This window comes from Rattus norvegicus, chromosome 1, assembly GCF_036323735.1.
Source record: "Rattus norvegicus strain BN/NHsdMcwi chromosome 1, GRCr8, whole genome shotgun sequence".
Lineage (NCBI taxonomy): Eukaryota > Metazoa > Chordata > Mammalia > Rodentia > Muridae > Rattus > Rattus norvegicus.
This window is the reverse complement of record NC_086019.1, coordinates 94,394,147-94,498,942: the sequence shown is the minus strand read 5'-3', so window position 1 is coordinate 94,498,942 and position 104,796 is coordinate 94,394,147. Positions and strand designations below refer to the sequence as shown.

The 104,796-nt window shown below is 46.2% G+C and overlaps 5 protein-coding genes, 1 long non-coding RNA gene and 1 other non-coding gene across 24 annotated transcripts; 5 read left to right on the top strand and 2 right to left on the bottom strand.

Annotated features, from left to right (window-relative positions):
* Positions 1-21,565: 21,565 nt before the first annotated feature.
* On the bottom strand, positions 21,566-29,082 carry Zfp260 (zinc finger protein 260). Its single transcript, NM_017364.4, has 2 exons — positions 29,020-29,082; positions 21,566-25,162 (listed from the first exon to the last, which is right to left on the bottom strand). Exon 2 carries the CDS (start codon positions 24,713-24,715, stop codon positions 23,492-23,494), a length of 1,224 nt encoding a protein of 407 aa, NP_059060.1. The 5' UTR covers positions 24,716-25,162; positions 29,020-29,082; the 3' UTR covers positions 21,566-23,491.
* An 8,645-nt stretch (positions 29,083-37,727) lies between these two features.
* Zfp566 (zinc finger protein 566) lies at positions 37,728-53,093 on the top strand. Of its 5 annotated transcripts, none has more exons than XM_039088277.2 (4): positions 37,728-38,479; positions 41,447-41,506; positions 46,980-47,106; positions 50,939-53,093. In XM_039088277.2, exons 2-4 carry the CDS (start codon positions 41,498-41,500, stop codon positions 51,961-51,963), a joined length of 1,161 nt encoding a protein of 386 aa, XP_038944205.1. In that variant the 5' UTR covers positions 37,728-38,479; positions 41,447-41,497; the 3' UTR covers positions 51,964-53,093. The 5 variants fall into 5 exon arrangements, with proteins under 5 accessions (XP_038944205.1, XP_038944220.1, XP_038944223.1 ...); NM_001134726.1 differs by having other exon boundaries at positions 38,278-38,450; positions 50,939-52,281; XM_039088292.2 differs by lacking the exon at positions 46,980-47,106 and having other exon boundaries at positions 37,728-38,450.
* LOC120100358 (small nucleolar RNA SNORA5) lies at positions 48,399-48,520 on the top strand. The gene has a single exon (XR_005500125.1). It is a non-coding gene; the product is annotated as a small nucleolar RNA SNORA5 (small nucleolar RNA).
* A 3,554-nt stretch (positions 53,094-56,647) lies between the features above and the next one.
* On the top strand, positions 56,648-59,371 carry Ddx18l1 (DEAD-box helicase 18 like 1). Its single transcript, XM_039093828.2, has 3 exons — positions 56,648-57,113; positions 57,222-58,600; positions 58,809-59,371. Exons 1-3 carry the CDS (start codon positions 56,787-56,789, stop codon positions 59,044-59,046), a joined length of 1,944 nt encoding a protein of 647 aa, XP_038949756.2. The 5' UTR covers positions 56,648-56,786; the 3' UTR covers positions 59,047-59,371.
* An 898-nt stretch (positions 59,372-60,269) lies between these two features.
* Zfp82 (zinc finger protein 82) lies at positions 60,270-80,078 on the top strand. 3 transcript variants are annotated; one of them, XM_039093789.2, is made up of 8 exons: positions 60,275-60,412; positions 61,054-61,164; positions 63,252-63,445; positions 65,094-65,179; positions 66,004-66,207; positions 66,538-66,664; positions 71,346-71,423; positions 75,805-80,078. In XM_039093789.2, the coding sequence occupies exons 5-8, from the start codon at positions 66,202-66,204 to the stop codon at positions 77,169-77,171; spliced, it is 1,578 nt and encodes a 525-aa protein (XP_038949717.1). In that variant the 5' UTR covers positions 60,275-60,412; positions 61,054-61,164; positions 63,252-63,445; positions 65,094-65,179; positions 66,004-66,201; the 3' UTR covers positions 77,172-80,078. The 3 variants fall into 3 exon arrangements, with proteins under 3 accessions (XP_017456906.1, XP_038949717.1, XP_006255213.1); XM_006255151.5 differs by having other exon boundaries at positions 71,343-71,423; XM_017601417.3 differs by lacking the exon at positions 66,004-66,207 and having other exon boundaries at positions 60,270-60,412.
* Positions 80,079-81,338: 1,260 nt separating this feature from the next.
* LOC134483093 (uncharacterized) lies at positions 81,339-83,879 on the bottom strand. Its single transcript, XR_010059966.1, has 2 exons — positions 83,741-83,879; positions 81,339-81,745 (listed from the first exon to the last, which is right to left on the bottom strand). It is a non-coding gene; the product is annotated as an uncharacterized LOC134483093 (long non-coding RNA).
* Positions 83,880-85,604: 1,725 nt separating this feature from the next.
* Positions 85,605-102,888, top strand: Zfp14 (ZFP14 zinc finger protein). 12 transcript variants are annotated; one of them, XM_063270896.1, is made up of 6 exons: positions 85,790-86,095; positions 86,596-86,736; positions 88,149-89,896; positions 91,538-91,628; positions 96,275-96,401; positions 100,122-102,888. In XM_063270896.1, exons 4-6 carry the CDS (start codon positions 91,614-91,616, stop codon positions 101,483-101,485), a joined length of 1,506 nt encoding a protein of 501 aa, XP_063126966.1. In that variant the 5' UTR covers positions 85,790-86,095; positions 86,596-86,736; positions 88,149-89,896; positions 91,538-91,613; the 3' UTR covers positions 101,486-102,888.
* The last annotated feature ends 1,908 nt before the right edge of the window (positions 102,889-104,796 follow it).

Below are 104,796 nucleotides of genomic sequence, written 5' to 3'. Positions count from 1 at the left end.
AGAGGGAATTGGTCAGCTTAGGTAAAATGGGGTCTGAAATCAAAATGGCAGTACTTAAAACAAGTTCCTTTCACCTGCTCCCAACACCATGATATAGGATGTGCTTTTCTGCTTGGAATTCACCAGAGTGTTGAAATGTATGGCTTCCCCTCTGAGAAATATTTTTCATAGCAGAATAAAAAAAATGCAAGAATGTGTGTGTGTGTGTGTGTGTGTGTGTGTGTGTGTGTGCACGTGCTCACTTGTCTGCAAGCACATCTATGTGCACTTGAATGCAGGTGCCCTCAGAGTCCACGGTATCAGATCTCCCTGGAGTTTGGAGTTATATGGGTGCTTGGAATTAAACTCAAGTGACACATGCTCTCACTGGTGGTTAGCCTTCTAGTGCAGGCCCCCTTGGTCTCCACTCCTGAGACCACATTCTCTTGCTCTAGAATGATCTAGTACTGCTCGTCATGTATCCTCTTGGACTCACTGATCCCTTCATCCTTAGCCTGATCCAGGTCTTCCCAGCCGAGGGCTTCCCTGTCTCTGGTACCAGCCTGGAGGGATGTCCTAGTCTTTCTCTAAGTCAGTCAAGGACCCAAACCAGAGCAGAGGGTTGAGCAAGAACTCAACTACATCCATTCTAATAGAAAAAAAAAAAAAAACCAAACACATGCTCTTAAGTACTGAGCCATCTCTGCAGTCACACCCCTCTTCTCCTTCTTGAATTAGGCCTCGTGTTGGGATAACCTTTTTAAACAACTTTGTAAGAAGATGCATCTCTGTATATTCAACTCTGAATGCTGTTCCAGAAGAGAACTAAATGCTGGCAGGATTTTTGTCATTTCTATGGACAGTCACCAAAGTTTCTGTTTTGACCAAGTTACTTCGGTCATTCAACAGGGTCTCAAGAGAGGGAGTGAGAATTGAAAAGAAAAAGACACTTAAACAATATTATAACATAACTCCAGCCAGTGCTGAGGTTGAAGCAGGTTTATTTTTTTTTCCAGTCTGCTTTTATATCATTCTAGGTACATGCAAAGAAAATGGCCGTTCCTAAGTCATAAACAGTGTAGTTAAAGAACAAACAAAGCATAAACAAAGGCCCCATGATTACTGTATTCAGGGTCTTAACAAGACCCATCAAGATACAAAGAACACATTCCTCTGCTGTATTCATCTTGAGCCTACTTCCTTCTCCTAGCCCAAAGTCAAATTCCTGCCAAATTCCTAAAATTGGCCCTAAGAATTGGGGAAATTCCTAGATTCGGCCCTCTCCACATCCCCTTTTTTATTTCATAAACAAGACTGTGCCTGTCTTAGGTTGTTCTGACAAAAACACCTTCCTTACCCGTCATGAAATATGCATTGTTAAAAGCAATGCATTTCTGTCTTAGGTTGGTAAGGCTCTGTGCAGGATCCTACCTATCATTGACTACCAGCCTATTAAATTAACGACTCTGTCTGGGGGTCCATTTTTAGTTTCAAGCCATGTATTTTGGCTGCCAACATATTGCTGTTGTTAAAGGCAAGCCTTATCACAATGGGCAGGAATAAAACTATTCTCAGGACAAGAAGGGCTAGCATGACCAAGTTACATATGCCATACTTGAAGCTTGACCAAGATGGAAATACTGACCTCAGGCTATGGATAATTTTATCAGCAATATCTGCAGCATCAAAGCTCAGTGGAGCAGCACTCTTCAAATTCATAATCTCGGTATACAAAGTTAAACATCTAGAGAAGTGTTAGAATTATGCCGAATACCCTGCAAACATCTTTGAATTTTCTCCCAATTATAGTGACTGTCATTATAAATTTTAGAAGTAACTCAAATCCATTTAGGATGACATTTGAAATGGCTTCTTACTCTGAAGCTCCTCTGCAATAACTTGAATTGTATCATAAAGAGTATCAAATCCGGGGTTGGGGATTTAGCTCAGTGGTAGAGCGCTTGCCTAGCAAGCTCAAGGCCCTGGGTTCAGTCCCCAGCTCCGAAAAAAAAGAAAAAAGAAAAAAAAAGTATCAAATCCATTGTTCCAAACACCTGTCTAAATCCCTTGAATGCTCAGAACATTAGTAACATTTTTTGCTAAAGGATTAACAAATGTAGCCATCTTAACTTCTTGTGTCAAAGCATTTGCAGAGGCAATGGTGCTAGCTATTAATGTAATCAAAGCCGCTGTACCAGCAATGATCAAGCCCACTGCCCTCTTGCTTCTGCTTAAAGCCTGACTTCTTCCAGCATTTGCAAGTCTTTCTCAGAATAGCAAGGTCTTGTAATACTCACAGGCAATAAAACAAAAGCTGGTTGATAAACCACCATAACAGACACGCCAGATTTCAAAACATTAACACCATTAGAAAATGTACAATCCATACAACTTACATTAAATACCATAGAAGAAACAAGAGTGATTTTAACATGACCAGTTAATAAAAGATTAGGAGCTTTAAACATGTGCACCGACAATCATTTGAAATCCAGATCCTGTCCTTGTTCTAAATCCAGATCCTATTCCAATTCTATCCACTGCAAATGTTAACATCATACAGGGCAGTTGTGAATTTTCAAATATGTCTCTGAAAATGTCCAGAACCATCCTTCCAAATGAAGACTGATATTTCCAATATTGGATCGAATTCTAGACCAGTCCATGATTGAGCCATAAAAACTGGTCACATTAAAAGAAAGAGAAGGTCATTATAACTTGATTAATTTTTCTAAGGCAGTTTCCAGAGTCTCCATGTTCTCTGTCCCACAAGGTTTGAATGCTTGAAGCAAGGCAATTTGTCCAATCTGAGATATAGGCAAGCAAAGGTGGGTCAGGAACATCCCTCCAATACAGCTTCCCTGTCACCATGGTCAGGGCCCTCAGCGAGCTTACAGGTCAGCATCTTTTTTGTCCCAGCACCAGCATGTCTCACAATCACTCTGGCAGCCACCACACTCCTTCAGTATCCTGCAGAAAAAACACAAACATAGCCTCTTCCCCATATTAATATCTGCTCAGTGCCTTGCCATATGCTGTATGTGGATCCTTCCATTTCACCTAGGCATAAGTATGCTGAGTTGTAGGGTGTCATAGACATTCGGTAGAGAGTTTCTTGGCACCCAAATTTTTAATTTTTTTAAAATTTTAAAATAAAAGAGCATGACTTAAATAAATTTAAAATGTATGGGGATGGGGTTGGGGATTTAGCTCAGCGGTAGAGCGCTTGCCTAGAGAGCGCAAGGCCCTGGGTTCGGTCCCCAGCTCCGAAAAAAAGAAAAAAGAAAAAAAATGTATGGGGATATACTTCCTTTTTTTTATTTTATGAAAATATTGTTTTAAAGTTCCATGGGCCGGGTCCACAATAGCTTGTCCTGGAGGATTATAAGGAATCCCAGTCATATAGGTAATATTAAACTGTCCACAGAAAGTCTCAATGCTCGACTGTAATAGCCAGTTCCATTATCTGTCTTAATCTGATTCGGAGCACCCAGCAAGGAGAAACTACTTAGGCAATGACTAATTACATTTTTAGTTGACTCTCCTGTTAAAGCAGTGCAACTAGAAAGCCTGAGAAGCTGTCAGTAGTCACACGTATATATTTTAGTTTTCCAAAATCAGAAGTATGAGTAACACCCATTTGCCATAATTGATTAAGTACAAGTCCTCAAGGATTATCACCATTATGTAATACAGGAAGAAGTTGAAGACATCCAGGACAAGGCTTCACAATCTTATGTGCACATTCTCTAGAAATACTGAATTGTTGTCTCAAGCTATTACTATTTTGATGATGTAAAGACTGAGATTGTTTGGCCAATCGTTCCAGAGTAAGGCCTGCAATCTGCCTGGTATACAGATCCGCTGTGGCATTGCCCTCACTAAGGGGTCTGGGTAATCCAGTATGAGCTCTTAAATGTCCTATAAAGGAAGGAACAGTATGTTCTCTCTCTTTTTTTTTCTTTTTTTCTTTTTTTCGGAGCTGGGGACCGAACCCAGGGCCTTGCGCTTGCTAGGCAAGCGCTCTACCACTGAGCTAAATCCCCAACCCCAGTATGTTCTCTTAAATTGAGTTGTATTGGGGTTGGTGATTTAGCTCAGTGGTAGAGCGCTTGCCTAGAAAGCACAAGGCCCTGGGTTCGGTCCCCGGCTCCGGAAAAAAAAAAAAAAGAAAGAAAAAGAAAAAAAATTGAGTTGTATTTGCATAAATAATTGCAAAATTTGAGAATTAGCAATATCAAAAAAAGGAACAGTTTAAACAATTGTAAACCATGAGCTATATTGGCCATCAGTAAAGAAATTGAAAGCTCGATTTTTTCAATATTTCAAAAACAGTGGCTACCGTACATAATCCAATTATTTGTGCTGAAGCAGGGGGAAACTCAAGAGAACGAACATGTGATCCAACTACATAAGCTGCCCTCCCATTAGATGAGCCATCTGTAAATACAGTAAGCACATTTTCTATCAGCTGCATGTGAAAATGTACAGGAAATACAAAAGCATGCCTAGAGGCCAATTGTAACAACTTGTATTTTGGGTAACAATTTGCCCTGCCCTGTGGGGGTTCAGTGGAGACCTGGGAGGGGGCAAAAGAATGGGGGACAGGAGGTGCAAAGAAGGAGAGCAAGTCTGTGTTCTGATCAGGCTCTCAAACTTTAATTAAAAATAGCGGCTTATAAAGACAAGCAGGCGGGAAGGTCACCCAGGACTCAGGACAGATCCATCCGCCACCACCCTCCCTATAGCCCTAAACCATAAATTGCAGGTGTAGACTGATAAGAACAGGTTGGAGATGGAAACTGGTGTCCCAGAGGGTGTAAGTGGGCTTGGCCGAAGGCGATGATTATCAATTTTGCCTGAAAAGTTTGCAATGCAATAGGTCAAATATCAGCATTCTGCAATAACCAATTTAATTGCTATTTGGAATAAGGAATAAATATATCATCAGGTCCTTGTGACTGAATTATAAACTACCAGTGATGGGTTAGCTTTATATATTTTTTAACTATAATTTTAGAGTTTCTTTTGCAATATTAGAACATAACCATAATTTTGGGAAGCAACACCAATTTTTAGCAGTAAGAACAATCAATTCACTCTAAAATCAATACCAAGTACGTTACAAAGTCTGTCTGCCTGTTCTTATATAAGAATGCAAGACAGTGCAGCTTTTAATACCTCATTAAAGAAACATTATTTTAGGGATTGGGGATTTAGCTGAGTCCTACAAGGCTTGCCTAGCAAGTGCAAGGCCCTGGGTTTAGTTCTAAGCTCCAAAAATAGAAAGGAAAAGAAACATTGTTTTAAATCCTATCTTTTATAGGTCTAGCTTCTAGGAAAGAATTACATAAAATATTATCCCAATTTAGAAGTATCTTTTGAGACCTATTTCCCTGGGGTGGCTCATAATACATGTTGTCTAGAATGAATCCAGTCCTGAGTTACCAGTTTTAAATCAACTTTCCGTTACCAGTGTTACAATTTTTTAATCATGCCCAATAACTTATAAGCCAATAATCTACAACCAAAACATGTAGAACATATTTACACATTTAAAACCAGTCAGAAACAAAAATGAAGTGGCTACACACACATATTTAGACCGGATAAAATCTTGTTTCTAGCTGTAATAGCAGGAGAGGAGCACCTCGTCACCTGCTGAACCCAATAAACACAATCACAGAGATTTTTCTAGGAAAACAGCCATCAGCTTCCTGTCCAGAGAAGTCGAAGAAGCTGCTGGCCCCTTTTAGAGCAGCTTGTGTAGACAATCAGGCCCCGCCAGGGCTTCTCCAAATGTGATAGACACCTGGCTACAGGTGTAGGGTAACTTACCAGGTCTTGCTGTGTAAATTGAGACTTTTTTCTGAAATGAGTTGAAACTAAATCAAGAAGTTAATGACCAGCAGATTAAATTTTAACCATTTTTTTTTTTTTTTGGACTTTTCAGGATTTTCAATAGTCATATGCAGAGGTCTGGTTCATTTCAGCTCCTTCACTGCCAAACCTGGGAGCAGGGACTGCTTTAGCTTCTCCGCCTTCTCTTTGTCTGTGATAACCAGGGTGTAAAGGTACCTTCTGAAATATTGTTAAAACAAAACAAAACAAAACAAAACAAAACAAAACAAAACAAAACTTGGCCCTGTCGCCTACCTACTCAAGGCCTGAACCTAGCTTTCAGCCTGTACAAATTAATTCTGACATAACTCATGCACGGGGAGGTTTGTTCAGGAACTCTGAAGCCGTGAGATTAGATAGCTGTCCTCCAGGGGTGAGTTCCGAGAAAATGAGCTCCTCTGCCCTGCATCCAGAGCTCCAAGAAAAGCCACAAAGAACATCTGTGGGACCCCAGATATCTCTTCTGCCCGCTCAAGACCTACTTAAGTTTGAATAAGTGCAGGGACCAATCATGTATTGCCTCGCCATCCCTTTCCCGCTCCTTCTCAAAAACCCTATATAAACTCTGTACTTTTGTGGTTCGGGGCCAATCCCTCTGCGTCCTGCGTGAGGTACGTATTGGTCCAGAGCTCTGCTCCATACAGCTTGTTGCTTTTGCATCGGACCCGGTCTCCTGTCGTTCCTGGGCGCCATTCCTCCCTGAGTTGAGCAGGCACCGCCCCCTCCTGAATTAAGCAGGGCTGGCGAATTCGGACTTAACATACTGGGGGCTCATCCAGGATCAGAGCGACCGCCCCGCGCGACAGAGACTTTTTGGAAGTTCGAAAGCTGTTTCAGTTTTACGTATTCATGTTCAATGTGTTACTGTTGTGTGTCCTCGGTATTGTGGTGTTAGTCTTGAGTGTGTTAGGGTCGGGCCGCGGTGAGTGATAGCGCCGGTGGCCTTGGCTTTCTTCTGCGGTATTTGTGGGATGGTTGTAGAAGGGAGGTGAGGCTCTGCGAGGAGCCGAGGAGCAGCTGCCCAGGAATCCCTGATCAGGGCTCCTGTGCTGCGGGGAGGGGAGCGGGCGCGCTCTGGAACCCGAAGGCAGTGGCCCTGGAGGGACGCCTCTGGGAGGATTGGGGAGACGTAATATCTCCCCCGAGGGGTGGCTTAGAGTTTTTTTACAAGCTCCCAGAAATGTCCTCATCTTTGAAAGTCTGGTAGAATTCTGCTCTTTTTTTTTTTTTTTTAATTTTTTTTTCCGGAGCTGGGGACCGAACCCAGGACCTTGCGCTTCCTAGGCAAGCGCTCTACCACTGAGCTAAATCCCCAACCCCCCTTTTTTTTTTTTTTTTTTTTTTTTTTATTAACTTGAGTATTTCTTATTTACATTTCGAGTGTTATTCCCTTTCCCGGTTTCCGGGCAATCATCCCCCTAATCCCTCCCTCTCCCCTTCTTTATGGGTGTTCCCCTCCCCATCCTCCCCCCATTGCCGCCCTCCCCCCAACAATCACGTTCACTGGGGGTTCAGTCTTAGCAGGACCAAGGGCTTCCCCTTCCACTGGTGATCTTACTAGAATATTCATTGCTACCTATGAGGTCAGAGTCCAGAGTCCAGGGTCAGTCCATGTATAGTCTTTAGGTAGTGGCTTAGTCCCTGGAAGCTCTGGTTGCTTGGCATTGTTGTTCATAAGAGGTCTCGAGCCCCTTCAAGCTCTTCCAGTTCTTTCTCTGATTCCTTCAACCGGGGTCCCGTTCTCAGTTCAGTGGTTTGCTGCTGGCATTCGCCTCTGTATTTGCTGTATTCTGGCTGTGTCTCTCAGGAGCGATCTACATCCGGCTCCTGCTGGCCTGCACTTCTTCGCTTCATCCATCTTTTCTAATTGGATGGCTGTATATGCTTTCTGTTTCTTGTTTGAGAGCCTTAACATACTGGGCGGTGGTCTTGGCGCCTTAGTGTTTTTGTCTCTCTTGGTTGTTTTGTCTTGTTTTCTGTATTTTGAGGTGTATTTCCCTCACCCTGGATCATTGGGCTGAAATAAAAACTAGAGCCCACAATTTGTCGGTGGAGGTCAGAAAGGGACCATGGCAGACTTTCTGTACCTCTGAATGGCCGACTTGTGAGGTAGGATGACCCCCTATAGGAACTTTTGATATAGCCATCATTAGCAACGTCAAGGCCGTAGTGTTTCAAGAGGGGCCCGGAGAACACCCTGACCAACAACCTTACATTCTGGTCTGGGAGGATTTGGCCTTGAATCCTCCTCCATGGTCAGACCCTGGGTAAAGAAACCAGAACCCAGGGTGCTGGCCGTCCGAAAGGCAGGCAACAACAAGAAAAGTAGGGACCTTGAGACCCTGAGTCCCACGGAGGGACCCTCAGCCCCTCCACCCAAGATTTATCCCCAGGGCCCCGATGATGCTGGCGCCGACGCCCTGGCACAGGGACCGGTGGCTGGAACCCGCAGTAGGAGGGCTCAGAGCCCTGAAGAGCCTGACTTGACCACTACCCTCCCGTTGAGGTCTTTGGGCCACCTGTGGACCCCCCTGGGATCCAACCCCTACAGTATTGGCCTTTTTCATCAGCTGATCTTTACAACTGGAAGCCTAGTGACTTTGGAGGCTGGGTCTCTTGAGAGGCAAAGCCACCAACCTGACACTAAAGAGAGGTACTCCTTGAGGAAAAATCTAAGTCCAGAGAGACAGTCGGTAACAGATCAGCTGCTCCTCTGCTCGCCTTTCTGTTTCACAGGCACAAAGCTTGTGCTTATTTTTACAACGGTCTTTTTGTCCCAAAAAGGCCTCCTGGTTTAGCTGTGTGACTAAATGCTACTTGTCCTCTTCAGTGGACCTCTATTCTCTAAATTCTCTTCTTGTTTTCTCACCATCCCACTTGAGATGCTTGTTAGTAACTGTTACAGGTCTTCTTTACCAACGAGGAAAGACAGAATCCTACTAGAGGCCAGAAAGAACGTTCCAGACATGGATGGAAGGCCCTCACTTCTGCCTGTTGACTTGAATACCCCTGAAGGTAGGGAGTGCCAGGTCTACCACCAGACTCCAATGGTGGGTCTCTGAGGGGCTAAAAAACGCCCCACCAGGGGTTGGGGATTTAGCTCAGCGGTAGAGTGCTTGCCTAGCGAGCGCAAGGCCCTGGGTTCGGTCCCCAGCTCCAGAAAAAAGAAAAGAAGAAGAAAAAAAAAAAACTGCCCCACCAATTTGGCTAAGATAAGAAAAAGATATGAAAAAATTAAAGGGTTACGCTAAGCTGCTAAGAGTTAGTGTAAGTTGCAGGAATAGTAAGATAGAAGTGTGGTTCAGGGTCTGTGCACATAAGTGGACAGCATCTAGTAGCTGTAGAGAAAGATGCAGAAGATGTAACACAGCGACTGAGAAAGAAAGAGAGGAAAGAAGGTAAAAAGAGCAGGAAGCTAAAAAGAAAAGAGAGCTAAAGAGAGATAAAAGACAGGAGAAGAACATATACTTGCCACAGTAGTTAGAGAACCTAGGAAGACAGTACCTGGCAACAGAAGAGAATTCCTGGCTAAAGATCAGTGTGCCTAATGCAAAGAAAAAGGACACTGGGTCAGGGACTGCCACAGGAAGAACAAGAGGGGCCTCTCTAGTGGCCCGAAGGCAAGCCTCTTGGTCCTAGGGTGCTGGCTATGCGCAAAGATAGAAAGGAAGCCCGCCCAGTTGTTCTGTGAATACGGGGGGCCTAACACTCTGTGCTCCTATGCCCAAATGGGCTAGTGTCCAGCAAAAGACCTTGAGTACAGGGGGCTACTGGCAACAAACAATACTTATGGACTGCCCGAAGAACAATGGACCTTGGCGTGGGCCGGGTAACCCACTAGTTCATGGTTATCCCTGACTGCCCCTATCCCTTGCTCATGAGAAATTTGCTCTCCAAAATGACTTACATGGGCTGAGATGGCTGGGTGAGGTCATGTGTATACATATCTGCAGACTGTGTACGTGGGGCTTAAGACCTGTCTCAGTGCACCAGTACCTGATGCTGGGAGATGTGTGGCTTAGTGCCGTTCTGCCTGGAACACATCACTCCTGCCATCTGGGCACTAACAATTATCACTCAATCCAGGACTTAAACTGTGGTAGAGTGGCTGGTGTCTTGTCTTTGAATAGAATGTCCCAAAAGATGGGACCACTGGTCAGCTGCCATGGACTAGATTCTCCACCAGTTGGGGGCAATCTAGTTACCTTGCTGCCCAATCCTGACCTGGAACCACCACAGCACGAGTGTCAAGCACTGGCAGAAGCCCATGGGTGGAAAAAGGACCTCTGTGACTGACCGATCAACCCCTGCTGAAAGCCGAGGCTACCTTGTCCACAGACAGGAACAGTTCTCTTCATGAAGGCCAGAGATGAGTGGGTGCTGCCATGGTGGACAACACAATGTCATCTGGGATGGCTGAACCTCTACCCCCCAGTACATCAGCACCACAGATGCCTTTACCATCTCTTGGATGCCCTGGTGAAGTCAACAACTGTGAGTATTTTTTTTTTTTTGAGCTGGGGACCGAACCCAGGGCCTTGCGCTTCCTAGGTAAGCGCTCTACCACTGAGCTAAATCCCCAGCCCCTAACAACTGTGAGTATTATTCATTGCCCAGGTCGTCAGGAGGGAAGAGATTCAGTGACATGGGACAATAACAAAGTAGATTAAGTGACTTGAGAAATGGCTATGCAGGAGCCTATCCTGGTTGGAGGCCTACAAGAGACAGCCACTGGGAACTGGGATCGGACTAAGGGATAGCCTCACTTAAAATGTACAAAACAGAAGAGAAAGTCCAAATTCCCTGTGACAGAACTGTCCACTCAAACCTTTTATCAGGCTCTTCATGATTTTGAGAAGGAACAGTGAAGGCAAACCTAACCATATCATTCTGATGCAAAGGAATTGAGAAAAAACAATCTTTAATATCTAAAACTATTATAGGCCAATTTTTGGGAAAAGCAGACGGCAATGGCAGCCCTCTCTGTACCGAGCCCATCAAAACCATTTGTCTATTTATTTCTCTCAAGTCATGTAAAAGTCTCCATATCACCGATTTTTTCTTTATAACAAATATTCCAGGGGGAAGTAGAAGGGCGTTTATGGCCCAATTCTAGCTGTTCTTGTACCAATTCCTGGGCAGCATTCAACTTTCCTGAGGGAAGTGGCCACTGAGGAACCCACACCGGATCCTCAGTTTTCCATGTAATGGGTAAAGCTCCCTCAGTGGCCCCTATGAAAAACCCAGCCCGCCACGATCAGTCTTTTTGCGGACCATCACAGGGGAGGCTTTGCCCTCTAAAGAGCGGCCTAGCCCCCTTCCAGGGACATAGCCCATTCCCATCATCATATCCCAGGCCTGCGTGCTGTAGCGCCCTTCATTAGTTAAAATAAAGCCCATTTCTTTCATCAGGTCACGACCCCATAAGGACACTAGAACGGCCAATACATATGGTTGACACTCACCAGAATGTCCCTCGTCATCCTTCCAATGTAGGATACGAGAGCTCATTTCCGGCATTTGAGCATATCCTAGTCCTCTCAGTGTTTGCTCTGACTGTTGTCTTGGCCACCCAATGGGCCAATCCTTGATGCTGATGATACTACGAGCAGCACCAGTATCTAGGAGGCCGGATATGGATTTCCCTTCCATAGACAGTTTTAACAGTGGCCAGGTGTCAAGGTCCAAGGAACAAAAGATGTTAGAGAGCCCAGTTGAGCCAAAGCCCTTACTTCCTCGTTCCAAATCTTTAGCAGGAAATTTAGAGTGATAGCTAGGTAAAAGGAGCAATTGAGCTATCCTATCCCCAGGAGATGTTGCAACGATGCCTCTAGGGGAAGACACCATTATTTTAACCTGCCTGGTAAAATCTGGATCAATCACCCTGGGATGAACTATTAACCCTTGCATGGTAACAGAGCTTCTTCCTAAAATCAATCCCACTGTATCAGCAGGTAAAGGGCCCTTAAAATCTGTATCCACTAATTGAGTTCCCATTTGGGGGGTTAATATGAGTCTGGTGGTGGAAATGAGGTCAAATCCTGCACTTCCTTTTGTTGCTCTCTGGGGCGGCCCCAGTGCATCGGAGGATTCAGGTTGGGCCATCCTTCCGATACCACCCCATATATTTGCAGGCCCTGGGGTTGGGGGCCCCTCAAGTTTTTTGGCCGGGCACTTGTATTAAGTGGCTACCCGTGAATGTCCTTAACCGATCGGCACTCATTGGCCCAATGATTACCTTTTTTGCATTTGGGGCATAGTCCAGGCATCTTAGGCCGTTGATCCCCTGTTCCTTTTAGCTGTGGGCATTGGCGCCTCATATGGCCAGACTGCCCTCATTTAAAGCAGTTATTATTCTTTTGGCCATTCCATCCTTGGGACATCTGCATGACGGCAGCAGCCAACCCTGAATTAGACAAAGGCCCCCCCCCCAAGTCCCTGTAGAGCTTCATCCACACCTCTAAGCCTTTTCCCTTATACGGAGTAATAGCTTGTCTGCACTCTGTAGTACACTGCTCAAAGATAAGCTGTTTCAACAGTGGCATGGCGGTATCAGGATCCCCAAAAACCCAGCCTTCCACCTCCACCATATGAGCCACGTAATCTGCAAAGGGCTCGGTGGGTCCCTGGATGATCTTAGTCAAGTTTCCGCTCACCTTTCCTCTATTAGGAAGGGATTTCCATGCCCTGGTCCCTATGGTGTTGATTTGTTCATATACTTGAAGAGGATAATTGATCTGAGCTGCCGCAAATCTCCCTTGTCCTAGCAACATGTCCTGATTCCAAACTTGCTGCCCGTTAGGAGCGTTGACTACAGCCTGCTCGGCAGCAAACTCAATAAAGTATGCCTTCCAGTCCAAATACTAGCCTGATGTCAGACAGGCACGAGCCAGATTCTGCCAATTGCTAGGAGTCATACAAAAGAGATGTAAGGATTCTAACTGCGCCACTACATAAGCAGCGGTAACACCGTATGCGCGAACTCCTTCTGCCAGTCTTTGGACGATCTTCCAGTCCAGCAGCTCATGTGTGCGATTGCCCTGCGCATCCTGAAATACAGGGAAGCATTGGGCTCGCAGTTCCCTCCAGGTTTCCAGGTGTAGAATACGTCCCTCTGTCCCGCCCGGATCGTACGGCAGTGGATGAGGCAGCCCTGGAGCTGATGGCTCTACCTTCAGTTTTACTTTCTCTAAGCTGTCTGCAATGCTCTCCACATCGTCTTCCAACATATCTCCCTCGCTAGAAGTTCCCTCGGTCTCCGATCTTTGGGAGCGTTCCTCTGTAACCTGACTTATCGCCTCATTGCCCTTTTTTAGCTCTGCACCACATCTTTCCTCGTCTCCTATGCTCACAAAATAGCCGCACAGTTATGTACTCGTTAGCAGGTCCTGTAGATCGAAAGGGTGGATACCAGGACCGCACCTTGGATCCCCATATGCCTCTAATCCTAGCCCTCAGGTCCCGCAGGAGGATCAGGGACAGCCTTGGCTACTGAGGGGTAGTTACATTTAAAGAACTACGATAGAGGGGTTGGGGATTTAGCTCAGCGGTAGAGCGCTTGCCTAGGAAGCTCAAGGCCCTGGGTTCGGTCCCCAGCTCCAAAAAAAAAAAAAAAAAAAAAAAAAAAAAAAAAAAGAACTACGATAGAGCACTTGGAGAAGCATCTTTATTTGAAGTGATTTTCATAAATAATGAATATACCTGGTCCAGGAGATAACAGTTCAGTTGGTCTGGAATGGACAGTTTAAAAAAAAAAAGATTTATTTACTATATATAAGTACACTGTAGCTGTCTTCAGACACACCAGAAGAGGGCATCAGTTCTCATTACAGATGGTGGTGAACCACCATGTGGTTGCTGGGATTTGAACTCAGGACCTCTGGAAGAGCAGTCAGTGCTTTTAACTACTGAGCCATCTCTCTAGTCCCATGGAATGGACAGATTTAAAGATATTAAGTTAAATCCCTACGCCTCTGTATAATCAAAGTTTTCTCTTCAGAAAACAGCGACAATGTGGCTTACCTCACTTCACTATTAGTTGCAAAGCCACTGCAGTCCTAGCCATAGAGAGCAGAGCTGAAGCAATAAAATTGATGTTATAAGCTAAGTATAAATTTGCTAGGAGACAGGAAGTCACACAAAATAGAATTGAGCTAAGGGGACGCTGCCTGGAGTCTACCCCAATGATACGTATTATAACTAACCAGGCCTGTTAGACAGAAGTGAAGTTTGGGATCGCTAGGTGTGGTGGTGTGAATGAGCTGTCCCCCACAGGCTCATATGTTTGCATGCTTGGTCCCCAGTGGGTGGAACTGCCTGGGATGGGTTAGGGCTGTGGCTGTTGTGCCAGGAAGCGTTAGTGAACCCTAAAAGACCACCAATGAGCTGTTTCCTATGCAGTCCCATTAGGGTCTTTTAACTACAACCCCGGGCTTGGGCTCTCCTACAACCCAACCCTGACACAGTAGGACAGGAAGGGAAGGAGGAGCAGCCTCGAACCCTCAGCAGGACAGGGTTTTATAGGGAATAGGAGTAAGTGGTGGGGCGGTGGGGGTGTCCAATCTGGCAAGTACCTCACAGAATGACTGTTGTAAACAGACAGGTGGGTGTTCTGAAACAAGATTGTATGTAATCTGAAAGTACGTCTGAAATAGTCAGACTAACCTTTGATTAACTGTTGCTAGGAAGTAGTTAGGGAGTTACTCTGGGGTGTGGGCCATGCGCAAGCCGTGGGGTCCTTCCTTGTATGTGGGTGCAGCTTGGGTTCAACTGTAGGTCAGGCTCTCAGACTCTTTTTTTTTTTCTTTAAAATGGAGTCCAGTCCCAAGATGGAGTAGGTTTGGCCTTCCACAGCCATGTTGGAGGAGGTGTGTTACTGGAGGGTGTGCTTTGAGTTTTCACAAGCCCATACCAGGACTAGTGAGTCTCTGTGTCTCTAAGTCTCCTGTCTCTGTCTTTCCGTCTCTGTTTCTCCCTCTCTCATTTACCAAGTGACCTTCTACCTCCCCCTGTATTGTAAGTTTTACAGCTCTATAGGGAAAAGTATCCTGACAGTTGAGAGCCAAAAAAAAAAAAAAAAAAAAAAAAGAAAAGAAAAGAAAAACATACACACACACAAAACAAACAATCAAAAAACAAAAACCCCCAAACAAACAACAAACAGAAGAGAAAAAAACAACCAACCAAACAAACGAACAAACAAAAAACCCATACAAAGTCACACTGTACACTCTGGTGTGTAATTTTAAAACTCCACACTATCTCCTTCCAGGAGTGGCGCTCTTGGCTCCTGGTTTCACTCTGACAGAGCTCCGCTAACAGCCAGCTGATTCTCTGACTCCTGGAGGAGCTGTGATTGCTCTCCAACCCCTCACGGCTAGCTCTGCCAAACCTCTAATGACCACCTCGGAGGCTGTACCCTTTCTCCTGCCCGCCCAGGTCACCATGAATGGAAAATACCAGAGAGCTTTAATATTTTAAAAACAGTTAGATAACGCAACTGCTGGGTGTGGAATCTATTATCCTAAACTCATCAGCTGTCCTACATCAAAATTCCAGTGACAGAGGCCGCCACCGTTGGCCTCAGACCTTACATGATTCATACTCCTCTCTCCAAAACCTGGCCAAGACGCCCTCCTCTTCTTCCTGGGACCCAGAAATCCCACCTCTTTACCTTCACCCAGAGATTAGCTTCTGTTGTCTTTATTGACACAATCAAAAAACAATTAGAAAAACCAGATTATAATTATCATCTCCCCCCCTACATACAACCAACCACACACAAGAGATTTATGGGGGGTGGGGGGAGGGAACCCAGGAGGGCTGCTGCCTCCGCTCAGTCAGGAAGCAGCGTTTCTTGGGGTAAGGGGAGGCTTTTCAGGGTGGGGATTGGTGAGATTTCAAGTCCAGGCTTTGGGCTTTTTACTCTGTAGAGTAGGGGCCGTGTCCAGCTCTTAGGGCAGATAGAGTATTCAAGTGGTGGAATATGACCCTGTTTGGAGGTCCACAGGGGCCAGGCTGGCCACTCTGCACATTGAGGGGCTTTTGATAGTCCCATTGAGGGTGCTCTGAGCTCCATCTTGACAGAGCACAGTCAATTGCTTCTGCCCCTGGGTCATCAGTCACTGAAGCTCTTCTGTGGAGGGCTTCGGTTGCTTTTGTGAGTATCTGTTCCCTCTCTTCAGTAATCAAGAGGGTGCAGAGAATCTGCTCACAGTTGTTTTGTGTTGTGTGTGTGTGTGTGTGTGTGAGAGAGAGAGAGAGAGAGAGAGAGAGAGAGAGAGAGGAGAGAGGAGAGAGAGAAGGAGAGAGAGAAGAGAGAGGAGAGAGAGAAAGGGAGAGGGAGGAGAGAGGAGAGAGAGAAAGAGAGAGAAGGAGAGAGAGAGAAGAGAGAGGAGAGAGAGAAAGGGAGAGGGAGGAGAGAGAAAGAGAGAGAGGAGAGAAAGAAAGAGAGAGAGGAGGGAGAGGAGAGAGAAAGAGAGAGGAGAGAGAAAGAGAGAGAGGAGAGAGGAGAAGAGGAGAGAGAGAGAAGAGAGAGAGGAGAGAGAGAGGAGAGAGAGAGAAAGAGAGAGAGGAGAGAGAGAAAGGGAGAGAAAGAGGGAGAGGAGAGAGAGAAAGGGAGAGAGAGGAGAGAGAGAGAGAGAGAGAGAGAGAGAGAGAGAGAGAGAGAGAGAGAGAGAGACTGAAAAAGATTGAATCAATTAAAGAAATTAAAGAATCAGGATTTGTGCCGAAGGGGTTGTTTCTGGTTCTTCCAGTTGCAGAGCTCTGTAGGGACACACAGGTATTGATTTTCAGGAACCCATCACAGGGGAGCAAGGATGGAGGGAGGGGCTGTCTCGGAATCAGGATGAGAGGAGGAGTTGGAAGGGTCATATGGGATGCCCTGCTGAGCGTGGGAAGGGGGACAGACTGTGGGAGGTTGGGGGAAGCTAGGTGGCAGGGTAGAGATGAAGCGAATGGAGAGGCAGAGTGGGAAGGGGTTGAACCAGGCAGAGGGGCCGAGTGAGGCTGGGGTAGTAAAGGTGGAAACTGAGGCGAGGAGGGGGTTGGCAAAGATGGTGACATGGAGGGAAGAGGGATTCCTCCTCCTGTGAGTCCTGCAAAACAGGTTTCAGAGGAGGCTCCTGACTGCTCCAGGTCCTCAGAAGGGTCACCTGCCGACAATCAGGGCTTGGCCACCTTGCCCTCTTCGGACCATACAAACCTTCATCCAGACGGGGCAAGTTGGAATTGGCTTCAGTCGAAGGCAACATGAATCCAGTCTGATATGGGTGGCTGGGCTTATTGAGGGTGACATTTATCATCACCCAAGTCCAAGATGAACCAATTAATACAGGAGATGGAGACAGTAAAAATGAAACTAAAGGCAAACTGTACAAAACCAAGACAAGCAAGACACAAACTAGACCAAGAACCTTAAGTGGGCAGTGTGACATCTCACTTTTTGCCCTGGATGGGAGAGTATTGGATCTCATCCTACATCTCCTCATCCTCAGGATCCAAACAGAACCAGGTTTCACAGTATTATGATGTAGGGGAGTCCTCCATAGACACTTGCGCCTTTTCTCAGCATGCCAGTTCAAGTTCACTCTGAGAGTCTGTGAAGCTGAGAGCAAGCTTCGGAGCCTTGGAATAGCTCAATGTGTGCACCTCCTGGGGCGACCCTTCTTCCCCAGAGTCCTGGAGTGGAGGTCCGGCTTTAGAATGTGGGTGGGAGGTCTGATCTCCATGGAGCCTCTGTGTTACAGCTCTGAAGGGATTAGTGGGTATCTAAAACCCAGATGTGAGCTGGGACTTTTTAACCCTACAGGCTCCAGAAACTGTTAATCCCACTGCAATTTTTGAGCCAGATTTAAAGCAAGCTTTATTTTATTCAGTGCACCAGCCAGCCAGCCAGTGACTGCCTCCTAAGTCAGAATGGAGAGAACAGCACTGAGGCCATTTATCGGGCTCACTTTCTTTCTTTCTTTCTTTCTTTCTTTCTTTCTTTCTTTCTTTCTTCCTTCCTTCCTTCCTTCCTCTCTCTCTCTCTCTCTCTCTCTCTCTCTCTCTCTCTCTCTCTCTTCTTTCTTTTTAATTTTTATTTATTTATTTATCTACATCCCTCCGGGTCCTCCCTCCTAAAGTCCTTCACCCCCTCTCCCTCCCCATCTCCTCTGGAAAACAATTCAAAGTTATGAGTTGGGGCAGGGCAGGCTTCAGAAGATAGAAATTTAAAACAATAACCCAGGGCTGGAGAGATGGCTCAGTGGTTAAGAGCACCCGACTGCTCTTCCAGAGGTCATGAGTTCAATTCCCAGCAACCACATGGTGGCTCACAACCATCTGTAAAGAGATCCGATGCCCTCTTCTGGTGTGTCTGAAGACAGCTACAGTGTACTTACATATAATAAATAAATAAATCTTTAAAAAAAAAACAATAACCCAGCTTCTACAGTAAATGGAAAACTTTTTTAAACAATGTAACCATTTAACAATGTAACTGCCTTCAAAAATGGAGTCAAGCAGTTTCTCAACAAGAGGATTGCTTCGAGTTTGAGACCAGCTTGGGTATAGAGTAAAACCTTGTCTTAACAAATTAACTAGGCCTCCTTGCTCACAAAAGTCCCTCCTTGGAAAAGGATCAGTATTTTCCCCACTTTTTCTCTTTCCCTTTCTTTCGGACATTCGCCAACAGCTGGGCTCTGCTCTCCTCCAGGCTCTGAGTCTCTTTGCTCTTTTCCTCAATTGTGTCCACCCCACTCCTCCTGTTGTGTGACAGCTTAAAAACAGCATGGCTTTGCTCTTGGTGAGGTCTGGAGCCCAACCACTCCACTAAATGGCCATGCTAGTGACATTGTCCTAAACAGGATGTTGCTGGGATCAGCGGAATGCTTGGCACTAAATGTCCCTAATGCTGGGACTCTAATACAGTTCCTCATGTTGTGATGACCGCCAACCATAACATTGTTTCGTTACTACTTCATAACTCTAATTTTGCTACTGCTATGCTATGCGTTGTAATGTAACTCTATGATATACAGGATATCGGACAAGATCCCCAGAGGGGTCGACACCCGCTGACTAAGAACCACTGCTTTAGCTCCTGGCAACTGTTGTTCAACTTCCTGCTTAAAGAATTTGGTTACTGTGGATGTTGCCAAAATGGATTACAGGTTTGCTTTTTTTTCTGAATGACGTGATCGATTTAGCATATTGTCAGGGTTCTGTTTGTCTTAGCACAGCCTAGACTCCTAGGCATGTCTCTGCCTGACTCTCCCTAATGATGGCATTACAGGTGTGCGCCACTGTGCTTGGTGCTGGGGTTCAGGGATTCCCTCACAGAGCACCCGAACACTGATCTGAGTTAGATAGGGATAGTTTATCGAACGCCCCCACACCCAAGACTGATTCATCGGGGATGCAGCTCAGACTCAGGAGCTGGAAGCTTCAATGCTGGTTTGCGCTCAGGGTTTTTTTTTTTTTTTGTTGTTGTTGTTTTTGTTTTTGTTTTTCTTTTGTTTTGTTTTTATAGGAAAACCAAGTGCAGTAGGCAGGGGGTCGGGGGGCTGTATTACATTTTGGTAAGTATTATCAGCTGAACTTTAAGCTGATTGGTCCTGGGTGAGCTAAGAGGGGTGGTTGTTAGGGGTTTCCCAGAGCATTGAGAGAACAGAGAGACTGAGTTTTACAAGCATAGCCTTAGACCTTTTAGAATTTTTCAGTGTTAGCTATGAATGATTATGTTGGGGAATCGGAGTCTGAGAAGCTGAACTTAATTTCACTTTTTGAACAAAATGGAGACTGGATACAAAATGGCTACAGTTACGTTAAAGGGAGCAGGCCTCAAGGGTTGAATTGGTTCTACTTGAAAACATATTTAATTCTCTCTCTCTCTCTCTCTCTCTCTCTCTCTCTCTCTCTCTCTCTCTGTGTGTGTGTGTGTGTGTGTGTGTGTGTATGTGCGCGCCTGAGTGTGTATGTACAAGTACCAACCATTTATGCGCCTTTCTGAGTTCACCAGAAGAGGTATTTGATCCTTTGGAACAGGTTGCAGGGGTTTTGGGGGGTCCCAGTTGGGCTTTAATAATAAAGACACTGAGATGTCTGTACAGTAAAAGTCTGTTAGCCTTTTTGGTGGGGGCAGTGTCCTCAGCTAACCATCCAGACTTGACCTGATGCCCTTGCAACATAGTGACTCATTGCTCTGCCTCCCTGCCACCCCCACAGGAACAGGTGTCATCATCAGCTGTGAGCTGGGGACCAAACCTGGATCCTCTAGGAGAGCAGTAAGTGCTCTTAACTCTCTGGAAGAGTTCTTGGTTTTACTATTTCTCATGAGGGCCTTTCCTGAACTGAGGCTCTTTCCTCTGTGGTGACTCAAACGTGTGTCAAATTAACACAATGACAGGAAGTACAAAGGATTTCTTCAGTCCACCTACGGGGCCTAAATGAATGTGAATGTGGGTTTGACAGGTGGGATGTAGTTCAGCTGGGAGAATACATACTTAGCATGCACAAAGCTCTGGGTTCAATTCCCAGTACATCAACTAGGCATACTGGTGCATGCCTGAAATCCCAGAACTTGGGAGGTAGAGGCAAGAAGATCAAAGATTAGAAATTCAGGAGCTGGAGAGATGGCTCAGTGGTTAAGAGCACTGACTGCTCTTCCAGAGATCCTGAGTTCAATTCCCAGCAACCACATGGTGGCTCGAAACCATCTGTAATAAGATCTGATGCCCTCTTCTTTAACTTTTTTTTTTTATTCATTTATTATATATAAGTACACTGTCGCTGTCTTCAGATACACCAGAAGAGGTCATCAGATCTCTTTACAGATGGTTGTGAGCCACCATGTGGTTGCTGGGAATTGAACTCATGACCTCTGGAAGAGCAGTCGGTGCTCTTAACCGCTGAGCCATCTCTCCAGCCCCTGATGCCCTCTTCTGGTATGTACTTACACCAGACTGTGTACTTACATAAAACAAATCTTTAAAAAAAAAAAAAATCCTGTCCCCTGTACCTTTTCCTGAATGTGAGCCAACATTTGGGAGACAGAGGCAGACAGATCTGTCAGACAGAGCTGTGAGTTCAAGGCCACCCTGGTCTACACGAGGAGTTTCAAGTCAGCTAGGACTACACGGTGAGATCCTGTCTCAAACAACCATCACAGTCCATCCACAATTAAAAACATAAAATTGTGCAGAAGAGCCCAGTCATTACTCACTTCCCAAAGCAGTTCCAGCTTCCAGCCTCCCCTCGAATGGCCATCAGTCTTTCTCCTAAGATTTGAGTCCTCACAAGTCAGATACTCAATCTTACTATTTATAAAGCGGGAAGGGGGCTTTCTCAGTCATTCTAGATCAGTTTCTTTGGATTTTTTTCTTCAATCCTAAGGAAAAATACTCCTGGAAGTTACTATCTGCAGAACGGATGAAGCATGAAGTTGGTTTCAGATCACGCCATGCTACGTGAAAAGCTAGGGGTCTGACACAGTTGAATGTCTTAGCCCTTTTCATGAGTTACCCTACACCTGAGGCCTATGACCAGGTGTTAAGTCTGGCATAAAGGCTGACACTTGTAATCCAAACACCAAGGCAGGAGGATGGTTGTGAATTCAAAGCTAGCCTTGTCTATTTAATTCCAGGGTGTCAAGGTTACAAAGTAAGATTTTGAGGGAAGAGAGATAAGGGAGACAGGCATGTAACGGTCAAATTCTAGCTTTATTCCAGAGTCAAACTGGACAATGAAAGTTGATGTGACATTCCATGAGTTTTCAGTTTTCACGATCCAGTTAGTCATGGTAAGACAACACTACCTCCACACCTAAGGACAGAATCCCCAATCTTTGGGCACGGTCTAGCGCACTGAGGAATCCAGGCCCCATGCAAAAGGACCAAACCGACGACAGCACAAGAAAAACAAAAAGATCAGGACAGGACTTTTCCAAACTTTATTAGTCTGAGTCCAATCAATGGGCAGAAACTACCCAGCGACATTTATTTTACTTAACAATGATTCCAAAGCCCAAGAATATTGATGTGAAAGAGAAGCTGTAATTCTGTTACTTGAAGACCCTTGTGATGCTATACACATCTTCCTAGGTGTGTATGCTCATAGGAAACCCGATACAGAGAGTTAATAATATACAAGGCTTCAGATATCCACGAGGGGCCTTGGGATGCACACACGCATGACGGGAATGTTGTAGTAATGTGGATCTCAGTACATCTCATCCACACCTAAGCCAGACAAGCAAGAGAACAAGGAATACATGTTGCTACAATGTAGAACCAACTATCGATTTGTTCCATTTATTTGGAACCTCTCTACTTGGAAAGTAGGTGTTTAACTAGAAAGCTGAAGTAGCATTTAAATTACCCTGCTTTGTGACAACTTCCTTTCCACGGAACTCCACTGTCACTGTAACAGCAGCCACCACACATGCCCTCCGGATTCTAGTTTTAGAGAAGTTTCCCATAACCGATGCTTAGTACCAGAGTAGATAAGAAGTGAGTTTTATTCAAATTTAATGCAGGAATCACAACATAGTTACCGCTTCAATTTCTTCACACTGATGAATTCTTTTGCTGTTAACACACAGATTCACCTGTTGGGCTTGGCTGCTAGAGCATTCTACCGAATGACGGTTACATTTTCTTCATCTACTTTGCAAACAACGAACACCTGCGCCCGCACCCATTTTCCGCTGTAATTTATGCTGTGATGAACTGATGCGTGACTCCCCACATAAGCATGTCGGCTCCTTGAGAATACATAGAAATGCTCGAGAGGAACAGTTGAGGATTCCAGAATCTGTATTTGGCTTCCTACTTCAAGGTCTTGGAAAAATCAGGAAATTCTTATACAAAGCTTTACGTTCTGCAGGGACGCCATAGTTCCTAAGAAATACTTAATCAGTGATGACATCAGAGGCCTAGTCTTTTCCCACGAAAAGAGTTAATTATCCTGAGATTATTTTTTTCAGTCATCCACGATTTTCCCATTGACCTGGAACACTGCCACAATCTTACCGATCCTCTGTGAACTCATTCATGATTCTAGATTCAGTATCCTGTTCTGACCTCAAGTTTGGACAACTTTACCAACAAAGACCTTGAGTTGGCATGGCAATGTCTGAACTGCAGCACTGGGAGGCGGAGTATGTGGATCAGAAGAAACATGAGGCCAACTTGGGCTACATAGTGAGTTTAAGGTCACCCTGGGCTATGTACATAGGGGGATCTGCCCCAAAACGCCTTCTCTGAAAAAACGCATTTTACAAATTATCTATATACCAAAGTGTATATCAAAAATATTTTTTGCCTCTTCATTTCAAACCTTTATATTGCTCATTTTATCTTGATACAGTTGATAAGCTCTACAAGACAACCCTACCTGGAATCACTGGACTCCTAAAATTAGAATTTAATAATGTTTCTTGTAAGAGCCTGGGAAGTATATATAATGCTATGATCTATCCTATTAAATACCTTTGTATTTTAAGGTGTGAGTCACTACAGAAGCATTTCCTACATTTGTGTAACATTAGTGTAAGACAAACCCTTTGATACATTGCTAACCACACACTCTGCTCAAGTGCTAGTACACCTAAGGCATTCAAAGAGTTTTAGTGAATATGGATTCTCTGGTGTCTGATGTGATGGGACTTCTGGCTGAAGGCCTTCCCACACTCACTGCACTGATAAGGCTTCTCGCCAGTGTGGATTCTCATGTGTAAAGCAAGAGTGGAGAACTGAGAAAAAGCCTTCCCACACTCATTGCAGCCATACGGTTTCTCACCCGTGTGGCTCCTCATATGCACGGTTAGAGACGAACTCTGACAGAAGGCTTTCCCACAGACTTTACACTCATAGGGCTTATCGCCTGTGTGAATTCTCACATGCACAATAAGCGACGTGATTCGAGAAAAGGCCTTTCCGCACTTATTGCACTCATATGGCTTCTCGCCCGTGTGAATGTTGTGATGTTTGATGAGGTACTGCTTCTGCCTGAAAATTGTTCCACACTCGTTACATTTATAGGGTTTCTCTCCAATATGAATTTTCTCATGCTCAGTCAGGTTTGATTTGCCGCTGAAGGCTTTCCCACATTCCTTACATGTGTACGGTTTCTCTCCAGTATGGCTCCTCTGGTGTCTGATGAGGCTTGATTTCTGAATGAAGGCCTTCCCACACCCTTTACATTCATAAGGCTTCTCTCCGGTATGGATTCTCTGGTGTATAATGAGGTTTTCTTTCTGGCTAAAAGCCTTACCACACTCATTACACTTAAAAGGCTTCTTCCCACTGTGGACGTTCTGGTGTTTAATGAGGTACTGCTTCTGGCTGAAGGCTCTACCACACTGATTACATTCAAATGGTTTCTCTCCGGTATGAATTTTCTCATGTTCTTTGAGATATGATTTGCCATTAAAGGCTTTCCCACACTCCTTACACGCATATGGTTTATTCCCGGCGTTTCTCTGATTTCTGACGATGGTTGTCATGGGGACGGGAGTTTTCTTAGACTCACTGGGTCTCTCTTCAGCATGTTGTTTCTGGTGAGAAAGGAAGTTTCCTCTCTGGCTGAAGGTTCTCCCACAGTTACCACACTTATATGATTCCCTCCGTGAGCGACTTCTCAGATGTCGAGTAAGTGAAGAGGCTTTCGAGAACTCTTCACCACATCCGGTACACTCGGGTGACTTCTCCCCACCGTGCGTTTTCTTATGTTCCACAAAGTGTTGTTCTAGGCTAAAGGTTTTCCTACATTCATCACATTCATAAACTTTCTCTCCAGGATCAGGTTCATCATGCAGAAGCTCTGACTCGGGCTGAAGGCTTTCCAACATTCTGTTTCGCACAAGGATTCTCGCCTAGCATCTACTGAAGTTGGATGAACGCTTTGCCACATTCACTGAATACGTACAATTTCTTTTCAATATTAATTCGTAAGTGTCCAGTCAAGCCAGATATATGAGAGATTTTTATGTGAGTGACCGGAGATGTGGTTACAAGGGACTGAAATACAGAACTGTCTTTGTGTTAATGGTTCTTCCTTACAGTTCTCTCATGTTCAGAAATGAGGAATGTGGGGAAATCACAGTTCACTTTCTTTTCATCTGGATCCTATATATAGGAGGGACTCTTGCAGAACCAATGTCTGTGCCCACAGGAAATACTTTGTTTCTAGGTTTTCTGAATTTGTCGTTAGTCTATCTCTATACAGAAAGATGAGACTTAACTCATGAGTCTTTCATCCTGTGTCCTTATCTGTGTATAAACTCCAGAGGCTGCGTCTAAAAGAGAACAAGAAGTCATTAAAGAGAATTCGCAAGGGTGGAAATGTTGGTGTCTGGACTGTAGAAGGCATCCAATAAGCTAGTGTGGATCATTAGCATCCTTAATGACCTGTGCATTCTCCCAGAAAATGCTAATAAAATGCAGTGATGTGCTATTAGAGAAAGAGTGTTTAAGCCACAGAGGGTAGGTCACACTTATAATCCCAGAACTTGAGACACTGAGGCAGGGGACTTACATGAATGAGCTAGACAGTGAATCACAGGCTACCCTGGCTACAGAGGAGACTCTGCCTTACAAACAAGATAAAATAAAACAGAAGACAAAAACAACTAACGACGGAAGCCTAGTCTTTTGCTAAGAAAGGAAGCTCAAACACTGCAACATTCCCAGGTGTGTGCAGCTTTGCTTTTAACCGTAGCTTGCACGCACCGTCAGTAAGTACAATACGAGACAACAGAACACTAGGCAACCACCAGGACAGACCCTCGAGATTGGGAGCACCTAGGATGAAAGGGAGAAAGAAAAACACAATATTTTTCTTCAAATACATTTATCTGTTTTCTCGAAATCCCATTAGAATGGTAATAAAAGGACTAAGGAGTGGGTAGGAAAAATACTTATGAAAGCTAAACACCGGTGGATAAAACAAATTTAAGAAACTGAAGGCACAGACGACTTGACCAAGACACTACAAATAAGGGTGCCAGGTAGAGGTAAAGTTAATTTGTGATAGATCTTAACAAAAAGTATGCAGTCAGATATAGTGGCTCATGTCTGTGGTGTTAACACTTGGAAGACAAAGGCAGAAGGATTGCCAACAAGTTCGAAAGCCAGCCTGAGTCCAATGTTAGCCTGAGATAACTTCCAGATAGCCTAGGCTATAGACTCAGACCTCCTGCCAAAAAAAATCATTACCTAGAGTTCTATGATTTGGGAAGAGTAGATGTTTATAAATTGAATGTAAATTAACAGCTGATACCCCCAAACTCTTTCTTGTTTATGCAAGTTTTTAAAAGACATAATGTTGATTTGTGTGTGTGTGTGTGTGTGTGTGTGTGTGTGTGTGTGTGTGTACATGAGTGCAGGTACCTTCAGAGATCAGAGGCATCAGATCATCAGACCCCTGGAGGTTTACAGGCTTTGTGAGCCTCCCAAAAAGGATGTTGAGCCCTGAACTCAAATTCCACGAAAGAGCAGTACACGCTCTTACCAGCTGAGATATGTTTTTGTGAGGGTTTCAGGTAAGCCAGGATGGCCTTGAGATTATCATGTAACTGTGGATGACTCATGATGAATGACACTACTTCTGTCTCCACAGGCACGGTGCTGCGGATCAAAGGCGGGACTCGGGAGTGCATGGGAAGCCAACAATCCACAAAGGGAGCTACATCCCCACTCCCATGATGCAGCTCTTGCCATTGGAAAGTAATTATGAAGATAAAGCACTCTTTGGAGAATGAGGGAGGGAGACTAAGGCGTCCTGTAACTGTCTGGGTAAGAACGGCCCTCAGAAGCTCACAGATTGGAATGCTTAGTCGTGAGGGAGCGGCACTATTTGAGAAGGACTAGGAGGTGTGGCCTTGTCCCTGGAAGCATCTCACTGAAGCCGACACCAGGCCAGTTGCTCTCTGCCTGCGGACCAGGATGAGGCTGTCAGCCGCTGCTCCAGCATCATGAGTATCCTCATGCTTCTACCATGCCCCTGCCACGAGAAGAATGAACCAACTTCCTGAGACTATAAGCAGGCCCACAATTAAATTCCTTCATCTATAAGAGTTGCCTTGGTCACGATGCCACATCATGGCGATAGAACAAGAACTAAGACAAACCCCTTCCACTGAATAACAAATAGTACAGCTAATAGTCTTTAAAAAACAAACAAACAGTGGGTTGGGGATTTAGCTCAGTGGTAGAGCGCTTGCCTAGGAAGCGCAAGGCCCTGGGTTCGGTCCCCAGCTCCGAAAAAAAAAAAAGAACCAAAAAAAAATAATAATAATAATAATAAATAAATAAAGCACATTACTGCAACATTTTAGCAAAACTAAAAAGGAAGGAAAACATGAAGGCAAATAGGCAAATACTCATCTTGGGATATGGGCCAAGCTTGTGCTCAGGCACAGTTTGTGTGTGGAGGTCAGAGGACAACTTGTGGGAGTCTCTTCTCTCCTGCCACCTAGGTTTCAGAGATCAAACCCAAGCCATTGAGCTCCGTGACAAATGCCTTTACCCACTGAGCCACCTCACTGGCCTGAGAGGTGCATATGTCAGGCGCATACATACAAATAAAAGAAGAAAATCTTTTTTTTTTTTTTTAAATGCAGTGATATGAGTTGTTCCAGAAGCACAGGCAGTATGGTTGCTGGGGATAACATTTCTCCTTCTTTCACATTACTAAGTTGATAATATCTAAAGTAGAGCAATCAAAAATAGGCAAATAGGGTGGTGCCGGTGCACACCTTTGATCGAAGGGCTCAAGAGGCAGAGGTGGGCAGATCTCAATGAGTTCGAGGCCACCCTGGTCTATAAAGAGAGTTCCAGGGAAGCCAAGGCTACATAGAGAAACCTTGTCTCAGAAAAAACAAAACAAAACAAAACAAAAAACGGCAAAATGGTTTTAATAAACACTGGTGGTTTGAAGTGGCCAAGTGTGGTGGGGTACATCTTTGATCTCAGTATTCAAGAGGCAGAAAGGTAGGTGCCTCTCTGTGACTTAGAAGCCAGCCTGGTCTACACAGTGAGTTCCGGGACAGCCAAGTCTCAAAGCGAAACTCTGTCTCAACAATAAAAAAGTAATACATGGTTGCCAATGTAGAGTAAGTCAGGGTAAGAAAAGACTAAGCAGCTAGGTGAGGTAGAGAACGGGGTTAATCTGAGCAAAGATACTAAAGGGTGAGTTCCAGGACAGTCAGGAAACTGTTTTGAAAAACAAAATACACACACACAGAAAGAAAGAAAGAAAGAAAGAAAGAAAGAAAGAAAGAAAGAAAGAGAGAGAGAGAGAGAGAGAGAGAGAGAGAGAGAGAGAGAGAGAGAGAGAAAGAAAGAAGCAAGAATAGAAGAATAGTTGGGTATAGAATCTATAGAATCTACAGTCACCCTTGGGTATCGCTGATCCTCTCCTAGAGACTTCTATACACATCGCATTTACAGGCAATCTGTGCACATCTCCTTATCTAGCTCAACGGTTCAATCATCTTTAGGTTACACAGAATACCCAGAGGCAATCCTGGGCAAACAGCTGCCGTATGGTATTGGTCAGAGAGTTATAACAAGGGAAGAAAACTCTACGTTCAGTAGAGATGGAATGAGTTTTTGTTTATTTTACGCGTTTGTGTATTTGCACACAAGTGTGGAGGCCTATGGGGACTAGGGTCCTGGATCCCCTGGGAACTAGATACAGTATCAAGCATTAAGATTAAGTCAGCACAGGGGTTGGGGATTTAGCTCAGTGGTAGAGCCCTGGGTTCGGTCCCCAGCTCCGAAAAAAAAAGAAAAGAAAAAAAAAAAAAAGATTAAGTCAGCAAATGAAGCACAGGGGCTAGCACCCAGGAAAGAAGTTAGAAGGGCAACCAATCCTGCAGAAGGTGAGGAAAAGAAAGCAGAAAGTCAGGAGAACTGTCTGGAAATTTCTTTGAACTATCTAAAGGATTTTCAGCAATTATCTCTCCAAATGGGGACAAGCTGATCCAAAATCATCATCGTCATCATCATCATCATCATCATCATCATCATCATCATCATCATCATCATCACCACCACCACCACCACCACCACCACCTCCACCTCCACCTCCAAACCCCTCAGAGGTTATAAGCTCTCAATGTAGCTATAAGGACATAAAGGTTTCACTCACCCGCAGATCGATGTTCTTCTCAGACACCCAGGTTTTTTGTTTGAACCGCAGACTTTTAACTTGTAACCAGTAAAGCGACTCAGGACTCAGATGCTATCTCGGCAAATCAAAGCAGCAGCTGCAAGTCAGACTGAAGTCTCAGCACTCAAGAGAGGTTTGGAGGGTAGAGAAACTTCCGGTCCTGGAGGTACACAGGAAGCTGCTCTGTGAAGACAACAGACGGGAGCCTCAGTTCGCGCATGCGCACAAAGCAGAGGGACCAAGTATTTGTACTTGGCATTCAGGCTAAACCCGTCGTTCTACTTAAAATCAAAATGTTCTTCAGATGTGGGTAACAGATGGTGTTATATTTTCATAATTGAAGTTATACAGAGAAACTATGACGCCGACATTTTCAGAGTTTGCCCAAATTGGCCATCTGAACATGATTTCTGATCAGGGTGGCCTTGCTCCCCAACTGAAGTCAAACGGCTGGCCGTCACTTCACTGCCTAGCATAGGTTTGGTTTTTGGTTTTTGGTTCTGTTTTCTGAGGCAGTCTCTCTGGGTGGCCTGGCTGTCCTGGAACTCATTCTGTAGACCAGGCTGGCCCGAACTCAGAAACCTACCTTCCTCTACCTCCGGAGTCTTGTGATTGAAGACGCGTGCCACCATCACCCAGCCTCAAGAACATTTTAAGTCAGGTGCGGTAGTCAGGTAGTTTCTATTCCTAGCAACTTGGGACGCTGAGGTAGGAGGACTCAGGACCTCTGGAAGATCAGTCAGTGCTCTTAACCGCTGAGCCATCTCTCCAACCCAGTAATTCTTTTTAAAAGGGGGGGGGGGCTAGAATTATGGATTGCCAGCTAAGAGCGATCTTTCAGAGGACCCAGGCTCAGTCCCCAGCACCCACAGGGAAGCTAGCAATAATCTGTAACTCCAGTTCCAGAGGATCCAAAGTCCTCTTCTGATCTCTGTGGGCGTTGTGTGTGTGTGGTGCATAGACATACATGCAGGCAAAACATCCATACATATAAAATGAAGATTAATAAAATCTCAAGAAAAAAAGGGAGAGGATGCTGCAGAGACCTTCTTCTGCAGAGATGGCTCGGTAGTGAAGGCCACTCACTGCTCTCACTGCCCCTTGCCAGGGACCCAGGCATGGTCCCCAGTACAAATATCCTGGCTCACAACCATCTGTAACTCCAAACACAGGGGATTCGACATCTGATTCTGACATCCGCAAGACACCAAACATGCATGTAGGTATATGCATGGCAAGCATATATGTATATGTATGTACTAGCAGGCAAAATACTCAGACACACACAGACACACACACACACAGACACAGACACAGACACACACACACACACACACACACACACACACACACACACACAAAGAAAACACATCCAAGGGCTTTGTAATCAAAAGGTTAGGGATTCAATCCCAACAAGGCCAAAAGCAAAAAAACAAAACAAAACAAAACAAAACGAACTATCTATTTTCTTTTAAAAGACATCAACTATGAATAATAGAAACAAAATATAAAGGAAATTATTTGGCTAATACTAACAGCTCAGCTCTTAAAACCTTTAGAGGGCTGGAGAGATGGCTCAGTGGTTAAGAGCACCCGACTGCTCTTCCAGAGGTCATGAGTTCAATTCCCAGCAACCACATGGTGGCTCACAACCATCTGTAAAGAGATCTGATGCCCTCTTCTGGTGTATCTGAAGACAGCTACAGTGTACTTATATATAATAAATAAATAAATCTTTAAAAAAAAAAATAATAAAATAAATCTTAAAAAAAAAAAAAAACCTTTAGAGGCCTAATATTTTACCTAGGTTTGGTTACTGTTGGGAGAAATTAAATGGAATTTAGGGTCCTGTCAGTATATGCACATCCTGAGTTTAGTGAACATATATCTATTCTCCATATGGCAAACTCTACTTGTAGTGGGGTGTGTAGACATACTGTTTTTGTGCACTGTGTAAAGTTTACCCTTGTGTTATCCAAATGCTGATTTCTCTGCCCTCACATCTTGCTTCAATCCGGAGATGGCCTTGTAATGCTTCTACCAAGGATCTCCTGTCTCAAGTTTGTATAAACAGTTCTTACCATTTATTCTCTGCCTTGTCAATAAATGCTGACTACCCAATGCTGGGCAGCATAGAGATGAGGGTGGGATATCCACTAGTGAGAGGGAGGAGAAGAGAGAGGTGTGCCGGGAGGGTGGAGAAATTGGAGCCATGAAGGGGTCTGAAGGGTCAGATCAATAATCATATGCAAGTACCAAGGGACAGGGCTGGGAGGTGGCCGGATTAGCACATAAAGAGAGGTCATTTAACTGCTCAGCTATTGAGGTACGGTTTTAAATACATCTTGATTTCTCTGCATAGTTACTGGGGGACTAGTGTTAGGTAAAGAACTACAGCTGCCAGATTAATCCACAGTTTACATTTATATTAAGAATAATTCATTTTCAGGGTATGGCGACGAAAGGGGAAGGCTTACTCTCTTACTTGGAGATGTACAAGGTATAGCCGTGCTGTGCTGGTCTGTGCTGTGCTGGTCTGTGCTGTGAATCACTGAGCAGGTAATACACAAGGGAAAGGGATGGAGGCCACCTTCAAGAAGGAGCTAGCAGTAATCATTATGACACCTATGGACGTAATAAGTTCGTTGTTCTTAGCTGGGTATGGTGGCTCACACTCTGAGTTCAAGGCCAGCCTGGTCTACGTATTGAGTTTCAAGACAGCCAGGGTAACCTAGAGAAGCAGCAGGAGATGGACGTACACAGAGGTGAACTCCCACAGTCCTAGGCACATTGGTATCAGGGACTGAAAACAGATGCCTGCTAGTAATGACACCTGCTAGTCTTGCCTCTGGGTCCCAGGATCTGTATAATACGTCACACACATTGGCATACAGCTTCTTAGAGGAGAGGGCAGTGGGTCCCTGAAGCTCATGAACCAGCCAGCCAGGCCAAGTCAGTGGGTTCCACATTCAGTGAGAGAGCCTGTCCCAAACAGTAGAGAGGCATGGAGGAAGACACATGACATCACCCTCTGCCCTGTATGACTCCCACGTACATACACATGCACACATGTACATCATATACATACACATGCACACATGTACATGTGCACTCACGAGCGCTTATGCACAAACCCCACATGAATATTTACACGTGCACACACACTAAAATGAGTTGTGCCTCCCTTGTTAATTTGAAAGTTTTTTTCTTAGTTTAGCAACATTGTTGACTCTTTACCATCTCATCTTATTGAAAAAAACTTCATTAAGGGGCTGGAGAAATGGCTCAGCACTTGAGAGCATGTTCTGCTTGCTCTTCCAGGAGACTGGATCTTGGTTCCCAGCAGACACACTGAACGGCTCACCAGGAGATCAAAGGCCCTCTTCTGGCTCCCACGGGCATTAATAAACATGCCCACAACCTTACATACACGTAAATAAATAACTCTTTAAAAATAAAATCTTTGGGGCTGGGGATTTAGCTCAGTGGTAGAGCGCTTACCTAGGAAGCGCAAGGCCCTGGGTTCGGTCCCCAGCTCCGAAAAAAAAGAACCAAAAAAATAAATAAATAAAAAAATAAAATAAAATCTTTGAGCTGCAGAGATGGCTCAGAGGTTGAGATCATTGACTGCTCTTCCAGAGGTCCTGAGTTCAAGTCCCAGCAACCACATGGTGGCTCACAACCATCTATAATCAGATCTAGCGCCCTCTTCTGGCCTGCAGGCAGAAAGCTGTATGATGTATACATAATAAACAAATAAATATTAAAAAAATAAAATCTTTAATGGCAAAAAATAAGAAAAGAAAAATACGTTTTAAAAAGAAGTGTGGGGGTTGGGGATTTAGCTCAGTGGTAGAGCAGTTCGGTCCTCAGCTGGGTGGGGGGAGTGTGATGGGGGCTGGAGAGACAGCTCAGTGGTTAAGAGCACTGACTGCTCTTCCAGAGGTCCTGAGTTCAATTCCCAGCAACCACATGGTGGCTCACAACTATCTGTAATGAGATCTGATGCCCTCTTCTAGTGTGTCTGAAGACAGCTACAGTGTACTCACATAAATAACATAAATCTTTAAAAAAAAAAAAAAAAAAAAGGAGAGTGACAAGCTAGGCATGGCGGTTGGTGCACAACTCTAATCCCAGAGCTCAGGAAGCAGAGGCAAGTGGAACATCCTAGTCTGGGGGCAGCCTAATCTACAGAGCTAATTCCAAAACAGGGCCGCACGGAGAAACCCTGACTCAAAATAAATAACTATATAAAGATGGTGGTGCGCCAGCCATGATAGTGCATACCTTTAATCCCAGCACCTGGGAAGCAGAGGCCAGCCTAGTCAGCAGCATGAGTTCCAGGACAAGCAGACCATTTTGTTGTAACGTTTTAAAGAATGACAAAAAATACTGAGAAGAAAATCTGTATGATAACAAAAGCTATTTGGTATGGGATCAATCTGGACAAATCAGGAATCTTAATTTGGAGCTAAAGGGGTGGCTTAGTGGTTAAGAGCATTGCCTGTTCTTCCAAAGGACTCAAGTTCAACTCCCAGCTCCCACATGCCAGACCACATCATCTATAATTCCAGTTCCAGGGGATCTGACGTCCTCTTTTGGCCTCTGCAGATTCCATGTACACATACATTTGGGCAAACACACACACACACACACACACACACACACACACACACACACACAGTCCTGCCCTTTGACAAATCTGAGTGCTAAATTAAATAGCTTTCTTGACCTCTCTGTGTTAACGGTGGGACAATTGATTACTTTCTTGATTTAATCCCATCTGCAGCAGTGGAAAGTGCCTTCTAAATGCTATTCCGTAAATCTGGGACTACTCAAAAATAGCTCATCTGAAGTTTTTCCAAGTAGTAAATTAATGCCTATTGATGTGTAGGCGTTCAATAACGAATTATTGGAAATCTTTGATATAAAAAATATTTTCCAAAGGAACGTTAGTTTCATTTTCTACTGTAGTGTAGACTTGTTTTAATTTTAAAAATCACTTTTAAAATTACTCACTCAATTTATCCTTTTCCCTTTCCAGTTTCCAGAAGGGGAAAAAAAAACCACCACGTTTTTATTTTTAAAAATAAATGCAACAAGTATTAGAAAACCACCCCTGTATTTTCACAAACTTGAAACCAGTTTCTCGCTCACAAACCAAAACACACCCTTACACGTATGCTCACCCCACCCGCAAACCCATCCCGGTTTCTGATCTCCCCAGCCCCCATCCAGCCAACTTCTCAGCTCCAATATCACAGTAGACGTTTTTCGTCCCTTCAGGCATCCTCGCCCTGGCAGGTGGGCAAAACCTCCCCTATAGCTCTTTGCCTTTACTCGGTCTGGGAAAATCCTGGTCCTACAGACCCCCAAATCAAACTCACCCAGACAAAGGCGACGACGGCAAGCCACGAAGCCTGCGCCTGCGCACTCCTTCAGTGAGCTAACACTCCCAGAGGTCTCTGCCCACCAGGGCTCTTAACTAGAGGTTCTTTTTCCATTCTATTAAAAAAAAAAAAAAAAGAACTATGAACTACATTTCCCAGAAATCTCAGGTGTTATGGTAATTCTTTACTCCGCATCCCGGCCCAGGGAACTTTTCCCAGTGGATAAGTAGTAAGAGGCCGGGACTCAGATACTACCGCTTTTACTGTGTGTTACCGGAAAGGACAGTGGTGTGCCAAGGTATATAAAGAGTTCAGCTTAAACTCACTGAATAGTCTTTTACTCGCCTCCAGGGCGAGATACTCTGTAAGGAGCAATCCTCCGGAGTTTTACCGGAGACGACGCCATCTTGGCCACCGTGGCGCACTGCTGAACTACATTTCCCAGAAGGCATCTCACTTTCTCAGTGCCTGGGACTGATAGCAGGCAGCTCTGTAAAGAGTTGTATCAGACATTAAACTGGAAAGCATTTGCTACAGTATCGCAAACTGATGCCAGGCGGAAATTGAGACTAACAATTGGGTTCAAACAAAACAGGCAGGCAAATGAGCTGTTGTGAAACTGTAATTTTTGCAACCATATGCCGTAGGGTTGTGACAATGTGTAGCAATCTGGAAAGCAGTATTCAGGTGAGCTGTGGGGTCCTGTGGGATGTTTGTTACTGTGTAACCTTGGTGTTAGGTCCCAAAGCTGGGGCAAACGATTGAGATGATTAGTAACACATCAAAGCAGCTGATGTCCACCAGTCTTTTAGCACCATTAGTACTTGGTGAAAGTGTTACAGCTCTAAAGCCAAAGCTATCCAGGCATTTGGGAGACAAGGAACACAACAAAGTCACACCCTACAAACCTCAGGGAAGATTTATTAGGAAAGACCCAAGAACATAGGCGTCTGTACTTGGGAGAGAAGCAGCAAGAATAGAGCAGGAGGCAGGCATTATATAAGGTTTGGGGGAAAAGGGGGCAGAGCTTACAGGGCAGCCTGGGACTGGTGGAATTCTGTAGCCTGATCTTGCCCAACTCCACCACCTCTTATCCCCTATAGAGTAAATCTTGTCATCCTGTATAACAAGGGGCTGGAAATAGACTTTACAATGGTAGAGCTGTCTAGAAGGCAGGCGCTGGGCCTGGTCATTAGGTTAATCTGGGGGTGGGACTTGTGTGTGTCCAGGGGCTTACACATGGCATACCCTGCTTCCTACCCTGGATTCTCCCACTGGGGTTGGGCTGTCCTTTCCCAATTCTCGTCCCTCTATAATGTAGCCATTTTGGCCTCTTGTCTACCACTCTTGGTTTTCTGCGTTCCTGGCCTCTAGGCTTCTGCCTCTTCTCCTCGTCCCACACGGCCCAGTGTGAAAGCAAAACAAGACCCACCATTAACTGTGAGCCCTTTACCTTGCTAAACTGCTGAACCTGGGATATACGACTGCCCTTGTAGCTTACCAATATGTGTCTTACCAGATACCTTCCCAGATACCCTTCCACAGGATATATTCCCATACTTACCCACCCCACACACAGCCTCAATCCCAACCCCCCCCCCCCAATTTTCTGTCCAGATTCTAATAGCCAATTATATCTACAGCTATTTTCTATCAACTCTAATCCTTCCCCTTAAAAGGGACTTCAAGAATGAGAAGCTTCGCGCTTGCCTAGCAAGCTCAAGGCCCTGGGTTCGGTCCACAGCTCCGAAAAAAAGAAAAAAAAAAAAAAAGAATGAGAAGCTTCCCTCTCAAATTCTGACTTTGGGAGGGGCAGCCTGCTTCAAGGCGTAGATTTTTCTTTCAAAACCTACTTTATTTAGGCTTCTTAAACACTTCAACTTCCCTTCTAGCCCACCAACTAGAGGTAGGGGAAAAAGAAGGTTAACAGGAAAAGGGAGTTGTGGACCCATTTGGAAGTAGTATCTCAGGGCAATCCCACTCTTCCTTGTCAGGATTCCAGTAGTCCAGATCAAGAGCAAACCCCAAAAATGAATCAGTAGTGGCAGCAAGATGCAGTAGAAACCCTAAGGCTCCATCAAATCGGCACAAGTCAGGGGAAGCAGCCAGAATCAGCCAGAATACCATGAGAAGTTCTTTTGGTGCTTTGCACAGTATAGGAATGCAAGAGGTTCTCTCACTGCTTGTGGGGTTCCTCTTGCCACTGAGCCAAATCCCCAACCCTGTGGGGTTCCATTTTTATTCTTTCTAAACATCACACCCCTCTGAGGAGTCTGTTTTCAACAAAACATCACATGCTCTCTCACAAGAGAGCTTCCAGAAAAACATCATGTGACACAAACCAAGTTGTTAAAGAAACCGGAAATTCCCGCTTCACCGCAAACACTTTACCATCTTAGCTACCTCTCCATCTCTCTTTTACAGTTTTGTTTTGTTTTTGTTTCTTTGAGACAAGAACTCATGTAGCTGAGCCTAGCCTCAAAGGCCTGCATAGTCTTGAACTCTGCCTGTACCTTATAAGTTTGGGAATTACAATTGTGTTTTACTTTTACATTTTAATTATCAATGAAAGAATAAAAAATGCAGCTAAGAAGTCAGAAGTTTAAAAAAGCCCTAAATACCTCAAATTCCAGACCCTGCCCTCTACCTGAACTAGCTGACCATAAAGTTAGATTAAAATCTTAGAGAATAATCTTGAGAAGCAGGAAGCTTCTCCCAGGAACTGATGGACCATAAAGTAAACAATCTTGAGAAACAGGGAGCTCCTCCTTGTGATTCACTGGTATTCTCGACATTTTCCAATGATGCCCTCCCTACCCGCTGGGGTTGAGGTTTCTTCCTTTAAATTCCCCTTGTCTTAGTTACTGGGGGTCGAACTCCACTGCCCCTAAGTGGGATATGAGTCTCGACCCCAGTGCACTGGTTCCTATCAGTAAACCTCATGTTTATTACAGCAAGGACGGTCTCACGTGAGTTCTTGGGGGGTCGCATCATCCCGAGACTTGAGTGAGGGTCTCCCTGCTCCGGGGGTCTTTCATCATGAATCTTGGTGTGGATCTCTTCGAGTTCCTCTCATTAAACCTTGAACTTATTGGGGAGACACACACACACACACACACACACACACACACACACACACACACGGTTGTAATGACTGTAGAAAGGCCTTTTCTCAGTTCTCAACTCTTGCTTTACACCTTTACACAGGAGAATCCATACTTGTGAAAAGCCTTATCAGTGCAGTGAATGTGGAAAGGCTTTTTACCAGAAGTCCCATCACATTAGACACTAGAGAATCCATATTCATTAAAACTCTGAAGCAAGAATAGGCTTGCTATGCAAATCACACTCCGCCCCCTACCAGTTTCCCCGCCCCTTTCCTGATGCTCTTTTCTACAGATAGTACCGAACGATCGGGAAGTCAACCAATTTCTAACTTTTTGGAGTGATTTTTTTTTTCTTTTTTTTTTTTTTTTGGTTCTTTTTTTCGGAGCTGGGGACCGAACCCAGGGCCTTGCGCTTCCTAGGTAAGCGCTCTACCACTGAGCTAAATCCCCAGCCCCTGGAGTGATTTTTAAGTGCAGTAATGGAGGCGGATACAGGGTTCCGTGTATCCTCATTTCGATTTGGGGTGTCATCAGCTCGTCCGCGACACGGCGGAACCGTTAGAAACCCCACCCACCGGGAGCCACCTTGTCCGCCGCGGTGCCTCGGACTACATTTCCCAGAATGCTCCTATGGCTTCTCGCGGTAAAATCATGAGCACGGTGTGACCTCATAGCTTTGCTGGCAAGAGGGGAGGTGCAGTGAAGGATTGCACGGCTTGGGAAGCTTGGAAGGAAGGCCTGTGGCGTGGAACCCGCGAGGAGGCGGGGCGAACACCCAGGCCGGGCTTTGTGTGGCGGAGGAGTTGAAGTCGGAATTGTGCAGCTATTTTGTGAGCACTGATCGCGGCGCTGAGGAGCTAGACTGGTGATGAGCATCTGTTTCTGCTAACAGCTTGGCGGGCATCACCCGTTGGTGAGTGGGAGCGAGCGAGCTGGGGACAGGTGCGGTACTGTGTGTGGATATGGAGAGCTGCTGACTGGTTGAGTGTTCTGTCCCTGTATGGGCGTGCGACTGTGTGATATTGTGACCACGTGTAGCACAGTGCAGGCGCAGATACCAGTGGATTCTGTGTGGTAAACGGGCAGTTAGTTGTGTTCCCTTTTGAGTCCCTAGTGAGTGGCTCCTCATAGGTAGGTTTCCGGTAGCTGATTGTCCCTGTTGTGGGTCTGCGGATTGTGAGTGGAAGTTTTGGATGTGTGCCTCCTGCATGCGTTCTTCTTTAGCCTTTGCTCATGTTAGAAGTTCATGTGAGTGCTACATGCCTTCTTTCCTCTGTCTTTTATTGTGTTTGTTTGGACACCTGTGTGGGACTTCCCCAAGTTAAGTGGGATAGCGGCTTGCCGTTCGATATTCCAGCAGTATGAAATATATATACTGCACTTATCCATCTCTACTGCTTATAGTACCCATATGAGTGATTCAAACTTCTTAATTTTTACTGTTTTAAATTTACTTTACATCCCAATCTCAGCCACCTCCTTCCTCTCTTCCCAATCCCACCCTTACAAATCCCCTTCCTCCATCTCCCCCTCCTTCTCAGAAACATCTAGTCCCAGCAGGTCTAGGTACATCTCCCACTAAGGCCCAGTCAGGCACTCCAAGCAGGGGGATCCAATGGAAGGGAACAGAGACAGAGAGCCCCAACTCCACTTGTTAGGGGACCCACATGAAAACCAAGCCGCACAGTTGCTACAAGTGTGTAGGGGGTCTAGGTCCAACTCTCGCATGCTCTCTGGTTGGTGACCCAGGCTCTCTGGAGTCCCATGGCCCCAGGTTAGTTAACTCTGGGTCTTGTGGTGTCCTTGACACCTCTAACTTGCTCACTTCTATCCTCCAGTCTTCCACAAGACTCCCTAGGCTCTGCCTGATGTTTGACAGTTGGTCCCTGCATCTGCCTCCATCTGCTGCTGCGTGAAGCCTCTCAGGAGACGGTTATGCTAGGTTCCTGTCTGCAAGCATAAGAGTATCATTAATAGTGTCGGGTTGGCTCTCTCACATGGGATGGGTCTCAAGTTGGGGCAGTCATTGGTTGGCTGTTCCCTCAGTCTCTGCTCCATCTCTATCCCTGCACATTTTGTAGATTAGAGAAGTTTTGGGTTGAAGATTTTTGAGGTGTATCCAAGTCCCCCTGCCTCTGGAAGTCCTGCCTGGGTAAGGAGGTGGCCAGTCTTCATATCCCCTCAGCTAGAGTTGAGTCACTCCTCCCCACCCCCGCCCCCAGAGGCTCCCTGTATTTTCCCTCTTCCCAAGCCTCCAGCTAGTCCCAGAGATAGAGTCCCCTCATTGGTTTCCATTTTCACTCCTAGCCCTCTCAGTTCCCTTTCCCACCTTCTCCCCAGTTCCCTCTCTCCATACTGATGACTAGTTTCTCCTGAGAGGGATCCTCGGATTCTCTTTAGTTAGGGTTTTAGTGCTGTGTACAGACACCATGACCAATGCAAGTCTTATAAAAGAACATTTAATTGGGGCTGGCTTACAGGTTCAGAGGTTCAGTCCTGTATCATCAATGTAGGGACATGACAGCATCCACGCAGGCATGGTGCAGGAGGAGCTGAGAGTTATACATGTTCATCTGAAGGCTGCTAGAAGACTGGCTTCCAGGCAGCTAGGATAAGGGTCTTCAATAAAGCCCATGCCCACAGTGACACTTATCCTCCGACAGCGTCACACCTACTCCAACAAGGGTACACCTCCAAATAGTCTGACTCCCTGGGCCAAGCGTATAGAAACCCTCACACCTCCCTTGGATCGCTTTATTACCCAGTGTCCTTGGGTTGATGGATCGTAGCATGGTTGTCTGCACTTGATGGCTAATGTCCATTTATTAGTGAATGAGTACACACCACACGTGTATTTCTGGCTCTGGGATACCTCACCCAGGACGATGTTCTCAAGTTCCATCCATTTGCCTGCAGAATTCGTCTGAAGTATACTGCACTTACTCATCTCATCAAATAGTCTACCTTTTTATTTTATATTTATGAGTACACTGTCGCTGTCCTCAGACACACCAGAAGAGGGCATCAGATCTCATTACAGATGGTTGTGAGCCACCATGTGGTTGCTGGGATTTGAACTCAGAACCTCTGGAAGAGCAGTCAGTGCTCTTAACCGCTGAGCCATCTCTCTAGCCCTCTGGCAATGCTCTTGTCTCAAATCTCAGAAGTGCTGAGATTTCCGACACTTGCATCATGATGTAGCCTATGCAAGAATTGTATTGTTGTGCCAGGAAGTCTTTGTGAACCCCAAAGTCCACCAAGGAGCCGTCTCCTATGTGATAGCATTAGGGTCTCTTTATTACAAGCTCGGGCTTGGACTCTCCTCCAACCCAACCCTGACGCAGGAGGACGGGAAGGGAAGGTGGAGCAGCCTCGAAGCTTCAGCAGGACAGGGTTTTACAGGAGAATAGGAGCAGGTAAGGGGGTGGGGTAGAGGGTGTCCTGTTTGGCAAGCATCTAATGGAATGACTGTAAGCCTACAGGTGGTGCTCTGAGGTAATCACAGTCTGAAAATACACCCGAAGTAACTGGACTTATCTTTGGTTAACTGTTGCTAGGAAGTAGTTAAGGGGTAACTCTGGGGTGTGAGCCAAGGACCAGCCTGATACATGGATGCAGCTTGGGTTCTGCTGCAGGTCAGGTTCTCAAGGCTTTTTTTTTTTTTTTCCTTCTCTTTAAGATGGAGGCTGGTCCAAGATGGAGTAGGTTTGGCCTCTTCGTGTGTACGCTTGTGTGCACGTGAGCCATGTTGCCCAAACCCTTCCTGTTCTGTTCCAGAGCCTGGCTCTCTGAAGTTCGGGACGCTGAGATATTTGTCCCTTCTTCCCACTTTAGACCCCTCACAGTGTGGGGAATGGCTGCCATGGGCACCGGGTCAAGTGGGGTCTCACCGTTGTTTGTCTCCCCCAGTTCCACCCTGTTCCAGAGGAGCAGCACAGAGGACCTGCCACTATCAAGGTCATGGCTCAGGTGAGGTTTATTTTTATTTGGATACAGTCGTTTCATGTCTAGTACAGACAAATGTCTGCTTTCTTCAACGTGATGCTTTTTTTTTTTTTTTTTTTTTTTTTTTTGGTGTTGAACAAGGCACCTTCAGTTTAAGTCTAAACATAGTCTTGCCCTTGCTCTAAGGCCATGGTAGCCCAGTCATGGTAGGGTCCTTGCGATGGGCAGAGGGCTACCTGCTAAGGCAGTGGTTCTCCATCATCCTAGTGCTGTGACCCTTTAATACAGTTCCTTGTAGCGATGATCTCTTGTGTGCTGTGTAGAGGCATTGTCTGTCAATAAGAAGCTGGTGGCCCATCAGCAAGAGGAGGGAGTAAGAGGCGGGAGTTTCTCGGGAGATTGGAACTCTGGGAGATAAGATGGTCAGAGGCTGGAGGTGTGCCCTGGGATCTGAGAAAGTTGGACGCAAACCTAGAATAGAATGAATGGGTTAAATACGTGACGAGCTAGTCGGGGAGCGAGCCCAAGCTCATGGCCTAGCATTCGTTCATAGATAACTAAGTCCAGAGTCATTATTGGGGAACCGGGAAGTGATGGGTATAAAAGCCTGTGGTTACAGTTCCGCATGCTGGGTGACCCCCAGCTGTAACAGTATTTTTGTTGCTGCTTCATAACTGTAGTTTTACTGCTGTTATAAATCGTAATGTAAACATCTGTGTTTTCCAATCTAAGGTGGCCCCCGTGAAAGGGTGGCTATAACCTCAAGTGGGTCGTGATCCACAGGTTGAGAACTGCTGCTCTGAAGAGTCTCTAGGAGACAAATGGAAAAGCTTTGGGGGCAGGGGTCCAGCTAGGATCACAACCGAAAAGTGGTGGTGCATGCCTTTAATCCCAGCACTCAGGAGACAGAAGCAGGAAGAGCGCAGTGAGTTCCAGGCTAGCCAGGACTACCTAATGTGATCCTGTCTCAATCTAACAACAACAAAAAGAAGAGAGAAAATAAGTGTGACTGTTCTACTCAGTTTCAGTCTTAGAACATCCATGTCTCCTGATCTATGAGCCTCTTAGCTTTGGAGCCATGACTGCTGGTTGGTCAAAGCTCTGTGAAACCTTAACTCTAATGTCATTGAGCCTTTCTTTCTTTTTTTTTTCTTTTTCTTTCTTTCTTTTTTTAATCTGTTTATCTCTTGGGGTGTTTTTCCTGCCAAGTATGTCCGTGCATCCCATGTGTGCCATACCTGCGGAGGCCCGAAGAGGGTGTCAGATCCCCTGGGACTGGATTGTTGGTAAGGGGATTTGAACCCCAGGTCCTCTGGAAGAGTAACCAATGCTCTCAACTGCTGAGCCATCTCTCTGGCCCGATACCATTGTATGAAGCAGCATCTTTCTCAGTCGTTTTCCTGAAGCTCAGTAACAGGGGCAGTTGACAGGTCGGCAGTGGTGTTTTTCATACCACTGTTTCCCACATTAAGGTTATCTTTTTGTAGGGCATGTGGGCCTGTGCCACCAGACAGGCATAAGAACTGGTAACACTGAGTGAGCTCAGACCCCAGGGATCTCAGAGACTTGAGAACAGCAGGAGTTGAGCGACTTCCTCTCTACCTGCTCTGCAACCATGGCACCCCAAGGAGAGGACCATGGGCATTCAGTCATGTAACGTAGCACATGGAGTCCTTCCCCATGGAAAGAGAGCACCACTAACCTCTCAAATTCAGCCAGTAGAAAACACCCACCCCTTAAGTCCCAGCCCACTCCCCAAGGTTCACATAGTCCCTGTCCATGTGGAATAAAGCACACAGGCTGTTTCACAGTGGCTTGTCCTTACTGAGTGTAACACTTACGGAAGAGTTCGCTCTCCTGGAGCATTCACTGCTGGATCTTGGACCCGCCTGGCTAACCAGGCTCTTGCCTCCTCTGCAGAGGCTCCTGTCAGAGTGGCAGCTCCAGCTGCTGCCACTGCCACTGTTGCTGTAGCTGGTGAGAGACCCCGGCTATGGCCACCCAAATCTCTTCGCTTTTCTTCTGAGAGTTGTAACACTCCTGGCACTCCTGGCTGTCCAGGAGCCCCATGGGACCTATCTGTTCCCATCTCTAAACACCCTTCTCAGTCTGGCCTGGTGTACAGAGGCATCTCACGCCCCAGAGGGAAGCAGATGGACAGCACACATCTTTTGTGTGTGTGTGTTTGTTTTCAGACTGAGTCTTCTAGGCTGGCTTCCAACTCATTCTTTAGCTGAGGATAACCGTGGGCCATCCTGCCCTCCTCTCTCAGGCGTTGGACTTACAGGCATGTGCCACCAGGCCCAGTTGATATAGAGCTCTAGGGATGGAACCCAGGGTTTCATGGCTGCTGAACAGGTATTTTACCAAGTGAGCTACGTCTCAGGTCAGAGAAGTCTTTAAAGATTAATATTAACCTAAATGTCTAATGGTAGATAAAAATTGCCATTTATTCTGGGTGGCTCATGCCTGAACCCCAGTGTTTAGGATGATGGTAGATTTGAGGCAGCTTGCACTATGGTGAGTTCAAGGCTACCCTGTAGTACATAGTGAGCCCCATCTTGAAAAGCCAAGGACTGGGAAGTAGCTTATTGGTAAAATACTTTGTCTAGCATGAGAAGGCCCTGAATTCATGGATTTTATCCCAGACAATAAGCAGGTGAACAAGACATTGGCATTTATTATCCTTAAGATGGAATAGTATTTAATCTGAAATAAATATGCCTCTATGCTTATTATAACAAGTTGTCCGTCCTGTCCCCTCCACCTCCTATCCCCCACACCCACCTCCTACCCCCTCCACCTCCTATCCCCCCACACCCACCTCATCCCCCCACACCCACCTCATCCCCCCACACCCCACCTCCTACCCCCTCCACCTCCTACCCCCCCACACCCACCTCATCCCCCCACACCCCACCTCCTACCCCTCACACACCCCACCTCCTACCCCTCACACACCCCACCTCCTACCCCTCACACACCCCACCTCCTACCCCCTCCACCTCCTACCCCCCACACCCACCTCCTACCCCTCACACACCCCACCTCCTACCCCTCACACACCCCACCTCCTACCCCCTCCACCTCCTACCCCCCACACCCACCTCCTACCCCTCACACACCCCACCTCCTACCCCTCACACACCCCACCTCCTACCCCCTCCACCTCCTATCCCCCCACACCCCACCTCATCCCCCCACACCCCACCTCCTATCCCCCCACACCCCACCTCCTACCCCACACACCCCACCTCCTATCCCCCCACACCCCACCTCCTACCCCCTACTACCCCACACCCCACCTCCTACTCCCCACCCCACCTCCTACCCCCACACCCCACCTTCTAACCCCCACACCCCATCTCCTACCCCCCACACCCCACCTCCTACTCCCCACACACCCCTTTATTTTAAACAGGTCTCAGTTTGTAGACTAGGCTGGCATTGAACACCCGAGACTGGCTGGGATTAAAAGTCTGTACTACCTAGCCTGGCTTATTTATTTATATGTCTATCAATATTAAGATTTTTTTCTTCTTTTTCTCTTCTTTTTCTTTTTTCTTTTTTTGGAGCTGGGGACCGAACCCAGGGCCTTGCACTTGCTAGGGAAGCGCTCTACCACTGAGCTAAATCCCCAACCCCAAGATTTATTTTTTTTAATATGGGGGAGGGCACCTGATTGTACCGTATTTCAGTCCTAGTTCTGAACACTGTGTTGCTCCGTCCTCAGAATGAAGGAATTTGTGTTTTCTTCCTTGTTGTAGAGACAGGTTCTCCTCAGCCTAACTTAGGATTCAGTTGTGTCCTGTGACGGGCCTGTCAGACTTGTGATTACAGTCACGCAGCATCACGCCCCATACATTGATTCCTTTGTTTGGTTTTTGTTTTTCAAGGCAGGATTTCTCTGTATAAACATGGTTGTTCCGGAATTCCCTCTGTAAACCAGGCTGGCCCCACACCCAGAGTTCTGCCTGCCCCCGCCCCTGCACTCAGCTACATTAATTACTCTTTGTTCCATTTTCCTAGTTATTGGTCTATTTATATCTACACTCTGATATTCACTGTTGCTGGCTTGGCAGAAATGAAGATGTTCCAGATCCTTCTGTCTCTGGATCAATAGTCTTGACTATCAGACTATTGGAGTGTGGGCTCCAAGAAATGGCATGTTGTTTTTTTTTTTCCCCCAGCTATCTCATCTTGGGAGAAAGGAAAGGTCCCAGCCTTTGTCTCCTGGAAAGAGATTTACATCTCACAGCTTCCAGAGTACCGGAGGGGCTGAGCCTGAAGCCCAGAGAGTGATGATGGGTTAGTGGAGGTTGAAACCACACCCTGACCAAGACCGCTTAGATGTTCATGCCCTCGGCCCTCCTTCTAACTTTCAGTGTCAAGGACAGCCCTCTGCTGTATACTCTTAATTAGGTTCCTTTAAATGAGAACAGGTGGCCCAACCTATATTGGGCACAGGGCGGGGCCCCAAGCTTGATGATGTCATTGCCACGCATTAGTCAGTGAGTTTCATGGTTTTTTATTTCTAGTGTGTGAATGTTTGCCCCCTTGTCTTTGTCAGTACCGTGTGCATTCAGCCAGAAGAGGGCGTCAGATCCCCTCAGACTGCAGTATGGGTGGTTGTGGGTTCTCAGAACCAAACTCAAGTTCCCTCAAAGAGCAGTAAGAACCTCTCTAGCCCATCAGTGCGTTTCCATCTGGTCAAACACATCATCTTCTTTTGGACTCAGACACGTCCTCCCCATCCCTCAGTGTCCTTGTTCCCATCTGATCTGTTTACTCTCTAGATGCCACCACTTCCTGAAACTATCCTTTCCCTGGGTTTTCCTCTGAGACTCTCCTGTTGACTTCTGCCTCTTTCCTGCATCCCATGGCCTTTTGGGGTTTACTCCCTCGTTCTGGAGGACCACATCCTTCAGTAGTCTCCCAGGAACCTGTACTTGAGTCCTTGCGCATATCTAGGAATGTACGAGCAGAACGGAAGATGGTTTAGCTATGGTCGTCTTGGTCAGAGTTTATCTTTCTCCACTGGCTACTGAATTGTTTCTTGTGTCCAGAAGTCTTAAGGATCCATGACTCCTCTGCCTCCTGATGCCTTTCACAAAGCCCGCTGTCTTTCTGGATGCTTCTAATGTCCCTTCTTTTTCTTCTACCCCGAGATTTTTCTCTTGGCTGTTTGAGAAAAGAGGACCGTAGGTGGGAATGCAATGAGGCTTTGTGTAAGTCATTTAGTGCAGAGGTCCTCCCGGCTGCGTCCGTGCCTTCCCAGCTTCCTGTGGATAATGGAGGAATTCATTCCAGCACAGTGGTTTGTTCACAGGCCTTCTCTATGACTCCAGACATTTATCCTCACTGCCTTTAGCTTGTTCTCCCTTATTCCTTTTCGACTGTTTTTCCTACATAGAAACAACCCTCTTCCCTCTTCTTCCTCCTTTTCCCGCTACCCTCCCCCTTCTATTAACCAAGCAATGTGTGGGTGTTGTTCCAGGTGTCAGTACTGTTCCATGATGTGTACATAGACTTCTCTCAGGAGGAGTGGGAGTGCCTGACTGAGGAGCAGAGAGATTTATACAGAGATGTGATGTTGGAGAATTACAGCAACCTGCTTTCAATGGGTAAGGACGTCCATCCACACTCCCTCGCATTTGCCCTTTGCTGGGTTGTTTCCTCAAGGGTTCTCAGGATGCTTGCCTGCTTTTGAAAAAGCCGTCAGGCCTCTGCAGCCTAGTCCCACAGAGTGTGTCAAGTATTGCAGAGTGGCGACGGGAACCTATGTGTGGGGGCTCGTGCCTGTAACTGCAGCACTTGGGCCGCTGAGACCGGACTGCGGCTCATTCCAGGCCAGCCTAGGCTACATGGGACCCACCTCAAAAAGTAAAAATAGAAAAGAAAAGAAGAGCCAAAAATAGGTGAGCGTGTTGGCACACACTGGTAGTGCCAGCGCTTGGGAGGAGGAGGCAGAAGTCTGTAAGTTCTAGGCCAGCCAGGGCTACAGTAGATCCTGTCTTAAAACCTGAAAGGGAAAGAGAGGGAAAGCTGCGTGGAGTTACAGAGGCATGGAGTTACAGTTCCCTGTCTCCTGAAGTGTCCTTTACTCCTCTGTCACCCTTCTGCAATGCATACTTTGGATCCAGTTCCTTCCAAGCTTCTTGAAAGGCCTGCAGGTCTGGGGGACACTTGGGTGGTTGTGGGTGTAAGAAGTTTATTAGCAGAGTTATTAACACACGCACAGACGCACACCAGCATGGCTGAGACCGAGGACACCTCAGACCCCAGCATCACGGCACAGTGTGAGCTCTAAGAGCAACAGAGTCTGCTTCCAGCTCTGAAGCCGGGGCCTGTGATTGCCCATCAGGCAGTCGGGGAAGAGAAGTGTGGACTCTCTAGGTCCTTTGGTGTGCTCAAGCCTCCAACCTCACATCTGATGAGAAACCCAAGGACCTGGGATGCTGTTGGGATGCTCTCCACAGGGTGCCTGTGAGTGCCTGTGAGGCCAGGGAGAGGGGCCTGCAGGGGCTGCGGCCTGAGCAGCAGCGCGGTCTGGACTCCAGTACTTCTTAGCAACCTCTTATCTGTCCGCTGTCCGCTGTCCGCTGTCCGCTGGAATGTGTATTTTCATACATTGTCAAAGATACACCCCGCTCTCCATCTCCCCCTTTTCCTTCTCTATTTATGCTGCTCCTTCACTCTGTCTGGGGATCAGCCAGGGCCTGTGCCTGCTAAGCGAGCCTTGTACCACCGACCTGCCATTCTGTCGACTTGCTTTCTTACCTAGGTTTTCATCTGTCTGTTTTATTTGGGAGGTCCATACCGTCCTTGATTCATCCATACTTCTTTCTAACTACTGTTCGCTGTTTCTCTAATGAGTGCAGTTCTCGGCACAGAACCACAGAAGTGAAGATAGCATTGTAGCCGTGTCCGATTCACTGCCTGTTCTACCACAGAAGCACTGGCCCAGAGGCTGCCATAGAAACTGTCATCCGTGGGCCCCGTTTCCTGTGCTTGGTCAGGCTCTACTCACAGACATCAGCCTCTAGACCTCAGGTCTGCGATGGGTGAGGGACTGACGTTCACAGCTCATCCCTGAGGTCTGCCCTACCTCCCACAATAGTAATGTTCAGCTCTAGGCCTTATGTGTATGTGTGTACTTAAACATACATGTGGGGCTGGGGATTTGGCTCAGTGGTAGAGCGCTTGCCTAGGAAGCGCAAGGCCCTGGGTTCGGTCCCCAGCTCCGAAAAAAGGAAATTAAAAAAACAAAAAACAAAAAACATACATGTAATTTAAGGTAAATATAAAATAATGTGATCCTATAGCTTTTAAAAGTGAACTTATGGTGATTATCACTCCTTTCTCTCCTGTATTAACCATCTTCCTCAGTGTAAAATTACAGATAGCCCAGTACCCAGCCGTCCCTCTCTCCAGGGCTCCTACTGGAATGGCGTCTTTTCTCTCTCCTGGTTCCTGTGCTTGCTCCAGATTGTATGGTCACACCTGAGGATTTGGCGCCAGGAATGACACGAGACAGAACTTTTGTCTTTCTGGGTCTGGGTTACTTCACTTACACACATGGATGCACACATGCATGTATTCCTACTTTTTGAGGTAGGATCTCTCTGTGGAGCTCTGCCTGTCTGTAACTCTTCTCTGTAGACCAGTAGCCTAAAGTTCATGGAGTATGTGTGTGGCCTGCATGTGTGTGTCGTGTGGATGCAGTGCCCATGGAGGCCAGAAGAGGGCATCAGACCCCTAGGTGGAGTTACTGCCTAGCATTAAGACTTATTCCACAGTGGCATTGAGTATCTCCTACATACCGTGTAGTTCACAGAGGCACTCCTATGGCCTCACCCTGTTGTCTCTTAGTTCCTCATTATCTTGTTTTGTTTTATTGAGATGGTGTTTCTTGTAACCCAGACCTGCCTAGAACTCACAGTGTAGCGCAGGCTGACTTGAACTCAGAGCAGCTTTCTCCTTAGCCTCAGGAGTTCTGAGAGTACAGATGTGAGCCACCTCACCAGGGATTTCTCATCCACACTATTTTTTTTTTAATTTATTTATTCTTTTATGTTATGGGTACACTTGCTGTCTTCAGACACACCAGAAGAGGGCATTGGATCCCATTAAAGATGGTTGTGAGCCACCATGTGGTTGCTGGGAATTGAACTCAGGACCTCTGGAAGAGCAGTCAGTGCTCTTAACCGCTGAACCATCGCTCCGGCCCCTCATCTGCACGATTTATTGACTTAAACACACACACACACACACACACACACACACACACACACACACACACACACACACTTTTTCCCCAAGCTGGGCAGTAGTGGCACATGCCTTTAATTCCAGCACTAGAGAGGCAGGGGAAGGTGGATCTCTGTGAGTTCAAGGCCAGCCTGATCTAGAGTGCATTCCAGGACAGCCAGGGCCACATAAAGAAACCCTGTCTCAAAACAAAACAAACAAAAAAAAGTAGTATTTATTTGTATGACTATTTCGCGCCACGTATGTGTGTATATGTGCACCCTGTGCATGCCTGGTACCTGCAGAGGTCAGAAGAGGGCATTGGATCTCCTGGGACTGCAGTTATAGTCAGCTGTGAGCTACCATGTATGTACGGAATGGAACCTGGGTCTTCTGCAAGACCTAGTGCTCTTAACTGCTGAGCCTACTCTGACCCCTTATTGACTGATATTCTCTCTCTCTCTCCCTCTCTCTCTCCCTCCCTCCTTCCCTCCCTCCCCCCCACCTCCTTCCTTCCTTCCTTCCTTAAAAATTTTTTCTGGGGGCTGGGGATTTAGCTCAGTGGTAGAGCGCTTACCTAGGAAGCGCAAGGCCCTGGGTTCGGTCCCCAGCTCCGAAAAAAAAAAAACAAAAAAAAAAAATTTTTTTTTTTCTGAACAGTTTTCTCTATGAAACCGTTTTGGAGACCAGGCTGGCCTTGAACTCACAGAGATCTGCCTCTGCCTCTCCTGAATGCTGGGATTAAAAGTGTGTGCTACCAAACTTGGCTGTATTTCTTTTTCCTTTAGTGATTTATTTTTATGTGTACTGGTGTTTGGCCTGCATGTATGTCTGTGGGAGGTGCCAGATCCTCTAGAATTGGGGTTAGATACAGTTGTGAGCTGCCATGTGGGAGTTGGGAGTTGAACCTGGGACTTCTGGAAGAGCAGCCAGTGCTCTTAACTGCTGAGTCATCTTTCCAACCTTGAATTTTTTTTTTTTTTCTTCTTAATACAGAGGCTCATAAAACCCAGACTGGCTTCAAACTTAGGGTGACTTTAGACTCTCAGTCCTCCTGCCTTTGTGTCCTGAGTGCTGAGGGTACAGATATTTGCCACTGTGCCTTGCTGACCTTCACCTAGCTTTCAAAAGTCACTTTAGATTGCCCATGTTTATAACACGTCTCGCAAACTATATCAATGGGATTGATCTCTTTTCTTTATTTAGTCCTGGAGTCAAGATGTGAGGCCCAGAAACTCTTCCTGAAGAAGGAGCTGTGTGAGATAGAAATGGCGCAGTGGGAGATAATGAGGAAGCTCACCAGACAGAACCTTCAGTGCTCCAGTCTCAGCGGTGCCCGGGAATGGAACGGCCACTGCGAGAGACTGCGCGGATCTCAGGAGAGACAGTTCAGCGAACTGATCATCAACCGTGAAGACGTGCCCACTCTCAGTCATTATCCATCCCTCAGGCTGCAGCAGACTGTTAGGAGTAAAGAGAAATACTGTGCAAGTAAAGAAAATAGGCAACACTGTAAGCACGCCTCCCTGTTTTCTCCCCATCAGATCATTCGCACCACTGAGAAGCCGTACGAGTGTAAGGACTGTGGCAAGACCTTTAGGCACCCCTCGGGGCTCACCCACCATCACAAAATCCACACCGGAAAGAAACCGTTTGAGTGTAAGGAGTGTGGGAAGACGTTCATTTGCGGCTCAGACTTGACACGACATCACAGGATTCACACAGGTGAGAAGCCCTACGAGTGTAAGGACTGCGGAAAAGCCTTTAGTAGCGGCTCAAATTTCACTCGTCATCAGAGAATTCACACTGGTGAGAAGCCTTATGAGTGTAAAGAGTGTGGGAAGGCTTTTAGCAGTGGTTCCAATTTCACTCAACACCAGAGGATTCACACTGGAGAGAAACCCTATGAATGTAAGGAATGCGGCAATGCCTTCAGTCAGAGTTCACAGCTTATTAAACATCAAAGAATCCACACCGGCGAGAAGCCCTATGAGTGCAAGGAGTGTGAGAAGGCTTTCCGGTCTGGTTCTGACCTCACTAGACACCAGAGGATCCATACTGGAGAGAAACCGTATGAGTGTAAGATTTGTGGGAAAGCCTATTCTCAGAGCTCACAGCTCATCAGTCATCACAGAATTCACGCTGGTAAGAAAGCCTACGAGGATGAGGACTGTGGGAAGAGCTTTAAGTACGACTCACAGCCTGTTCAGCACCAGAACTTGTATTGGTGATAAACCAAAACATATACAATGTACGGAAGGCTATCCAAGAATCTGTAGACCTCTAGACCGAAGAATGTAGAGACAGTTTACTTGTTGACTGTAGCTTGTTCATCTGAAGAAAACTTTGGAGAAGCAGCCTATGAATGTAGTGTATTTTGGAAGCTATTTAATAACAGTTTATATTTCTTTTGACTCAGATTATTCAGTCTGGCAAATAATTCATAAGAAAAGAGTGCTTTGGGGTTGGGGATTTAGCTCAGCGGTAGAGCGCTTGCCTAGGAAGCGCAAGGCCCTGGGTTTGGTCCCCAGCTCCGAAAAAAAGAAAAAGAAAAAAAAAAAACAAAACATATCACACGTCAGAAGAAAAGAGTGCTTTGGTCTTAAACATAACAATTCATGTGGCAATGTAATTTCATGGCTCTCATTTTTTAAAAATAATTGCTTCGTTAACATGTTTTTCCTTTTTGGAGAGAGGCATCTTTGAGACAGGGTTTCTCTGTGTAGCCCTGGCTGTCCAGAAGTTCTCTCTGTAGACCAGGCTGGCCTCAAGCTCAGAGATCTGCCCGCCTCTGCCTCCCGCGTGCTGGGTTAGAGGCGTGGGCCACTGCTACCTGCCGTGTTCTTGATGTGTTGAGGTGGTTTGTTCTTTGAGTCTGATGAGGTGTGCTCTTCTGAGCACGTTCACGAACAGCTTTCTGCATCCATCGCGAATAGGCTATTTCTGACATCCAGCAAAGTGCCATTTGTAACAAGATCAAGAGTTAAAGAGTTTATCTGGGTGGTGGTGCATGCCATTAATGCCAACACTCAGGAGGCAGAGGCAGAGGCAGGTCGATGTCTGAGTTTGAGGCCAGCCTGGTCTACAGAATTCCAGGACAGTCAGGGCTACACAGAGAGAGAGACCTTGTCTTGAAAAACTGAAAGAAAAGAGTTAAAAGATCTTTTTTTCTTGGTAAGTCAGGTCGTGTGGTGATTTATGAGGAAGACAACGTACATACAGAAGAGTGCTAGGAACATGAGGTTAGATGGCATTTAAAGCCCAACTGAGCACAGCCCCATTGCTGTTCCTCACACCCTTTGTGGAGCTGGCGTCTGGGAAAGTGTCAACTAGAGCAATAAATAAAGTTTTATTTATTTTATTTTGTGTGCCTGAGTGATTTGTCTGCACATACACATGTATGTGCACCACCCATGTGCCTGGTGTCCCAGAGGCCTGAGGAAAGGATTGGAGTCCCTGGAACAGTTTCCAAATAGTTCTAAGCCACCCTATGAGAGACCCCTGGTCCTTTATAAGAGTATCCAGTGCTCTTACCTGCTGAGCCATCTCTCGAGTCCTGAGATCAGTTCATTTGCTGACTCTGACACGATGACCTGATGACCTTTGGGAAACACTTGGAAGGTGGCAGGAAGGGTGGGTTGTTTTTTTTGTTTTGTTTTGTTTTTCAAGTCAGGGTTTCTCTGTAACCATAGCTGTCCTGGAACTCACTCTGCAGACCACATTGGCCTTGAACTCCCAGAGATCCTTCTGCCTCTGCCTCCCAAGTGCTGGGATTAAAGATGGAAAATACATATGCTTATGTGCTGGCAGCTCCTTATAGCTGAGTTTGAGGTCTGCCCTTTGTGGGCGGTAACAGCAGAACAGGTCTCTGGAGTAGAGCCCCTTTCCTCCCCAAGCCTTTTCCTGTGGCCCTGAGATTCCCTTTCTGTCTTTCTCACTGTGATGTTCAGTGTGGTTCACAGTTTGAGGGTACAGTGTGGCAGAGCGGGGATGGCAGAAGGTACATGGTCACATTGAATCTGCAGCCAGGAAGCAGAAAGATGGAATGCCAGGAGTCAGCTCGATTAAAAAAATCATTTTAAGGGGTTGGGGATTTAGCTCAGTGGTAGAGCACTTGCCTAGCAAGCGCAAGGCCCTGGGTTCGGTCCCCAGCTCCGGGGAGAAAAAAAATCTTTTTAGATTTATGTGCATGAGTGTTTCGTGTGTCTCTCTGTGTGTGTGTGTGTGTGTACTATTGTGCTTATATGCCTACTGATGATTGTGAGCCACCACGTGGGGCTTAGGAATGACTCTGGATGTACAGCGAATGTTTTTAACTATTCAGTCATTTCTTCAGTCCCAAGCCCTGCACCCCCTTTTTTTTTTTCTTTTTTTTTAAATTTATTTATTTATATCTAAGTACACTGTAGCTGTCTTCAGACACACCAGAAGAGGGCATCGGATCCCATTGCAGATGGTTGTGAGCCACCATGTGGTTGCTGGGAATTGAACTCAGGACCTCTGGAAGAGCAGTCAGTGCTTTTAACCACTGAGCCATCTCTCCAGCCCCCCCCCCTCTTTTTTTTTCTTTTTTTTTGGGGGGGGTTCTTTTTTTCGGAGCTGGGGACCGAACCCAGGGCCTTGCGCTTCCTAGGTAAGCGCTCTACCACTGAGCTAAATCCCCAGCCCCCTTTTTTTTTCTTAAATTCAGGATGTTTCTTCCAATTTCAGTTAAACTGTCTGAAAATGTCCCATTCTCCCATTCCCACCTCCAGATTCCCAGAGACGTGCCTTGTGATTCTAAATCTGAAGTCGACAAGATCAGTTGCTCTTTGTGGTGGCACATGAGAGACGAGAGTCCAGCCTGGTCTACTTAGAAAGTTCCAGGACTGCTACACAGAAACCTTGTCTGGAAAAAGCAAAACCACAACAGCAAAAATTAGCAGGACTCTGACCTTGACAGCTTTTCATTGTCTTACTGATAAATCACTTTAAGTGCCTCCTGGTGGACCTTGTTTCTTTCAGATATTTTTTATGATCCATGCCCCCAATGGACATTTTTCCTAGGCATATCTTTTGGATTTTTTTTATGTGTATGAGTGTGCGTGTGTGTGCGTGCATGTGTGTGTGGGTGTGTGGGGGTGTACCTCCAACTTGTGCTGGCATTGAATCACCAAGAATTATACAAGGTTTGGGCCGCCATATGGGTTCTGAGAACTGAACTTGCGTTTCCAGTAAGATCAACCAGTATTCTTAACCAGTGAGCCATCTCCTAAGCCCCATCTGTGTATCTATTCATTTGGTTTTTGTGGGAGATAGGGTCATTCTACATTACCCCAGTTATTCTGGAACTCATTATGTAGACCAGGCTGGCCTCATACATGAGAGATCCCCCTGCCTCTCCCTCCCAGTGTGAGAGCTGAGATTAAAGGTGAGTGCTGCCACGCCCAGGGGAAACGGGTTCTCTCCTTCCACCGTGTGCTTACCAGGGAACGTAGAGCAAGCTCCACGGAGCATGTCTCTGGCTTAAATGCTCTTAATTTTAAAACTAGAAATGAAACAGATATGTTTTCTTACAACAGTAACACAGCAACACCTTTTGCCCTTATTTTCCCTAAGAGTACTCATAATCAATTGCTTACTCGGTTAGTTGGCAGTTAGACGGCTTCTGCTTGAGATCTGGAAGGTTTTTTAAAAATTATTTCAGGTATATGTGCTACACACATTACATGTGTGGAGGCCAAAGGATAACTTGTCCTTGACAGTGAATACTTAGAATCTCATATGCCCCAAGATGTCATCTGGCTGGTTTCAAACTCTTGAGCTCAATTGATCTTCCCACTTCTGCCCCAGAGTAACCAGAACTCCAGACACGAATCCTCATGGTCATCTTGCGCTATCTGGCCGGTGGCTTGGTTTGTTGAGACAGGGTCTCCCTGTGTACTCCACTCTGGCCTCAAACAGACCAGACTCAGCTGCTGAGATTGCAAGCCGATGCTCAGCTAGGACCCCTTGTTTTCCTATCGAGTGTGAGTAATTATACCACCTATTTCAGTGTTTCATTAGGGTTAATTCACGGTGCCTAAGGCTGTACCTGGGTGTGTTAGTCACTGCTTCCTGTTCATTGCTGTCCCTATTTATTGAAAGGCTTAACTTTCTGCAGACCAGCCTTAGAGAATATAATTAAAGACGATCCATTAATCAAAACTCTAACCATCACATTTACTTTATGTGGTTGAGACCAGGTCTTATTGCACAGCCCTGGCTGCCTTGGAACTCACTATGTAGCTCAGGCTGGTCTCAAACTTTGAGTGATCCTTCTGCCTTCAAAGTGTTGAGATTACAGACACAAACCAACTCAAGCATTTTATTATTTTTTGACAATTTAATATAGAAACTTAAGGTATTTTAGCAGTTCTTAGCTATTTTGGATCAGAGGTTGACAACATAAAGAATGAAGGCCAGATATCTAGTCTGCTACATGCTGGTGAATGAAAGAGCGTACCCCTAAACGGGGAGCCGCGTCTCTCGCTCCGATCGAGGGGTGGGGTGCCCCCAGGAATCACGAGTAGCCATTCTTGATGTAAAAGCACGAGGTAGCTTTATTAACAAGATCCCGGGTCTTAGCAGGATCCCGGGTCGATAGGTATCCCACACAGGAGACAGAGGAATCGACCCCGAGCTTCCAAACTCGGGGGGGGGGGTGGTTATATAGGGGAGGTTAGGGGCATTCTCGAGGTTACACATGATTGGTCAATTCAAATGGTGCAGTTACTTTCGGTGCGAAATTACATCAGCAAGGAGTACATGCTCTCTAGCAGCTTGGCAGGCAGGTAGGGTGGCTCATCTCACTCAGGGGGGTGAAGGAAGGGGAGGGGGTGGCTACAGATGGTCAGTGTCCTTGGGGCTGATAGCTGGTTTGGCAGGTCCTATCTCTGGCTCTCCCTCAGGCACGTCCGGCCCTGCACATCCGGGCTCTGACAATGAGTAACCTTTATGAAACTCTAGTTCTACAGTGAACAGCCAGTACCTAAGAACAGTTAATATCTAAGTAGCTTTCTACATTTTTTTTGAGATGGTGATCGTTTTAAATCTAGTGATAGACTTCCGACTCGGAACTGCGCATGTGCATATGTCGCTCGGTGCAGACGGCTGGGCAACTCGGCAACATGTCGCAGTTACAGATGAGAAGCGGAATGCCAAGCTGCGGCAACGGAACCTGAAGCTGCAAGAAGCATCAGACAGGAGCCTGTCACAGCCTGAAAATGGAGATGTGCCTGAAGAACCAGAAAAAGGTGGAAAAGCTAAAAAGGCCCTGAAGCATTCTGTGACTGCGGGCTCAGCAGAAGCACAAAGTGGAGGCGTGCCGGAGGAGACTGTGGAAAATGCCAGAGTTAAAAAAGTCACCCCGGGGTTGGGAATTTAGCTCAGTGGTAGAGCGCTTGCCTAGGAAGCGCAAGGCCCTGGGTTCGATCCCCAGCTCCGAAAAAAAGAACCAAAAAAAAAAAAGTCACCCCAAAAACTTAGCATTTTAACCAATGGAGAAGCAGCAGCAATGCCGTCTACAGATCCAGAACTAAAGAAGAAGAGGAAAATTGGAAATGACGCTGAGCCTGATACCAAAAAAGCAAAAACTGAAGAAAGCACGGAGGCTCGTGAGGAACCAGAAGACGGCGTCAATGAGAACACCCTGAAGGCCATAGAAGAAATGGGCTTCAAGCACATGACAGAGATCCAGCATAAAAGTATCAGGCCACTTCTGGAAGGCAGGGATCTTCTGGCGGCTGCGAAAACTGGCAGCGGCAAGACCCTCACTTTCCTCATCCCTGTGATCGAGCTCATTGTCAAACTGAAGTTCATGCCCAGGAATGGAACAGGAGTCCTGATTCTCTCTCCTACCAGAGAACTGGCCATGCAGACCTTTGGTGTGCTTAAGGAACTGAGGACACACCACGTTCACACGTACGGGCTGATCATGGGTGGCAGTAACAGGTCTGCTGAAGTGCAGAAGCTTCTCAATGGGATCAACATCGTCCTGGCCACCCCAGGCCGGCTCCTAGACCACATGCAGAACACACCAGGGTTTACGTACAAGAACCTGCAGTGTCTGGTTATCGATGAGGCTGACCGTATCTTGGATGTTGGGTTTGAAGAAGAATTAAAGCAGATCATTAAACTTTTGCCAGCACGTAGGCAAACCATGCTCTTCTCTGCCACACAAACTCGAAAAGTTGAAGACTTGGCAAGAATTTCTCTGAAAAAAGAGCCACTGTACATGGGCGTTGACGACAACAAAGAGGTTGCCACAGTGGATGGTCTTGAGCAGGGGTATGTTGTTTATCCCTCTGAGAAGAGGTTCCTTCTGCTTTTCACATTCCTTAAGAACCGGGAGAAGAAAGTGATGGTCTTTTCATCCTGTATGTTAGTGAAATACCACTATGAGCTGCTGAACTACATTGACCTGCCTGTCTTGGCCATCCATGGACAGCAAAAGCAAAATAAGCGAACAACCACGTTCTTCCAATTCTGCAACGCAGATTCGGGAATACTGCTATGCACCGATGTGGCGGCCAGAGGGCTGGACATCCCTGAAATGGACTGGATTGTTCAGTACGACCCTCCCGATGACCCCAAGGAATACATTCATCGGGTCGGCAGAACAGCCCAGGGCCTGAATGGAAGAGGGCACTCCCTGCTCATCCTGGGCCCTGAAGAGCTGGGTTTCCTTCGTTACTTGAAACAATCCAAGTTTCCATTGAGTCAGTTTGACTTCTCCTGGTCTAAAGTTTCTGATATTCAGTCTCCACTGGAAAAACTGATCGAAAAGAACTACTTTCTGCACAAGTCTGCCCAGGAAGCGTACAAATCCTACATACGGGCATATGACTCCACTCTCTCTTTTTTTTTTTTTTTAAAGATTTTATTTATTTTATATAAGTGAGTACCCTGTCACTCTCCTCAAACACACCAGGAGAGGGAATCAGATTGTGTTGCAGATGGTTGCGAGCCACCATGTGGTTGCTGGGATTTGAACTCAGGACCTCTGGAAGAGCAGTCAGTGCTCTTAACCACTGAGCCACCTCTCCAGCCCATGACTCCACTCTCTCAAGCAGATCTTCAATGTCAACAACTTAAATTTGCCTCAAGTTGCTCTGTCTTTTGGTTTTAAGGTCCCTCCCTTTGTTGATCTGAATGTGAGCAGCCACAGCAGCAAGCTTAAAAAGAGAGGTGGTGGCGGGGGATTCGGCTACCAGAAAACAAAGAAAGTGGAGAAGTCCAAGATCTTTAAACACATCAGTAAGAAGCCAGCAGGCCGCAGGCAGTTCTCCCACTGAGGCGATTTGCCTTCTGCCTGGACTGACTTTGCCCAACTTCCTCCTCCTCCAACCCTCCTCCCCAGTACTCTTTAAAAAGGAACGTTTATCACAAAAAAAAAAAAAAAAAAAAAAAAAAAAAAAATCTAGCCTGGAACTCATGATAAGCCAGAACGGCCTCAAACTCTATAGAGATTCTCCTGCCTCCAAGTCCTGGGACTAAGGGCATGCGCCACCACGTCTTAAAAAACTAGTAATTTTAAGGTAAAGCAAAGAAATATGTTTGTGGGACTAGGAGAGAAAAATGAAAATAAAAGGCAAAAAAGTCGGTGATATTAAATTTGAGTTAGTGGTACCCATTCTTTAGTCTTTGGCTGTCTGCTCTAGCCATGCCGCTTCTTTTGTCATTTTTTTTTAAAGATTTTATTTATTTATCATATACAAGTACACTGTAGCTGTCTTCAGACACACCAGAAGAGGGCATCAGATCTCTTTACAAATGGTTGTGAGCCACCATGTGGTTGCTGGGAATTGAACTCAGGACCTCTTAACCACTGAGCCATCTCTCCAGTCCCTCTTTTGTCTTTTTTTTTTTTTTCTTTCCTTTTTCCTTAGTCCAGTTTCTCAAATCTTATGAACAATGCCCTCCAATGTGGCTGGAAAAATGCTCTTGCAGTGGACCCCCAAGGTTCCATTCAGCATCCACATGGTGGCTTATATACATTCAGATTGCCCTCCTCCGGCACCAGGTACGAAGGTGGTGCACGCAGAGTTTCGGCAAAACAAGCATACACAAAAATCTAAATAAAACTTAGTCTAAGAACCTGGGCAAAAGCAAACCACATGATAGGAATGTCCTTTAAAATCTTATTCTAGGGCTGGAGAGATGGCTCAGTGGTTGAGAGCACCGACTGCTCTTCCCGAGGTCCTGAGTTCAGATCCCAGCAACCACATGGTGGCTCACAACCATCTGAAATGAGATCTGATACCCTCTTCTGGTGTGTCTGAAGATAGTGACAGTGTAATCATAATATATAATAAATAAAATATTTTAAAAAAATATTATTCTAAGACGCACTCATTTGCAGTCACCTCCACAGCAAACCTGTGAACATACTAAATACACAATTTCCCAAAAGAAAACCAGACTTTCTTCAAATACTTAAGAAAAGCTGAGATGCGGCTCCTTTCCCTGTCCAGGCAGTGAGTGTGGCGCATGCGCACTGGGGGGCGTGAGGCCGTCCCAGCAGCCCCCGCGCATTGCCCTGTAAGGCCCTCGAGGGTCTGAAGACGCAGCGGGTGTCACCTCAGCGGGGTGGGGCGGGGCAACTGAGCGGAGCCCGGGTCCCGGTCCTCTGAACGTAGTGAAGGCGCTGCAGGGAGCGGGGTAAGGGCGGGGGACGAGGAGGCCTCGCGCCCCTCAGACTAGTGCCGCGCCTTGGGTTCCTGCGCGGGGACAACAGCGCGGCGAGCTGTGCCTGCTGGGCGTGGCAGGGCATCGGAATAGCACAGCGACTGAGTGCGGCCAGGAAGCCAGGGCGCGACGGCTTTTGTGCGCGTGAATGGGGTGCAGAGCGATTGTGCGCGCGAAGTTGCCCAGGTCGTGGTGTGTGTGTTTCTGGCCCCAGGGTCGGCTGCGGCGTAGCCACCACTTCAGTCCCAAAGATGAACATGTCCCCAGCCATTCACCTGAGCGCCACACAAGACTCCCAGCAAACAAAGCAAAGAGCTCCCAGTCTTGGGAGAAGAATGCTATACCTGGACGACGCTCCTCCCCCCCATTTCCCCGTCCCCCAATAAACACATCCTCCACTGGTTCCCTAGGGTTACCTCAACACACCACACATGCTCAGTCACACGTTGTCCAGGCTGTGTGGGATCCAACTAGAAAGCTATTGTAAACTTCCTGGCCATCTGCCACCCTGGTCTATCTTAGATACTAGGAAAAGACAACTGAACTCTCCTCTTGTGTGTGAGTGATGAATGGTAGTGACGGACTGGTTGTGTCTTGTGCTTTGATTTAACTAGGCTGGACAAGGCTCCGAGAAAAGTTTGGATGTTAACATTCCCTTCTACTCCAGCCTGCCTTTAAGCGCTCACAAGAAGGGAAGGAATAAATTGCCGCTGCCTGTTTAAAAGGTAAGGTCAGGGGGATCAAATATCGCTTCCTCTTTGATCTGCGAAACGTACTTTAATTTTTTTAGTGGATCAGAACATTCGTTATTTTTTAAACGTCTGGTTCTTAGAAACAGTGCCTGACTCCCCACACTACCCAGTGTCTCTATGCACGCATCCACTTTTCAATGCTTTCCAATACTTAAAAGCAAAACAAAACAAACAAAAAAAGACAAAACCTCCCTCCAAGGAGACTGAGCTTTATTTTTATAACTGGATTTTATTTTTAATATTATGCTGTGTGGCTCTTAGAACGGTCGCTGATACTTCATAAATAACAAATGCTTCGTAAACATTAGCTGTTTGGCAGCGCGGAGATTTGGGGTGACTCGTTCAAGGGGAGTGGTGTGTATGGATATGTATTTAATTGTGATGTACATTTATTTTTAGGATTTATTTTTGTAAAAAAAAAAAAAACAAACCAAATTCGTTTATCCTTCCAGCCTCGGCTCCCAAAATGACGATTCTGGGACTAATTATGTATTATTAAATGTCTTTGTTCATTTCCTGACGAGCTTGTAACTTATTTAACCCATTCCAACTATTCTATGTCTACCACTTGGTTAGTGTATCTTACCTCCCGCTTCTTCCTTGGTGTCTTCCTCAGCGTCTCTCCCACAGTCTCTCTCTGAGTCAGTCGCCGGACCACCTCACCCCCACCCCCGGTCTGTCTGTCTGTCTTTTATCCTCACACTATTTCCCAGAATCCTCTCTTCCTGCCAGTGTCCCACCTCCTCTTTTTTTTTTTTTCTTTAAGATTTATTTATTTGGGGCTGGAGAGATGGCTCAGTGGTTAAGAGCACTGGCTGCTCTTCTAGAGGTCCTGAGTTCAATTCCCAACAACCACATGGTGGCTCACAACCATCTATAGTGAGAGCTAGTGCTCTCTTCTGGCCCGCAGGCATACATGCAGGAGGAACACTGTATACATAATAAATAAATCTTTTAAAAAAATATTTATTTAATGTATGTGAGTGCTCTGTCTGCATATACACCTGTGTGCCAGAAGGGGGCATCAGATCCCTTTACAGGTGGTTGTGAGCCACCATGTGGTTGCTGGGAATAAACATAGACTCTCTGGAAGAACAGCCAGTGCTCTTAACTTCTGAGCCATCTCTTTAGTCCTCCTCCCCACCTCCTATTTGTTATTGACAGGTGATGCTTATAAAAGATTCTCTCTCTACATATTTTATTATTTAGTTAGTTATCTGTATGTATATGTGAGTCCTGGTGCCCAGAGACCAGAGGTATGGGATGGGATCCTCCTGAAGTTAAGGGTGGCTGTGAGCCACTTTGAAACACGTGCTGGGAATTGAATTGGGATCCTCTGCAAGAGCAATATACACTCTATACACTTGGTTCTTTTGTTGCTTTTTGTTTTGTTTGTTTTTGTTGTTTTTTTAAAGATGTATTTATTTTATATATGTGAGTGCAATTGCTGTCTTCAGACGCACCAGAAGAGGGCATCGGATCCCATTACAGATGGTTGTGAGCCACCATGTGGTTGCTGGGAATTGAACTCAGGACCTCTGGAAGATCAGTCAGTGCTTTTTTGCTTTTTTTTTTTTTTTTTTTTTTTGGTTCTTTTTTTTGGAGCTGGGGACCGAACCCAGGGCCTTGCGCTTCCTAGGCAAGCGCTCTACCACTGAGCTAAATCCCCAACCCCTCAGTCAGTGCTCTTAACTGCTGAGCCATCTCTCCAGCTCCCTTGTTTTATTTTTTGATACAGTTTCTCTGTGTAGCATTGGCTGTCCTGGAACTCACTCTGTAGACCAGGCTACCCTAGACTATAATTCTATCTCAGAGATCCACCTGCCTCTGCCTCCTTAGTGCTGGGATTAAAGGCATGCACACCACCTCCTGGCTGCAATATACACACTTAAGCCATTTCTTTTTTTAATTAATTAATTTTTATTGGATATTTTATGTATATACATTTCAAATGTTATCCCCTTTCTCCCCTCTCCCATTCCCTCTGCCCCTGCTTCTAGAGCCATTTCTTTATCTCTCATTCCCTTGTTTTATTTTGGTTTTTGTTTGTTTTTGTTAAGGAATGATGGCCAGGTGAATGGCTCAGTGGGTAGAGGAGTTTGCTGTCCAGCCTGAGGACTTGAGTTTGATCCAGTTTCTTCCACATCATGGCAGAAAACAGACTCCTGCAAGTTGTCCTCCGACTTCCACACGTGTGCCGTGGCAACCATATAGCCTCTCCCACATATTACATCATACACAGGAATAAATGAATGTAAGTACAGAATTATAGTACAGCTGTGTAGTTACCTGAATTTACTTAGCAATATGAAGCAGGCACAGTTCTATCTTGACGCTTAAAGATGTGTCTCATTGTAAAATGGCAGGTTTCTTTTTATCCTGTTGTTGCTGTGTTTCTTAGTCTCTTTCCTCTTGAAGGATTTTTTTTTTACAACTTTTTTTCTGTTATGGACAATGTCTTTCAATGTACCCCCTCGCCTGCTTGCTTATGTATTTATGTATGTATCCATGTACATATGCATGTGTATGTATGTATGTATTTATATGTATGTGAATGTGTCCATCCTACAGAATGTGTGTAGAGGTCAGAGGACAATTTGTGGAAATCATTCTCTTCTACCATGTGGTCTCTAGGAGTGAAATTCAGGCCATCAGTCTTGGTGGCGAGTGTCTTTACCTACTGAGCCACCCTGCCAGCCCTGTCAGCATACTTCTATGTACATCTTTGATGAGTGTCTTAGTTGGGGTTTTACTGCTGGGAACAGACACCATGACTAAGGCAGCTCTTATAAGGACAACATTTAATTGGGGCTGGCTTACAGGTTCAGAGGTTCAGTCCAGTATCATCAAGGCAGGAACATGGCAGCATCCAGGCAGGCATGGTGCAGGAGGAGCTGAGAGTTCTACATCTTCATCTGAAGGCTGCTAGAAGACTGGCTTCCAGGCAGCTGGGATGAGGGTCTTAAACCCCCGCCCACACCTACTCCAACAAGGCCACACCTCCAAATAGTCTGACTCCCCGAGCCAAGCATATACAAACCATCACAATGAACACATATATAATTAATTTGTTTAGTCCCCAGAGTAGAATTTCTGAGTCTACACTTTGCCTGGATTAAATGCTATCTGTAGATACTTTTAAACTGGATCCTTGGCATACTGGTTAGATGGTCCATTTCCTTATATTCTTCTTGATAATGTGAGCATTAATACTCTTGAAGTGAGATTGTATATCCCGATAGTTTGACACTATTTCTGTTTTCCAGTGAATCATGAATGCCAAGTCTCTGTGATTGGAGCAGGGATTCTGGGGCTCACAAGCTGGGGCGAGGCCTGAATGAGAGCTGGCTTTGTGGGGGAGATTAAGGGCTCCATATATAGCTATGCTACTTCCCAACTTCCAGTTTTCACAAGTCTGATTTAGTGTCCTTTCTTGAGGGTTTTCTTTTTCTTTTTTTTTTTTTTTCTATTCTTTTTTTCGAAGCTGGGGACCGAACCCAGGGCCTTGCTCTTGCTAGGCAAGCGCTCTACCACTGAGCTAAATCCCCAACCCTCTTGAGGGTTTTCTGATCCACTCATAAATATAACATAGCGACCCTGAGGATACAATGCAACATATAAAACATTCATAAAAACTAGGAGCAGCTGTGCATGCCAGGCCTGTACTGTCTGCGGGTGGAGGGTCGGAGCGGTTTGAAGTTGGCTTGGCTGTGGAGAGCTGAGGAACAGATTCCCAGTGGTCATGGCTGCTAGGCCACTCGGGACTTGGGACGTTTTTAGGTTTGGTGAATCCAGGTGTGCTTTTGAAACTGAGGGGAGTGGATGGGATGGTGTGGCTGTAGATGGAGGGATCGTTGGAGACTTGTGAGGCAAAATCTCATGGACTTGTTTACCTCTCCCAGCTCTGACCTCAGTGGACTCTGCTTCTTCTGAGAAATAAACTCCAAAGAAGACGGAGCGGTTGCTGAGTTTCTGAACCATGGCCCGTGTGAGTTAACCGTTCATATTCTTCTTCTGGAGACACCGCCACATGGCTAGGCTCTTCCTGACCAGATCATAACTACAGACAACCCATTTATTTTAACCTACGTTTTGCCACATGGCGGGTTACCTGTGCACAGGTACCACATGTCCATCTCCTCACATCTTCCTGAGTGGACCTAACCTAGCCTGGCTCTATCCCGAAATCCTTTCTCTCCCCTGGATATCCCACCTCTATTTCCTGCCTAAGCCTAGGCCATGGGCTTTTTCATTGACAGGCAGTGCATCCACACAGTACACAAGGCATTCTCTCTGTATCGCTTCCGTAGTCTCTCACGATTGATTCCCCACCTGTGCTGTTCATCACATCTGTCCTAGCAGTTCTCTGTGATAAACACCAGGACCCAAAAGCAATGGGGGTGGGGTAGGGGGGTATTTATTTCACTTTACAGCTTACAGTCCATTAGGAAGGGAAGTCAGGATGGGAAGAACTCAGAGCAGGAACCTGGAGGCAAGAGCTGAGGTAGAGACCATGGAGGGGCGCTGCTTACTGGGTTGCTCCTCCTGGCTTGCTCAGCTGCCTTCTTATACAACAACCCAGGACCTCCCGACCAGGGATGCAGCACCCATGGTGGCTGGGTGCTCCCCCATCAGTCAGTCCTGCAGACATGCTCAGCCCAGTGTGAGAGAGGCAGTTTCTTAATCGAGGCTGGCCGTTCCCAGGTGGCTCTCACTTGTGTCAGATTGACAGACCAGGCAGCACACAGCCACTGTGCCTCCCGCGCCTGGAACTAGAGGCAGGTCCAACTGTGTCGGTGTTTCCTTTTCCAGACAGACTGACACATGCAAAGTATATAGCAGCTGAAAGCCATGGCTCCTGACCATGATTCCTGTCAGAAAAACAGAGGAGAGAGGATGGCAACAGGATCCTCTTGGACACATTAGAACCTTGCTTCGGGACCCCCATTTCTTCTATCTTATAACCTCAGCTCGAGCTGCTCTGCTCACTATACGGCCCACTTCTGAGCCATGGCGGTACGTGCTTTGAACACCAACACTTGGGAGGCAGAAGCAGCTGGAGCCTGTGAGGCGGGTCTGAGCTACATAGTGAGCGAGTTCCATAGGGACACTGTCTCAAAACAGATGGCCCGCTTCCCACAATACCTCTTTTGTATTTTCTCTATAAACGGTGCTTTAAAATGTGTTAAGGGGTTGGGGATTTAGCTCAGTGGTAGAGCGCTTGCTAGGCGCAAGGCCCTGGGTTCAGTCCCCAGCTCCGGAAAAAAAAAAAAAGAAAAAAAGAAAAAGAAAAAAAATGTGTTAAGTTCTCTTTTTCGCTTTAGCTGTCAATGGTTTGTCACGCAGGTGTCGGTGATGTTCAGCGATGTGTCCGTAGTCTTCTCGAAGGAGGAGTGGGACTGCCTGGACTTAGACCAGAGGACTCTGTACAGGGATGTGATGATGGAGAATTACCACAATGTGCTCTCACTAGGTAAGCGCGGGTGTCTGTAGCAGCTTTGTGTTCTCTGCCACACCCATGCCCGCCCTCTGGGAATCTCCAGGACAACCTTCCACAAACTATTAGACTGTGAATCCATCTATCTATCTATCATCTATCTATCTATCTATCTATCTATCTATCTATCTATCATCTATCTATCATCTATCTATCTATCTATCATCTATCTATCATCTATCTATCATCTATCTATCTATCTATCATCTATCATCTATCTATCTATCATCTATCTATCTATCTATCATCTATCTATCTATCATCTATCTATCTATCATCTATCTATCTATCATCTATCTATCTATCTATCATCTATCTATCTATCATCTATCTATCTATCATCTATCTATCTATCATCTATTTATCTACCATCTATCTATCTATCTATCATCTATCTATCATCTATCTACCTATCATCTATCTATCATCTATCTATCTATCATCTATCTATCATCTATCTATCTATCATCTATCTATCTATCTATCTATCTATCTATCTATCTATCATCTATCTATCTATCTATCATCTATCTATCATCTATCTACCTATCATCTATCTATCATCTATCTATCTATCATCTATCTATCTATCTATCTATCTATCATCTATCTATCATCTATCTATCATCTATCTATCATCTATCTATCTATCTATCTATCAATGTATCTCTCTACCGTGTGTGTTGGCGGGAGGGGCGTGCATGTATTATAGCAAGCATGTGGAGGTCAGAAGACAACTTTTGAAAATTGGTTCTCTTCTTCCTCTGTATGCATTCTAGAATGAACTCAGAACTGCAGCAAGTGCCCTTACCCTCTGCCATGCCATCTGTCTTTTTATTGATTCTTTGTGAGTTTCAGATCATGTACCCCATCCCATTCATCGTCCTGTCATATCCACCCTTCACCCTTGCAACCTCTCTCCCAAAATAACACACGCACACACACACACACACACACACGCACATGCACACCACACACACACATATACACACCACACATACACACACGCATGCATGCACACACACACACACGCACACACACACACACACACACACACACACACACGAAGCAGTGAATTGTTAATCCACTCTAAACTCCTTGGCGGGTGCATGCCTCCTCTACTCCCTAGTGTTTAGGATTCATGAATGACAGACACACAGACACAGCCTTATATTTTAAATACCTTAAACAGCTCAATGGTCAGGCCACTCCCTAACTCCATGTGTCTAACATGCACTCCCTTTGGTGTTCATGAATCTATACTTCATCTTTGCTACCCTGGACCCTGCTGGGCAGTTCTCCTGGGGCCACTTTCCCCCTGCACCTACATGTCAGCTGTGTCCCCCTCCTGTACCTTTTTGGCATAGTCTGACTCCTATGTCCTCATCATGATAGAATCCTTTCTTCCCCCTTCCTCGGTTCATTCCCAGGAATCCTAAAAGTCCCACCTTTGTTCCCTGCCCAGCCATTGGCCTCTGGTAACTTTATTGACTAGCCAAAAATCAACTGAGGACAGATTTCCTTTAGTCCTATGTGTGGGACACTGCAAACAGGTTTTTGGATAGCATAATTAGCATGAAAACACAAACCACCACACACACACACACACACACACACACACACACACACACACACACACAGAGAGAGAGAGAGAGAGAGAGAGGCACACACAAGAGAGACAGACACAGAGAGAGACAGACAAACATACATACACACAAACACAAAGACAGAGACAGAGACAAAGAAAGAGAAGAGAGACAGAAAGACACATACACAGACAGACAGACAGACTTACACTAAATCAAAGCCTAGAAACATCTCATCGTGGAAGCTGTAGTATGTCACAGTGTGTCCCACGGTGTATCCCTCTGTCCACACATCTTCACTTGTAAATGGTGATTGCAATGAGTCATTGAGATCTCTGACTTCTGTGATACCATCAATATTGGATCCTCACTGGGACTCCTCCCATATACCCTGTTGTCACCCTGTGTCATGGAGATCCTGCATCTTCGGATCGTCAGGACTGGCCCTTTCATGGGTCCCAACCATCCACTGATGATAGAGATTTTGGAGTGGGACAACTCAGAACCCTGGTTTGGGACCTGGGTGGTAGGTGAGCTGGTCAGTCCACTGGCTCTTCCTTATCCTCACCACCAGGGGGAGCTCTCCAGCTCTGCTCTTGCTAGGCCACTCTCTGCTGCCATCTGCAGGATGCTGCCATCCACAGGAGGCAGGGTCAGTCCTCCTCTCATGACTGCTTACCTGCACCCACTACTCCAGAGTCAGCTCCGCTGTGCTCCCAGTCAAGGACTGGCCTAGTCTCCCAAGTGCTGCAGCTTCCAATGGCTGGGCCAGCTCTCTGCCCTCTCACCCTTGGGGTGGCTCACCATGCCTTTGCCATCAGGGCCAGCTCTACTGTGTTGCCCAGGCAGGGACTGTTCTAACTGCCCCAGGTTGTGAGGGTGGAGGGTTAGGGGAGGGGGCGTCAGTCACCCTTGCATCCACACTACCTCTCAGTAGATAAGTGATGGGCCAGCTAGGAGCTAGACTTTAAATGTAGGTGAATAACAGTCGTATCATTTCAAAGAAAACATTTCACTTTTTGTTTTGCTTTAGTTTTTGATTGTTTTTTGAGTCAGGGTTTCTCTGTGTAGCCTTGGCTGTCCTGGAACCAGCTCTGTGGACCAGGCTGGTCTCGAACACACAGAGATCTACTTGGCTCTGTTCTGAGTGCTAGGATTAAAGGTGTGCACCACCACGGCCTGGCTCTGATTTCATTTTTCAAATCTTTATTTATGTAGATGGGGAAGGAGCCATGTCTGTGCAGTGACGTGTAGAGGTCAGAGGGTTCTCCCCTTTCACCATGTGGGCCCTGGGGACTGAACTCAGACCATCAGTCTTGACTGAAAGGGTCTTTACCTGCTGATCCACCACACTGGCTACCCCTTGGTTTTTGAACTCCAAATTGCTTTAGATGTTTCATTGTTGGTATACCTATGGAAAACAGCTATCTCTTGTTTCTTAGTTTATCTCTATCAAAGAACGTATATATTTATATAGTGGTGAAATCACCAGGATTTCTTTACAGGGTAACCCAGTCCCTTACCTTTGCTAAGGAACCATCAGTCTTACCAACTTTCATGCCGAAGTTTGAAACTATCATAAGAAATAGAGTAAGTGAGGCTGGGACCGTGGTTCAGTTGGGAGAGTGTTTGCCATGGAGCCTAGTGCCTGATTTGGGATGCAGGACCCAAGTGTAAAGACAGTGGTGGTCTCACACTTTTGTAACCCAGGTCCTGGGTCAGGACACAGAGAAGCTTATTGGCCAGTCAGCCCGGCCATACCAGTGACCTTCAAGCTTAATGAAGGACCTCATTTTAGAAATTAAGTTGAAAGGCCAAAGAAACAGCCCAGTGGTTAGAAGCAGGAGAAATGTAAGCCCAGTAACCCGGATTCAGTTCCTGGATCTTATATAGCAACACCTCCTGCGGTGGCATGAATCTGTGTCCCTCTTGTGGTGAAATGGCAAGTGAAGACAGGAGACTCGCCCAGAAGCTTGTCAACCGGCCTGGGTTGCAGCCCAGCAGAAATGAGAGAGACCCTGTTTCATCCAGGTGAAGAGAGGGACCCGACTCCTGAAAGTTATCCTCTGAACATACACACAAATAATAAAAATGGGAGAGAGCCATTGAAGAAAGACAACTGGGGGTTGGGGATTTAGCTCAGTGGTAGAGCGCTTGCCTAGCAAGCACAAGGCCCTGGGTTCGGTCCCCAGCTCCGAAAAGAAAAAGAAAAAAAGAAGACAACTGATGTCAGTCTCTGCTCTCCACACACATATGCACAAACATGGACTTGCACATATGCACACACACCACACCAACCAGTGCATGGAGCACATTACACTTGACACAGTAGATGTACAAACAGCCACTCAAAGGCAGAGAGAAATGTCAGGAAGTGTCTCTTAGGAGGCTACTTGCTTTCCTCTCAGTAAAGTAATAACATTAATAACTAACAGAATATACACAGTTCAGTTAGGTAGTGCTTAGGTATACATAGATATTAATGTAATTACAGTGACTCAGTGACTCAGACATTTGTTACTATTATTGAAACAATATTTCTGTATCCCAGACTGACCTCAAATTCAACTTTAGCGTCGTCCTGCCTCAGACCCCAAGTGCTGGAACTGTAGGCATGATCCACCATACCCAGCTACAATAAATAATTTTTAATGATTTTTTAACCTTTCAATTACGTGTCTGTGTGTCCTGGTATGTGCATGTGACCACAGTACCCGAGGAAGCCAGAAGAGGGTGGCAGACTCCCGAGTTAGAGTACAAGCTGGAAGGAGTTATGGGATCTGGGAACCTGGGCCCTCTGCAAGAGCCCAGGCTTAACCACTGAGCCACCTCTCCAGCCCCTGTAGTAGACCCTCTCACTATTGCTAAGGAAGCTGAAGCAAACGGGCAGCTTGCCCACTGCCCCACTAGAGTTCTTTGATGACCTTAATGTGACTGTTCCCTTCTCTAAGGACTTTATTGGTTGTCATGCTAACCTATGCTTGGTAACACATCTCACTAAAATGAACCAAAGACATTTCGAATTCACTTTTAATTTCCTCGTTACCTCATGTTTCTTTTCTTCCAAGCAGGATGCTTCATTTCTAAGCCAGATGTGATTTCCTTGCTGGAGCAAGGGAAAGAGCCCTGGAAAAGAAGACGGTGTCCGGGTAAGAACTGTCTGTCAGGCTTGGGGAGCACAGCAGCTACTTGAAAAAGAGACACACCAGACAGGTGGACACTGAGCCGGCCCCTAGGATAGGGACTGTCGGCGTCAGCACAGAGGACACACATAGCTAGAAAGCAGAGTGGCGGGCTGTAATGGAGAGCTGTGAGGAAAAGCCAGCAGAGGGAAGAGCACATGCTGGCACCTCGGGAAGCTCTGCTGTGTTCACGAGGTTTCCCTGTTTGTGGTGCTGAGGCGAAGCCTGGTCTCTTGCTTCATCATCAGCCCCGGGAAGCTTTTAAGGTTATAACCAGGGGAGCATTCTGTCTCGCCTTCCCTCACACAACTTCTCTCTTTTTTTTTTTTTTAAGATTTATTTATTTATTTATTATATGTAAGTATGCTGTAGCTGTCTTCAGACACCAGAAGAGGGCATCAGACATCATCATAGATGGTTGTGAGCCACCATGTGGTTGCTGGGTATTGAACTCAGGACCTCTGGAAGAGCAGTCAGTGCTCCTAACTGCTGAGCCATCTCTCCAGTCCCCAGTGCCAGATTTTTTAATGTTATTTTCTCAGTGAAATAAAACTATAAGGGTAATATTCTATGCAAACATAGTATTCCCGTTCTGAGAACCCAAATCTGAGATAGTCCAAAGTAAACCTGACCACCAACTATCTCTGAAATTCGTTATTAGTCACTTCCTAAGAAGACTAGAATAAATACTAGAGTAGGCCCAGTATCTCCTATTCAGAACGCTGGGGAGAAAACGTGTTTCAGATTTCAGACTGAGATGCATGTATTTCATGCCTGTTACTGTCTTTCCTGCATGTTTGTCTGTGTATCACATGTGTGTCTGGTGCCCAAAGCAGTCAGAAGAGGACATTGCATTTTCTGGAAATAGACATATAAGTGTTTGTGAGCCACTATGTGAGATCTAGCAATGGGACCTGGGTCCTCTCCAAACACAGCCCTCTCTTCACTGCTGAGCCATCTGTCCAGCTGTATACGCCATTTTATACATGGGCTGATAAGACACAGAAACCAGGCTTTAGGTGGGAGCTGTAAATCCTGGGGAAACAAGTGGAGAGTAAAGGCTGTTTTTGGAAGAACTGTGTGGGGTCACCTCAGTGCTGTGCTCTGTCAATGGGTGATCAAAAAGGCTGCTCCGGAGGCTTGGGCTGGAGAGGCGGCTCAGCAGTTAAGGGCACTGGCTGCTCTTGCAGAGGACCCTGATTCCATCCTCAGCAGCCACATGCAGCTCACAGCTGTCTATAACTGCAGTTCCAGGGTATCTGACACCCTCACACAGACATGCATGCAGGCAAAACGCCAACGCCCATGAAATAAAATAAATAAAACTTAAACAGAATGCTGCTGAAAGATTCCTGGTAATCCTCGTCTCTGGAGTGTCTGTTTAGTGAGCTGGAGAGGCTCCAGGAAGGCCGGCCTTTCATCTGCTGGATCATAGAAGGCCGCACGCTTAGGGGCAGTGCGTTCTTTTAAAGCCGTCTTTAGTGGGAGTCATGCCATGAGCCAGGTTCTTAGTTCTTAGCTTTCAGCTAAGTTTAGATGGACTCTCCCTAAAGCTTTTCTATTCTTGGCGGCCAATTGTATTCTCCTGGGAAACAGCTGTTTTAGCTAGGCTTTGAATCCATCGCCAGTGGTCTATGTTCTAAAATGCCCACTTTGTCATTTATTCATTTAGCTTTGTTTGTCCCGAGACAGCCCTCTGCCCCGGCTTCCCAAGTGCCACTGCTATAAATTGTAATCTTGTATTAGCACAGGCATGGTGTGCCATTTGTTACTTCTGTGTTGGCTCTTGGGTTGCTGTTTTGCTGTTGTCGTTTTGTTTTTCGTGCTGTGTATAGAACCCAGGACTTCACCCCTTAGGCGAGCATTCTACCACAGAGCTACATGGCTACATCCTTTGTCCCTTTCTACATGGTGTTTTGAGACAGGGCCTTGATGAAGTGCCCAGCCTGGAATTAACTGAGTTTGCCACATTCTTATCTCAGCCTCCCGAGTGCTGCGGTCATGGGTTTGTGAAAAAAAAAATTTTTTTTTGGTTCTTTTTTTTTTTGTTTTGTTTTGTTTTGTTTTGTTTTGTTTTGAGCTGGGGACTGAACCCAGGGCCTTGCGCTTGCTAGGCAAGCGCTCTACCACTGAGCTAAATCCCCAACCCCTATATTTCAATTTTTAAATGAACTTGCTGTTTTCATTCTTTCTGGTTTTAGTAGAAAATACCCGTATGATTTCAACTTTTTACACAGGCCCACAACCGTAATGATTGAAAACCTCATTCTCTTTGACGTGGGTCACTGAGCACAGGATTTTCCTCTGACTCCTGCTCTGGGCTTGCTGTCCTCTGGTCTTCAGGTCCTGCAGTCCTGTCAGCCAGCCCTTCTATTCAGATACGTGCGAGAGCTTTTGCTGCCATTACCTAGTTATAGTCTCAGAAATTCAGAAAGGTCTCTAATGAAGGAAGGGAGTGGAGAAGAGCAGAGCAAGGGGAGGAGGGACAACCGAACATCTGATCAGACGAGCAAGGGAGAGCAGTTCCTCCGTGCTGTGCGGTGATAGACACAGGGATAGTGACTGCAGCTCTGTGACGGGGGCAGGGGGAGGGAGGACATGATGGATGGATGGACACTGACAGGAGGGAACCCAGCCAAAACAACCATATGAGAAGCCTCGAGTACCACAAGGAAAGGGGAAAGAATGAGCAGAGGCAGCTGCAAAGGAGGAGGCCTGAGTGAGCTTCCTGTCCCACATGTTCATATAACGGCACGAGCTTAGAGTCATGAGGAGGACAGTTAGCCACTGAGAGTAAACCATGACGGGTTAGGGGCAGAGCCGTGTGTTCAGATAAATAAATGAGTCAAACTCCATTGTTCTGTGAGCTTACTGTTTAGTGTGGAGTAAGTTAAGATTGTGTCTGACTTTAGGCGCCTTTCAGGTAAGGGAAGTTGAGGCTGAACTATCTCAGTGTAAGCTGTGTAAGACCTGCGTTCTACCTCGAGCACTTTTTATAAACTTACTAGAGAAAGGAAGAACAATGATAACCGTGAGACTGTAAGATTATCAATGATGGAGACGTGGAATGGGAGAGAAGTCTCGGTTGTCAAAGTGCTTGCTGTGTGAACAAAGGAACCCGAGGGAAGAGTCAGCGTCTATTTAAACGATGGCTGTCTCAGTGCTGGGTCCCTGGGGCTTGCTGGTCCCTGCTAATTTCCAGGTTCAGACTGACAAGGTGTAGGAACTAAGAGACCCGCTGGGTCCACGGTTAAGAGGACCGCTGCTGTCGCAGAGCTCCCAGGTTCCCTTTCCAAATCCACATGGTGGACCACAAACATCTGTAAATCCCTGGCCAGGGGCTCCAACACCCTCCTCTGACCTCTGTGTGTTCATAGCGCCCATAAATACGCGTAGACCAAAGGCATACCTATAAAATAAGGAAATCAATCTGCTCTGCAGGAGTAGGAGTGCTCCTAACCACTGAGCCTCTCTCCAGCCCCCAGATGAGAGTCTGGTTTGGGGAGCTGGCACAAGTTAAAGTGCTTGCTGCACAAATGTATTTGGTTCCCCAGAGGCAGTGTAAAGGACAGGTGGGTGAGTGGATCCAGCAGAAATTCCAGCCTGGGAAGGCAGAGACAGAGGATTGCCTAGAGCACGCGGGCAGGCAAGACTTAGCCATGTTGGTGAGTTCTGGGTTTGTTTGAAAGACCCCGTCTGGAGGAGGAAGATGAAGGATAGATTGAGGGTGGTTCCTGACATCAACCTCAGGCCTCCTCATGCCCCCTTCCAGTGTGTACCCACACACATGCAAAATATGTCACACATACACATCACACATATAAACAAAACATGAAAAATGGAAGCAAGAATTGTAGTCTTATCCAGGTGGTTTTGGTGGCATTTAAACAGTATTTGGGTTTTATCGTTGTTGTTTATTTGTGGGTTTTTTGTTGTTTTTGTTTTGTTTTTGAGACAGGGTCTCACTGTGTAGCCCTGGCTGTCCTGGAACTCCCTGTGTAGACCAATCTGGCCTCAAGCTCACATAGATGCTCCTCCTTCTGCCTCCCAGGTGTTGGGATGAGAGACGTGTGCCACCACGTCCAGCTTCGAATGGTGTTTGTGATAAGCTTCTCTGAATATTTGAACCACACCTCATCCCTGACCCAGTGACTAAAAATGTTTGCCTAATTACTACTCTCTTTTATATGAGGTCCTCTTTGCCTCTTATTCTATCCCACCCCTAATTACACGAGACGACTTTGAGTTTGGTTGGCCGTTACCTTCATCGTCTTCTATTTCTAATGTAGAAAGTTCGCTTCTTTAGAAAAAGCAAGCGGCATGTGTTTGCTTTCCTGCTTTCTTTCAGATTCGGGAGTGAAGGATGAGACCCACCAGTTGTTCTCAGAGAATGGTGTTTATGCAGTGAGTTTATCCCAGTGGAAGATAATGGAAAGAATCGGGAACAGTGGCCTGAAGAGCCTCTTGTTAAAACATGAGTGGGCGTCAAGAAGAAGACAGGAAAGACAAGAGGGTTCTCGGGAGGGCTATCTCAGTCAGGTGAAACACACATCCGAAAGAGTGTCCTCGTCCGAAAAGTGCACATTGACTACACGGCAGAGGATCCCTTCTGTGGAGAAACCCTATGAGTGCGACGCCTGTGGGAAGGCGTTTCGAGTCCGCCAACAGCTCACTTTTCACCACAGAATCCACACCGGCGAGAAGCCCTATGAGTGTAAGGAGTGCGGGATGGCCTTCAGGCAGACCGCACACCTCACCAGGCACCAGAGGCTGCATTCCGGTGAAAAACTGTATGAATGTAAGGAGTGTGGGCAGGCTTTCATATATGGCCCAGACCTCAGAGCGCACCAGAAGCTTCACACCGGCGAGAAGCCCTACGCATGTAAAGAGTGCGGGAAGGCCTTCAGGGTACGGGGACAGCTCACTCTCCACCAGCGCATCCACACTGGGGAGAAGCCCTACGTGTGTAAGGAGTGTGGGAAGGCCTTCAGGCAGTACGCGCACCTCACCCGACATCAGAAGCTTAACGTGGCCGACAGACTCTATGCGTGCAAAGAGTGTGGGAAAGACTTTTTGTGTGGCTCTGGCCTTAGAGTTCATCACAAACTTCACACTGGGGAGAAGCCCTATGAATGCAAGGACTGTGGGAAGGCGTTTAGAGTTCGACAACAGCTAACACTGCACCAGAGGATTCATACCGGGGAGAAGCCCTATGAATGTAACGAGTGCGGGAAGACCTTCAGCCGGGGCTACCATCTAATTCTCCATCACAGAATCCATACTGGAGAAAAGCCTTACGAGTGCAAGGAGTGCTGGAAGGCCTTCAGCCGGTACTCCCAGCTTATTTCTCATCAGAGCATTCATATTGGGGTCAAACCCTATGACTGTAAAGAATGTGGGAAAGCCTTCAGACTGCTCTCACAGCTCACACAGCATCAGAGTATCCACGCTGGGGAGAAGCCCTACACATGTAAGGAATGCGGGAAGTCTTTTAGATTGCGTCAGAAACTTACCCTACACCAGAGCATCCATACTGGTGAGAAGCCCTTCGAGTGTAAGGAGTGTAGGAAGGCCTTTCGACTCAATTCCTCTCTTATCCAACATCTGAGAATCCATTCTGGCGAGAAACCCTATGAGTGTAAGGAGTGTAAAAAGGCCTTCAGACAGCACTCACACCTCACCCATCATCTGAAGGTTCATAGTGTCCAAGTGTAACAAAGTCTTAGCAGTCTCCTAGAACATTCTGTGAGTGTTCACACTGTAACTGACCTGGCACAAGCAGTTTTAGATCATGAAAGGAATATGTCAATGTAATGAGTGCCACTGTGCTCCAGTCTGCTCTCCACCACCATGCTTCAGTGTGCTTCTTCTACGGTCCTGTGTGTGGACAAATGCGGGGAAAATGACCCCTGTTCCTTCACTTCAGTTAGGTTAAAGCACTCAGACGCTCTGCTCTGTAGTTTCCCTCATTTGTGAAGTGCTGATCCAAGACTGGGAACAAATGGCTGCAAGTTCTAAACTCCATCAAGTTGCGCAGCCCTCATCCTTTCCTTGGACCACGGCCAGATGCAGCTCTGCCCAGGGGAACATAGTAGCAGCATTCCAGGACCCCTGTCAGGGCCCAGGCTTCACCGTTAGGGCTGCCTCATCTCAGAATATCCTCTCGAGTCCTGAACTGTGGATTTGAAAATCTGGCTGAAGAGACCATGTGGAGAGGCCATGGGGACTATACAGGTAGGCAGAGGCCTTCACTGAAACCCACTTCTGTGTATGCTCATGAGACTAGTCACTGGACTGGAATAGTTTTGGATCTTCTCGAACAGCCACCAACTGAATGCCACTGAGTGACTTCAGCTGACATCACGCAGAACAGAAAAATCAGCTGGCCACATGATCATAAAATAATATATGCTCACTGTTGAAAGATATTAAATTTATGATAAAGACTTACTATTTATTACTCTTTAGAATTCATGTAAGTGATTCCAGGTATGATGACTATAGAAATGCCTTCCAAAGTTTATCTCTCCTTGAACTTTAGCTGTATGAACCTGGTTTAAAGTGTTTGCTTTTGTCGTTTTATGGGGTCTTACTGTGTAACCCACACTAGGCTGAGACTTGCCGTTGAACTCGGACCTTGAGCTCCAGGTCCTCCTACCTCAGTCTCCAGAATGCTGGAGTTCTAGGTTCGCCTCATCACTTCCAGTGTGTGTGTGGCTGTGCTTGTGTTTGTATTGTGCTGTGATGGTACAGGACTGAGGATTGAACCCAGGGCCTTGCAGTGAATATTCCCCTAGTCCACTCATTAGAATATTCAGTGTGAAATTCTTTGCAATTTGCCAATAAAACAGTCTATTTTCTGCAGTTCCAGTCAATATTTAGTAAAGACAGCATAAAAAAAGCTAATCATCTATGATAATTCCTATTTTTTAAAAATATCACTGTATTGTAGCATTTTTTAATGCACCAAATTATCCTATTTTAGCTAATGGGGATCCCCTGTGCTCACCCCTTTGTCCTCTCATTGTGACCACCATAGCCATTTAAGAGCTGTTCCCTCTGCCTTCTTTTTCTTCCTTTTCTCAAATGGATTGATCTGCTACAAAGCATACTAGGACATAGTTGATAAAGGAAGAATGGAATATGTATCCTCTCATTTCATAACAACCATTGTCAATGAAAACTTCCTTATTAGAAAATTCTAAGGCTCAGGACATCATGGTGCCACCTTTAATCCCAGTACTCTAGAGCCAGAGGCTGGTGCATCTCTGAGTTCCAGGCCAGCCAGGGCTGCAGAGTGAGTTCCAGGATAGCCAGGGCTGCACAGAGAAACCTTGTCTTGAAACACTCAAAAAGAAAAGAAGAGGAGAAGGAGGTGGAGGAGGAGGAGGAGGAAGAGGAGGAAGAAGAGGAGGAAGAAGAGGAAAAAGAAGAGGAAGAGGAAGAGGAGGGAAGAAAATTCTAGCCACCAGTGATTAAGTGATAGAATTTGAAGTTATATATTTTTATGGGCAGGAGGGAGTTAAGTTTGGTTTTCCTCCTCTCTCACCCTCTCCTCATCCAAGACCTGCCTCACACTTAACTTCCTAGCAGAGGATATTCTGGGACAGGTCTGATGCTCTCGCCTCTACTTGCCAAGGGCTGGGGTCTCAGCTGTGCGCGGTCACAAAGGCTTATCTGCCCAGATGTCTGGAAGTGTTCTAGAGAACTGTACTCCTTACTTCATGGCACAGAAAGAAAATGCTGTTGCCAAACAACCCTAGATACTGTGTATCCTCGGATCCCATGGGTTATTAAAAGGACAGCAGAAAAGGTTTCTCTTTATCTAAATCAGTGTGTCTCAGGCCGCACCACGGAACTCCCTTTTGCATTACCTGTTAAAGGTGAGGCGCTGTGCAGACCAGGCTGTAACCAAAACGCAAGGATGGGAACCGCAGCATGGCAGCCGGGGTTTGTCACTGTATGACAAAGAAAGCATCTGTCATATGCAAACAGGCGCTTGCTCCTTTGGAACGAAAATGGTTATTTTTAGGGGATGCAGAACAGCTCGGTGGTAAAGGGCAGGCAAAAGGCCCTGGGCCCCACCCCAATTCTGAAACAAATCCCAAACAACTCAAAATGTGATTTTTTTTCAATCAGAAAATTACTTGCCCTTTCTATATGTACATCTATTTAGACCTGTATATTTTCATTTTCCCTTTTGTGTATGTGGTGTGCATGTATGTGTTTGCATGTTTTGTATGTGTGAGAATTTCTGTGCATGTGGAAGCCTAAGGTTGATTTTGGGGAATCATCTTCAATGGCTTTTCCACTTTATTCAATGAGGCCAGGTGGCTCAGTCAGACCCGGGCTCACCAGTGTGGCTGTTCTAGCAAGCCAGCTTGCTCTAGGTGTCCTCTGTCTCTGCCTTTCAAATCTGAAATTACGGGTGGGTCCGCCATGCCCACCCAGCCTCTATGTAGGTTCTAGGGATCTGAATTCCAGTTTTTAAGCCTTCCAGTTTTTAAGCCTGTGTGGCAAGTAATAAACCTCGGAGCCATCTCCACGACCCTAAACTACTTATTGATCAATGCTGTATATAATCACGGAAAAATGTCTTATTAAATATCAGTATGTTTCTTACTCTGTGTAATAAGTTTTGTAAAGTGTTTAACAAAAAGCAAGATTATTTTTATCAGTTTATATTCTTTTTCAGTATCTTCAACCAGTAAAATTGTTCCTTTTACCCTCATTCCTGACGTGTGTATGGTAGCTGTGGTGTTTTGAGACACGGTCTTATATAACTCAGGCTGGCCTTGAGCACCTGATACCTCCTACCTCTGCTTCCCAAATACTGAGATTTTAGGCATGTACCCCTATGCTGGAACTAATATGTATTCTAATATTTTCCTGATTAATAATGAATTGAACATCTTGCACATCTACTCTATGACCAAACTACAGAACTTGCTAGTTCACATGTTTTGCCGTATGTCTCTTCTATCTCCCATTGTTCTTGAGATAGGGTCTCACTGTAACCAAGGCTAGGTTTGAATCACTGGTAATCTTCTTGTATTGAAAGAGCGTACCCCAAAACGGGGAGCGCGTCTCTCTCTCCGATCGCGGGGTGGGGTGCCCCCAGGAATCACGAGTAGCCATTCTTGATGTAACAGCAAGAGGTAGCTTTTATTAACGAGATCCCGGGTCTTAGCGGGATCCCGGGTCGACACGTATCTCACACAGGAGACAGAGGAATCGACCCTGAGCCTCTAAACTCAGGGGTTTATATAGGGGAGGTAAGGGGCATTCTCGCAGTTACACATGATTGGTCAATTCAAAAGGTGCACAGTTACTTTCGGCGCGAAATGACATCAGCAAGGAGTATGTGTTATCTAGCAGCTCAGCAGGCAGGTAGGGTGGCTCATCTCACTCAGGGGGGTGAAGGAAGGGGAGGGGGTGGCTACGGATGGTCAGTGTCCTTGGGGCTGATAGCTGGTTTGGCAAGTCCTATCTCTGGCTCTCCCTCAGGCACGTCCGGCCCTGCACATCCGGACTCTGACAATGAGCAACCTTTATGAAACTCTAGTTCTGCACATTCGGGCTCTGACAATGAGTAACCTTTATGAAACTCTAGTTCTACAGTATCAGCTCTGAGGTCTTGGGATTACAGGTGTGGGCTACTGTTCCCAGCTCCATGCCTCTCTATAAAACAAATTCACAAGGCCAGGCATGATGGATCACGCCTTTAATCCCAGCACTTGAGAGACAGAGGCAGGTAGATCTCTGAGGTTGAAGCTAGCGTGGTCTACAGAGAGAGTTCCTGGACAACCAGGGCTACGCAGAGAAACCCTGTCTCAAATTTTTAATTTTAAAGAGGAAAGAAAAAAATCCATACCAGATATGTAATATTTTTAAAGATTTATTTATTTATTATATATAAGTACACTGTAGCTGTCTTCAGATACACCAGAAGAGGGCATCAGATCTCTTTACAGATGGTTGTGAGCCACCATGTGGTTGCTGGGAATTGAACTCATGACCTCTGGAAGAGCAGTCGGGTGCTCTTAACCGCTGAGCCATCTCTCCAGCCCGATATGTAATATTTTTAAAAAAGATTTTATTTTATGTGTATGTGTGTGAACTACACACATCCCTCAGGGCAGAAGAAGGCTTTAGATTCTCTGGAACGGAAGTTACAGACAGTTGTGAACCACCTGTGTTGTGTCTGCCAGGGTGTAAGGGCCCTAAGTCACTGAGCCATCTCTCCAGCCTGAGTTGCACTGACACGGTACCGAGAATCGGGCGAAAGCCTGCGGGATGAAAGAAGCACACACACACAGGTTATTCATGTCAAGCCAGAAGAGGAAGAGAGCTTCTGGTTTCTTTATTGACCAAACTATATATCCAAAGTACAGCGCTTAGCAGGTATCTGCCAAGCACAGTGGGGAACCCTGGCTGAGACTTCGGTAACAAAGGACCAACTTTGTGACCTGAATAAATTAGGAAAATAACCAGGAAGGCCAACCTAATTCTTTGACTCAGGTGAGAAGTACCTGGTCGGACTGCTCCCAGTAGGGGACAAAAAGCTTCCACATGCAAAGGCAGGGCTCAGCAGGGGTCAAACCTTGCTGGAGACCCAGAAGGGTCTTGTTCTGGCTGAAAACATTCCGTGAATGCAAACTTCTTGTGCAGGGAGAGGCTTTTGATCCTACAATCTAAGACTAAGGCCAGACAGTGACAAGGCAACCAGGCCCAAATCCAATACCAGTCCCACACCTAAGACCCTGGCCCAATGCTGATCCCCGCCCCCACCACCGAGTTTCACATAGAACTAATCTGTTGTGAATTATGGACACTTCTGCTAGGTGGTGACTTAAACCTGTACTTGTGATGTCACATAAATTAAAAATTCACATATAAAATTTAAATATAGGTCCAGCCGTAGCTTTCTTAGGAAAAGTATTTCAAGAGGTCAGCAGCACCCCTTTGAACACACCACGGGTAGAACATTCCCAGAGTCTTGGTTTCCCAGGTAGTCATCTTTGTCAAATGAAAATAGATAAAGTTATGTGCAGATTTTTTCTGGATATCTATACTGGTTTTAAAAATTTTTAAATTTGTGGCAGAACCCCCAAAACAAGGCTTGGTATCCATGATACTAGGAGCCATCCAGTCATGCTCCTGATTTCAAGGAAATGACTTGGCATGCTGTTCATGATCAACTAAAGTGGATTTCCTCTGGATCCATTTCACACAGTTCCTAAAGAATCCTTTTGTCAGAGATTCCGATTCGATGTTGTCAGTGTCATCTGGCACTTGGACGTGTTTTTCTCCTCGAATGTGTTAATGTGCTCTGTGCTGCAGGCATTCAAACAGTGTGGTATCGGTGCAGAAATGAGGAAGAGGACCATTGGGACAACATAGAGAGAAGGATCTCCAAAGCTGTGGCCCGTGGCGTATGACAAAGACTCCTCTGTAGTGCGGCTGGAAAGTCGTCATCTTTTTTCTGTATGAATGTTTACATACATGAGTACTAATGTTTGTGCACCGCATACATGCCTGGCGTGTGCTTGGCAACAGATCTCTGGAACTGGAGTTACAGACAGTTAGGAGCCTCCATGCGTGCTCGAAATCATACCTGGGTCCCCTGCAAGAGTATCGGGTGCCCCTAACTGCGGAGCAAGCTCTCCAGCACCTTCCCTCCCTTTTGTGAGGCAGGTCTCTCAGTGTAATTTTTGACCGCCCTGGAACTCACTATGTAGGCTGGCTTGGAACTTGAACTCACTGAGGTCCACAAGCCTCCGTCTCCAGAGTAGTGGGATTAAAGGCAGTCTTGTCAGTAAGAATGAAAGGAAAATTATACAGATTTGAGGTTTAAAAATATGAAGTTAAAAGAGTAAGTTTTAAATTCAGACTCAGGGCTAAACACCGTGAAAAGCAAGTCCAGGCAGCCCCGCCCTGCCGCTAGAACTAACAACAGACCATAAAAGGAAAGGAATGCAGAACAGACCAGGAGTACCGGATCTGACTCACAGGCCACCTGGCAGGAAGAGATAAGCCCCCAGCCCCCGACATCCAGGATGCCCCAAACCTGCCAATGTGTGTAGCTATACCTTATTACCTCATCATGTGAAATAGCCAATCATATGTGAACATGTCTATGTGCCTCGTTTGAATCCACCAGTCCCCGTAACTATGCATCTGCTTCTGTACGCCCACTTCTGCTTCCCCAATCCCTATAAAAGCCCCATGCTGGAGCTGCTGGGCGCGCAAGTCCTCCGAAGAGACTGTGTGCCCGCAGGTACCTGTGTTTTCCAATAAACCCTCTTGCTGATTGCATCCGAGTGGACTCGGCTCGGTCATTGGGCGCTTGGGACTCCTCCTGAGGGAAAGGTCCTCTCCGGGGGTCTTTCAAGAAGTGTTGGGCAGCATAAGTCACAGTCTATATAGATCAAAAGTTAAGAGTCTTTTTCAATAATTGGGAGAGGTCACTCGCAGGTCTATACACTATATAAAAAACAATTCCAGGTAGCTTAGTGATGTAGACACAACAGAGAGATGCATAGAAGAACGTTGTAGGGGAAGTACTGTGATTGAACGCAGGCTTCACACTCATTAGACAAGTGTTCTACTACTTAATAAATTAATTTAATTAATAATTAATCATACACATTCATTCTATCAATTCTGTTCCTCTAGATAACCCTGATTGATACCCTTGAACCCACTCTGAACACCCAGACTGGTCTTGTGATAGGTCTCAAACGTGAGACAAACTGAGGTGCCTGCTTAACATTTCTTTAAAAAAAAAAAAAAGATTTAATTTATTTACTGTATATGAGTACACTGTAGCTGTCTCAGACACACCAGAAGAGGGCATCAGATCCCATTACAGATGGCTGTGAGCCACCATGTGGTTGCTGGGAATTGAACTCAGGATCTCTGGAAGAGCAGTCAGTGCTCTTAACCACTGAGCCATCTCTCCACCCTGCCTGTTAACATTTCAAAGTAGATGCTGGCCATCAGCTTCTATCAGCATCCCAGCACCTATTACAGAGACATCGTGACTAACATAGTTTACCCACTCTACCCCAAACTCTCCAGCCCAGGACTGGGCTTCCCTTCTCCCAGCTTCTCTGATTCCTACATAGCCCTGTCATTTTAGCTACATGGTCTTTTTACACTTCTTGGCCACTGCTCTTGGCCTCTTGGCTTCTAACTTGTCCTCCTCCCTTCCTCCCCTCCTCACATGGACTGGTTCGGTCTGCCAGTCATGTTCACTGTGGTCGCTTTCGGGTGCCTCTGCCTGTGCTCTCCCTTAAACCTCGATCCCTTAGGAGCAGTCATGTTCTCCTTTTATTCCTATTTTTTCATTCATCTTGAATTTGCGGTCTGCATGCCTCAGTCTCCTGGCCCGGACACAAAGATGTCAGAGCAATGGTTCTCAACCTTCCTAATGCTACCACCCATTAATACAGTTCCTCATGTTGTGGTGATCCACAAACCATATAATTATTTCAGTGCTGCTTCATAACTGTAATTTTGCACCGTTAGGAATCCTAATGTAAGTGTCTGTGTTTTCTGATGGTCTTAGGTGGTCCCTGTGAAAAGGTCGTTTGCCCCCCAAGGGGGATCTTTTTTTTTTTTTTTTTGGGTTCTTTTTTTCGGAGCTAGGGACCGAACCCAGGGCCTTGCGCTTCCTAGGTAAGCGCTCTACCACTGAGCTAAATCCCCAGCCCCCCCCAAGGGGAATCTTAACCTACAGGTTGAGAACCACTGTGATAGAAAAAAACAGAATTATCTCCCCAGTCTTGGAGGCCTTGGTTTCATCTCCAGTTTGCAAAACAAAACCTAAGGACAATACCAACGATTAGAGCAATACATACAACGGCAGGAAGGGACAGTGGGGGAGACGGAAAAGCAAAGGAAGAAATCTAGGACTCCAAGGAGCCTGAGCAACTTTCCCTGTGTAGATGTGCTGCACCCGTAGAAGACATTTCTTACTGAGTGCCCTGATCATGCCTACACTTTCGCTGGGGGTACCCACTGTGTGCTTATCTCACACATTAAGCGTGTGATAATGTGATGACGGGTAATCTCAGCCCTGGTAGGGCGACAACACAACCCCCAGCCCAGTGAGCTACGTTTGGGGTCAGAGGGCAGCAGTAAATCCTAGCCCTTCCAGCTGGCCCAAGATGACACCCAGAGGCCTCCAGCCCCTCACAGCCCGGACCACGCTTGCGCACTCCGCTGCGGCGGACCAGTTTCTCCCACCATGGACTACATTTCCCACATGCCTCCGCGCGGCCTTCTTCCGGCTGCCTAGCGCCCGTCTGTTCCAAGAGGTGAGTCGGTCACTTGCATTGAGGAAATGGGCGCGGGGTTGGCTTTCAGTTGGTTTGAGAGACTTGGAGTCCGTGGCGCTGAGTGGACACCGCGTGCCCCGTCGCGTCCTCGTCTTCCTGCTGCAGTGCCCAGAAGCCCAGCATGGCTGAGTTTGTGTGAACCCCAGAGTGAGGGCACCGCAGCTGCCATGGCAGGGCGGCTTTGTCCTCTCTCCCTCCCCGCCAGGCAGCCCCGGTGGACGGTGGCCATCGCCTCTCAGGCCTGACCCTCCGGTGGTGGCAAGTGTCTGCTCCATCCGCGGCGCTCCATTTCCAGTGGGTTAAGTGTGTGGAAGTGCTGAAGTGACTGGTTGCGGGGGGGGGGGGGGTGTCCCTAGGTCACCAAGCTTGCACCTTTCCGATTCGTTCTTTTTCCCCAATCTTGTTGATTTTATGGAAGGCGAGGGAATAAATGCAGTAAATGCAGGAAACGATTGTTGTTGCATACATAGAGACCCAACATTACCGTGGGAAAAAAAATTAGCCAAGTTACTTTCTTTCTCGTCCTATGAAGTGCAATCCTTATTTTTCCCAGGCGTGGAGACATTTGCCCCTCATTACTGTGAAAGTGAAAATGAACTTAACCTGGAAAGAAGCAACGAGTTTGGTGTTAACTAGGCCAGGGTAGAAGAGACAGATTAATACATATTAATAGAAGCCATCGCTCAGAGATTATGTCTTGTTAAATGAAGGCCTCTGCCCTCTTCGTGTGGTTACAAATTTCTTTTTTCTTTTTTATCTTTTTTATGTGTATCTCTGTGTACACATACCGCCAGAAGCCAGGAAAAGGCATCTACTTCCCAGGAACTGGAGCTACAGAAGGTTGTGAAGCACCATGTGGGTTCTGGGAATCAAACTTGCACCCTCTGGAAGAACAGCCACTGTTTCTAATGGCTGAGCTATCTCCAGCCTCACAGGTTTTTAATTTAAAAATTTTTTTAATTTTCATTTTTTTCTGTATATGGGTGTTTTTGTTTGCTTTTATTTACATGTGTAACTGTGCTGAGTGTGACTGTGCCTGAGGAGGCCAGAGGAGCCCTGAGGAGGGCATCTGATTGTCTGGAACTGGAGTTGCAGCAGCCATGTAGGTGCTGGGAGTGACCTGGGTCCCCTGCAAGAGCAGCCATTGCCCGTACCTGCTGACCCATCTCTGCATTCCAGGCTGCAGCTTTCTTACCCACGAGGCTTTGCTAGTTTGTTTTTAATTACTGTGAAAGATTCATTTGCTAAGCCACTCTTCTTTTTTTTTTTTAAGAATTATTTATTTATTTTATATATGCGAGTACACTTTTGCTGTCTTCAGACACACCAGAAGAGGGCATCAGATCCCATTACAGATGGTTGTAAGCCACCATGTGGGTGCTGGGAATTAAACTCAGGATCTCTGGAAGAGCAGCCAGTTCTCCTAACCGCTGAGCCATCTCTCCAGCCCCTAAACCACCCTTCTTACCAGAATAGCATGTTTTGTTTTTGTTTTAAACAATTTGTACTCATACCGACCAGAAATTCACTGTAACCAACGGGACCTCAAATTTGTGGGTGATCCTCCTGCCTCAGCCTCCAGGCTGCAATGTGCGCCACTGTGCCCAACCAGGATAGCATTTAAGGTTCTATTAATCTCTGTCTCTTCTAATCGAATCTCAACAACAACAGCCAGTTCCAAACCCCTCAGCTGCCAAGCCTCTTCAGAGCTGTGTGCCTCGGGGCTAGGAGTGAGAGACAATGCTGACCGTGACCTGTGACTCAGCCATGCTGGATCTTTGTCAAACAGCTGTGCCGACTTCGTGGCGTTCCCATTTGATATGGCTGTGCCAGCCAGATAAAGCTGGCCAGCTTCTCTTTAGCTTTGCTTGTGGACCGTCTAAACACAATTGAAAAAACACAGCTCTCAAGCAGAATCCATTTTCGATCCTTGGGTGAATAACTACCGGAAAGGAAGAATTTGTCAAGACTCTAACCCCATTAGTCACTGAGGCAGAAGGCCAAAGCACCTGGTTAAGAGGTCACTTTGGGGGTTGGGGATTTAGCTCAGTGGTAGAGCGCTTGCCTAAGAAGCGCAAGGCCCTGGGTTCTGTCCCCAGCTCCGAAAAAAAGAAAAAAGAAAAAAGAAAAAAAAAAAAAAAAAAAAAAAAAAAGAGGTCACTTTGGGCGTTAAAGCTTGAGATTAACTGGCAAAAGCCCATGTCCTACTACAAACTCTCGGTTGATGCGCTGCAGATGGGAAGGGCCCAGGAGCATCTAGAACATGGTGGAAGAGATACAGGTGAAAGTGAGCTCCCCACTCCCCCACAAACCTCAAAGTAAACCTTCAATATCATCCTTTCCTCAGAAAGTGTTCAAAATTGAAGATGGGGAGGAAGAGAAGGAAGACAAGCCTCTCTCTCCCCGTGAGAAGACTTGGAAGAAGAGGCCCAAAAAACATCACAATCCACTTTGGCCTCCTTTAACCTCCAAGACCCCATCCCAGCTTACCAAGCCTAAGGAAGGAAGACTGTTGCTGCCACTTCAGTGGGATGTAAGAGAGCGCCTAGGCAAGCCCATCAGTTTCGAGAGCAGCTTGGATATTTCCCGGTCTTCTTTAATGATGAATGGAATGAGGAGCCCTCATGAGAGCCCCTGCCTTATAAATTCCTCAAGGAACTTAAACAGCCCACTGCAGTTCTGCCCCTGCCTCTCCTTATATAGGTGATGGGTGACCCCCTGTGATGGTCATGTTTATCTGGAGGGAACATTTTTTTTATAGAAAGCAGAATGTGTGGGTTGGGGATTTAGCTCAGTGGTAGAGCGCTTGCCTAGCAAGCGCACGGCCCTGGGTTTGGTCCCCAGCTCCGAAAAAAAGAAAAAAGAAAAAAGAAAAAAAAAAAAAAAAAGAAAGCAGAATGTGAGGAATGGACAAAAAAAATAAATAAATAAAAAATAAAAAAAGGTTGCTTCTCAAAAAGTTGCCAAAAAGGTAGCAAGCATGTCCCTGGATATGCTAATGGGATCTGGGGCCTGGTTTTTGGTATGCGATCAGTTACATCTTAACCAGGAGGCTCTCAGTGCTCAACTGTTGCTGTAGCTGCATGGAGGAGGCTCCCCTCTGCGGATGATAAAACCACAGGGTTAGTTAGTATCATGCAGAAGGCTGAGGAAGCTTTGGGAGCCTGCTTGTCCTGATCGATGGAACATAAGATGGTCGCACAAGACGAAGCTGCACAGATTACAGTTAAGCAAATGGCCCTGGAGAACCGTGAACCCTGCTTGGCAGACATTGTGGAGACCAGTTAGGAAAACAGCAGACCATGTGCGGAGGTCAGCCCCTCCTATTCACAGGGAGTAGCTATTCATGTGTGGAGCACCCCCCCCCATTTGTAGGGAGTAGCTATCCATGTGTTGAGGACGGACACACACACACACACACTGGCAGGGAGTAGCTATTACAACTGCTCCAAGGAAACAGCCCACTACTCAATTTTTTAAGAATCAAGAAAATAGGGCTGGAGAGATGGCTCAGCGGTTAAGAGCACCTGACTGCTCTTCCAGAGGTCCTGAGTTCAAATCCCAGCAACCACACGGTGGCTCACAACCATCTGTAATGAGATCCGATGCCCTCTTCTGGTGTGTCTGAAGACAGCGACAGTGTACTTATATATAATAAATAAATAAATCTTTAAAAAAAAAAAGAATCAAGAAAATAATTGGGGGAAAAGAAACAAGGCTTGCTTTGCATGTGGATAACCTGGCTGTAGGGACTATTTCCAAAATAAAGGGAAAAGATTTTCTGCTACAGGGACATCTCCAGGCTCTAGCAGAATGCCACAGGCAATCACAACTCACACTAATGTGTCAAAAAACAGCACGCCCTTGTTGTCAAAAGGGTTTTCCCTGAGAAAGCTACTGCTGTTCAAGATACCATGAGAATGGAGTATTGCTCCCTCCTGTCAGAGCTCAGGGAGAAACACCTTGTACAGGAGAGAATGAGGTGATGTCTCAGCCCTCCGCCAACACCAAATACATCCAGTGACTCTTGCCGTTCGTCTCCTCTCTACGGATTTAAGTCAGCCATGTCGTGGTATCAATGGAAAGTTGTGCAAGGTATAAAAAGTAGTCCTACCTTTTGTGAAAAGTTTGTGGCTATGACTTTACAAACGTTAGAGATAAGCACTCAGGCCTATTTGGTTCATCGTGTGGATGGCATCCTCTTTCCCCACGCGGACAGAGCCTACCTACAGGAAGTATTACAGCGGCTGGTTTCTCAGTGGTCTGCCCATAGGCTTAAGGTGGCTCCAGACAAAACACAGTGTGACAGCCTTTTAATTATTTGGGTCCTGTTTTAAGGACACAGACAGTGACCCACCAGCCTTTAGCATTAAGACTAGATAAGCTCATAATGTTAAATGATCTTCCAAAAGTTTCAGGAGATATAAATTGAATTCTCCCTTTCTTAAAAATCACTACTGTTGAACTTAAGCCCCTATTTGACATGTTAAGATGAGATTGTCACCCACGCTCTCCCAGAACATTGACCAAAGGAGCAAGACAAGCCTTACAGTTAGTACAATGGAGATATCTAGCCAACAGCTAGAGAGACGCATTTCTATATATACAGCATCGGAGCCTGGTCATAGTACCCCATTCCTACTGGATGTCTCCAACAGAATGGGCCACTTGAATGGATCCATCTGCCAGTTACAGCTAAGAAAGTTATAGCCTCATACCCTTCTTATTGCTTCTCTGGTTCTTAAGAACTCAGAGCAAAGAGATTTGGGGGCAGGATGTTTTTAGGATTATAATACCCCATAGTGTAGAACGATTAAGTCACCTTCGTACATATGGTGATTCATATGGTTTCTAGGGAGAGGTCTGTGGTAACAAGAGAGGAAGTTTAAAGTTTTCAGAGTGTGAGCTTGTTGGAAGCCACTGATTTAGGTCTTAGAGGAGGCAGGCCAGTGTAGTGTGGGTTTTGGGGTGTGGACGGCCAAGGTTCTAAGCTCAGACCTCAGCATTGTACTGCTGTGTTTTCTCTCTTGTGCCGTGTATAATTCCCTCATATCTGAGACGACGCCTACTGTACTGGATTGTTCTGAGCAAGTGAGGGCTCTGCATATGGAATAGTGTTTGCCTGCCTTGTCCAAAGCCTGAAATGCTCGTCTCAGTGCAACAGTGGCGACCCCACTAGGAAACAGACAAAGGTGTAAAGCCCACAGGTAGTACTCGACCATGGACGAAGGGTTCAACACAATGTTAGCTGTGATAACACATTCTGGCTTTGCTCATCTCCTAGGTCCAAAAATCATGAGTAATTTACCACATTGACTTTATCTACCTGTGTACTCTTTGGCTTTTAGATTATTGATGGTCAAGAATTGCCTGTTAGCTGGGCTTGGTGGCACATGTTTTAAGCTTATTTTATGTGAACAGTGTTTTGCCTGTACCCCACCCATGCCAGAGTCAGGTCTCCTAGGGCTGGAGTTGCAGATGGTTGTGACCCACTGGGTAGGTACTGGGAACTGAACCTGGGTCCTCCATGAAAGCAGGAGACCAGCAATGACTGCTGGGTTTCCTCAGACCTTTCTGTATAAACCTCTGGTTTGGGGGTGGGTTTGGGATTAGGGATGAATATAGTAATGAGAAGTGATTTGGAAGCAGGAACAACAGGGGAAAAAAACCTATCATTACGTAAATTAGTTTGAGAACTTCTAGGCACATCTGGATTCACGATTCTTTCTATTCCAGCTTTGCTTGTCTGAAACCCAGTTTTCTGTAAAGAAATACTGAAGAAGAGCCAACCGGTTCCTGCAGCTCTCACACTATGGCACGCGCTCAGGTAGGTTAAAGATTTTCTCCATTCCCCCAGACTGGCCTTGATGTTTGATCCTACTGTCTGCCTCCTGAGTGCCGGAACCACAAGGGTGCACTGCACACGTGGTGCCTATTTCCTCAGAACACTCGGTTTCCTAACAGTCGCTCCTTTCCTTGAACCTGCTGACCTACCGAGCTCTGTGAGCGCCTCCCCAGTTCTCAGAGACAGCCCATTGCTGTACACGCTGCCTCCAACCAAGGCTCAGCCTCCCCCATCTGCACATTGTTGCTTCTAGAGCCATGGGGATCGAGCCCCGGTAAAACCCATGAGAAAACCCCAGATGCGCTCTGCGGTCCCCTCTCAGTGTTTACCCGTGGGGCATCTTTTTGATTTAATAATTACAGGTTTTCTTTCAGAATGTTTTTTTTTTTAAGATTTATTTATTTATTTTATATACAGCATTCTGCCTACATATGTGACTGCAGGCTAGAAGAGGGCACCAGATCCCATTACAGATGGTGGTGAGCCACCATGTGGTTGCTGGGAATTGAACTCAGGACCTCTGGAAGAGCAGTCAGTGCTCTTAACTGCTGAGCCATCTCTCCAGCCCTCAGAATGTTTTATTCTCATTCTCATTCTTTCTCTCTCTCTCTCTCTCTCTCTCTCTCTCTCTCTCTGTGTGTGTGTGTGTGTGTGTGTGTGTGTGTGTGTGTGTGTGCACGCACATGTGCATGTGTATTGTGGTGCACATGTAGAGGTCAGAGGACACTGGTTTTCTGTCTTGAATTTTATGTGGGTCAAATCCAGGGATCAAATTCAGCTTTACCCACCGGGCCATCTGGCTAACCCTAATTTTTAGTACTCAAATTCCAGGGGAAACTTCTTTTCTCTTATTTATGTCCCCAGTACAGTGTGGCATTTTATCATCTTCATTTTTTAAGATGTGTGCATCTGCCTATGCACACGTGCATGGAGGCCAGAGGCTGAGGCTCGGTGTCTTTCTCAGATCGGGTTTCCACCTTATTTTTGAGACAGTTTCCCTGGTCATGGAGTTCAGTCATTTAGCTAGACGCGCCGGCCAGCAAGCCCCAGGAGTCTCTGTGTCCCTTCTCCAGTAGTTACAGGACCATGCCTGGCCTTGTACATGAGGGCTGGGAGTCCAAGCCCAGATCCTCATGCTTTACTGACTGGGCTGCCTCTCTAGTCCCCCAAATGGCACTTCAGCTGTCAAGTGCAAATTATAAATGTGTAGCTGAGTGAATCTTCATAAACCGAGCCGCCTTTGCTTCTAAGTCAAGAGAGGGATGGCCTAGCAAGCACTTCAGCTGTCCCCTCAGTCCCTTCCCATCCAGACACCCAGACAGTCTCTTCACTTTAAGCACCACAGATTTACTTTTCCTATATTTGAACTTATTTTTCTTTTTTTCCTTGTTTTTTTCTTTCTTCCCATCCCCTTTCCTTCCCAGACCCACCCCTAGTTTCACCTCCTCTCTCTTCCCTTGTCCTTCTCTCCCCTCTGCTCCCTTCCCCTCTGTTCTCTTTGACAGGGTCTTACTGTGTAGCCCAAGCTGTTCTTGAACGTGCAATCCTCCTGTTTCCAGTTTAGACAAATACAGTGACTACCTAGCTTTAGTTTGTAACCATGAACTTTAAATGGAATGATTTAGCTCAGTACATTTAAAAAAAAAACTGTTCATGAGAGTCTAATTATATTCTATGTAGAATGCTAAGCCACCAGACCCCTGTGGCTGTCTTAAAGTGCATGTATCATTAATGTGAACATATAGAAAGACACTGGACACCCACCCCTGGCTTCCACATGTGCTGAGACCTTGAGCTGTCCGAGGCTTTACCATTAGATGGTTAGGTAGGGATGTAACTGAACGCTGACGTGATAAAAATCTAAACATCCATGTGAGAGTGGACATGGAGGTCCACACCTTTAATTCCAGCTCTCAGGAGACAGAGGCAGGAGGATCTCTGTGAGTTCGAGGCCAGCTTAGTCTGCATAGAGTTCCAAGCTAAGGCAGAGCTACAGACCCTGCCTGGAAAGTTAAAATTAAACGAATCATTAATTAGTATGTTGTCGTCTTGTTAGGGCCCATGGCCTAGCCGTGGGCTCCCTGCTTGTACCGGCTGTGCATCCTGTGGCCGGTCCACATGCCTTCCTTCCGAGCCTGCTCCACCACCTGCGGGTTACTTCCATCTCCCCCTCTTAAACCTAATAGGTTTCAGGACATTCATATGAGCCATTCGTATTTCCTGTGGGAACCGGTGACACCTAATCCTCTTTCAAAGTCTCTCCAAGGGTCTGTCAATGGCTTTTTACAATGGCTTTTCCTCCTAATACAGCTAGATTCCAATAATCAAGACTGGACTATTAATTTATCAAGCTTTAAGGGCACAACAACGGAACACTCAATTTTGTTTTTCTTTTTTTCCGGAGCTGGGGACCGAACCCAGGGCCTTGCGCTTGCTAGCAAGCGCTCTACCACTGAGCTAAATCCCCAACCCGGAACACTCTATTTTAATCCTCTAAGCTAATCTGGCTGCCTCCCAGTCAAAGTCCTCAAGATAATTGTATTTTAGTATAGATCTGGCTCTCTAGGCTCCAGGTGTTTTTTCATGTTCTCCTGGATTCTTTCTCCATGGCTAATCCCCACTTCCTTTCTCTCTCTGCTCCTTCCCTGGCTGGGAGGACGTCTAGCTGTATTGTCTCCCCTGAACAGTCATTGGCCAATCAGCTAGCTTTATTGACCATTCAGGGAATAATTGGGGAGCAATATTTATACAACATTGAGATAGGAGATTCTTAGACTAAGGATTGCAAGTAGATATGGGGGTTCAGAAGTCAGCATTTGAATAATATCAGGATAACCTTCATACAGTGCACAATAGCGTCATGCCTACATAGGGTCTTGTTCTCTTCCTTCCTGAGGGTGACCTTTTATGACCTTGCATGATGTGGGAAGCCTTCCCTGAGGCTATGAGTAGCCATTGTCAGTCTCAGCTGTGCCACATCAGCCTTTAGGTGGCAGACAGCGATGAGAACAGGAATATACACAAAAGACAAAGTCCCACGTCTGCCTTGGTCATGGTGCTACATCCCTACAGTCCCAGTGCTCAGAGAGTTGAAGCAGGAGGACCTCAAGTTTGAGACTAGCCTGAGTTCCATGGGAAGACCCTATCTCAAAAAGAAAAGGTGGATTTCTTCCCGAGAGAAGAACCCCTTAAGAAACCCTTGTGTGTTTTTATGGGATGTACTTGATTTGAGCAAGATTTCTCAACTTTGTGACCACTGACATTTTGAACCAGAAAAATATTATATAGCAGAGGATTATCTGTGCACAACAGGCCATGTGACAGTAGCTCAACAGGTCCCTGGAACACGCACACACCTTTCCCACTGTTGTGACAATCAGGTTGTATCCAAATATGCCTTTTTGGGAAACAAAATTGATCTTCGTTAAAAAACACTGTTGCTACTGAGCGTGGCGGCAATCTGACCCTTTGGGGACTGGAGGCAGGAGGATTACTGTAATTATGGCCTACATGGAGGATTTAAGGCCCACCTGAGTTTATCCCCTGGGTCTCATGTGGTGGAGAGAGAGCTGGTTCTGGTAAGTCACCCTCTGATGGATACACATATAACCAGTAAATACATGGATGAGGAAGAAAGGAAGCCACTGTCCAGGGTGCTGCCCGCAGAATTTTCATGACATAACTGCAACTTAGAGAAGACGTTCCGTGAGACCCACTAGGCAGGGCAGGGAAGATGATAATAGTTACATGAGTTTTTTGAAATTGTGCCAAGTTTACACATAATTGTCTGTCTGTCTGTCTGTTTCTTTGTTTTAGCTAGGGTCTTACTATGTAGCCATGACTGGCTGGCTTTGAAGTCACAGAGATCCTCCTGTTTCCGCCTTCCAAGTGCTCTCTCAAATATCTAAATGTTAGAAGGGACATTAGACATATTTAATGTAGCCAAGATGAGATCAAGTTTCCAGCAAAATTTTAAACGTTAAAGAATTGATTGTGCCAGGGAACATGTTTGCAGTACAACCTGGCTTTGAAGTGCACCTGAGTCCCTGTGCCTTGGATATTTTGTAGTGTATTTGGAATGAGTTGTTTTTTTTTTTGAAGAAAACTTTATCTATGTGTCTTCTTGATCTACGAAGCTGAATGCCGTGTTTCTGTACAATGTACAATGTACAATGGGAGCACATAGTGTGTATAGCAGATAACTGCTGTGCTGTTGGGTTCCTTTGTGGGTCTCATCATAGTCGTTTCCAAAGTGAATGAAAATCTAATCCTGGGCAGCAGATAGCTTGGATGGGGATCTGACGTGATATGGGGAGCTGGCTGTTGTGTGTTGTCCTCTGACCTGCGTGCATGTGCTGCGGGATGTGTGTATGTGCACACACATGGGAAATAAACTTGACTTATGTGCGAGTGCAGGACTGTATAGGAGCACATCACCACTCTGCTTCTGAGACACCGAGTCTCCTGCTGTCTCTGTCACAGTTACACTGTTCAGCCCATGCTGTTTGTGCCCTGTGGGCTCCCACTTCACAGCGTGGCAGTGTGGGCCTCCTTCAGTCTCCACTGTCTCCTTAAAAGTAATGAAAAAGGAATTTTCTCATGCAGTGCCACAAGTTTCTCCCCCCCAGGGGTTAGTGACGTTCAGGGATGTGGCTGTGGATTTCTCTCAGGAGGAGTGGGAATTCCTGGACCCTGCTCAGAAGAACCTGTACAGGGATGTGATGTGGGAGAACTACAGCAATTTTATCTCACTGGGTGAGTGTCTCTAGCCCGGGGGTTAGCTTTCTCTCCTGTGCTAACATACTTCATTTCTATTCCGTGTTCGGTAGACTGGAAATCGGTGTTTCCGTTTCACGCCTAGCCATTTTGGCCTGAGGAGCCCTTCTCACATTCTTCAGACTCTGCTTCCTTTGTGTCCATGTTTCCTTGGTATCTGGGATTGATACGGCAGAGGTATTTTCTACAAAAGCAGGTTTTATACCACATTTGCACCCAGAATCAGTGTAGACACTTCCCTCTTCCTTCTGATTTTGAAGGTAATGAATGTGGGCAGATGCAAACTTAAAACTCAAGGAGTTCTGGTTCAGTTCTGGGTAACAGACCTCTAGCAGTAGTGTGTGTGTGTGTCTGTGTCTGTGTGTCTGTGTGTCTGTGTGTATGTTTGTCCCTAGGTTCAATCCCCAGTACTGAAAAATTAGTTAAAAGTCCAAGTGAGCTGGAGAGATGGCTCAGTGGTTAAGAGCACTGGCTGATCCCCCAGAGGTCCTGAGTTCAAATCCCAGGAACCACATGGTGGCTCACAACCATCTGTAGTGAAATCTGATTCCCTCTTTCTGCATGTGTGACAAGAGTTCACTCATATACATAAAATAAATTTTTAAAAAAGTCTTAAGCATTTTGTATTTTCCAGTGGACAGATCTACTAGAAAGGATGTAACACTGCTTCTAGGAGCGTCTTACCCTCTCAGCCCAGTGAGCACAGTAAAGATCAGAGGTAAAGCTCTGTGTCCTTTGTACTTAGTGACCAGCCACTGCTCTGAGTGTTGTGCAGTGGCTACAGCCTCACAGCTGCTCTGAGAGAGATGATATATCATTCCCACCGCAGATGAGAACACTCTGCACTAGAGCCTGAGGATATGACGTTGTGGGTCATATTTGTGCAGAGAGGAGGGCCTGAGTTCAAGTCCGCAGATGCACAGAACATGGGGCAGGAAGTGCATCTGTAGCCCCAGCACTGCTCTGGTGAGATATGGGGGAGAAACAGGAGGATCCATGGAGGCACTTAGGCCAGCCAGCCTGATAAACTCAGCAATGAACAAAGACACCCATTTCTAACCATGGAAAACTAGGACATGACCAAGCCCACTCAGACATCAGGGTCTCGAGGGAGGGAATGAGGATTAAAGAAAAAAGAGACAATTAGACACTATAACATGAATCCACCAGGTCCTGGTGTGGGTTTATTTTTCCTCAGTCTGCTTTTATATTGTTCTAGGAACATTCGAAGAATATGGTCAGTTCTAAGGCATAAACAAAGTAGTCAAGGAACAGAGAAGGCATCAGCAAAGGTCTTATGGTATCCAGGGATTTATCAGGATGATCGAGATCCTAAGCTACTTCCTTGTCCTAGCCCAGTGTCAGATTCTGGCCAATATCCTCGAAGCGAGACCAAGAGCCCTCCACATCTCTCCATTTTATTTCATAGACAAGACTGCATCTGCCTGAGGTTGTTCTGACAAGAACGTTCTCCTTACCCATCATTGAAAATGCATTGTCCAATGCAACGAATGTGTGTCTCAGGTTGGTCAGGCTCTGTGCAGAATCACACAGGCCGTTGACTGCCAGCCTGTTCAATTAGTGCCTCTGTCTGGGGACCGATTCTAAGTTTCAAGCCGTGTCCTCCGGCCACCAACATATTGATGTTGTTAAAGGCAAGCTTTATCAAAATGGGCGGGAATAAAAGTATTCCCAGGACAAGACGCGCCAACACAATAAAACTATGTTTGCCATTCCTGACGCTTAACCAAGATGCAATTTCTGACCTTAGGCCACAAATAATTCTATCAGCAGTATCCAGAGCATTAAAACTCAGCGAAGCAGCATTCATTTTCTCCCAATTACAGTGACTGTCATTGTAAGTTTTATAAGTGACACAAATCCATCCATTTAGCATGGTGTTGAGATGGCTTCTTACTCGTCATCTCTGAAGCTGCTCTCCATTTGGATAGTATCATAAAGAGCATCGTCCGTTGTTCCAAACACCTGTCTAAGTCTTCTGGAGTGCTCAGAGCACTGGTAACATTTTTGGCTAAGTGACTAACAAAAGTGGCTGTCTGTCTTCTCGCATCAAAGTGACTGCAGAACAGTGGTGCCAGCTATTAACGTAATCAAAGCTGTTATACGGGCATGATCAAACCCACTGCCCTCTTGCTTCTACTTAAAGCCCGATTCACTTCTTCCAGCATTTGTAAGCCTTTTTCAGAATACCAAGGTTCAGAATAATTTACAGGAATCAAGCAGACCTCACCCCTGCTTATCTAATGAAGCCCAACCTTTGACCCGGAGGAGCAGACAGCATTTCACCATTTTAAACAAGAACAACAAAAGAGACCATGTGGTTATGTGTATTAATATAAAGACACTACACCACAAAACTCAGCATCCATTCCTCATCCAAACAGGCAAACCAACCAATCCTAGCGGAGGCAGGAGATTGTGGGCGTGGCCTCTCTTGTTGGTCTTAAGTTTTTTTTCCTTTGTGTGTGTTGAGGAGAAAATGTTCATGTGTGAGGATGTGCATGTGTATGCACATGCATGTGAAGGCAGAGATCTGTGTATGATACCTTCCTCAGTGGTGTTGTCACTTTATTTTTTGAGACACAGCCACAGTGAACCTGGAACTCATTTACCGGCTAGAGTGGCATGTTAGGAAATCCCCAGGGTTCCTCATCTTCTGCCCGCCTGGTGCTGGGATTACAGAAACACACTGCCACCCTGGCTTCTTCCACGGGAGCTGGGGATATAAGCTCAGGCCTGCATGCCACATGGTCACTCAGCTGTGGTCTCAGCTCCTGGACGCCTTCCTCCATCCATCTGTTTGTCCTTTCCTCCAGTAGCCCAGAATTCCCAGAGACCCACCTGACCCTGTCTCCTGAGTACTGGGATTAAATGTACCACCAAACCTGGCCATGATTCTTTGTTTTCTTGGAGACACTGTCTCCAAATCCCAGGACATTGAACTTCTGATCCTCTTGCTTCCACCTCCCCACTGGGATTATTATAGTCAAGTACCACCACACATCCCTTGGCATCTGTCTGTCCGTCTGTCTGTCTGTCTATCTGTCTGTCTGTCTGTCTATGAGACTGACTCTCCTATGTTGCCCAGGCTGGCTTCTAACTCTTTGGGTCAAGTAGCGCTTCTCCCTTAGCCTCCCTGGAATCTGGGAAAATAAGCACACATCACACACAGTTCAGCTTTCCTTTTGGTTTTAGAGATGATCTTACTTTGTGGCTCAAGCTGTCCTGAGACTCTGTGTAGCCCATGCTGGCCTTAAATTGCAGCATCCCCCTGAGTGTTTGGATTGCAAATGTGAGCCTGCTTGGGCTCATTTTCACGTGTGTTGTCTCTGCATCTGAAACAGGGGCTTATTTTTTTGTTTCAATATTCATGAAGTAAGCTTTGGCCACAGTGAACACCTTTCCCCCCTTGGCAGAGCAGCTGGATGGCATCGTGAGTGTTTTGTGTGTAGTTGTGTGTCAACTCCTGCGCATTTTCCTGTAAACTTAATTATTTTTGGTGCAGGATTTTGTATGGGATATGGGTTTGGGATGCATATAGGTAGGCTTTTTTTTTTTCCAGAAATGCCAGTTTAGAGGAGATACAGTAAGCATTGCTTTAGGCCCTGCTGTCTGTCCATAGAATTTTTCTTCCCTCTAGAACAGAGAACAGTGTGTTTCTTTCTTGTTCTCTTTCAGATCTGGAGTCCAGATTCAAGACTGATACTTCATCTTTAGACAAGGACATTTGTGAAGTATATTCGGTACAGTGGGAGTTAATTGAGAAAATTAAAAACCTTAGCCCTCAGGTTTCTGGTCTCAGTGATGGTCAGGAACATAAACCCAAGACTGGGCTACAAAAGGAACCACAGGAGGGTTATTTTGGGCAGTTGAAAATTACCTCCAAAAAAGTCACGTACGAAAAGCACAGTTTTCTTTCCGAGTACCAGAGAGTTCAGAATGGAGAAAAGTTCTATGAGTGTAAAGAGTGTAGGAAGACCTTTATCCGCCGCTCAACACTCAGTCAACACTTGAGGATCCACACTGGCGAGAAACCTTACAAATGCAAGGAGTGCGGGCAACCCTTCCGACAGCGGGCGCACCTCATCCGACACCACAAACTTCATACCGGCGAGAAGCCCTATGAGTGTAAGGACTGTGGGAAGGCGTTTACGGTGCTCCAGGAGCTCACACAGCACCAGCGGCTTCACACTGGCGAGAAGCCCTATGAGTGCAAGGAGTGTGGGAAGGCCTTCCGGGTACATCAGCAGCTGGCTCGGCATCAGAGGATCCACACTGGGGAGAAACCCTACTCGTGCAAGGACTGCGGGAAGACCTTCAGACAGTGCACACACCTTACCCGACACCAGAGGCTTCACACTTCTGAGAAACTATACGAATGTAAGGAGTGTGGGAAAGCCTTCGTGTATGGCCCAGACCTGCGAGTGCATCAGAAGACCCACTTTGGCGAGAAGCCCTATGCATGTAAGGACTGTGGCAAGTCCTTCAGAATATGCCAACAGCTGACGGTCCACCAGAGCATTCACACTGGGGAGAAACCCTATGCGTGTAAGGAGTGCAGGAAGACCTTCAGACTGAGACAGCAGCTTGTTCGCCACCAGAGAGTCCATACCCACAAGAGACCCTATGAGTGTCTGGAATGCTGGAAGACCTTTAGCAGTTACTCCCAGCTGATTTCACATGAGAGCATTCACGTTGGCGAGAGACCCTATGGCTGTGAAGAGTGTGGCAAGGCCTTCCGGCTCCTCTCGCAGCTCACACAGCACCGGAGCATCCACACGGGCGAGAAGCCTTATGAGTGCCAGGAGTGTAGAAAGCCCTTCCGGCTTCTCTCACAGCTCACACAGCACCGGAGCATCCACACGGGCGAGAAGCCTCATGAGTGCAAGGAGTGCGGCAAGACTTTTAGACTTTATTCCTTTCTTTCTCAACACCAGAGGATCCACACTGGTGAGAGGCCCTACAAGTGCAAGGAGTGTAAGAAAGCCTTCCGACAACACTCACACCTCACCCAGCACCAGAAGATCCACAGTGGAACCTGACGAGCCTTCAGCTGTATCCCAAGTCGCAACATGTCAGGAAATCCATTTTGGGGAATAATTTATCTTGTGCGTGTAAGTCAGCATAACTAAGACTATGCTGCTTTAAAAGCCCTCCATCCTCACTTACGTTACATATCTTCAGCAAATTTCCATCCAAGAATATTTGATGAGTGTAGAGAAACATCTAGCCTCATCCGTTGTCATCCACGTCTAACCACCCTCTTCCAGTGCAACACTGAACAGGACCCTAAGCATTAATGCCTTGTTTTGCTCACTGTCAAAAATGGGTGATAATAGCAATCACACATACCATTTATTGTTATGTAACAAATCAATAGAAAATCAGTAGGTTGAATAATATATGTGTGTTGTCTAAAGTTTTCTATAGATCAAGTGGGGACCCAGGGTCCTCAACTTCTTTTTCTGTCCGGTGAGGGTCCATACCTCAAGCCCCACATTGGGTGCCACTTGCCCCCACCACCGGGGACCCAGTTATTCGTGGGAGTCGAGGGGGACCCATACCTGCAGGAGGAGCGAGACCAAGCAGTGTCCTTGTCAAGGTCTGTTTATTGAGAGGAATGTACAGCATTTAAAGCTCTGAAGCAGGAATTGAAGCAGGAACTGAAGCTTGGGGGGGGGGGGTACTGGGAAGTGCCCAAGGACATAAGGTGAATCTCTAAACCACGAGATATCCTCCTTAGACAAGAGGGAGGCAACAGTCTTCTGGGAACCTGTTCTTTCTTTGAAAAGGTCAAGCCCTTCTCAGGAATCTGCTCAGGGCAGGGCTCTAGCTTTGCCTAGTCCGGCAGTCCGTCCCTGATATCCAGGAAAGCCTTAGTTGGGTCTTTGAGACTTCAGCGAAGGCTGGCTCTCCTCTGACAGGGAACAGGTTAGACACCTGAACACATTCCTTTAAGAGCTGATCCATTGGGATTCTCAGATTCTGGATGGCCATCAGCTGAAAGATAAATGAGGCTCCTGGCCGTATTGACTGTCCCAGGGTGGCTGCTGTTCTCATGAGATTGTACAAGCCAAGAAAGGTGGCTGCTGGCAGGGTGGAAGCCAGCTAGTCAGAGTAAGTGATCCTCTGTGCAGTCTGATCACGGGAAGAACATCCAGTCGTAATACCATGTCCTACTGGTTAAATATGGTAATCAGACCAGCTTACTCTCCAGAAGGTCTTGTGAAACTGGATACCGTAGGAAGTAGGCCGTGAGTGAGGACCAGGTTAGAGCCCACCTGCCGTGCCGCACAGTCGCATGGATGACGTAGTTAACATGTGACCAGTGAGCAGTCATGGTAGCCTGTATCGCACTATAACGTCTGTAATTCTCACAGTCAGTATTGTCAATTCCTGCGAAAGGAAGATGAGCCCACGGACGTAATAAATACAGAAATGCCTCCTTTCACATCTCTTTCTTTAAAAACCTCAAAGTCATTTCTCCTAGGTAAGACCTAGGGAATTATAGCAAATGGGAGATTTTTGTCGCTTGAGCAAAAATGTCATGTTGAAAAGAAACTGAGTTTCATGAGTGTGTTGTCAAAATTCAGCTATTAAGGAATCAGAGGAAATGACTTCTTCAAATTTCAAAAAAGCAGCTCATTTAGAATCCCTTCTCTGAGCACATTCATATTGAATCACAACCTCCAGGATAGCATTCAGGACAACCGGCTGCCTGGGGATCTCCTTTTTATGCATACATATATGTCAGTATTGGGGCCGGGCATGTGGCCCTGTGGTTAAAGTGTTTGCTGTGTAAGCACGAGGACCCAACCTTGGATCCCCAGAACCCAAGTGAAAGGGGTGGCTCACTTGTAGTTTCAGCCTCTGGGCATTGAGACCAGATATCCAAAGCAAGTTGGCTTGCAAAGCCATATCTAGCCACATCGGCGAGCTCTGGGTTGGATTGAGAGTCCCTGCTCCAGTGCGTACAGTGGAAAAGTGATTGGCGATGACTCCCGAGATAACCTAGGAGCTCCACATGCACCTGTGCACAAGTCCACCTCCATACACACAAACGTATGCAAATAAAGACCACACACAAATATAAAAAGTTTTATAGTCAATATATGCTCAGATTGCTGCATTTTCAATCCATGTTTCAAGATGGATCTTCTGACAGAATCCTGCTAGTACTTTGGTAATTTTCAAGGTTATGGCTGACCAGTCTTCTCAGAAATAGATGACGGTAGGACACCAACTTATTTATTTATAAATGTATTTGTTTGTTTATTTATTTGTATTTGAGACAGCGTCTTACCATGTTGCCTTGGCTGACCTGGAACTATGCGTAGACCAGGCTGGCCTAGAACTTACAGAGATCTGCCTGCCTCTGCCCCTGCCGCCAAGTGGATCTGATGCCCTCTTCTGGTGTGCCTGAAGACAGCTACAGTGTACTCACATACATAAAATAAATAAATTAAAACAAAACAAAACAAAACCAGACCACATCAGGGAGACGGCTCAGCAAAGTACACACTGCTAATCATGACGACTTGGGGGCTCTGGCAACCATGGGGAGCAAGGGGAGGCCTTTCACCTGCCTGTAACCGCAGCCCAGGGCAGTGGCCGCAGCCCAGGGCAGTGGTGGTGTGTGCGTCACTGATGGATCCCTGGACCTGCCTGTAAGACTGTCTGGCAATCACAAAACAACAAAGTGTGCCAGGCATTTGGGATGATACCTGTGATCCCAGCACCCCAAGGCAGAGGCAGGTGGATCTCTGAATTTGAAGAACCCCAGGCCAGCTGGGCATCCACAGTGAAACTCTGTCTTGAGCTGGGAAGCTGCTGAGGAAGATACCTGATGTCAACCTCTCATCCCCTCATCTCCACGTATGCTTTCACACACACACACACACACACACACACACCACAACACACATGAAAAAAAAAGCTCTGAAAAGCAGTATGTAGACAAGCTTCATTCTTCCAAGCCATGTCTTTTGTGATGGTTTGTATGTGCTCGTCCCAGGAAGTGGCACTATTAGAAGGTGTGACCCTGTTAGAGTAGGTGTGTCACTGTGGGTGTGGGCTTTAAGACCCTGATCCGAGCTGCCTGAAAGCCAGTCTTCTGTTTGCCTCCAGAACAAGATGTTGAACTCTTAGCTCCTCCTGCACCATGCCTGCCTGGACACTGCCATGCTTACTGCCTGGATGATAATGAACTGAACCTTGAACCTGTAAGCCGGCTCCAATTAAATGTTGTCCTTATAAGAGTTGCCTTGGTCATGGTATCTGTTCACAGCAGTAAACCCCTAAGACATCTCTCTAAGTCTAAGTGAAGATTTGTAAAATTTTACCTCCCAGTGTA

What these genes read in the sequence shown, in the direction of transcription:
- Zfp260 (NM_017364.4), bottom strand. Translation starts at nt 24,715, where the DNA reads ATGTTGGAAAGCCTTCAGCCCGAGTCAGAGCTTCTGCATGATGAACCT.
- Zfp82 (XM_017601417.3), top strand. An exon ending in CCACAATGTGCTCTCACTAG is followed by an intron (nt 66,665 to 71,345) that starts GTAAGCGCGGGT and finishes TCTTCCAAGCAG; the next exon opens with GATGCTTCATTTCTAAGCCA. An exon ending in GAAAAGAAGACGGTGTCCGG is followed by an intron (nt 71,424 to 75,804) that starts GTAAGAACTGTC and finishes GCTTTCTTTCAG; the next exon opens with ATTCGGGAGTGAAGGATGAG.
- Zfp566 (XM_039088277.2), top strand. An exon ending in CAGCAACCTGCTTTCAATGG is followed by an intron (nt 47,107 to 50,938) that starts GTAAGGACGTCC and finishes TTCTTTATTTAG; the next exon opens with TCCTGGAGTCAAGATGTGAG.
- Zfp14 (XM_039087318.2), top strand. An exon ending in CAGCAATTTTATCTCACTGG is followed by an intron (nt 96,402 to 100,121) that starts GTGAGTGTCTCT and finishes GTTCTCTTTCAG; the next exon opens with ATCTGGAGTCCAGATTCAAG.
- Ddx18l1 (XM_039093828.2), top strand. Translation starts at nt 56,787, where the DNA reads ATGGTGATCGTTTTAAATCTAGTGATAGACTTCCGACTCGGAACTGCG. An exon ending in AAAATGCCAGAGTTAAAAAA is followed by an intron (nt 57,114 to 57,221) that starts GTCACCCCGGGG and finishes AAAAAAAAAAAG; the next exon opens with TCACCCCAAAAACTTAGCAT. An exon ending in TACATACGGGCATATGACTC is followed by an intron (nt 58,601 to 58,808) that starts CACTCTCTCTTT and finishes CAGCCCATGACT; the next exon opens with CCACTCTCTCAAGCAGATCT.